Genomic DNA, 101437 nt, shown 5'->3' with positions numbered 1-101437 from the left:
GGCTGTCAGGAGGCTCAGTCATGGCTTATCTGAAGTCATTTCTCTCCAGTGCTTTCATACCAAAGTGACATTGAATTAAAAAGGTGTACGCAGGTTTGTTTTCTGAGCTGTAATGACGAGAGTTCACTTTAATATTAGAAGTGATTTTATTCCAGCTACTCGCTCCCATGTGGGACATGTTTAGTGATTTTGTATTGCATTTGAATGAAGTTTGGACACAGATTAAAACAAATAATGGTCAAAATTGAAGTAGAACAAGCCAAGTATTGATTATGTATTGGTAATGCTTCAAGAATATCTTTATTAGATAATCTCTGCTGGGTAAATAAATCCTTTACACTCCATGTCCCCAGTTTGTTATTTTTTTAAGACTTATTAAAGCTCTTACAGAGTCACTAAAGACATTTTACAACTGGTCACCTTCCATGTTGAACTGCCATGTTTCTACAGCAGCCCAGAAGGGACAAACCAACTGGCTCTAGATAGGAGCGGTCGTGTTTTCCGCGGCCACCGTAGTTTCTCCATCGTGCAATCTGCAATTACACCGTTAGATGCCACTAAATCCAACACACTGGACCTTTAAATTCTACGTAAAGTGTTTTTTAATCAGAAACATGGAAGCGTGTTTGCACAGTACGAGAATAAAAAACAAGAAAAACCTCACAAATTCTCACAAATTTTATTTTGTTTTTACAGTAAAAAAAAAAAAAAAAAAGTCAACAGAAATATTTACAGAAATCAAAAATACTGGGGGAAAAAAGTTGAAATAAAACTATCCAGGTCATGATTTATGATGCTCTTGCTCAGGTACGGTCACATTACATCTCCCATTCACTTCAAGCCTGTATGGTTGATGAACGCAGGCATGTGTTTCCTATTGTGTTGCAATCTCTGGCCGGTCAAGAGTTCAACATCACCTCCTGAGTGTTTTTCATTTAGTCTAATGTGACCGCACCTTTCGTGTGTTAGTTCGGTTTTAAAGGGGCAGGGGGCAGACTCGCCGAGGCCTGCTCCAGGAAGGCCAGCGGTCCAGGAGGAGGAAGGTCCGAGGGTTTGCGGTGCTGAACGCTCACATCCTCCAGAACTTGTTGCCAGTGGTGCAGCTTGGACAAATGTTTCTGAACCAGCAATTCTTTCCTCTGTAGCTCATTACGTAACTCTGACACATCCTGAAGTGAGAAATGAACGTGAGAAGAGAGAAGAAGAGGCACAAACGGAGAGAAATTCAGGTCTAAGAAATAAAAGCAGTGACATGGATAATAGTTCTCAGGGAGGGGTTTGTTTTGTGCTTACACAGATAATAATTTAGGGATAACAAAAGTAGTTTTCAGAAGAAAAATTAAGTGGATTTGAGTTGAACTGACAAGATAAATGAGAATGCAGGTCAATTTACCTCTTTCACCACCTGCTCTGGTTTCTGCACAGATAACTGAAGCCTCTTCTGTAGGAAGAAGCACTCAGTCTGTCGAGCCACATCCAGGAACTTTTGTATGCACTGATCAACACCTGCAACCACATCAAACAGACACAAAGATAGATATTTTTTTACAGTATTACATCAACTAAAACTACCTGAAACAAAAAAAACAAAGAAAATCTTTACTCACCAGTTCGAATCTCCTCCTGGTCAGTCCCATTTACGTAGTCTTGGCTTACCAAGGACGCAAAACATGCCTGAAGAATAAATACAAAGAGAAAAAAACCCATCAGCACATTTTGCTTTTTCTAAATGAGTGGTTTAAAATCCTGCTCCTTTGAGGTTTGAGTAGAGGTGGGTTTAAAGCTCTCTAGTTCCTCACTGGATGCATAAGGATAACAACCAGTAGGTCCCCAAGATATAGGCTGTGTCAAATGTTTAGCCATGAGAATATGTTTCTCCTTTAACGACATATTGAGGACCAGCTTTCTGTTTCATGCTGGTACTGAAATCTGTCTGAAAATCATTTTGGGACAGGAACAAGGGAACCAACTGTTCAACAGGCCTATTGTTTTATTGTGTATTAATATATATATACACAGGGTTTCCACTTTTTTTTATCCAGGGCATTTTTCAGGAGTTTTCTTGGAAATACAGGATAGCACCATAAACTTTACCAGTAGACCTAGTATTAACACATTTTACCAAGTTTTATTCCACATTTTCTAGTGATTTTAAGTGACACAGGTTAACAGTTTTCCTCTACCCCAAATTCAGGTAGGCGATCTGAGTGAGGGGCTTAAATACAATAACAAATTGCCAAGAAAAAACAGATTATTTCCAGGATATTTGGTCATTTTAATTTATTTCCAGGTGTTTTCCATGACTGGAGAACAAGTCTCTTTACCAGTAAGAACCCTGATTATTTTATTAATGTATATGTATAAAAGCTTCCCTGGAAAGCAGTACTGATACTGATTGGATTACCCTGGAATAACAATATTCCCATAAAGTTGGAAGCAAAACAAACCATGGACAACAGGCGCAGGATAAACTTAAACCAGTATAAATAATATGCCAGTAAGTTTAAATGTGACCTTAGTGTGTGGAAAAGTTAAACAATAAGTACAGCTATGTTATTGGGGTGTTAAATAATCGCTATAGGTTGGGTTTTTATTTTTAATTTCTGTTTTAGGGACACAGAGAAGAAGAAAAGGGGGCCGAAGTAGAGCTGCTGCTGTCGGGTTAAAGCTGACAGTAACTGAGCATTAACTCATTTAATCATTAAACTGTTATCTATATATATATATACACTATTCCCAATAAAGAGGTGATATGAACACGGTGAGTTTTCCACAGGTGTGAGGCTGCAGTATCATAGCAACCTCACCTACCTGTACATAAACATCAATAACAACAGTTAGCACACGCAGCTAACGGAAGCTAGCACATTAGCGTCCTACCTCGAAGGAAGCCTCCAGTTCGTCCACCAGGGTGACGTTTCCCGGCGCTCTGGTGGCGGTACCGGGGAACCCCGGTTGACCCGGTCCACCGGGACCCCCGACGGGATGCGCACCGGACGGCTGCTGACCGGAAAACATCCCGCTCATTGACGACGCCATCTTGATCTGAGCGCTCACCGGTCCGCACATGCGCACAGAGCTGATGTTTCTGTGTAGTCTCTCTTGTGGACAACCTTGTTCACATGTTGTCTTTGTTGGTCTGTTTCTTTCAGGGTTTGAGTAGCTGAGCACACCATAATGTTTTAGATTATTATTTCTCAACCTTTTGAAGTAAAAACACTCTTTGGTTTAACTTAATGTTTGTTTTAAGGAGTCACAGGAACAACCTCTTTTAGATAATAGTGTGCTTCCAACAGCCTGACAATGAGGACGTCCAAGATCTGATAGTTATGGTGGCCCTGAGGTGCAAATCACAACGGCAAATCAGAAAACACAACACAAAAAGAGAAAACACGACACAAAAAGAGAAAACACAACAACAAAAAGAGAAAACAAAACAACAAATCAGAAAACAAAACAACAAATCAGAAAACACAACGACAAAAAGAGAAAACACAACGACAAATCAGAAAACACAACGACAAAAAGAGAAAACACAACGACATTAACCAAACCAGAAAAGGTAGGTATCCTCGGGCGACATGAGTCGTCGCTGATTGGACAAAAGAACTGGTCCGTCCTTTGAACCGGAAACACAACACCGCCAGACCTATGCGTTCAAGTTGCCAAATCTGAAAATTCAAACCACTAAATAAGGAAAATATTGTATTAATACGTCCATGTTAATGTGGGATACCTAAGAGAGGTAGAAACAGGGGTTCCAATAGTCCATATCTATGTGTTTTCTGATTTGCTGTTGTGATTTGCACCTCAGGGCCACCATAGATAGTGGATGCTGTTACAGCAGTCAGGGTTTTATAGGTTAACTATTCAACAGATCACATAAGGGTGTAATATTTGGGTGTCCACATATTTTTGGCCAAGTAGTGAACGCCCATGTTGAGGTAAGAAATGAGTCACACATATAATTAAAATCTTAGAGTTTATTTATACATATACTTATAAATTATGTGAACTATGTAGTTACTAGAGAGCTAGAGAGGTGAACCTTTCCTAAACTGTGGCCTGGAAAAAACCTTTCATACAAAATACAGCTATGAATCACCGCCAACATATTCAGAGCTCTTCCATGGAAATGACACTGTTTCAGAATACTGACTTTCTTCCTGTCTGTGTTGTGAGATCACTATCGAATCTTGCCAGAGAAGAAGCTCTCTGTCTCGTGTCCGATCTGATAATGTGTCAAACTCTCAGCCGTTGTGCGCCAGTCCGGCAGCAAACTCCACCAGCGTACGCGTTGGTCTCCCAGACATTCCTTTCCTCAGGTAGGGAACTTCATCTTTGTTACTCATCACACCAGCGATGTCCAGATGGGCCCAATGAGGAGCTGTGACAAACTCTCTCAGGAATGCTGCTGCTGTGCATGCCCCGCCAGAACTAGAGAGAGATCATCCACAGACCAGATTCAGGTTGATAAAGCCATAAATACTAACACTCCTGGGCCCTGTTCTTCAAATGTGACTTAAGTAGTTCAGTCTAACAAACTGTAATCAGGCTACAATAATGCTGTTTATTCTCATCCAGTTAATCTGACTCCTCCTTGTTAACCCTGGATGAAGTTATTTTGAGTAACGCTGTGCTCTTATTTTAAAATATATACGATTAGTGTTGACTATGTGATTATGTGATTATTTGACAGCATGCACTGTGGCAACAAACTGATGGACATAAGTCTCATTTTATGTTTGTTCCTGCATCAGTTTGTTCTACATTGTGCTCCATAAACATTGTCACCACTGTTAAATTAGATTAGATATATAATAACATATAATATAATATTTAATAACATTAATATTTTTCCCCCCCATAAACATATTTAAAAGCCAGAAATAATAATTATCCAATAAATTTAAAATACATTTAAAAAGGCCTAAAAATCTGATTATTGGATTTTAGACTTTTTAAGACGACATGGACACACTGTTAATAATTGAATTAATAATTTCATTGTTCAAGTGATGAATTCCCATTTTAATGTCAAATTAAATTCCATATTCTCAATTTATTATCATATATAAGTATAGGTAAGTTCTCATTATAATGTAATTATAATAACAGATCTCAGTGGTTTTACAATAAACTTCATGTTCTCAACTAAAAACTGAATAATATCAATACATACAGCCATTTATATCTTGTCATGGTCCTGATACAGCTAACTGTCAATAAGCTACCCGTTTGCATGTTTGAACTTCAGGACTTGTTGCTCTGACAACAGTTCCAGATTAATAAACCAGCTCAGGTTTCTGTGCTGCTCTGATGTCTGAAGCTGGAGCTGCAGGCGAGTACAGTGAGATACGTACCGGCTGTACTTGCCGATGTTGTTGAGGTCAGCCAGCTGGCTGTCAGTCACCTGTCTGGTGTAGTGCTGGAACAAAGGCATTCGCCACACTCTGTCACCCGTCACAACACTAGCCTACACACACACACACAAACACAAACACCATTAGTCAACACAGGAGTGGAGGGACTAAGATGTTGAGTGTGTTCGTTGTGCAGACACTCTACCTTGTGCAGCTGCTCATAGAGCCAGTCAGAGTTAGTAAAGACTCCAGTTGCTGCTGAGCCGAGAGCCACATCCATCGCACCTTGGAGACAGAAGAATCCACATTTTTAATATTTAGTCATTATATCTGCGTTTCTTTTACTTAATTACTCAACATTACCAGCCTAAGGTGGGAAAATATAGACAGGGAATATGAGGTTTTACATTCTTCAAAGGTCCCTAGCAAGATTTTAATTGGGAATGTTGCTGGCGTCTTAACCACTAGACCACCTGAACAACTCACCACGCCTATGTTTAAACTCCTTTTTTACTTTCTGATGAATCAGGGGAAATTAAAGCACTTCCAGATGTGTTCATAATTATATATTATCATTTATGTAAATCACTTCTTTGACATTTACTTCCTTGAGATGCAGTTTTTAAAGGTGGTCTCCATCTGATTATTAACAGTCTTCACTCCAGACCAAATAAGCGAATAGACCGGAGTTTGAATCGTACCAAACAAAAGTCAAGTTGAAGTCAAAACCAGCCTCATAACATGACGCAAAGGTGATGTAAACATAAAGTTGTTTTTGGCCTCAAATGTAAATAATCTCACAGAAGAATCCCACCTGTTAGTGTAGCAACATTGACAATGGCTCTGGGGTTGAAGGTGTGCCCATAACACAGTGCGTCAGCGAGAATCAGTCGGCCTTCTGCGTCTGTATTATCAACCTGCGCACAATGACAACAAAAACCTATCGATCTGGACACACACATATATACGTGCACAACTGTTTCACACTCAGGTAACTGTTTGAAACTTTCACATTTCATCACCTACCTGGATTGTTTTTCCATTTTTGGCTGTGACAACATCACCTGGTTTAGTAGCTTTTCCACTGGGCATGTTCTCACACAGGGGAGCCAGACCTGGTTTAACATTAGAAAACAACACAACAATATGTTACAATGACATAATCAAACATAAGTACAGTGTAGCACAGTGATTCAAAGACAGTTTCATATGATAGAAAATGATCTTGGAGGATCCATATTGTCAAAAAGCTCACCAATAATGTTGATGGGCAGTTTCAGAGCTACTGCTGTGACAATAGACGCACACACGGTGGCAGCTCCTCCCATATCAGCTCTCATTGCATCCATGGAAGGAGACGGCTTCAGAGAAATACCACCACTGCCAACAAACAGAAAGCGTGACACAGACCACCTCAATGTGAGCATTGTAACATTTTCTACAAGATGTGATTCAGATATCTTCCTGACTGTGAGCTGGAGTGTGCATTATTATGGTTTAGAGCTGTGTGATATGACAACAGAGAAACAGTCTATTGTTTCATATTATCGTTTATTTTGTTGCGTCACAAATCTTTACGGCACCATTTTTTTATCCTTTAGATGACGTTTTGCGTTCTTCTGCAGGACACAGATGCAGGCAGGAAATTTGCATGAAGGCAACCGAAACAAACATGGTGGAGAGTAAACGTGACAAAGAAAGGAGTAATTCTAAACAGGAGAAAGACTCCGATCAACCAGGACAAAATGAGGAGCTTGTGGCCTAAAATAAGTGCTACATGTGTCCTATGGGTGCGGTTTGGGTATGAAAAGTCTGACATGGTGGTAATTTTATATTCTACTCATTGAATTTGCAGACAATGTGATATATTGTTATCTAGATATAAAATCACTTAGACCAGGACCTGGGATTTTGGTCATATCTCACAGCCCCATTATGGTTTACCTGTCAAAGGTGATGCCCTTGCCCACTAAGAGCAGCGGGGCCTGCGTGCTGTCGGGAGAACCGTTGTAATGTAGCTCCAGGAAGACGGGGGGCTCCTCTGAACCTTTGGACACGCTGAGAAACGCTCCCATCTGTTGCTCCTCTATCCAAGCCTGAGATCTACATAAACACATTAAATATTAGACAAAAACTCTTCTCCTGCATCAAAAAAGGATCAATAATCAGACTACACATTATTTCAAGTGATAGAATATTTAGATTTAGCTGTTAACTATCATCAGATCAGTCATATAATTGTTATATTTGTATTTATCCTCACATCTTTCTGTTGCTGCTTTCATGTGAATGTCATTCAGAAAACATTTTGAGTCATTTTAAAGCTATAAAGTACATAAGAGTAGATTCAGAAGTGCTTCCAGATCGGCTTTATTGATTCTTTCTCTCATTATTATTAATGAATCATTCAGGCTCTATAATGTAAAATGAGTCTTCTACAGCCCACAGTAACAAACTATAAAATCTCTTGTTTTATGCAACCATACATCCACAACCCAAAGACATTCATTGTTCACGTGATATAAAAGAAGCAAATCCTTACAACTGAGAAGCTGGAACTGATGTTTGGTGTTTTAGCTTGAAAAATTACTTAATAGATGAATCTACTAATTGTTTAACCTCTAGATTGACAATTTCCAGCCTGTTAAATTCGTATAAAGTCCATGCTGCTGATGTTTTATGATTAATATTATTAGTATATATTTAGGCCAAATACCAGCTGAATGTTTATCTTCCCTACAAGCAAAATGTTGTATTTCACTTGTCTCTGTTACTTCAACTGACAGATCAACACATAATTATATATAAATAATAAAATAATTAACTGTAAAAGCACACTGCTGTCAGTGATGATGAACGTAGCACAAACCTTTTGTTTATTGTGACTCGTTCAGCGTGCGCCGCTAGTTTCTCTTCGATAGTGTTGGCAAAAGCGGTCGGAGTGATGTGATTGGCTGGAGCCTCCATGAGCAGCCGTGCCAGGTTTTGGCCTTCAGCATACATGAGTCCTTTCTCCCAACCGGCCGAGTCAGCACTGAGAACATATACACACACACACAGACACATTAATACACACACATTATATATCAACTCTATTACTATATGTAAGTTAGTTTACCTTCCATGAAGCTGTGTGGTCACTTTGGTCTTCTTCTTGGATTTGAGTTGGTCGTACTGAAACAAACCCAGAGTGGCGCCTTCTGCTGCCGACTGGGCGTCACCGCAGGCGTCCACCTGCACGTGGTTCACCTCCAGGTCCTGAAGCAACCGGCAGCCAGCTGAACTCACACATACACACAATACATACAGACCGTCAGCACCCATCATTTATTGATAATTTATAACTTAAACTGTACAATACTGTAGTTTACTTTGACATTAACACTGAAATTATACTGTATACTGTAATTCTTGTATTAGTACACCTATTCATAGAGCCAGTTCTCAGCATTATTATTATGTATTTATTTATTACACAGCTTTTACATATTGTAGTATAAAGATTTTTACATGTTTTATCTACTATTTTTCTATATATATTGTAGTATAATGCACCTTTTTGTACATACCTATTATTATTTCCCCTATAATTTCTCTTTGTTTATGAAGTTGAGCAACTGTAACTTAACCCGATTTCCTCCCCAAGGATCAATAAAGTATTTCTGATTCTGATCCTAATACACAAACATCATCACACCAGAAAACCAGCTCCAGTAAATCCTCCATGCAGCCAACACTTAGACGCACACAGAGTCACGTGTCTTACCCGACACCGCCTGTCTGATGCTCTCTTTGCTGACGTCCCAGTTCTCGGTCCCACACACACCTGCACTGCTCTTACCCAGCCCGACTACCGCGACACACGGGAAGTCCTGAAGAAGAAAGCAAGACAGATTTAACTACTCTGATGTTGTGAGGAGCCACGGTTTTCTTTATCCAACGTCACACCTTGTTACCTTGTGAATTCCATAAAATACTCTGCTTTTGCCTTTCTTCAGAGCTGGACCAGAGCTGGAAAAGTACACGACAAAAGCAGATTATTAACCAGCTATGCAAGGAATTACACAGTGTTTACCTAACATCTATTAGGAATGCCCCAGTACTGCATGTTTTTCTGACTATTGTGCAAACACTGGGTGGCGTATGGATGCAGGAAATTATACAGGTGAGCTCAACAGGACAGGTGGATGTTGATTGAGGTGTAGCTATGCACACGCTGGTGTTTTGTTGTAGGAGAATAAACCTTTCTGCAAGCTCAAGTGGTCTGTTTGGAGTACACACGTTCACTTTTACTCCGTCTAACAATCACACTAGTTGGGTTGATTATCAATCGTCACCACACCAACACTAGGTAACACACACATAACAACACAAATACCGACTCACATTTTCAGCAGTTCGGAGAGTTTCCCAGACAGACTCTGGTCAAAACCTGCAGCTGCTTCCGTCAGATGAAGGCTGCCCTCCTCTCCCTCCTTCTCAAACACTCCCAGCACCAGACCCTGCAGACACACACATCAGCACAGCAAGGGTTAACAAGAAATACACCACACACACACACACACACACACACACACACACACACACACACACACACACACACACACACACACAGAGAGAGAGAGAGAGAGAGAGAGAGAGAGAGAGAACTGGATGTACATAATTATTATAATTTCTCTTTATTTATGAACTTGAGCAACCGTGACGTAACCCAATCCCCCCCCCCTCTGAGTGTGTACATGAGTCCTGTGTTAGCCACTGATGTAACTACCTGTCAGCCTACAACGTCACTCACCTTCCTGTGGTTCAGGTGAGTCTGTGACGCAGAGAACGACCTGCTCTGATTGGTCCTCACCGCCGCCTGCGCAGCTCTCCTCAGAAGAAGCATTGTCATCTGTTCTGCATACAGAAAGCTTTAGAAACCAACTATTATCTCACAGCTGTAGAGGTCGCATGCATGTGCGAAAGGGAAGCGGCTCGACCTGACAGCGTCGCGTTTTTCACACGTCACATACAAGCGACAGTGACAACGAAGCCTGGTCGCCACCTGGCGGCAGCAGCGTGCAGCTGCAGGAGTTAACCAGTGGTGGAAAGTATCTGAGTACTTTTACTCAATTACTTTATACTTTAGTACAACGGTGAGCTACTCTGCTTGAGTATTTTAATTTTCGGATTTATTTTAGGAAGAAATATTTTAGTTTTTACTTCACTACATTCATCTAACAACAGATTAATAACAAACTGTGATGTATTATTATAGGTTCATATAATAATTAATTGATCTCATGTGTAAATACACAAGTTACCCAGCAGGATATAAAGTAAAACTTTCTATCATGAGAACTTTTAATACCTAAAAGTAGTATATTATACTGCTAACTAACTTTTATTTCAGTAGCATTTTGAATGCAGAACTTTTACTTGTGTCAGTGTATTTATATGGTATTGCTATTTTTTATAAGTAAAAGATTTGAGTACATCTTAATTAATAATATCAGTGAGTGAACATTCCCAATACAACAATCTAGAAATGATCTACTCTGGAAGAGCACATTTAATTAATGGGTTGTTCTCATAAAACAAATCAGATTGCGTTCTGTCAAATTCAGATTAAAAAAAACACAATAGACTCTCACATAATTTAAATCTAATACTTAGATTTTTTGTTGCTCTGTTGAGAGACAAAATCTTCCGTCTTTTCACTGACATATAAGTAAATCCTCACTGGGTTGAGACCTGTTATTTGCAGGTTTAAGACAGGCCGCTTTCAGGGGATGGAGAAAATAAAAGACACACACACACACACACACACACACACACACACTCAAAGAGGAAACAAGTACTCCAACCAATTGTTTAATCGATGTCTTCTGTAAATATCAATTTAAAAACAATGACAAGAAAAGGGGGGAAAGCTTTCACATTCTTCTGAAGTCATGCAACTGACTCAACACATGTCATAAAAGTATTTTCATTACTTAACATTTTGACGAATAAACGGATAATTATTTAGTCTCTTTCTGTTTATGGAAGCTCTTATAATAAATCATTATTCATGCATTAGTTGCACTCTTTCTATCAGGGAATAATAATAGTATAATTACTGTTAAAAAAAACCTTTAAATTCTTCATGAAGGGACATCACGTATGCTCTTAACCAAAGACAGAAGACTTTACACTACCATAAAGTGATGGTACACATATAATGAAAAAAAACGTATTTACATAATTCAGCTATAAACAGAATATACACAGTGCAGGATGTCCATAGTGCAGAGGTTAAGTTAAGTACCTGGAGCCTGGTAGCAGAGAAAACTGTGAACATTAAGCAGAAAATGAGAAGAACTGTCTTTAAACCACCTTCCAGTCAACACTTGAGTCCTTTAAATAATTATCACAGACAAATAAACATGTATTAACCCTGGAGAATGACGTGTCAAGTGAGGATTTAAACGCTAGTTGTGAGGCTGTAATGATTAAAAATAAAAAATAAAATGTAAAACAATGGGGCTCTGGCACAGTGTTGGTTTCACTCTGCTGTCAGTCATTGTGCTTTGTTTCAGTCAACCATCAGTAATGTAAATGCTACCAAACAGTGCTCCCGGGTTGGTCCTTCAGTAGAGCAGATCCAGAGAAGAAATAGTGGGTTCTTCAGGTTTCTTAATCTCCGGTTTGGGCAGTTTGATCCGGCTCATGGCAACCACTCCACAGACGGCAAAGTGAGTCGCAATGCTGCCAACACCCAGCCAGAAAGACCAGTCCAGGCTGTCATCCAGGACGACAAGCACAAAGAGGTTCTCGCGATAATTGGCCACGCGCTCGGTCAGACCGTGGTGCCTCACGGCTGCCAGGAAGCACAGCATAGCCAGGGCACCGAAAAGAGCTGGAAGCAGAGGGGGAGAAAGGTCAGGAAGCATCAGTGCTGAGGGGTGCAGAACCGCCTGAAATCTGGCATAATAAAAAAACATTAGTTCATAAAAATGTTTAAACTTCTGACTTTCTCCTCTTTTTTTACTAGGATTTACATGTTTACACCGGCATGTAGGGCAGGAAACTGGTTTTGTCTTGTTTTTTATCTGCTAAAAAGTTATAAAATGTGTGTAAAGTGTTCTTAATAACCCTGGTCATTCAAATGAATGCAAATTAGAGAGGTTAAGTAATGCTCAGAAGTACAAGGAAAGGAAGAGGGATGGAACAAAACACTATAGGCATTTAAATTAAAATAAGAAGAATTTGGTAAAGAGACATAAAGGGGAGTTAACTGCACAAATTATACAGTGGACAGAAGCAGAAATGTAAAGAAATGATGGTGGAAGTGTGAAACAAGTAAGAAAAACATTTACATTTTAGGGATATTTGAGAGAAAAGAGTGACGTTGCCTCACACACCAGCAATAAAGTTCCACAGGTAGAGTCCTTTGTGCCCTTTGATGCTCTGGTAGGGAACCTTGCGTGCGTTGTAAATGCAGAAAGACAGGCTGACAAACGCGAAGCCCACGGCCACCAGCAGGAAGAGGATCACCATCATGTGAAGGCCACCATTCAACGTCCGCACAAGCTTCGGGAAAACTGAGCAGTCAGACAGCAACGAAGAAAAAAGATAAAAACACACATTGACGGACTGATGAACGCTAATACTGGCAGCATCCAAACTGTGTTAAACAAGGCTGAGCTGAAGGAGAGTGACCTATACTGTATATGTGTGTATGTGAGCATTCAAGAAGAAGGTTTGAAAAGTGAAGGTTGAGCATGAGCAGGTTGCGAACATCACCTGAATATCACCTGTATTTGAGTGGAACATCATGAAAGCATATACGATAATGTCCTCAGATTCATCCTAGTACAGGATGTTATGTTGCATATTTGCATTAAAATATTGGTGTATTACTATGTTAGTTATTATATTTAGTAACACAATATAGAATAGTGTCAGTAAACTAACTAAATAGCATGTTTGCAGTATGTAGCAGTATCAGTAATGTGTCAGGTTATGTGTATTTTTTATTCTTTTAATATAAAGAAAGAGAGAGCTGGTGGCAATCCTCTTTAGTAGCCTTTTTATTGATTGTTTCGGCAAATAAAAAAAAATATATATAATAATTATCATAAACAGTAAAGAAGTTTCATATTTGTGCTAAAAAAGTGTCTTTGAAGCTGGAAAAATCCTTTATTCCACTGTCTGACAGTATTATATAAGCTATATGTTTACATTAAATTAAATACTTAACAGAAGACTGATTTTATCTTTAACTTTTTTTTAAGAAATTGACATGTTCTAGATGCATTGTGCATAATTTTAAACACATTTCCCCAAATTTCACACTGATATATTTGGCATTTTTGGATAACTTTGTGATCTCCAGGACTTGTATTGCTCTTAAATCTTCTATCTATCTTGATATCGTGAGCTATTCATCAGAGGGTTAACGTTTGCTTTATTGATCACTTCAAGAGGCGATAAAACTGTGTTGATCTATCTGAATGTTATATGTGACATTTTTACTGATTAATACATTCATGTGAACTGCTTATTGATGGAGTTACTGTATTATCTCACAATTTCATGGTTATATAGGCTATTTAATCTATATTTGTTTATATTGCAAGAAATAAATAATGTTTTTAATGTTTTTTAATTTAATATGAAATACTTTGTGTCTCCATATTTAACTTGGGTGCACACACACAACTTACACAGTGTTAAGAAGAATCTATTAATCTATTAATCTTACTGTATATTTTGGAGTGCCTCTTGCCGAGCCCGCACTTCTTGGCCTTTCCTCCCTGGAACAAACCGTAATAAATGTCCCCGATGAACTGGTCCATCTCCGGATGAGACGCGTTCACTATCTCCGCCCCGGTTTTACACAGGATCCGCCCGGCGACCCACCGCTCCGTGGACAGGGCCACTACCAGGAGGACCACAGAGCCGACACAGAGCACCGAGGCCACCGAGAACGTTATCCGTTTCCACAGCGAAGGCATCTTACGAGCCCATCGTGCCCCGAGGAAGGTAACACTACGCCGGGCAGCGACCGCGGAGCGCGCTCGGCAATCACCATGAGTTTAATCTAGAGTTTAAAAAAGGAAAAAAATAATCATAATCGTGAACAAAAAAGAAATAAATAGTTATAACTCTTGGCGAAAAGTTGCATGTGTTGATGTCAAGAGAAGTCACCGCGTTGGAGAAACCGAATCTATGGCGGTCAGAGAGATCTCTTACCGGGAGAAACTCTATCCGGGCCCCCGTGCGCCTGGTTCCCCTCTCTCTCTCTCTCTCTCTCTCTCTCTCTCTCTCTCTCTCTCTCTCTCACACACACACACACACACACACACACACACTGCTCTTTAATTCAGGGGATGAATTAACCTTTGCAACTTGGCCTTTTGAGCTGGAAATGTAATCACGATTGGTGACCTTAGAAGTGGCTGCAGCAATAAAATGATGTAGTTTAATGGTGTCAGAGTGACATATAGGGTCCATTGTAACACAAACCCTAAAGGTCAGGGGAGGACAGCGTGAACCACTGAAGGACCAATGAGTTCAGATGAAGAAGGATTTATAGTCCTAATACATCTTGTTTCTAGCATGCTCCACTTATTTATTAAAGTCCATATTTTGCATATAAGTGGTTTTATTATTGGAATATTATTACTTATATATAGAGGTAGAGCACATTTGAACTACTTTATATGCTGTTGGATAGTTAATTATGGTGTCATATTTAAAAAAAAAAAAAAAAAATCTGTTGAAGTATCCACCTCATCTGTAGTGGACTACAATATTTACCTCTGAAAAAACTAGTGGAGTAGAAGTAGAAATGAGCTAAAATTGAAACCAAGTAAAGTAAAAGGAAGTGTTACTTACTTCACACCACCGACTGCATTTATCAGTTTTGGTGACATGGACCATAAATTACTTCTTGAATTCTTCTGGAAATGAGGGCGGGATTATCTGGCACAAATCTCGAAGCCAGATCATTATAAAACTGAACAAATCACCACATGTGGAGTCCCTCAGGGTTCCATTCTCAGGCCTCTATTATTGAGCCCGTACATGTACTTGTACTTGGTCAAATACTAGGCTACGTGACAACAGTGATGATTATCACAACTATGCAGACGACACCCAGATTTTGAGGATCTCAGATACGTTACTTTTAAGTCTAGATTTAAAAACTCTGTTGTTCTTCTGTGCCTTTGATCAATTAATTGGTTTCTCTGCTGCATTTGTATTTGTGGTATTTTGGGCAACTTGTTACTGCACTGTAACTGTCTTTTTTTTTTTTTACTACTTATTGTTTTATTTTTTTTATGTTAAGCACTTTTAATTGCCTCTGTATTTCAAATGTGCCATATATAAATAAAGTATATTTAATAATGATATAATATATTAACAATGTATATCTCAGTACTTTATATTGTTATTTTTATATCTCTGAATGACCTGATTGGAGATGCAACTGCAACCCTGTTGTTGGAGAGAAAGCTCATAAAGACATCTTAAATTTTGAAGCCATGAACATTTAAGGCTGGATCACTCAAAGCCCCAAATGCCTCCGACTCACAGTGTGACAATGAATAAATTGTCACTTACATGCAGCATTAAAGCGCGATATCCACTCACATTATAAGGGCCGTAAATTGGCTCCTGATCTTGAGACACTGTCTTAAAAAAGCCCTGTTTTAAAATCTAGTTTTAAGGTGATACTGTATGTACATGGTACTAAATTAATCTGTTGTCAATAAAATTAAGTTTTTTTTATTATTCCAGTAAAGGAAAATACATGATGACCATAGTTGAGTGTGACAAAATGGTTAACAGGGGCTCAACTGTGCATTTTTGCCTCAGAGACCCCAAGCAGGTTAATCCAGTCGTGCACTAAGCCCCCTGGGTAAAATGAGCTGTGGGTCATGTTAAAGACCTGTTCTTTCCACCATCTGCACATTACGTACAGTATGTACTGCACCGCGATGCGTACGTGTCATCAAGTTCAGTGTATATTACTGTATTTTGCCTTAAATCCTAAGAGCCTAACAAGTCCTAATGCAGCTGGAACTCCACACCTGTCCATGTCTGTTGTGTGCAGTTAGTTTGTAGTAATTTGATTAAACAAATCTTTACAAAATGCAGGGTTCATGTTAAATCATTGCATTTGTATTGTGCATTTGTGGTGCAATTGACGGTTTATCTGGTTTACCCAGTTGGTAATCCAGCTTGGTCACAGTGGCTAAATCCAACCCAGCTCTCTTTTCATCTCAAATATGCCATTTTTTCTTTTTATTGCATTTATAATAGAAATACTGGAACAGCAGCAGCCATAAAATGTATTTTATGTATTTATTTACATTGTTGCACCTCATTATTTCTCATTCTCTATTGCTCTTATCTTTTGTAATGTTTTCGGTCGAATATTGTATTCCTTTTAAATCTTATTCTAATATGACATCAAAGCTGTGATAGTTAGATCATAGACAGGATGCACCTTGCCAGTTTTTTTGTTTTTGTTTTTGTTTGTGGAGCTAAACCAAAGTCTTAAATTCCAGTGTTGAACCCCAGATGAACACCCAAAGGTAGAAAAGGTACCACACACAGATCTCGAATACACCAATTAATTTTGGCCATGTCATAAAAAAAACCTCAGGAAAATTGGTAGTCTACCAAAAAAAAAAACCAACCAATCAATCAGCCATTAATGATTTAATCAATCAACTAAAACCCAAAGGCGCTCAGCGGACGTTTTGGCGACGCCTGCCGGTGGCTGGATGAAACTACAGTGCGTGATGACGTCAGACCATGTGACGCAGTTGTCAGTCTCCCAGGCAGCAGATGAGACCGTTCGACGAAGATGGCGGACTCGCAGTCGTCAGGTCCCGGAGAGGAGAAAGAGAAGGAGAAGGAGGACAGCGAGAGGGATACAAAGGCGGCCAACACGGAGAAGAACAAGGAGACAGACGGACTCACGGAGACGTTGAGGAGCAACGATAAAAATGGCGGCAGTAAGGGCAAGAAACGCAACCTGTCAGGTGAGAGCTAGCCTCGGTGTTAAACCCCGGGTTTGACAGCGCTAGCTATTAGCAGCTAAAAACTGTCTGTATTTGTGTCTGCTGGCACACAGGTTGCTCAAATAACCGCCTTGCTGCACTGTACGTGTGGCTGTGGGTCATAGTGACAGTCGCTTCAGCACGCAGTTGCAATTTCAGTCAGTCTTGTGCAGCTTTTTGGGGCGCTGCTGCTGAGTTTCTGGTGTCAGGATGTTAACTAGCAGTACAGTGCAGTGCTCAGTTACAGTAAATAAACAATATAACTGGGATTATGAGTCGCGACTGGTGCACAGATGTGATCATGCAGGAGTGTAAATAGGCCAGTTTTGTCTCTCTGTCAAACTAAGACGTGCTGCTTCAATCTTTGCACAGGCGCACTCAGAAAGGCTGCTGCTGCCCTACACGGCCAAAAGTATGTGGACAAACCCATGTACACATAGTTGTGTGTCTGTTTTGTCATGCTTTATTGATTTGGCGTATTGGTTACAGTTACTGGTTACACTTACATAAAGCTGAGAGACTGGCTGAGAGGAGTCTGGTCAGAAATAGGCCATTTCCAGAGCAAATATTTTGACTTGTCATAGTGGGAAAAGCCCAGGTGTTAGCCCTAATAACATTAATGATCTGTTTCAGGTGGAGCAGGCAGTGAGCCGGCATGCACAATACCAAAGCAGCTAACTGGCACCCTGCAGCCATTATTAAATTGAATGTTTACACCTTTTGCTTTTCCTTTCTGTGCCCATGGATGCAACAGGAGCTGGGGTATCCTGCCTTTTGAGTCAAGCTTCATATATATATATTCTCCATATTGCAGCTTAATAGAGAGAGAATCATTAGACCCCTCTTGCTTGCTTAACAACCACATATTTCAAACTTCACCCCCCATTTTATAACGCATGCTTAGCCTAACAAAAAAACATTAGAGGTGTTTTCATAGGCTGAATAATTCTCCCTGGAATAATAAATTGATTTTGATATATAGCATTGGTGCTATGGGGAATCTTATTGCTGCACAGTACTATAATATTCTAGACAATAGTGTGCTTTAAACTTTAAGGAAATTTCTTGCCTTGTTAAACCAAAAAAGTGCATAAAGAAAGTGTTTTCCTTGTTTTATGTGGAAGAACTTAACTGGCCTGTCTGAGCCCTGAACTTAACCTCATTGTTGTTCAGTTAATGATAAGGATGGTTGGTTTAGGCAAAAGGCTGTAAGGTCTGTGTGTGTGTGTGTGTGTGTGTATATGTGTTTAATACCTTGTTCTTTTCTGGCTGTAGACCTGTCTCTGGTCAGATTTATAACGACTGAGCTCACCAGAGGCTACTTCCTGGAACACAATGAGGCCAAATACACAGAGCGCAGAGAGAGGGTCTACACCTGCCTCCGCATCCCCAAGGAGCTCGAGAAGGTAAACACACAAACAACACAAACAGACACTGTGGGAAATGTTTTAAAAGTCCCAGATAAATAAATATTCCCCCTCTTTTATTTTCATTCTCTCTCTTCAGTTGATGACATTCGGCTTCTTCCTCTGTCTGGATGCCTTTCTCTACGTGTTCACCCTGCTGCCCCTCAGGGTGATTCTGGCCCTTTTACGGCTCCTCACGTTGCCTTGCTGTGGCCTCAGGTAAAGTATATGCTGAGGTATTTGGGATGCAAATGTAAATAAATGTTTTGAGTTGATCATTAACCATGTTGACTAACAATATTTGACTAACAAAAGCATTTCCTCAATATAAATTTGAATTACCACCCCTCTGATAAAGTTTTAACAAAAAACAAGGTTTATTATATCTAAAAGGGTATTTTTATTGCAGAGCTGCTGTATTAGATTGCATTGTTGTGTGTTTCAACGATGTTCAGATGTTTCTATTAATACATAACAACTGAAGTTTACTTGTTATTCTGCCTTCTATTTTCTTTGGCCTATTAAAAAAATTACATGTTTCTAGAGCCCTAGGTTAACGTCTTTAAATTGGTTGTTTTGTCTGACCAACAGTACAAAGATATTCAGTTTGTTATACTGTACGACAACAAAAGGTAGCACATAATCATATGAAAAACTGGAACCATCAAATGTTTTTCCATTTTTTCTTTTAAAAAATCACTTAAACAATTAAGAGATTATCAAAAAAGTTGCAGATTAATTTTTTGTTGATCGACTGAATGTTTAAGTTCTAAAAGAAAGTCTGAATGTGTTTGTACATCGTTACAAACTATAGCTAGATCACTTAATCAATCGTTTGTTGGTTAAACAGAAGAATTATCGACAACAATGTTGATAATCGATTGAATCAAGTTGAGTCGAGATCCTTCAGGTCATTTATCGAGCAATAAAGTCAATATTCTCTGAGTTTCACCCTCTCGAATGTGAGGATTTGCTTCTTTTCTGTATTTAGCAAACACCATAAACACACTAAAATATTTGGGTTTTAGATTCCTTGGTTCGATAAAACAAGCAATTTGAAGATGCTCTGGGAAATTATTATTTTATCTTTTTACTGTTCTCTCACATTTCATAGACCAATGATTCATCAGTAAATAAAAAAATTAAGTCATATAAGAAAATAATATTTTTTTTGCAGCGTGGTTACAAACTAAATGATACATACAGATTTGGTAAATATCATCACATGTCAATGTCCACATTTGTAAAGAGAAACAACCAGTGCAACATTGTTTTTAACCTCTAGATGGCAGTAGAGCTCTCTCTGACTTTGTTCAGATTAAACAGATTATAACAACATGTTCTGGTACTCTGTTTTTCTTTGTCCTGTGACGTTCTTCTGTAAAAACATTTCTTCCGTGTGTAATTTGTGTGTTTTAGTGGCTCCCGCCTGCTCCAGCCAGCCCAGGTGTGTGACGTGCTGAAAGGCTTCATTATGGTGCTGTGTTACTCTATGATGAGCTACGTGGATTACGCCATGATGTACCACCTGATCAGGGGACAGTCTGTCATCAAACTATACATCATATACAACATGTTAGAGGTACACTAATAATAATAATAATAATAATAATAATAATAATAATAATAATAATATTTAGAACCCTGATTGTGCTCCCACGTTTAGTCACTAACTCTTTCTCACTCTCGCCCCCCCTCCCGTCCTTCCCCTGTTGTATCAGGTGGCGGACCGCCTGTTCTCATCATTTGGCCAAGACATCCTGGACGCTCTGTACTGGACCGCCACAGAACCAAAGGAGAAGAAGAGAGCACACATAGGCGTGATCCCTCACTTCCTCATGGCTGTGCTCTACGTCTGTATCCTCACTGAGAAGGACCTGTGATTGTTGTTTATCTGTGTGCCTGTGTTTATCTGTGTGCCTGTGTGCCTGAGTTAACAAAAAACAGAGGTCAGAAAATGGTTAAATAAAACACACACCGCTTAGAGCTGAAACAAAACAACACAACAACAACAACAAAAAGTCGATCGACAGGAAATTAATGGACAATAATTTTGATGTTCTATTAATGGTTTATGTAATTTTTCTGGACTTTATTTATAACAGTTTCCATGTTAATTGATTATTTATGGATCCCCATCAAAAGCACATGTATGTATCTAGTCTTCCTTGGGTCCTGAACATCTCAAATACAAATATACAATAAGAAAAGACAAACAACTTAAAATATAGAAGTACTAGGCAAATCTACTAATGAGTTAAGGCAAGAATAGAGTGATAACAGACAACAATGCAATTAACATAAATAGAGGGAGAAAAGAAAAAACTAAAACTAGTAGAATGAAACAAAAAAGGGATTTGGTAAAGTATAAAGGTATAAACAAAGTGACATTGTTATCAAGCAGTTTGTAATTTGAATAATTTTAATTCGTCGACTAAAAATCCAAGAAATGGCATCAGTTTGTCAGTCTCGGATGACATTTTAATTTTTCAGCGCATGTTTTTCAAAAATTGGCAGATACATTTCTTAGTGTGGGTGAAAAGTAGAAAATGTCTCTAATCTAAGAATGATGGGTAGGTGTAAATACCAAAATCTGAATTTTTACTGTGTTTTTCTTGTCTTCTGTGAAAGTAAACTAAACATCTTTTGGTGTTTGGGACTGTTGATTTGAAGATGTCAAATTTTTTAATTGTTATAGGCAATTTTTACTGTTTGTTGACATTTTATAGACATAATGAGTCAATATAATTAATGAAATAATCAGTAGTTGTACGTTTTTACTTCAGACTAGTAGAACATGCCTGTTAGTGGGTGTACAAGAGCATTAACACACAGTAAGGTCTTCATTACTATAATCCTCAGTGTATTTTCCTCAGCAATGTTCGTATCTAGTTCTCCATGCCATCCTCATCATGGTTCAGGCCACCACTCTCAATGTAGCCTTCAACTCCCACAACAAGTCCCTGCTCACCATCATGATGTCAAACAACGTGAGTACAACGCACACAGACACATTTAACTCTATTAACAGTGCATGCAGCATCAGTCCAGCTGTGATATTTTGGTTCTTTTTCTTTTGCAGTTTGTGGAGATCAAAGGAAGCGTGTTCAAGAAGTTTGAAAAGAACAACCTTTTCCAGATGTCAAACAGTGGTAAGTGGTTGATTGATACCCTAAATGATACCCTAAAACAGCCAAACATGAGCCCGAAAATCAGCCTTGCGTGTGGACATTTTGTAACTCGGGCCTTTTGAACTTGGTGATTTAGTAGAAGGTAAATTTATGGAATCGAGCTCAGCCGCAGTGACAAAGTAGGTTAATCCAGGATTGATTTGTTTGTTTCCCACAGACATAAAAGAGAGGTTCACCAACTACATCCTCCTGCTCATCGTCTGTCTGAGAAACATGGAGCAGTTCTCGTGGAACCCTGGTAACTAACACAGTGCTGTACAGATAATGTGACATTACTGGCATTTACACAGCCAGTTTATCTATATGACAGCTAGACGTTACATCACACTGCTTCTCACTCGTACTTCCTTCTTAGTGAGGCTCTACAGTGAACTGTTACTGACTTTTTATAGCTAATTTACTGAAAATAAAGACTGATGGGTTTCATGTGTTTGTTTTTAGACCACTTGTGGGTGCTGTTTCCTGACGTAGTCATGGTGATAGCCTCAGAGGTCGCCGTGGACGTTGTCAAACACGCCTTCATCACCAAATTCAACGACATCAGTGCTGATGTGAGTCCTTCTTTGCATGCAGTACTTTCACGTTTTATCCATTAAGGTTGTGGTGCAGTGGGTGTCCTGGGAAGTGTGACAGCCAAAGGAACACACCACCACAAAGAGCGCATTTCAATTTCACAAACTAATCCAATTCCAGGTCCATTTACTGGCTTTTTTCCAGTGCTTTAAAACCATATCTTACAGTCACAGTGAATGGATGTTTGTTTTTACTCCTTTTTTTAATTTACAGGCTTTTAGCAGGGCCACTATTGGCTAGACATGCCTTGTATAGTTATATAGTAGTTATAGCTGTATAGTGTTTTTCAGAATAAGTTTGGATATTCAGGAATGCAATCAGTCAGTTTGCATGTGAGTTGTTAGTGTACATGTGTTTGTATCTCCAGGAATATAAGAACTATGTTGTTACAGGGCATTGTGAGCCAGTAATACTGTCGATAGTGCAACACAAAAAGTTAATATTAGTGGATTTTGTCACTCCTATTCTTATTCTTTATCTTGCATCTGTTTTGAGGATACTAATAATATAATAATGTGAAGATGCTTATGAAGATGTAAACGGGAAGTACAATGACGCCATGGATGCAATTAGTTATCTGTGGGCTACAACAACTGAAGCCCTCCTTTTTTAAAACCTATATTTGAATTAGCTGTTAGCATTTCCTCTTTGCAGAGTACTCATGGACGTACAGTCAACTATCACTGGGTTACTTTGACAGTGAAGAAAACGTAAAACATGATTCACGTGCATCTCGTGTTCTGGAGCATCTTATTTCCTATTATTTTGTAATCCACTTTGTGAACATTTACTTGCAGTGGACAGAGAGATATTGACTTATTGTAAGTCACACTATATTTAGAAATGTCTGTGTTAAGTTTTGACTGAGTTATGACCCTGTGAATGAGTGCAACTGTGGCAGGGGGTTTAATAGCTAGTAGTGATGACTGATAATGACACTGATCAGTTCTGGACGTGTTTACTTGAAACTGAGAAAACTCCATCTGCTGACAGAGACTGTGAGATGCAGTCGAATGCTCAGGAAAAAACTGATTAGTGGACCTGGTGTTAGGATTATCTTTAAGCTTACTTTTCCTTTTTCTCTATTCTAACCTACTTTACTGATTTACACTACATGTTTCTTGTGTTTTGTGTTCTTTCTCACTGTCTCACTCCAGATACACTGTAGTATCAGAGGGAAACTGTAGTTTTCTCCCGTTTCATCATGACTTTGTTGGCTTCCCACCCGCTTCCCTCTTGTCTTCTTTTTCTCTTTGATTTCCTTCGAGGAGTTGTAACTTTGGTTACGTAACAGAAACTAACTCCACAGGAAGGGATTAACCCCTTTATCTCCAAACTGTCAAACCTAATCACACAGACCTCACTCACACGTAGTTGGCAGTCAAGCACTTGTGTATCCATTAAAGCTGCTGTAGGTAACTTTTATAGAAATAACTCGTCATATTCTGTCACTATATTCCTCACTGTAGTGCATGAGATAGAGATAAGTCAGCTTCCTCTGGCTCCTCCTAGTGCCCCTAATGGCATTTGCGAGAATCCACTATATCTGAAAGAAAACAACCAATCAGAGCCATGAGGAGTCTCCCAACACAGCGTCAATCAATGCTTGTGCACCTGATGTGGAGCTCCCCCCGTTCCTCCACACATACTTTTGCTTCAGGAGGAGCTTTTCAAACACAGAAACAACCACCAGCGATTTAAAAAAAACTACACATCCCTCTTTTGCCAACAACAGCATTAATTGCAAAACATGTGTGTGAACACGTGCTTTCGCTGGCACACAGCATTTCCTTCTCCATGTTATTAAGAGGTCTGTTTGACAGCCCAATGATGCCTCCCTCACAGCGAAAGCAGGTTGTTGCTGAGACAGTAGAAAATAATGCCCACACCATGTGTGCACTTTGCCTTTTTCACTTTTTAAAATTTACACTGGCTTTATCTAGATTCAGAATTATGAGGCTCCAAGAGGCAGCTTTGTTTTTTTGTTTTTTTTAAATAAACAAGTTAACATTTATCATCTATTATCATTATAACACAGATACCTTCTGCTCATTTCTTCTATGTCAGTAACTGTATATATCTTTGGTGTTTAATGTTTATACTCTGGCTGACTAATGTTGTTACTCCGTGTCATTTTCCAGGTATACGGGGAATACAGAGCCAGCCTTGCATTTGACCTTGTCAGTAGTCGACAGAAAAATGTGAGTGAAATAAGTTCAAATATCAGCTGAGTCTCCACCCAACTGTTCGACAAAATCTATTCAAACTTTCTCAAAATCCCATGTGGGGTTGCTTGTTATGCAGGAAAGTGATGTATTCATACTTTAAATAAGTTGTTTCCTCAAAACTTGCAATATTTAGGAAATGTCCTCTAATCTTTCCTTTTTGACTGACTGTTGTTATGTAATGGTTTATGCAGTGGTTGGGGAAGAAAAGAGTATTGTTGGTTGTTGATGAATTATGAGAAAAATGTCTTAAATGTGTCTCCAGGCTTACACAGACTACAGTGACTCAGTATCCAGAAGAATGGGCTTCATCCCTCTGCCTTTAGCTCTGCTGGTCAGTCACGTTTTATAACGATATCCATTGATATTCATTGTGTATGTTCTAATGTTGTATACACTTTACATCTGATGACGTGTTTGTGTTTCTTTCTTCAGTTGATCAGAGTAGTGACCAGCTCAGTGAAGATCCAGGGTTCACTCTCCTTTATGTGTGTGCTGCTGTTTTACCTGGGGTAAATGTCAAGTTTTTGAGCACACATTTACAGTGTTATTACTTCTCTGTTTCTTAATGTTTGTATGTAGTTTGTAATGTTTTGTGTGTGTTTGTGTGTGCAGGATGATCACTCTGAAGGTGCTCAACAGTATCGTTCTGCTGGGGACGTCTTGTGTGTTCGTCAAAGAGGCCAAGATGGAAGAAAAGCTCTTCGACCCTCCACCCTCCGTTGTCTCCAGCCGTGCAAACTCCAGAGCTCACCGCACCAAACTCGTTCATCCTGTACCGCAGCAAGGTAGCAATGAGTTAATCCATCTCTCTATTCCTAAATTGATAAATAGAGCATTCTCCGCCCTACTTAAGCTCGTGGCACGCCGATCAAACATTCTCCAACAACAGGAAATGTTCTTTAAAAATGAGAGTGAAGATGGTATCTAATGTGGAGACACTCTTTATACCATTCTGTGTAAAAGTGGCAAGACGTCTTCAAACATGGAAGAAATATCGGACGAAAATACGGAGCAAGCAGTGTTAGTTACGAAGACAACACAGGGGACAAGCTAAAAGCTGAAGCTAGCTTTTCATCTTTGTTGTTAGCTGGAAAATAAAGACAGATCTGGTTTTGTAATCTTGTCGCAAGATGCACCAGAGCAGTAGCCAACTACAGGCAGTTGGGAAAAGTTTACACCACTTATGAGAAAGGAAAATAAAAACAAATTAGAGGGACTACATCTCTCATTTACCTCTAATGCTGGGAATGCTCAAGCATTGCAAACCAAACTTCATCAAACATGGGTTGAATCTGACCAAACAAACATCTGTGTTTGTTTGTGTTTATTTGAAAAGGTTTGATTGGTGTGCTATGGCCTTTAGTTAGTGTTGCTATGCCTGTAAAACGTTCCTTTTCTAAGTACATATAAAGTTTACAATGATAAAAGCGACAGATTTACCACATAAAATGTTAAGTTTTTTAAAACTTCTCTTTTCTTGCCGACAACAACTGAAACAACAACTGTTACTGGCACATTTTACAGCATCCTGTTGATGATCCATGTAGAAGAAATGTAAATAAAGGCACAGCATTGTTCTTAAAGCATTTTAGTGTAGAGCTAATTAGTCCCAGTATTGGTTATTGGTAAGACATAAAAGAAAAAAATCACATACTTGTTAGTATTTCAAATGTATGTTTTAATTTAAAACAGAAAGGTCTTTGTAAGGAGTGTAAAACTCCCAAAACAAACAGACGGACGGAGCAGCTAAAGTTACACCACTCTGATATAGTAACAACCAGGGGCCAGTTTTCCAACAGAAATACTACACAGTGGATGTAGCTAGTCATGAATGGGGCTTTCTTTAGCCTGTAATCTGTATCCCAACAAACAAACTTTAATTAGTTAATGATGTGCCTCTTGGCCATGGAAGTAATGCTCTGTTACTACCCTCCAGACTTTTTAAAGGCTGAGTATCACTCTTTCTACAGTCAGTCCCATGCACACCGCTTCAGCACACAGAGAAGACATTTCTGCTTTGGTGGAGGCGTTTATTGGACTGTCAGTTGTAGTATGTATGTTCCTCTGCTGCATCAGTAAACTCTACCGCTCTCTCCAACAGAACCCACAGCCGACAAAGGAGGAATACCACTGGCATCAGACAATCCTCCACCTGCCAATATGGCAGAGACCTCTGTCCCCACAATCCCTAAGAGTGACTCGGACACATTCCTGACTACGCCAGACGAGGACGATGACAAAATCATCAACGCTAACACGGGACTGGAAGGGGACGGACTCGAACACAGAACACCCAAGAAAGATTTGCTGGAAATAGACCGCTTCACCATCTGTGGCAACCGAATAGACTGAATGCCATATAAAACCAGTCGGTGTGTCCTGGCAAAACAGCGAGGTTCAGGGATCAGACACGGGTCATGGAGCATGCTCAGACCAGACATATTTTTGTGCACCTGACCCAAGGAGTATTTATTTATTTATTACTGATAAAACCAGCCAAGGCATAAAGCTGTTACTACAAGCATCAGAGGCCGTTTCAGGTGTTTCCATCTGGTCCAGTCGGTGACCCCGCGAAACCAGGTAGACTCTTGGAGGCTGGGTCTTGGTTGTCACGGCAACCTGCAGACATGTTTGCCGATGACCACGATTGGGGAGGGGGGGTGGCGGGGAAAAACTGGCATGCGCAGCTGAAGCGGAGCACGAAGAGAGGAACATATATGCATATGTGAAATTGTAGAACGTGGGTCGCTGTGTGATCATAGGAACATGACAGCTGGACTGTGCGAGTATGTGTTCAAAAGCACAATCACATGTACAGCGCTGAGTTGTTTTTAGTGAGAACAAAACTTGTCAATTTTTGTACATTTTTTTAATTTCAAAAAGCCTGGAAAAAAATTATAATATTTGAAATGAAAGTTTTTATTAGGAATCGCAGATCTTTTTTCTAAAATCGTCCGTAGTCAATAGCCGCACACACACACACACACACACACACACACACACACACACACACACACACACACACACACACACACACACACACAACCCCAACACACATTTAAAAGGTTCCTGTTTAAATTGAGTTTAAGAGGCCAGATATCCATATCCGTTAGACGTGGCAGACACTAAGTGCACAGTCGACACCCTCATTGCTTGGTCACAGCGGTGACTTTTACCTTTTTTCGATGCAGATAAAAGTTTGGAGGTTTTAGTATCGTGCAATTTGTGTTGATATTGTTACTTTGAAGCACTGAGATAAGTCGGTGCCTGTTTGCAAAGGCACAAGTATTTATTTTGAAGTGGGCTCCAGGCCAGACAAGTTTGGAAGATGTTTCATTTTTAGGTGATTTTCTTTCTTTTTTCGTTATGCTTCATGCGTACCGTCATCATTCAAAGCATGTTAGCGTACAGATAATCACGTAATCTGTTCCAGGTCTCATTTAAAATTCAACCTAACGTGTTTTTCAAAATCTTCTTTGACAGCGATAAATAACCAAGATTTACATGTACAATGTTAAAGGATACCTGAAGGCTGAGGCACAGCTGTAAGGGTGAATCACCTCTAAATAATAGTAGTAGAAGGGGACTAGAAGGTGTGTATCGTGTTGTTGTATGTTCAGTTCATTCACTTTACGACGGGTTCACGCATGCGCTACGAATTCAGTTAATTTTGCCATAGATACCGGTGTTACAGTTGATCTCGGATCTGCTCCAAAATATAATGGGTTTCCTTTATTGACCAATGCTACACCCTTCCACCAAGTCTTACGAATGTCGGGCCAGTCGGTTTTTTTTTACCCACAATCCTGCTGACAGACAAACAGACGGCACAGAAAACAATGAGGATTGTGTCAGCACTGTGATCACATGAAAAGCAGGTGAACCCCAGAAATGTTTCATTAGCCAGAGAGCAGTGAACCAGGTTTGATCCCTAAAGGTTTCCTGGCATAGTTTGGTGTGTTTGGCTGCTGGCTTTGATTGTTGCAAGAAGCTCTTTCCAAATGCTTGTGTGTCTTTTCGATGCTGTGCAGTTTCGACAAACTTAAGTGGATCGTATAACTACGGTCTGAAGTGCCAGGAGTCGTATGTCCTGGGCAAAAGCTGGGTCCAACCTAGCCCCAAAGTTTTGCCTCTCATGCCAATATTTCATTACATTCAAGCCAGAGTGCTAGACATTCATATTTTTAACAGAGAAAATACCTGGTGATCTTTGAAAAACCCGGAAGGTCTTTTGACAATTTGCCGCTCTAAAGATGTTTCCAGACTCATCAGAGCCTCTTCTAACAATCTGAGTGACATATATTCAGTTTACTGCGCAATAATAAAGATTTTTATTAGTTTCAAAAGCTGCAACTCTTATTTTCTTAATCCGAACAAAGTTGCTAGCCATAAAATGACAAACATCCTTAATTAATTTGTATTTCATTAAACAAAAATCAGGTTTTATTAATAGATATACAACATTTGTCCTGCTGTTTATTACAAGTTTTTATATACAAGTTTTTATATTTTTCTTATGTCATACAAACCAAGGAGATAATGAATTTCCTGCTACCCAGAAAGGATTAGTTGCATCTTGGAAAGTAGCTCAAATAGTCTTAGTGGCTTCGGATCAAAAACACTTCCCGCGCACACACAGTCCGTCAGACTCTTACTTTTTATTAACAACATTTCGATCCTCACATTTCAGTTAACAGACCTTCTGGGTAAATCAAATATCACCAGGTGTGTGTGTGTGTGTGTGTGTGTGTGTGTGTGTGTGTGTGTGTGTGTGTGTGTGTGTGTGTGTGTGTGTGTGTGTGTGTGTGTGTGTGTGTGTGTGTGTGTGTGTGTGTGTGTGTGTGTGTGTGTGTGTGTGTGTGTGTGTGTGTGTGTGTGTGTGTGTGTGTGTGTGTGTTTAGAGCTCAGCCGTAATGCTAATAATACATGAGAGGCACAAACATGCTAAGTCCAAGTTAACCAGAGGAGGACGGTCGGTACAGTAAAATAAATACCTGCAGTCTTTTAAAGGAAGGATTAAGAGTGTGGATGCATCTTGTGTGTGTGTGTGTGTGAGAGAGAGAGAGAGTGAAAGAGAGAGCGAGAGAGATAATTTGCAGTGCATGAATGGATTTCACTACCAAAAGACATACTATATGTATGAATTGGATATTTCGTTGTTTTTATTTCTCATGTACAAACCATCTATGTAATACAACTCCTACATGGTAGAAGGAGAATAAAACAAGATTTTTGTTTTTTAAACCCTTTTGTGGTTGTGATGTGACTGTATAAATACTGTTTATATATGTGTGTGTGTGTGTGTGTGTGTGTGTGTGTGTGTGTGTGTGTGTGTGTGTGTGTGTGTGTGTGTGTGTGTGTGAGAGAGCGCGCAGGAGAACAGTGGCGGGTGTTGGACTGAAAGGAGTCACTGCAGGGCTCTGTTCACAGGGCAAACACTGCAGACCACTGTTCCCCTTCAATGGGCATTTTGAGTCTGTCATCACACATTCACACACCGGGGGGGACTGTTTTTTGTTAGATAAATTATCTGCTCCTGGATACATGACTTGTATTTTTCCCCTAATGACACCAACATACTTTTACATTTACAGATAACCAGCGTAGTGTATCATTGGGAGTGACTTCAAAGCTATTTACCCCCCAAGACTTGCACAACTTCGACTGTAACTGAACTTTGGGTTTTCCCTTTTTTTTTTAAATCTCAAACTTTTTCTGTTTGCCAAAATTCCCCTTGTATCCACTTATCTGATCAACCTCGGAGCTAAAGGTCACACGGTATAGAGTCAATGAACCTGTCTCGCTTTCATGCAGAGACTCACCGAGGTTGTGTGCTTCGGTTCTCTCGTAATCGGACACCGTTACACCGTCTGACCTCTGCTGCTCAGGTGAGTGAGCAGTAAAAAGTAAAGTGAGGTTGACTGTTTACAACCTTTAGTTACGTACAGTAACACTGCGTTACAGGAGGAGGATCCTTCAGAGGTAGAAGTACTGATACCACACTGATAATAATACCTTACAAGTATTAAAAGTTAAATTCAGAAATGATGTTCCCTGTTACTTTTATACTATTAATACACTATTAGATTATTAATATTAATATAAAAACAGGATTTTACTGTTATTGTTGCTTGAGGTGGAGCAAATTTTTAACTTTATAGGCTGCAACTAATGATTATTTTCTTTATGGATGAGTCTTATTAGATTCTCGATTGGTTGATTGATCGATTGGTTTGTAGAAATTCTAATATGAGTGAAAACTGATGTTAAAATTACCCGGAGCCCAAAGATGCATCTTCACAATCCTCTTTTTGTTCAAACAATCGACCCAAATGTTTTGATTTTTTTTAAAAGGAAAAGGCGCAAATCATCACGTTTGACGAGCTGGAACCATAAAATACATTAAACGTAGTAACTAAAGCTGTCCAATAATTGGGATGGAGTAAAAAAGTAGAACAAAAAGTGCACATAAAATATGTAATGAAGCTTTTAGTATCAGTTTTTATTTACACAGCAGAGGACAGTTTTTTGTCTTATAGAATAAACTTCCATCAATACTTCTTATTTATTTTCTTTTGGGTTGTTTTGTGATTATCAGGTCATCTAAAAGTAACTGAGTAATCAAATTACATTACTTTAATGTGATATTTGTGATAGATTTTTTAAAACAGATAACTAGTACTTGTATCAGATTAGATTTTTAAAGTAACCCTCCCGACCCTGTTTATAACCTTTACTTACTTTCAATAATATAAAACTGAGGTTAAACCAACAATATTTTTGTTCATGCCAATAAAGCTCTTTGAATTGAAACATTGAGAGAGACAGAGAGGGAGACAGACAGACAGAGAGAGAGACAGGCAGAGAGAGAGAAAGACAGAATGTCAGAGAAACAGAGAGGGAGACAGACAGACAGACAGTCAGAGAAAGAGAGAGAGAGACAGACAGACAGACAGACAGAGAAAGAGAGAGAGAGAGGGAGACAGGCAGAGAGGGAGAAAGACAGACAGTCAGAGAAAGAGAGAGACAGACACAGAGAGAAAGACAGACAGTCAGAGAAAGAGAGACAGAGAGAGAGAGAGACAAGCAGAGGGAGACCGAGAGAGAGACAGACAGACCGAGAGAGAGACAGAGAGGGAGACAGGCAGAGAGAGAGAGACAGAGAGGGAGACAGGCAGAGAGAGAGAAAGGCAGACAGACAGAGAGAGAGAGACAGGCAGAGGGAGACCGAGAGAGAGAGAGAGAGAGAGACAGACAGATAGAGAGAGAGAGAGAGACAGACAGATAGAGAGAGAGAGAGAGACAGATAGAGAGAGAGACCTGCACAGGTGATTGGACCTCGCGGTGTCGCGCGCCACAGACGCTCCCGGTGAGGTTTCAACGGTCACGCGCGTTCTTCTTGGGTTTTTTTTTAACGTGCACGCGAGATTAGGCGGCCGGCCGGTGAGAGCGAGGACACACCGAGATAACAACCACATCCTCGGATGATCAGACCTCAGAGCCGTCGTCCATAAAGAGAGACCTCCGGGGGAAGATGTCCGTGATGAGTCCGCGTGGAGAGTCCAGACGAAGAGCCAACGGCTGTTAGAACCTCGACCGTTGGATGTTAAATTCAAAAGTTTCCCTTCGGACGGTTGTTTGTGCGCTGCGGGGATTAAACCACCGAGAGAGGGACAGGTGTCCGCTCCCCCTCTACATCCCCCGGTAGACTGTAAGGGCGACCGGGGCTGGGAGTTTTTAAAGTTATTTTTCAGGTTTTGTACAAAGCTGGACTTTTCTGAGCCATGTTGTGGACAAGGTGGCTCGTCCTGCTGCTCTGCTGGGGGGCCACAAGCGGCGAGCAGCAGGCGGATGAGAGGGACCGAGCTCCGGCTGAGGTCCGGGCGGACTCCCGCAGGCAGCGGTCTCCTCCGCCGGTGGAGCCGCTGGATTTTGGGTTCGTGCCGGCGGCGGTTTATGATACCCACGCTTACTACGAGCCAGGGGCCGTGGGGATCCTCTTCCACATGGTCCATGCTTTTCTCTACGCTGTTCAACCGAACTCCTTTCCCAAAGGTAGGATTATGATTATGGTCACCCACCTTCCCCTCCCCATCTTTGTCCTTCTTATTCCTCTCACATAGGACACAGGACAATGTCAGGAATGTCTTTATTTGTCCCTAAGTTATTCTGGATCAGCTTTAATTCCTATTAAATATCCATTAAATAACCATTATAAGCTTATGTAAGTGGCCATAACAGGTGTTACATTAAAATCTGTGACCCATCAGATTCAGGGCCCTAATTATGGATTTTATCTTTATTGTCAGTGCAGATGTTTTCTAATGGTCACATACTGTTTGTTGCATGTTAAACAAGTTAGATATGATAAATGATTACAATTAAGATAATGTTATAAAATGAGATTAAGATAAGAACGTTTTTGTGTCACAGGTGCTCATATAATACACAATATACAGTATTTATACATAGTTAAAATATACTGTATCCTTACATGGTAGAATAAAATAAAAATAGATAAAATAATAGACTATACATGTGGAAAAAGTGAAAAAAACATATAAATGATGGTGTAAAGCATGAATGAATGTTATAAATCACACCTGTATCTATGTTACATGTAAAAGCTGCACAGAAACAGCATCAGTGCCATTGTTTTATTAATCAAGCATTTACATATAAAGTATGAATGGACAAAACAACAATGACGTGTGTTAAGGGGTCCATTAAACTAAAGGTAGGACATAATAACAATGGATTAATTTGTGGTACATGATAATAGTCCACAAATTAATTGTTTTTACCTAAAGTTATAGCTAATTGGTTCCTAATTGGTGGGTTGAGACCCACCCAGGAGGTCCTAAGATAAAACTAATGGAGTAAAAAGATTATTTAAGTGATAAAAACAGGCTATACCCTGTGTGGAGAGGAATCACAAGTACACTCTGCTTCGTTTTGCGGGGTCACAAATCATAAAGCCTTGAAAACCACCAGCCTGGCTGGCTGTCTCACAAACTCTGACTGACCTGTTTTACGTCATAAACTAAGCAACAAAGTCCAAAAAAACACTGAAACCCTCAAAGCGAGCCGCTGTGTGTAGTTATTTGCACCCTGCTGCTGTATCCGTATTCTCTTCCTCAGTGTAAATCTGTATCATAACATGGCTGACTTGTACGCATGACTTCCAAAAGTGGCTGATTAAAAAGCTGCGGGGGTCAAAAGAGCACATATGCACACATGCATTTATGGTGTTCACTTGTTGAGCCCATAAACCAACGATATGAGCAGATTAATGGGATAAATAGCTGTCATAACTCATAAGTGATCCTCTCTGGGCCCATGCGTTTATATTACCGAGATGATTAAAAGGTGATCGGGTTTGTTATGTGATCAATACATAGCATAGTAACTGTTGCTCTCTTGCCCCCCCCCCTCCCCCCCCACCACCCAGGTGTAGTACAGGAACCTACTGGTCTATATAGAGCTACAAACCCACTTTAAAATGGTTTGTTTGTTGCTGTATGCACAACTATGAGTGGTCACGTTGGAGGATGACACAGTACAATAGGATTGAAGGGTTTTAAGTTGCTGCCATTTTGGTGTCCAGGGTTAGAGCCGCTGGCTAGGTAATCAATTAGCAGATCAGCGATTAGAGAAGGCTTTCTCAGTCACCTGCATCACTGCATAATACCTTAATCCCCTGCACCATATGCTGCTACTGCCAGGAACTGGCCAGTATGATTCACTGTCACACACGCACAGGTAGAGACCACCTGGACATCACGCCACACACCCTCACAACACATAACATCACACACACACACATCAAACACACACACACACACATCAAACACACCTCGACGTTAGTTATTACACTCTTTATAACTGCATTATTTAAGAGGATGAGGTAATAATGTTACCTTAACTGCCCCGTTCTCTGAGCCATGAACAGGTTAATAATGTTATGTACACATTAGACAGCAAGAGTTTGACAACTTAAATTATGTCGGAAAACAACATTCTGTACGAAACTTTAGAAATACGTCTGTGAATATGTCAGTAAGTACAGTATTTGGCACAAATAAGGGACTAAATTAAAGTATTTGTCTCAGTTCTACTAGTTTATTTTAGCATTTATCAAAAAATACTTTTACTCTCTTTCAGCTTCATGAGATAATTTGGTAATTGGTACAAATGTAGCCTTCAGCTATCAGTTTAATAGTTTTATTAGGATCTGTTCATCCTCATAACCAGCAGCATTTTAACTGTTTTTTACAGATTAAAATGTTGTTTCACATTTTAGGTGTCTATATGTGAGTTATGGACAATAGTAGTTTGCGTCTTGTGAAGGTTAGGTTATAAAAATACAGCTATAAAATTAAGCAAAGTCCTTTAAAAAGAGAAGATAAAACCAGTACACAGGTGGGTTTGTTAACAGAGGTGAACCTCGCACACATATCGAAGTACAGGAAAGGAGAAAGTGGACTGAGCTCAACTGTTATTAAAGAAAGGAAGGGTCAATCAGTGCTCACTTATGATGTTTGACATGCAACACAGTTTTGTAAATTTAAATATATATAAATTAGTAATGAATTGATTATTCATGATTCTTTTAAAGTGTTGCAAACTGAGAGACATCCAACGACAGCAGAAGTTTTTTTTTTACCTGAGATCTTACTAAATTATCCTAGTTAACCAATGTGTATATCTTATTAGTTTACCACATTTAACTGCACAGAAAGGTTACAAAAGGACTGCTGAGCAACCGTGAACATTTCAGTATAACACAAATTGCTGATCAAAGAAATATCACTTTTTTACTAACAAGTTTCTCTGCAGATGTTGTTAGAATTTGGAGAGTATTTGTTGGTATTTTTTACCAAATTAAGGCTTATTTGTAAAACAAGCTCTTCTAATATAAGTATACTTCCTAGAAAATGTGGACTTTTGGTACAGTATGTCATGTTGATAATAGTCTGTTGCCCCATTAAATAGTGTTTCCTGTGTGCTCCTACTGCTTGAGTTAGGTTATAAGAGGTGACTGCCCTGGTAGCTCACCTGGTAGCTCACCTGGTAGCTCACCTGGTAGCTCACCTGGTAGCTCACCTGGTAGCTCACCTGGTAGCTCCATGTATCAGGGCTGAGTCCTTGCTGCAGTGACCATGGGTTCAACTCTGACCTGTCACTCTCCAGCTGTCACTATCAAATAAAGGCAATAAATACAAATATTATACCAGAAACTCAAATGTTATGATGTTAGGGAGACTGTAGATTGGTTCTTGACTTGGCTTTTCCTTCTCCTGACTTCCTCACCCCTCCTTTACAGATCTGTGTGAGGGTTGCTTACTAACCTTAACTCTTGTGCACTCTTTCACTGTGTGCGGAGGCAGTGTCTGTCTTATCCCTCTGATACACACAGGGTAGATTAGAGGATTAGCATCCACAGGGCTAATGCTAACACTGCGCAGCCACCACTGCTACAGATGGCATTGTCGCACACATACGCACAAATGTGCAAGCACATACGGGCGTGCACACATACACACACACACATACTGAAAGTGGGTCATAGTCCTCGTATTTGTCTGTTTGCCTTAATTACTGTGATTGGTAGTAGGTTGTTTATCAGGAAGCAAATGTCTTAATTCAGATGACACTCAGGAGAAACTCAGAGTTGTTGGCTGATAAGGATGTTTAAGACAAGCATGGGTGAGACAAGGGAGGAATTACTCCCTTCAAAATGACTAGTTTATCATGTATTGATGCTTTAAATCTGCCCAGACAAACAGATGGATGGATGGATGGATGGATAGATGGATAGATAGATAGATAGATGGATGGATGGATAGATAGATAGATAGATAGATAGATAGATAGATAGATAGATAGATAGATAGATAGATAGATAGATACTTTATTTATCCCGAGGGAAACCCGATGGAAGAACAGTTTCTGTGTAACACTTTCCACAACTGCAGCTTACATTGCAGCTGCCTTTCATGTTTCATGGCCTTTTGTTTATAAAAGAAAAACTCTTTATAAGCTATTTTATGTAGACTGGACAGCATGTACTTTGTTGTAGAGGTTAAACAAGAGACAGAACAATGAATTGATAAGTCAATTGACAGAAAATTGATGGGAAACATTTTGAAGATGAGTTAATTGTATTTTTTTAAGCAGAAATGACAAAAATCACTGCTTCCTGCAACTGGAATAGTGATGATGCTCTTGGTCTTTTGTTAATATACAAAATATCTTTGAGTTTTTTTACTATATTATAATATTTTATAGACAAAACAGTCACTCAGTTTAATCAAGGAAATGATAGGCAGGTTAATTGATTGTCTCTTGTCCCTCTTTATCTTATCTTGTGGGTATTACTTAATGAGTAAATGTCTAATGCAAATGGATAAAAAAAGACATTCGAAATAATCCTCTTACTTGTTTTGCTCCAGCTGTACTGAGAGCAACAGTAGTATTTAAAGTAACATACCATATACATAACTGTGCTTTGGCAAACCTGACATGACGTAACACTAACACCTTGTTAACTGCAGCCTACAACTTCCTGTTAACAATTTATAAAGACAATATCTGTCCATATGCTGTTTCATGGTAATGTTAAAGCAGCACAGTAAAGAAAATAAAACATGTTTGTGGAATAAATATTAATAGTTTGAGGATTTTCTTTAATGTTTGCTCCTTTCTTGTGACAACATGGATAATTTCCTCGCTCCAGGTTTCATGTTTAAAACACTCCTCTCGTTCTAGAAACAATCTCAGATGTGAAAATCACTCTGTTTAAACTTACAACAACTCATAAACATCTTATGAGGAGTTGCAAGTACTTCATTTTAAGCTGTGATGAGCCAAAGAGCGCCACTGAGAACCGCTGCTTGAACCACTGTAGTTTGCGAGCATCATAGCGAAATTATGTAGTTTTCCTTTTCTGCCTTTAAATCATTGAATGTAATCTGAAACTTACATTTCTCCTGTAGGGAAACTTTAACTTGTTTCCTCCTCAGGTTCAAAGTGTCACAGGGAGTTAGAGAGACTCCTTACATTGGCAGCGACTGACCATTGTGGTGTGTGAACCCTTGTTGTCATCCCTACTAAACACTAAATATCTCTTTTGTATACAAAATATACAAAATTATTCAAGCTTTTATATATTTTTTTAACATATTGTGGCTAAAAGCATTTAGACATTTAAATTCAAGCTATATCCGTGTTTTAGGCTTTTCTGTAGTTGCATGGAGGCAAATAAGTTGTCTAATCCACGATTAACCATGTCAGGGGTTGCAGTTACACAAAAGTTTGTTCCTGCCTTTAGTGTTTTTATGTATGTTTGGGCTGAGAGTGCTTTACATTAAATGAGGAGTACAATGTGGAAAGTAGAGATGGTTGTTAGCTTGCATAACGCTTTGTCCACACCTTCCGGTAATCTCTCAGAGCAGGTCAGCGTAGAGGATTGTGCTAGCCTATATTTACACATTACAATAAGCAATAAGAGGGTTGTAGGTTCTGACTTATCTATCACAACAGCTAACCAGCAGCAGTGTTTGATGGTTTGCTGTTGACATTTTCTAGTCTTACAGTGGCTTGTATGAACCTGTGTGTGTGTGTGTGTGTGTGTGTGTGTGTGTGTGTGTGTGTGTGTGTGTGTGTGTGTGTGTGTGTGTGTGTGTGTGTGTCTGTGTGTGTGTGTGTGTGTGTGTGTCTGTGTGTGTGTGTTATTTCTGATGTGATTCACCTTGTTTAACTGAAGTAAAACACTAACAGTCCCAAACTGGGGTTTCTTTAAAAGCCTTGGATTATGAAAGAGTCAAGAGACACACAGATAAAATGTTCAATTACTACAATGATATTGAATAAGTTGGTTTATTAAAAGTTGCTCTTCACAATAAACACTAAAAACCTAAACACATTTTCTGACTATTTAGCGGACACGTTGGTTCAAGTTGGACGGTGGTCTCCTCATTCTTTCAAGTCTAATTCTGATGGTTGTTTATCCCCCCCTCTTCCTTTCGTTTGCAGTAGCTACCTCTTATACTGGGTCACTGAACTAAGCTGTCTAAGCTTAACTACCCTCGGTGGCTAATGCTAACTAAGTAGCTGAGCAGCAGCAGGTGGCATCGACCCGACTCAGATGTGCTCATATGCTGCATCTGCAGAGTTAACAGAAATAGATGTGTTCACCCTACATGACAGTCTGAGGTCTTCCCCGCAGGTGAACCAGTTTTATAAACAGTTGGCAAAGATCTGAGAAAGTACGGCAGCTAACTTCCAGCAGGAGAGGAAGATGGTGCTGCGAGGATTATCCATATGGTCACAAAAGATCTTTAAGCCACCAGAAAGGCTTCTTCAGACGTTTTTACTTTCACAAATTACCAAAAAGTGCAAACTGAAAACAATCATTCAACAAAAGAAATTTAAATACCAGTTTAAACAGAGTCCCCATGGAGAATGGAATATTTACTGACACATAGATTCATAGAAAATAACTGGCAGATTAATCTATAATGAAAATAATTGTTAGTTGTATCCCTATGTGAGCCCAATGTGGGGAGAGAGAGGATGACAGTAACAGTACTTTACACAAACAAGTCTAGTCTTAGTACATTGCAGTTGCATGTGTTTTCTCACCTCACCTGAGGGTCAGCAGGTGTTTAAACAGAAGGCAGAACCAGAGCCGGTCAGCCCTGTACGCACACTTACGCATGCTGTGTAGGGCCCCCGCAAGGGCCCCACCTCCCCCTCGTGTCAAACAAGGTGTCAGTGTTTACAACTTTAATGGGAGAGAACACAAGTTTACCTGATTCCTGTTCCCACATTTCATTCTCATGGTGTTTCTTTGCTCTTTTTCTGACCGATAAAGACCCTTCATCCTAAATTTGACGTAAAGTTCTGTGCTCAGCTGACAGTGCAGCTCTCTGTCTTCCAGGGCTTTTTTATGACTTTGTTCCTGACCAAACTGAGAGAGAAATACAACTATTTATTACACTTGATAAACACTAACAGGCAGCGCCTTCCAACAGCGGTCAGGTCTCTGGGCACCGGTCCAGACAATATATGGGCGTGATCCTCACAGACGCACATCATTTTTAAACAAGATAATAATTATCTCGTCTCTCAGCCGAGGTTTAGTTACAACTCTGTAATGGGAGATGTAAACAAATAGACTCACATTTAAATGTTATTGTTATTATATTAGCTGAGCATGCAGGCTATATACATCTCCCAGTAAATAATAGCCATCGTATAAATAGTACTTGAATGGACCTAATGCAGCTATTTTGAGACTTAAAGCTCCCGGCAGAGCCTATAAACTTAAGTTCACGTTGTATAGAGAAAGCTAATTATATAACATTGTGAGGTATATTTTCTACAATAATAATGTTAATATTCAATTATCTTAAGATTCTATAGAAAATATTCTACTGAATAAATATTATTTGTAAAATTCTGTATAGATCTACTAATTCTTAGACCGACAGACGGTCTTAAACTGTTTTAAAGGAGGAAGAATTGTAGTGGGGGCACTGGGCTGTCAGGTGTGACTCTGTGGCAGATAGGTTACATGGTTTGAGGGTCAGGTAAGAGGGCCCTCTCCCTGGGCCTCAGGGAGGTCAGGACAGGCTCTGGGCCTCAGACATAGAGCAGTTCAGTGTGTGTGTGTGTGTGTGTGTGTGTGTGTGTGTGTGTGTGTGTCAGCTGTGTCAGCATCTACATGCTAAACTGGCCTCCACCTGCTTGTCGTGTGCAGTGGTATCTACTGACCTAATCTGAATAGGCCTGCTATATGACAATAGTACATTTTTAAAAGAGAAAAGAAGTGCAGACATTACTTTTTTTATTACATGTTCCAATATCAGCACCTTAATGTTCATTATATTTTGGTTCAATGTGAGCCATCTGACAAACCAACACTCAAAATATTACCTTTACTTTGTATGTCTCTTCAAGCAAGTAGTGCTCAGTGTTCACGTACTGTGTATTTCTATATAACCTCGTGAATATATATGTGTCAATGGTGGAAGAAGTATTCAGATAAAGTAAAAGTACCAATACTGCAGCGTAGAAATACTCTATTACAAGTAAAATTAGAATTAGGATCAAAATATTAAATTCCTCTAATGCAGAATGGCCCATTTTAGAATAATTAATATTATATTGCCAGATTATAATTATTTACCTATTAATATGTAAGCATCGCTAATGTTGTAGTACCTTAATCTATAATAATACATCATAGATTATTGGTTTATTGTTGTTGAATGTTGTATTTTATATAGTGTGGGGTGTAGATGTATAAAGTGGAAATGGAAATACTCAAGCAAAGTACTTCTAAATTGTACAGCACTTAGTTACATTGGACCACTAGTTTGTGTACACACGACATTTTTCTGTTTTTTAACGTACATGTTGTCATACAAATTGCTGCATGTATGACTTTGTGTTAATGCAAGTGTTCATGTTAGTGTGTTAGTGTGTGTGTGTGTGTGTGTGTGTGTGTGTGTGTGTGTGTGTGTGTGTGTGTGTGTGTGTGTGTGAAGGAATCAGTGTTTACCTGCTGAGTAACAGCATGGGTGAGTCACCATCCAGGTAGGCTTAGTGTTGGCTGACCTATATAAACACACAGACAGCTGGACTGGGCTGAAGGCCTCATTGGCCGTTTGACCAGCTTCCGCAAAAAACCCCACACAGCTGTTAGATATGTGAGGAAATACATTTGCAATACTGTCCTCGGAAATTAAAAAATGAATCCGCGTAATCTGTGTTGTCTGCTCATGACAGATAAATGGATTTTTCGCTCCAGCATAGTATACTTCCTGTAAAACACCATTGTACAAGTGATTATAATTCTACTGGACGGATTGAGAGACTTGTGTACTTAACTGCTTTCCTATCTGTTCTATTTTTATTTATTTTCTTTCCAGATCTGATTGTTAAAGTTATTCAGCAAAACATGGGGGGAATCAAAATAGAAGAATGGAGAAAGGTACGTTTGATTTAAGTAATAATTGAGATGAACTTGATCTTGATATTGCCATGTTATAGATAACCCAATACTGACAAATGTATCTGTTGATTTATTTAAACCTGTTTTATAGTATGTTATTGCAAATTCTAAAATATGAATCTTGTACGTGACATTTTATGTGAAATTGTTTCCGATACCAGTATCAGAAATTCCTCAGATAATGCGATATTATTAGTACACGAGTCCATGCACCTACCCGATACTGTGTGACTTATTAGCTCCGAAACAGGACCCTGCTACTTCCAAGCAGTGTCCCGTTCACCATTTCTTTCTCAGGATAGGGAAGTCATAACCCACCCTACTCTGACCCCGACAAAGGGTTTAACCAGGGCCAGGCCATAGGACAATGGTAGCAATAATACTTCATAATATACGATATATATATCTATTTTCGAATGCACATGTATCGGACCGGTATACGATATCAGCCGATACACAAAGTTCAGGTGTCTGCATCAGTGTCGGAAAGGGAAAAAGGGAATCAGATTTTATGTGTTTCATTTGAAAGAAAATGTATAAAGGATCATTATTTTACAATATTAAGTCTCTCGAATACTTTGGACACATTAACAGTATCCGATTACATCGTGTCCTACTTAGTTACTGTGATGTTAACAAGACGTTTGATATTTCCCTGGTTTGAATTGTTAGTACTAATTTTATCTTTTCTCTCTTCCTCGACTTTTGATGTTGCCTTCACATCCCTCTTTAGAAACTGTAATTCAGCTGCTTCCTAATCTCCTGGCTGTCACACTGACCTTTTCTTCTTTCTCTTTGTTTTCGTCTCATTACGGCTTTGTGTGTTTGTGCTTGTTGTCGGTGTGCACGTGCTATGGGATCACAGCCAGAAAACGTGGTCCTGTTACTAAAGGTAAACTCCTGTCTGCCAAATTTCTCCCATAATACAGACTACAATGTCTTAAACGTGACAGTATGATGACTGTTTGAATCCTGTCCTCCTGCAGTGGATCCACTACGAGGCCGGGTTCCTCATATGCGCGACCATCGGTATCTTGATCGTGGTCCTCACCCCCATCATAGGCATGTGTTTCTGCGTGTGCCGATGCTGTGAGAACTGCGGAGGGGAGATGCACCAGAGACAGAGAAAGAACGCCGACTGTCAGAGAGGTTTCTACACTGCCTCGCTCGTCGCCACCTCCATCTTCATTGTGTGAGTCATTATCTTTTCAGTCTGTATCATCTTGTTAATCACCATCACTATGAGGATTGTTTTTTGTTCTTTTCATGAGAGGAATTAAGGTTATTAGTATTAGAGGGATTCTGATGAATTGTTGGAAAGTTAGGGGCTGTAGTGGTCTTATACTGCTGCAAAGGTTTTGGATATACTGTGCTAGATACTGGAAAAACTATTGAGATGTGTACCTTGACATGAATATATTTTCAGACATACAACAGAAAGGGAATCCCAAAGCAACCAGTACTGAAGTGTTTTCTGAATATCAGTCCACCCTAACATGCTACAATTGACTAGTATGGGGCGTTCTTGAGGTTTACAAGTTAATATATATCGAACCATGAATAACAACCCTGTTTCTTGTCTGGCCAGACACCCGTGGAGCATCTCTTTCCCTCATTTCCTTCTATCTCTGTATTATCTATATTAAAACGGAATAAAAAGTCACAAAAACATGAAATAACAAGCATTATAAAAATTAACCTAAATTTCCTCACCATAATTTCATTGTAAAGTTATTTTGTAGTGCAACAAATTACTCATAAAGTATTTTCAGACTCAAGATGGACAGTTTAAAAAATATATTATATATAATAATAAAAATATTAGAATAATATTGTATTTTTTTCTTCTTTCTTGTCAAAGCAGTCATTACTCACAATGCTACTCAGCCACTGAATGTTTAGTAGGAGATTAGGGTGTGTTATGCTAGTAGCAACAGGTTTGGTCACATCCCCAAACTTTTTGTTTTATTTATTTATTTTTGTCATTTTCAATTGACGCTGCGTGTGACATATCACATATTAGATTTCCTTCTGGGGCCACAAAAGGCTTAGTTAAACTCTTTTTCACATAGGCAGTAGTCCTGTTGAAGCCCTGTGTAAAATCTGTGGCGTTCCCCTTTAACAACATCTACTTACACACGGACTGGAGCGTGCACGCAGTTTACCTGCTGTGGAGGAGACAGGTGCTTGGTCAGAGAAATACGATCCAAACTGTTCAGGACAGTTAGGTGTTACTGATATCACTTGGCTGACTGTGAGAGGCCTCGCTGTCTGAATGAGTGCTTTCACATCACAAGCATGCATGCTCACATACACACAAACACACACATGTGTATGTAAAGCACTTTGTGGCCATTTGGAGATGCACAGATGTGATCAGGGTTTTGTTATTTATATCATGGTCATCTCTCACTCAGAAGATTTTTTCTTTTTCTCCTTCTATTGACAGATCTTTGAAAGAGATCAGTTATTAAATACATTATGATTCTCACCATTCAGTTCAGGGATAACAGTCAGATTGTCACAGCAATAATTAACAAGAACACAGCTGAAAGTTTGTATGTCATCAGCGTGCAGTGTGCAGGATTCATCAAACCTGTGAGCTGTTTATTATAAACCTTTTACCTGATTGTTTACACTTCATTCAGTCGATCAACAGTCAGTTCTAATAGGACAACCATAGAGACAGACAGGCAGAAAAAAACTGTGTCACATTTTAAGACTTAGAAATACACGTTTTAAGAGATAAACAGACTGCCCATGCAGCAGAAATACATTTTATTGTACCTGTGCTGCCATCTGCTGGCAAATACCGGTTACTGTATTTATTTACTTTACTGATCCTGTATGTGTGTGTGTGTTTCAGTGTGGGAGTACTTATCGCCTATGCTGCAAACCATAATGTCAGCATCCAAATTAAGAGCACACGGCGGCTCATCAACACCAATATGAGAGACATGAAGACATTTGCCAACAACACACCTGCGGTATGCACACACACACATTCTCATGTATATATACACACCAAAATTCATATTTGAATTTTTTTTTTTTTTTTTGTTGCACTGCTCTAAACTGTAATGTTTGATTTCTGTTGCAGCAAATTGAATACCTGACAGCCCAGTACACCACAGCAAAGAACAAAGTCCTGTCAGAACTGGACAGTAAGTTAAACTCAGACTGTTTACATACTGTACAGTATTTGTCTAATGTCTCTCATTGTGTTTGCGTGTGACTCTGTTTACCTATAAAATGTATAACTGCAGTGTTGTCATTGAACTGGACTCTGATCCTTCCTGACAGACATTGGACCTTTGCTTGGTGGAAGGATCCACAGTCAGCTGGAGAAAGAAGTGGTTCCCTCACTGGACACTGCACTGCGTATGGCAGGAGGTAACACATATTATCGTGTATTAGCTTATAGTACAACCTGCTGTTCAGTTCAAACAGCTGAGACATAAGCTACAGTACGTTCACGGCACTGCAATTCTCATTTATTGCTCAGATCTGAATTTTTTTTGTGTGTTTTTGTATGGCTGTTCACATTATTTGTTAAATGTGGCCCATATCACATACCTGTATTTGAATTTGACCCCATATGAAAGTGACCCAATCAGAACAGATCACATTATATATAATTTGTGGTCACATATAAGCAAAAAAAAATCTACTTTGAATCACTTGTGCCTGCAGTGTGATGACAATGTATCACAATGAAGTGCTGCTGTTACCACATCCGATTGGGGGTATTTATTTTCTTCAGCCATGAGCCATTTCTGTTACAATGTAAAATGTTGTTCATGTTTTGTGTGTTAAAACCTTAAAAACAGGTCAAACAAAACCCCATTGTTTCATATCAAATACAAAATAATATACTTTTATCATGATGAATGTTACAATAAACTGAATTTGTAAAGTGCTCTGAAAGTCAAATTGCAAAATACATCTTAATTGTTCTCTTTGTAAAATGTTTCTACCCTTATTGGGTGATGCTACGTGATTTATTTTTTCATGCAGTTTCTCCTCTTGTGGTTTTATTTCATCAGAATTTTATTTGTCTTTTTTTACGGACATATCCTCACCATTTTTTAACTTTCCCTTTTTCCTCTCTAATCCCCTCACATTTCCTTTTATCTAAAGCAAAAGTTGAGAATGCCATCAAAGGTAATTACAGCTGATCTGGATTCAGTGTTTCAGTGCTCGTGACTTGGTGTCAGTGGATCCTGGGTGTTAACAGTGGCTAGTTCTGTGGTGGTTACGTGAATTGTGGATTTATATTAGTATAAATCCTATGAAGGTCACCAGTTTGACAACACAAAACGACACACAAATGTAGATTATTTTAATAAAAGAAGAATTCATTCATTTCCATCCATCGTGTTTTCTGCTGTAGCCATGAGGGAGACCAAAGAGGCCCTAGAGAACGTCAGCTCCTCCTTGGAGGTTTTACAGGAGGGGACAGGGCAACTTCAGGCCAGACTGACGGGGGAACGTGCCTCTTTGTCGAACACCCTGTCAGACCCCGCCTGCACTAATGGAGCCGTGTCTCCCACCTGTAACACCATCCGCTCCACGCTGTCCCAGCTGGGAATCAGCGCTGACTACTCCAAGGTACCAAGAAACTAAAAAGATTGTCTGACTTGTGAAAATGACTGAAAACATTTGAATATGACTGTATTTACTCATCTTCCCTCATTTCTCTCTGTCTGTCAGCTCCGAGATGTCAGTCATGCCTTGGACAATATTGATACAGTACTGAAAACAGACCTGACCAACATTGTACAAAAGGTTAGTCTCTGTCTCCAGCTCCTTATCATCCTCCTGCTCATCTTGTCACTTTCTTTTTCACCCCATGTTATTCTTACAAAACACACCCTGGTTTAAAAAACTAAATGATATCTTAATCATCTTTTCTCTCTTACTGTCCACCTCCAGGGTTACTCATCCTTTAATGACACACCAAGACTGGTTAAAGAACAAACTAAAAACATTGTCTCAGGTACACAAATTTGTGTGTATACTGTATGTTTATGTATTTAGTTTGGCTAACAAATTATGCTGTGTGCTTCCTCTCCTCTTTACAAAGTCTTTCACGTTCACATTTTTTTCTCTCTTACCTTCACCTGCATACTGGTGAAACTACAGCTCTACCTCGTAAGTCTTGCTTTGTCCTTTTTCACTTCCTGATAGAAGCCCCCAACCCCCTCAGGCCTTCTGTTTGAAATAGAAAAAAAATGCACTAATTCTTGTTGCTTTTCTGATTTTTTTGTTCCTGTATTTGTTTGTAGGAGTAAAAGGCACGCTGGATAAGATTGGCGCAGAGATCAACGGCTTCTCCAAGATGTTCCCAGTGGAAGCTTCTCTGGCCAATTTCACCATTTTCCTCAACCAAGGACTGAAAAACATTGAGTCCTATTACCCACAGATTGACCAGATGGATTTCTACAGGTTTGTGCATGTTGTCTGTCTATGTTTGTTAATCAGGTTGTGGGGCAAAAGTCTGGCCACCACAAACTACAATCACCATGACTCCTAATGTTCCTCTGTAACTGCTGGATGTTTAAATAAGTAACCATTTGCTTACAATTTGGACATATCTTATTTCTCCTTCCCCCAAGTTCATGTTTAGGGTAAGCCTCCAGTAAATAACACTGTTTGTGTGTGTGTGTGTGTGTGTGTGTGTGTGTGTGTGTGTGTGTGTGTGTGTGTGTGTGTGTGTGTGTGTGTCTGTGTCTGTGTCTGTGTCTGTGTCTGTGTGTGTGTCTGTGTCTGTGTCTGTGTCTGTGTCTGTGTCTGTGCTGCAGATGGATCGGCTGTGTGGCAGTGCTCTGCTTGGTCGTCCTGGTCCTGGCCTTCAACATCCTCGGACTGCTGTGTGGCTCCTGTGGCTACGACAAGCAGGCTACACCAACAACCCGAGGTTGCCTGTCAAACACCGGCGGCAACCTGCTAATGGCGTATGTTACCAAGACAACCTTCCCCGCACTATATAGTAAATAGGAAGTGATTTTGGACATAGCTTAGACCTCCCTCATAGCAGACATTTTGACTTGTAACACAGGTGTACCTACAATGTTGGCTGCAATCCATTTTAGTGTGCTGGTTCCAGGGCCCTGTTCTTGTGCCACTTTTACTTCTTCTCTGCTACACCTGAGTGGAATAAAGCCATTATCAGTGCTGTTAGATACACCTGGGTTTCCCCTGCTCTGATAAGTTCAAATGTCTTATATTATTGTAGAATACAACATACAAACTGTCAATGAAGGACATGAAAGACAGACATTAAGTGGGAGTTTATCAAACTTGGTGAAACTTTATGAACTGTCATACTATGAGTGTCATACTAAATATTTGTTTCATCTCTCTACAGACAAGTAATATCTATAGATTTTATTTCTTACATTAATGAATATCTCCTGAGATGCAGTAGAGACAGGTTACTGACATTATAGTCTGTTTATAGAAAGGTCTGAGTGTGGCCAAAGTTCAGTTTTATACACACTTACTTCCCACAGTTTATATTACTTTGATGATGCATTTTGCCAGTGAAAAATTAGGTACTTTTTTAGTTTACCAGTTACTGAAAAGTAAGCCAGCAGCTAAAGTTTGGAACCTGAATGTTGGTTGATTAGACCAAAGGAAAAACTTTAAACAAAGGGAAGAAATGAAGCAAACATGAAAGCAGGAAACAGAGACTATAAGATAGCTGACTGACACACTCTGTCTCTTGCTCTCTCAGTGGGGTTGGCTTCTCTTTTATCTTTGTCTGGGTGCTGATGGCCATGGTGACCACCTTTTTCATTGTCGGTGGCAATGTGGAGAAGCTGGTGTGTGAGCCGCTGGCTAACCGGCAGCTGTTCAAGGTACTGAATACAAACTCTCTTCCTTCCTGAATCGTCTTATTTTCATTCCCCTCTCTGCCTGTTTAACTTGGAGAGAGTTTTATCTAAGAAGGATTGTGTTACATAACGGACAACACTGTCGCTCTGTGCTGATGAATATGCATGTGTGTGTGCAGATCATAGACACACCATTCCTCGTTCATCCCGCCAAGAAGAACTTCCTTCCTGGGATGCTGTTTCAGAATCCAAACATTGACTTGACTTTGGGAAGCATGTATAGGTAATATACCAACAGCTGATACTGTACATATTGTGCATAAAGCTGTTTTTACGCATCCAAAAGATGTTTGTTTTCAGCTCCAAAAAGACATTGTTTGCTGCAAGGTACAGAATGTGTGTCTAGTAATAGAAAGCAAAGCAAAAAATGCAGCAAATTACCTGATTTTTAATTAACTTAAAGATGAACACCAATGGAATAGCATACTTTCAAAAAATAAAAGTGAGCTGTATAAATATACATTTACACTTCAGCAGTTTCGGTATGTGACTATACTGTATGTGTGTTGCAGGGACTGCTTTGAGAACAACGGTCTGTACCATGCTCTGCAGCTGGAGACCATGTTCAACATCAACTCCTTCCTCAACAGGACCGTGGTAAGTGTCAGTTTCCTGTGTAGGAATTGCTGATAAAAATCAGTGTCAGTGATGCTTTGGTTGAGCAACATGAAGGACAACCTTGTGAGTTTTTAATGTTTGTTTCACAACAGTACAACAACGATCTGGCCAAAGTTTTTGAGAGCGTGCAGGTCGACCTGCAGCACATCACGCTGCTGGAGCAGGCCGGCAGAGACAACCTTATCAACTTCGCCAACTCTGGAATCGGACAGATCGACTATGAAGCCTACTTGGCTGAGGTGATCTGTGTGTGTCTGTGTGTGTACAGTACGTGTATTGTGTCAAACGGTGGAGATAGTCCTCCAGTATGGGGACAAAAAGCAGGTCCCCATAAGGTAAATATATGGGTTGAGACCTGTTTTTATTTAAGGTTAGGCTAAGCCTCCAAGAACTAATCTAAATTAATATGCACAAAAAGTCTTAATGTTGTTAAGGTTATTATAATAATGTAAATAAGTAAAACTGTTATTATATGGAATTAAATTAAATTAAATTAGTTATAATTTTAAAGAAAAAGGGACAGTACAAGTACAAACATAAAATATTCTTAATATGCAAAGAGGATTACTTTTTTGGCTAATTCTAATTCAGATTATTCATTGAAACACTTGAAAGTACACCAAATCCAGACTGAAACCTAATTAACATAACTACTAATTGTGCAAACCGAGGGAACCTGAAACTATATTATCTGTGTTTTATTGTTTTAGGTAAATAAGGGAGTCACTCTCGTGGATCTCCTGTCCTTCTCCACCGACCTGGAGGCTCAGGCTGACCAACTGGTGAGTCTCATCATTATCGTACCAACAAATTACAGCAACAGCACAAAAGCTTTTATCATTCAAATGCCAGAATCGTAAAGAAACATGCTCACATGTTTCACACATCGCTTTGAATTACTGTAATTAAGGAAAAAACTTTTATGTTTGTCAGCTACAGGGATCTGTCACATAGCTTCCATTCACGTTCAACTTATTCTGCTAAAGTATTGCTTAATGTTAAGTGACACAGACCTAAACATCCTAATGTCCCTTTAGATTGTTCATGTGACTGGAAATATGGACGCAAGCAGTCATGTTTCTACTCTGACAGCATGTTTCTCTACCTTTTTTCCAATTCACTGACTGAAAAGGATTTCTTTGACAATTTGTATTACAAGTCTAATTAGTTTGTTTTGTTCATTTTAATTAATATCTATTCACATGCTGTAGACTGTAGGAATGAAAATTATTAAGTCCAAGTATACAGTCAATATACAGTCGGACAGCCTCTCTGGAAAATTATTTTGCTTTAAGCTCAGAGATCTGGCTTGTTGGTCTGAACAAGCTGCCTATTCACTCTGAACACACACACACACACACACACACACTTATAGCACATGTATAGCACATAGTACAGGAACTGTGCCATTTAAAGGCACTTGGGACAGGCCACAGAAGGATTAGTGTGTGTGTGTATTTGTGTGTGTGTTTCTAAGGAAGGAAAGAATAATAAATCACCGAGTTAATATTCATTACCTGCTGTGTGTGTGTGTGTGTGTGTGTGTGTGTGTGTGTGTGTGTGTGTGTGTGTGTGTGTGTGTGTGTGTGTGTGTGTGTGTGATTACAGCCACGCGGTGCTCTGGAGAACGCACTGAAAGGACATGCCAGCAGTATCAGACAGATTCACAGAGAACAGGTGGTTCCCATGGAGCAAGCAATGGTAATCACCTTCCGCCACAACACTAACACCACACACATATTAAACTCTTACAATCTACCGTAAAACTTCTAACAATAGCCCAGGTGTTTATTTGCTTAAATCACTGAACTCCGCCTGCATTTATTGGGGACAGGCCTCTATTTGGGACAGGCCTTTAATTCCTTTAGCACAAAACTAAACTAAACTCTAACTGCTGCTTCTCTTGAGATTTGTTCAGCAAATTTGACAACTAACATGATGATTATGATCGCTTGTTTACCAGGTTACCGGTAAGTCAGAATGAATTAACGTTATACTTTGGTGTTGATAGTTTTCGTAAAATGTAGTGAAAGATTGAAATGTGGAGAATCTAATTGATCTGCACGATGTGCATTATGTACATACTGACAGAAGTTTAAACATTTATATTTGTGTAGGAGATCAAAACGACTTAAAACTTGCTCAAGCAGGCGACCTGAAAGGTTTTATACATCAAGATAATTTCTATAAAATCCAGACCAGGCCTCTATTTGAGACCTGTGTTTATTTGTCAAAATGAGTAGCTACACCAGGCTTTTAAAAGAGACCTGCGTCTATTAGGGACCCTGCTTTTATTGGAAGTTTCACGGTATATATGTGCACAAGCTAATAAACAAAAATCATCTCCTAAGTAAACAAATACACAGTATATTTACTTTAAGAGAGTCAACTGAATAATAGAAAGAGCAATTTTATGCAGCATCTTTGAGCAAACACTCATTTTAAGAGTTATTGTAACAGCTGATGTAGATAATTGCAGATAATATGCAAAAACAATAAGGTACATTATTTCCTGCAAACTGCACAAAATATCCACAAATACATATAATAAAAATCACATTCAAAGCTACAACACATTCAGTACTCAGATCACAAGCTTAAGAACAAACATTGAATATTTCAGGCACTATAATATTAGTAAACATGTTCTATTAGCTGCTTAACTTTCTTCCTTTCTCTTTTTCTATCGTTAAATGGTGACAGAAATATGTCAGAGCGCGGGTAAGCCGCTGTTGATTCACAGCAACGTGACAGTGTTGTTTATGTGTGTGTTTTTCATAGCGGTGTTTGTTGATGTTGTGACAGCGTTGATGTGATGGTTTAGTTGTTATTTAGACCTGCAGTTAGGTTTTGTTTGGTAACAGTTTGTCTTTTCACACAGAGTACCCTGAGCCAGAGCATCAAGCAACTGCAGAGGATGTCCAGCGACCTGCCGGTGAGGAAACAAACAGAAACACCAGTACTCATATACTGTTATAGTATAGTGTTTTATCAGTGGACAACCACAGTTATTTTACTTTCATATTGACTTCTGTGATCTAATAAAGCCTTCTTATGTGTCCAAGTCAAGACAGGAAATGTCTTGTTACATGTTTCACAGTCAAAAGCTTTGTTATGTTAAATAACAGCGTGACTTCAACATGAGCATGAATAACTCGATGAAACCATCACATGTTGTAAATAACAATAATAATACACTATAACACTGTTGTGTATAACCAAGTCTACTAATCATAGTGTGCATAAAACGTCTTATCAACAATCTGAATACTGAAAGGATTTATTAAACATAATTACTTTCTCGTTTATCTGATACAAGTACAAATTAATCTCTCTCTCTTTCTCTCTCTCCCCTCTCTCTCTCTCTCTCTCTCTCTCTCTTTCTCTCTCTCTCTGTCTCTGTCTCGTTTTAGGTCAAGGTCACAAATATCCTGAGTGCCATTGATGCAGCAGAGTATCTCATCACTAATAACGCCTCCCATGTGGTGAAACAGGTAAAGAAAATGACAACAAACAGTATCAGTGATACGTAACTGGGCACACGTGGATGCATTTCTTGCCACATTAGTTGCTTCAGACTAGTAAATTATATGATATTAGGTGATACTATTTATTATATGATATATAGTTCAGTCCAGGCTTTTTACTTCCAGTTCAAGCCTGGTTAACCTGAGCAGAAACAGCACTACTCATTTAAGATATTCTCGCTGGACTATATGAAATTACTGATAAATTATTAATTATTTTGTCTTATCTTAGGGATTCAAACTTTCACTCAGTCACTAGTTTGCTAATATGTATTCTTCTCTGTAGGAAACAAAAGGCTACGTACAGAGCTTGGTTGGATACTTCAGACAGTACACAGAATGGGTTAAAAACTCGGTGAGTATGAAACAGATTTCTATGATGTATTGTACTGATGTCTCCTTTTAAAGATTATGGGTTAATAATTGACCGTACAGAGACATTGTCCGCAGAAGGGAAGAGTGTTATTGTAAGGTGCAAAGCTGAAGCATCCCTCTTGTGTCAGATTTATAGTCAAGACCACTTTTGTGGAAAAGAAAACTTTATTTCCAAATGCAATATATTATTATATATTAGAGTATGGCATCAATGACAACAGAAATTGCATTGATTAAATCAGATACAGTATAAAGGAAGATCTGGGGTGGGTACGAGTTGGCTTGCAGAGGAAGCAGCAATGGGTAGACAGGCTGAAGCAGCTTAAATAAGGCGCCATGTATGATATTTGCCAGTTGGATGCCTGCAGGGAATCAGCTAAGCTATGAGCTGATGTGAGTTGTTTACGATCAGCTGCCTGCCTGAACTATACTAGTTGTATGTCTAACTGAACTAGCTATGCTCAATTCGATTATAGTGAATGAACAATACTCTCAGTAATCGAGCTGCACTCTTTAGAGTCAACATGATGTTCAGGTTTCAGTCAATGTACAGAAGCTTTAGTTTAGTTCTCTCACGTAACACGATTATTTTAACAGTCCAAGAAGCCACTTTAAATTTATATTTGAAGTCTGTAATAAGAAGGTTGAGGAGAGATCAGTCAGCAGGAACTGAAATGTCCTTTATGTGACGAATCTTTCCACTACTACATACATACTTAAGTTCTGGAAGTCATCCATACATACACTGTAATCTATACTTACTTACTGAGTGTGTGTATTTTTCCCTACAGTTGACTGCAGAGGTGGCCCAGTGTAAACCCATCAGTAACATTGTGGACAGCATGGAGATAGTAGCATGCAGCTTTATAGTCGACTCAGTGGTAAGGCACCAGAACACTGTGCCTGTGTGTGTGTGTGTGTGTGTGTGTGTGTGTGTGTGTGTGTGTGTGTGTGTGTGTGTGTGTGTGTGTGTGTGTGTGTGTGTGTGTGTGTGTGTGTGTGTGTGTGTGTGTGTGTGTGTGTGTGTGTGTGTGTGTGTGTAAGGCTGCTGAGGTGGACTGATTCATTTCACAGCTGTATGTACAGTATGTAAAGTACATTTTCCCCACATGTATTTGGATTTCAACTCGAAATATAAACGGCTCTTTGATGGTTTGAGGGAGCTCTGGGTTTCTGGGAGCAGTGAAGACTGTGGAGTCATTCGGCCCACATGTATGAGAACAGTATGTTCTCGAGACTCTGAGACACAAACACACACACACACACACACACACACACACTGAGATGAGATAGAGTCTGTTTTGAGGCAGGGCGGGGAGTTACACACACATAGATTCCTCACTGTTTTCACTCCGGCCCAGAGGAGTTTTAAAGTTTCATATTTACATGTTGGCTATATATCGTGCAGTTTGCAGTTATCGTTAGTTTGTGAGTGTTTAATGAGAACTCAAAGAAGCCACAGACTGCGGTAGATATAAACACAGATTTTATATGTGAGTGCTCCAGCAGTGCCACTGTACATGTGTGTGCGTGTGTGTATGTGCTCACGTGTTTGTGTTTATATGTTCTGTCCTATTTGTGCCTGGTAACGTGCGCGTTTCTTGTGCTTCCATGTGAATGAAATGTAGCAGGAACAATGTGTAAGACTGCAACTAAACAGTGTTTTTTATTATCAGAGTTAATCTGACCAGTCTTTATTTAGTCTTGTAAGTTGTCACAATTTCCCAGAGTCCATTGAGACAACTTCATATTGCTTCATTTGTTGTGGCCGACAGTCCAATACTGTAAATGTGTTTATATATACAAGCTACCCACCTTTAAGTTTACACCTGGAGTTTACAGTCTATATTTCATTTTATTTTTCTTAGTTTTATATTTACACTTATATTGTTTACCTTGTGTGTTATGTGCAATTACTACTGTTTTACTGTTGTATTTTTTTTTTACTACTGGCTGCAGGTACAAAGAATACATTTCACTGTGCATTGTACTATGTATAACTGTGCATGTGACAAATAATAATCTTATCTTATCTTATCCAAAACCAAAAGAGCAGTGCTGGAAAAAAATTACAGTTACTCAAGTATTGTACAATTACCATTTTATACTACTTTATACATTTCTAAAGCAAATATTTTACCTTCTTACTGCACAACTGTTGTTGCTTTACTGATTTTGCATACAAAACACATGATTGTTTCATAAATTATAATAATAAACACACTTAAATTATAAAGTTGTCAAAATTAGGTTTAAATCCTCCAGCTGTGCATTAATCCTAATAACCCATTAATACAATATGTAATGATATATTATTCTGGAAGGGGACATTCTGCTGCAAAATTACTTTTACTATTAATACTTCAAGTACTTTACACTGTGTTCTTGCTACTTTTTTTTACTACTTTAAAAGATCTGAATACTTCTACCTCTTCATTTGAGCAAATTAATTACTTAAACTTACACATTTTTGACTAATAGATGTATTATTTTAGCACTAAAAATCTATTTTAGAGAGATTACTGTTTATTGAGTTTGACAGAAATGTTAAAACTGACCTTTAAACATGTTTTTCAGAACACATTCTGGTTTGGTCTCGGAGGCTGCTGTATACTTCTGATCCCCAGCATCATCTTCTCCGTCAAACTGGCCAAGTATTATAGGAGGATGGACACAGAGGACGTCTTTGAAGAGTGAGTCCAAACCCTTTTGTACATACTGTATAGCCACAGACATAAATTAGATTTGCTTGCTATTTTTTTCTGAATCTTTTCTGCCAAAAGGAAATTAATTAATCATCTTCTTTCCTTCTCTCTGCTATTATTCCTCTTCATGGTCCTTGATTCTCCTCATATCTTCTCCTCGTGTTATTTCCACGCTCTCTCTCCAGCTCCTCTTACCCGTGGCTCGTTGCACTTTGATGTATGTCTGCTGTTAACGCGTCCTTTCGTCCTCTTCCACGTGCCCACTCCCTGTTTGGTACGGGACACTCAAAGCATTTTTGATCTCTTTCGCATCTTTTCATCAGAAATCACAAGCACGGTCTTTTCTTTCTTTGCACGGATCTTCATTTCATCATCTTCTCCCCCTCCTCTGTCTCGACTTTATTTCTCAGAGGATCACTCCATCCTTTTTTGCTTTCGGTGGAGTCTTCCCCATTTCTCTTTCTCACCTGTCCGCCCCTCGCTCTTGTGTTGCAGTATGGGTAATACAGGTAATCATGGTGAACAGGTGTGCGATACCCACGGAGACCTCGCTGTGGTCAGGTACGAGCAGCGTCTCCGCTTGCTTGCATGCCGCGGTCTTAATTGGTGGAGGGAGGATTATTTTGTGTGTATGATTGATTGTCTGCAGACAGTGAGACATTTACTGCATTTCTCCACACATGTTAAGTTTATAAAGAGTTTTCCTGTATGTATGTACGTGTTTGTGTGTGTGTGTGTGTGTGTGTGTGTGTGTGTGTGTGTGTGTGTGTGTGTGTGTGTGTGTGTGTGTGTGTGTGTGTGTGTGTGTGTGTGTGTGTGTGTGTGTGTGTGTGTGTGTGTGTACATGTAGCTCTCCCTATTATGACACTCTGACCCGGTTCCCTCGGGCCTCTGCTCCCCCGAGCTACTGTGACTGATGACCTGAAGGAGCTCGTGGATGAGGTACTGATTGTCACTTATAACTTCTCACTAACCCTCATGACAACGTTAAGAAACTAAAACCATCTGAGAACCTCCAGACATTTAATCATCATCATCAGTCTGACTTCACCCAGGAGATTTTTTTTACTTGTCAGTGTTTCTTCCATTTTTTTTCTTCTTCATTCATCACCGTTCTTATCTTTTAACCCGCCAATGTCCGTTCAAACACCGGGACTCAACAAGGAAAAGTTATCCATGACGGAAGATACTTTTATACACCTGCATCCAAATTGTGTGTAACTATGTCTTGGTGTTTGTCCGTGGGTTCGTCCGGTGTGTAGGAGACATCCTGTAGGGAGAACAAGCAACAAAAACTTAAAGTGATATATCAGATTTTTTTAAAGTAGAGGTTGTATGAAGTACTTATCCATACTTGACATGCTGTTGTGTGTGTACAAATAAAGATAAAACATGCACACAAAGATATCACAAATACAGTTTACAGACTTTTATTTTGAGTTGAGTATTTAAGTGTAATCTTGTATCGATTGTACCATCTTTAGCCTGTGATGTAGAAAATTGTGGCTCTGAAATAAATATCATTTATAGTCAGTTTCTGCTATTTTAACACTATGGGAACTTAACATTTGAATGTTATGATACAGTGTGGTTTGTAGGGCTATGACATGATACGATATCGTCTGCTGACCTACCGTATATAAGTTTACATCCAATTTATGTTTGTTTGCTCTATCCCTCTCCAGTCCTATCGTAGTAAAGATGGTGACAGTGCTTAAGTCACCCTAAAAAAGGATCTCCTACTACAGTGTACTTCTGTAGGTCTCGAGCATGCACAGAAGTACAGCAGCTGATAAACCCAGAGTTGATTTCATTTTCTCTTTTTTCCCACAGCGGACAAGAGAACTGGAATTAATATTTCCCTTCGTGGTAAGTGCTCATCTCTTCTCTTCATCCAACAAAAACACACTGTGTGACGACGGCAGGTTATTTCTCACATGGTCTTATTGTTTTTTAGGATCTCTGGACTTTGAAGCTTTCCTATTCAGATCTTGTAACACTTCCAAGAACCAAAGGGAAGAACAACAACAACAATCAGGAACTGTGTGGTGAGGGCGTCCCAACCCCCCCCCCAAGTACCCCTTCAGGCCATTTGACAGGGACCTCTGATGCCAGCCAACTGTACTTTATCAAATATTATCTCAATGCACACCAGCATCCAGTCACAGCAGTACCACAGCAGTCCTTCTAGTGCGTCATGCTGTACATTACCGACTATCAGAGCAACGTTCCTGCATAGCTAGTTTTACCTGTAGATTACATTTGTTTGTACTTACATCATCAGTTTTAACACGGTGACACACAAGTGTACATTTTTTACGCTTTCAAAACTTTTGAAAGTTTTATATATTTTTATTAATGTTTGTTTTATAACATGTAAGTAGTCTTTTTTTTTTTTGTAGTAGCAGTAGCTCTTTTCTGTCCTTTTCTTTTCTTTTCTTTGTTAATATTTGTAATATAGGTCGCATCAGTTTGGCTCCACACGTTGCATGAACCAGGAAAAACGCTCATTGGCTTTCTTTGCAGAGAGTTAGAAAAGGTACGACGGGTTCGCAGTGATGCTTTGAGCTAAATGCTGACGTCAGCATGTTAACAATCTCACAATGATAATGTATCAGCACTTAAGAGAGTATTATGGTCATAAAACAAAGTATTTCAATCAGGAGAGACGGATATATTTAGTTGACATCTGCACAATAAAGATGAGAAATGTGAAAAGTTTTTGTCGATCAGACCCCATCATGACGTTATCGTATCTGAATCACCAAAGTCACTCAGATTTATCCTCTGAGGTCCATAAATGTCTGTACAAAGTTTCATACCAATCAACATTACCATCTTTAGAGACTTGCCACGGTTTTCCTGTTTCCAGTCTTTGTGCTAAGCTAAGCTAACCATCGCTCGGCTGTAGCTTCATGGTTAGAAAGAGAGCGAAAAGAGCCAGTTTTTCTGAAATTTTGAACTTTAAACACTGAAGGAGGAAAGTTTTCTAAATTATTAAAATCTTTGACACATGAAGAGATCAGCCCAGAGTTTGTCCTGGTCCATTGCTAAACACACACACACACACACACACACACACACACACACACACACACACACACACACACACACACACGAGCCAGATACACATACCCTAACAAGGTTTTCAGACAGCTAACAAACAAAATATTGTGTCTTAGGCATTTCTCGCCAGACCATTAGTGAGGGCTTAGTTGCTTGTGTTGTCAGAGGTTTTTTTTTTTCTTCGACATCCTGTGGTTTGAGAAATAAAAACTCAGAGGTTGAGGACTGAGCCTCCACAATACAGCTGGAGTTGTGATGAGGGCGCAAATCTGTGAATAAAAACTTCAGTCCAATAAGTGTCTGCTTTTGTTTTTCCTCCATTAACACATGAAACATGAACTGGATGGATACAACCACTGTTCTCTGACTCACACACTGACGTATACACTTCAGCAAGAATACAAAACCCACTGAGGAAACTCAGATAGCAATTCTTTTGTGCTTTTAAAGGTCATAAAATCTACTCAAATGGTCTTTTAAGTGTGCTTTTTTTATGCTCTTTACATAACCTCTGAGCCCCAGGAATGAAAAGAGAACACATTTGATGATATAAGGGAAGCAAATGTTCAGACATCCAACCCCCCCCCACCCCACCCCCGAAGCAACTTAGCCTCAATCTTGCCAAAACACACAGGAACGTAGAGAACATTCATGTAACATATGCAGAGCTGAATATATGCACACACACACACACACACACACACAGCAGCTTAAAAGGTTCAGGTCTGTTTTTAGGGGGGGGACTTGGCGGTGGTTGAGGTGGCGTGATACTGTTGCATCCTATCAGAAGACTACTACACTAACTTAATTTAGGAAAACATCTGTTCCAGACAACATACTGTACACACACACACCTCGCATGTTTACTCCGGTGTCTCTTACCGGGGGATTTTGTCTCTTCCCCAACCACCAGATGTACTGAGGGCACGCGTGCATTTGTACACACGTGACTTTGTACTCATCATCAGACTCTACATACACTCTCTTCTTCTGCTCAGCGTCCATCCCAGCTGGGAATATGAAATACTTTGTCTCTCTGCAGGCAGCGTCTGTTTTTCTGCAGCTTTCATCAGGTAAAACTGGCTGTCGAGTTCAGTCAGGCCTGGTTGTGAACTCAAACCCTGCACATCAAATTGAATTATACTGGGTAGTCCCACGTACAGTATATGTATTTAGAGTTAAACTATGGGACTTTGTTTAGGTCAGTCTCTATTCTGAGATTTCAGTGTGTTATTTTTGGCTTTTCACTGTACTTTGTTTCTTAACCATCAACATAAACGTCTTTATTTCACTTTAGTTTGTGATTTTTGTGACTTAACTGCTGCACAACACAATGTCCCACAAGAATAATAGTTTTTTACTTTTTGTACAGGCATTTACAACTATAAGAAACAATATTATCAATAATTTTCATAGGGATAGAAATGAGCTCATTCTTTAATTCCAGCACATTTACATCGATGGGTAAACTAGAATGTGGATTAATGTGCATAATTGTCCCTGGTAAAGAAAGAAAGAAAGAAAGAAAGAAAGAAAGAAAGAAAGAAAGAAAGAAAGAAAGAAAGAAAGAAAATAACCAGAGATTTACAAAAATTACTGCCATGCGAACGTTTTTTCTTGCACCAAATGCGTACCTGCAATGCATTGTGGGTGATATACACCTCTTGAGTGACCATCCGTGGGTCGATCTCAACAAGTTCACTTCAGTTTTTCGAACAAATTAAATGACACGATAGGGCTTCCCCCCGAGGGCACGTTGAATGAACAAAGGTTGTTATTTATATTTCATCATCATCAGCCTGCTCCAACTCTTCATCGAAGATAGAAACATTCTCATTTTCTTTACTTCAGAATCTCTACTTTCAGATACTATAAAAAAGAGAGATTCAACTTCTTTACTCAAGTAAAAATGAAATGTATAAAAAGAAGAAAGTACTCTCTCGGTTTCTCTGAAGGAAATTTCAGAGGCTGTTGCTAAATTAACTGAAACAACAGGTCTGTCGTGTGATTGTGCAGCCGTCTTGATGTTGGGAAGATATGCAATGATGCAAAAATAATAATAATAATAATCAATAATTCTCCTCAGATGCATTAAAACTAAACTAATGAGTCTGTTTTTAAAACGTGAGGAGTAGAAAGTACAAATATTTGTGTAAAAAGGTAAAAGTATTTGTTCCTTCTCGTCTCTTTCAGTTTATATAATTCCCTATAAACATTCAGCCGGACAAAACTTGGCACCTCTGGAAGCTTTGTGATCTCCACCAGAAATTTGCATCTGAACAAAGTTTGTAAAGTTTGTAAAGACAATAAAACAAACAAACAAATCTCTGTGTGTGTATCTCTGTTGATCTTTAGATCAACATGATGAGGTTTTTTTATTTTTACTATCACAGATCAACTTTAAATCCTCAGCAAATAACTTCAGGCTGCACTTTAGTTCTGGACCCTCAGTCCTCTCCTCCTCCTCCTCCTCCTCCTCCTCCTCCTCCTCCTCCTACTCCTACTCCTCTCCCCCCTCATCAATAGTCAAAGAACCACCTTATGTGGGATTATATAATGTCTTGCAACTCTTTTTTTAAACAATATTTAGCTTTGTGTGTCCTTCACCCCTCTTACACTCCCTTCCCCCCTCAGCTCCCACAGACCCATTGACCTCTTCCCCTCTCCCACCTCCCTCAGTTTATGTTCTCCCCCCTCCTTCCGTTCATCTCACCCATCACTTTTTTATTTTTTTAACATACCACACACACTCATGTGGTCGCTGTGTGTGTGTGTGTGTGTGTGTGTGTGTGTGTGTGTGTGTGTGTGTGTGTGTGTTGTGGGGGGTTGTTGGTGCTGGAGGAGGAGTTCAGCTCACCTGAATAATACCTTCTTTGTGAGCCTCGGCCTTATAAAGCCACACTCAGATGCTTTCCACCCTTGCACACCTTAACCCTCTGTGTGGACACATCATCCCATACCCTCCATCCATACATCACCAACACACCCAACAACCGCCATGAGATCCAGGATGAGAATGTTGCTGTTGTTCCTGGCAGCGTCTGTTTGTGTGTCAAACGCTCAGACCAACAACAGCAGCAACGACAACAAGCAGCAGCAGCAGCAGCAGCAGCGCAGCATCTGGGATGAGCCCGTCAAATTCAGTACCAAGACCAAAGACTCCTGTTCCATGGTGGTGTCTGGAGCTGGGGACTATACCCGCCTGCGTGTCTCCTGCAAAGGTCCAAGTCAGGGCCAGACCCCAGGACGCTCCTACTACTGCGACTTCCAGGGCAAACCCAACCTGTGCCGCGCCTACAACCTCAACCCTCGCCACTTCTTCACCCAGATGATGTGGGACATGAGGAAGCTGAGCCACGCCTGCCAGGGACCCAAAGTCTACCGCCCACAGATGTGTAAGAAATACCCCGACGAGGCCCAGATGACCTTCCTGGCCTCCTGGCCCAAGACCACCACCCCTAAGCCCTCCAAGCCCGTCCAGGAGCCACGTAAACCGGTGGTGCCCGCCCCGGCAAAGCCCGTCACTACTCCTAAACCTGTCAAGCCCCAGCCACAGCCCGTCAAACCCCAGCCAGGCAAGGGCCCCCAGACCAAGAAGACTACTCCCAAGCCTGGGAAGACCACTACTCGTCCCACAGAGCAGACTGATTCCAAAGCATCCCGCCTCGCCTCCGAGTACTGCTGGAAGAGTTTCCACGGCGTCTGCTCCTACTTCATCAGCTGGTTCCAAAACTGAGATGATACTGCTGACAAAGGTGAGGGATGGAAAAATGTAGAAGAAGGAAAGAGAGAGAAAGTTGGTAGCAAGAGTTTGGGTGGAGAAGCTAGAATTAAAAGTGAGAGTAGGACAAATATTTGAGGTTGTTTTGGTGTTGATGGATTAAACTGAAAACAACTGAGAAGCCAGAAATCATCAGTAATGGAAGAAGTGATAAAAAGACATAAATATAAACACTGTCAATAAATTCAACTCCAAATCAAACTGTTTCCCTTTGCAAGAGAAACCAACTTTTATCTTGAATTAACCACAAAATCTCACATTTTTCTTTCAGGTTGGAAACACCAGCGATGGACCCAGTCAGAACTCTTCTCGTCCATCTTTGACCTCTCTGCGTGGGAGCCACTGAAGTTCACCTTGTGAGGTCCGACTCCCCCACGCTGCAGCATCTTACGTACTGAGCCAAAAACACTCGACCTGCACCTATGTACGGTTAGCGGATGACTGCATGTGCTGTCGTGTAGTTTTTTTTAAATCTGTAAAACACAGCAAGGCAAAGGGAAAAAAAATGGCAGGCATGTGATTCTGTTTGTATATGATGTAAACTTCCCTCCTCGTGTCACATAAATGTTTCAGCAACATTTAAGAAAATGTGAAGAGAATAAAGTCAGAGTGGTGACATCTTCTTCTGCTTCTTCTGTGTCGCTCTGTTTCTTCTGCTGAGCTGAAACAAGCAGCAAAGTTTTTCACACTCATTCATTCAAAAAGGGGGTTCCTTGTGTGTTTTTCATCGCCGGCTGTAACAACAATGTCTGCTGCCTGGCTGAGGAAGTTGTTAACGGACAGACACAGTCAGAGTGAACCCAGACCGCAGTAAAGATAATACAGCTCAGTCACAGAAGGCGTCTGAGCAGAACTCAACACTTCTTTGTACGAGCCGATGAATTGAGTCTTAAGAGCTACCTTGTGCGGGAACAGAAGGGGGTCTGTGTGGGTGGAAACCAATGGCAGCAGCACCGGTGTTGTTTCCCTACCCTACATACAAACACACACACACACACACACACACACACACGGTGGAGTAAGATGCTGTAAATCTCATCTTAAACACACAATTCTTGTAGTTCTTCTAGTGTAGCTGCAAAAAACATGTCAGGGATGAAAAAATAAAACATGCAGTCTTGGTTTAAAAAGATTTCACTCATTTGAATACCTTCAGTAAAGAGCTGCAACAAGCTGATACACAATAAACAGTATGTGATACTGGAAGGGTTTTTACCTTAAAGGACCAGTGTGTAGGATTTAGTAACATCTAGCGGTGAAGCTGCAGATTGCAAACATTTGAATGCAGCTCAGTCTTCCAAGAGTGTGGGAGAAACTACGGTGGCTGCGAAACTCACACCCACACTTATCTAGAGCCAGTGTTTGTGCGACCAGCTGCTTCTGTAGATGAAAATGTCTCATACTAAGGTAACAAAAACACAATGATTCTCATTTTCAGCTGATTATACACTAATGAAAACATACCTATGAATATTATATTCTATTTCTGCCAGTAGATCCTCCTAAATGTTTCACACTGGACCTTTAAAGCTTCTTATGTGGAAGCAAAAGGAGAAAACTGGATGTTTAAGTGGAAGAGTTGATAATTTCCTCATTTTATTACCTCGTGGAGCTGAGATACAAACTCATAATAAATTATATATATGTTTTAAAATGTATGTTCGTCTCAATATAGCTATATTTAAACACATTAATCCAACTCAGTAGCTTTTAATAAGCAGTCATACATTTCTGTGGCAGCTAAACAAAGTCATACACACATCTCAAACATTGTAAGCTCAATAAAATTTCTGAAAACAAATATGTCTTTATTCAACAGAAGAGATGATAAAATTAGCAAAATACATCAATGAAGTAATTTAGCAATAAAACAAAACAAAGGAGCAACATTTGTGTGTGTCCTTTATATCAGCAGTTCCCAACCTGAAGGGAAACCTTTTCTATCTGTAGGTAAACTGACTAAGGAGACATATTTTATAGATATTTCATATTATATTCAATCAATAACAATAACAGAACAGAACAGCCGATGAACTGCCCAAATAATTTAACACAATAACTGCAGGAAGTTTGTGTAAAATTAGTGATTTGGATGAATTTTGAGCAGATTATTTGCTGTGAATATTGATCAGAGATGAGTTTTCTTGATATTTTCAGGGAACCTATTAAACAATTCTCTGTCTGTATAATACTTGTAATACTATTTCTAACAATCATACAAACTTAATTGGCTTTTTTTTTTTTTTAACAAATTCAGAACATAGTGAACATAGGTTGTGTTCATTTCTACGAAGTTTTAATCTAAAATGATAATTTAAACATTTTTAAAAAACAATTTAATTTAGTCTCCTTCACAGAAATAAATGAAAGGTTGAGATATAAGCCTTTTGTGTATATTAAAAGTTTTCTTAAACCCCTTAAAATGGTGTATTAAAACCCCCAGGTTAGGAACCACTACTTTATATCACATATGCAATATATACAGGCCTGTGTAGACATATAACGTCTCCTGTGGCCATTAACATGCTGCTTCACGTCTGTATTATTCAGTCAAACTCTGGCAACCACAAGATGGTGCTGTGCTGAGCAGAGAGGAAAAAAGCACACACACACACACACACACACACACAGCCTCCCTACTATTTACTTACAGTAAATCCTCTACTACTGTTTCCGTCAATGACTAAGAGATAAACTACTATAACTTGTGAGATTATTGGACGTGTGCCCAGATGAGCCTTATATGGTTCCTTTCTTGCTACCATGATGTCTTTGTTCCTACCTGCAGGAGTGAAACGTGATGACAGGATGGGGTGGATTTAATAACTTAGTCTAAAGTAGAATCAGTGGTGTGCTGTAAGTGATATGTAGGTCAACTTCATGTCAAGTTATGAATGTATAATTTAGTAATGTTCTTTCTATTCAGCGTTCAGAACGAATTAAAGACTTTAATCTATATATTGGCTTGTGTTGTGGCTTTGTGGTTGCCTACAGCCTCTTTTTAATGCTGTGATTTACACATTTAAACACTTTTTGCATCAATTTAAAGTAATTTTCTGTCCTTAAATCCAACAAGTATACGTTTATTTATTTTTAAGTTGTGTTTTTCTGTTATTCTGTCAGCACAAATCCTTAGTTTTGCTCATAATATGAACAAACAGTCCATGATTTCTGCTAGAGAAGTGGTTCTCAAACTGTGTACGTAAACTCTCTCTAGAGTTAAATGAAGGAATCTCTGAAATATATTTTTTAAATGAAAAACATATAATAATAACAAATAAACAAACTATAATTTAAGAGAAGTTTATCCTTTCCTGTAGTATTTTCTTCCAACATCAACCTGCTACGTACTCACGTTAATGCAAGTAGTGCACGCATTCATCCATGATTAGTTACGAGCTAAAATGTGATGACAAGATAATAAATGGAAGTTAAATTAACGGTTCAAAAACACTGAAATCGTGGCTCGAAACAGGAACTACTGGGAAGAGAAGTGTGAATCAGGAGGGCCCCTTTTCCACCAAACTAGCTCTGGTCCTTAATCAAGAACCAAGAATAAATAATCTTTTATTCATAATAAACCTGTAGTTGAATAGGGTCGACCTACGCTGCTGTATTTTAACGTCGGTCATTAAGTTTGGTACTTGGAGAGCCGGATATTTTCTGAGTTGGTGTGAAAAGATTGAAGAAACATTGTACTAGAGGTAGAATCCATTCAGCTTGGGACAAACTCCCTGTAGACTTTTCAAAAAGAGTGGTTAAAGAAACACTATGAGGAAATATATTGATTAAATTGAAGCTGGTAGACCTTTAACACAGCAGACATTTTGACTTGTCATTGCAACAAAAGCACTGTGTTTAACTAATAACATCAGTAGGATGTTTGAACTGGAACACCTGAATGGACTGGATATTAGTTACACCTGCGTTTGACAAGTGAGAGAAATCCACCAGTAAGAGAGGTCATGAGTCTCTGTGGAGTAACTGAGCATGTTTTATTTATCGTTACATAACTTTATTTATACATCATGTTGAGAAAAGCTGACAAAACCATTTGAAGGTGCCTTTTACGTATCTCATTAATGCCTGTAAACATATCTTTTTAAAACTTTTATCCATTAACATTTTCAGTGATTTACAATCACACTGACTTTCAGTGTAAACCAGTTGGGACAAAAATCACTTTACATGTAAATAAACTGTATTATAGTTTTATTTCTTACAGTTTTCTGTCTTATTTGTGTGTTTAAAAAGTGAAACAATAGTTTTTAAAGCTTCAACAGTTCTTTAGTGATATATTGAGTCTTTATCAGCAGGTTTTGGACATTTTTATATCGTCATTTTTCTCGTACATTGAGTTCCTGCCCACTTTATACTACAAAATGATGAGTCAGACTTTTAACTGAGTTTGTACTGAGAATACAGATCCCATGCATGTGCAGTTTAAGATATTTAAAAAGCTACAGAGCAGCAAAATGAAATCATAGAAAGTCTGCAAAAAAACTACCAAAATGAACCTCCAGAGATTTATCAAAGGTTAGGGTCTATTAGAGGAACTGACAGTGGTTGTTATAATAAACAGACTGTATGAAACTGAGGCTGCCAACTACGATGATGGCTTTCGTTCTGAGTTGAGTACATAAAGACACTCACTGCGTCAATGTCAGGATATCAAAGGAGGAAGAAGCACCGACTGACTGAGAGTTTATGGAGAAAGGGAGCTGACATCTGGTAAATGTTTTACTGTTGGATAGATAACAGTGTGAGACAGAACAAAGGCAGTCAGGATGTGTTCAACGTCAGCGCCGACAACAAATGACACAGCCACTGTAGTCCCATCAGAGAACAGACGTTTAATAACTCAACAGACCTTTATAGACTATGTACGTATGTAATTGAATAGTTTCTGTTACTTTAAGGATTTTCCAGGATATAGATCCTTCCAGTGTTTGTGTCTCTCAAGTTATAACAACCCTAAATTAGCTGACCAAACCCTAAGAACCATTGAAAAGATTTAATTATAATTTGTTTACAGAAGAATATATGTGAACACTTTCCTATAGAGCAGTCTTAATGAATAGAAATGGACTCTCTCTGTGTGTGTTGCTATTACAATTGTGTCCACTACTTCCAGGCAAGACATCAACTGTAATAGCTGACAAAATAATGTCACCACAAGGTGCATTTAGTGTCTCTTCTGGAGCTTTTCATTGAACCTCATGATCTTCCCCAGAAGATAAGTTGCAATGAATTTATAGATCTTCAAAACCGACATTTTTCTCGTTTACGTTTGATTGAAAGTTGAGACTGAAAGTTAATTCAAACTGGATCTGCTGAGGAAGATCTTACGATACGTACGATTTAAAAGCTCTAGAGACAGATACTGAATGGAGCTTGTGGTGACATTGTTTTGTTTCCGAGGTCAAGAAGGTAGATCATGAAAGTGTAAAGTATAAAATGAACAATCAGATTTTATGGAAGTTTTAAACCGCCTAAATAAAAACAAATAAAACCAGTTTGAGTGTCTTGAGTACTCAACAGGATCACTGAGGGCTGCTTGTTGTAGGTGCAGTGATGCCACAATCTTAAAGCTGTTTGGGAACCTTCAGGAGAGGATTATCATCATCATCATCATCATATGAATGTTTTACATCAATCTGATGCTGAAATTACAGCTGAGAGCAACGAGCTGATTGGCTCACATCATCGTCATGGCGAAATCTGATTGGTGAGTGGACAACCTCAGTCAGCTAAGTTTGAAATGGAGACACATCATTCATGCTATAATAAAAGATGATCAACTATCCAATCAGAGCATGGCGGTAGGATCATGGGCAGAGGGTTAGTGCTTCATGGTGGAAGAGACTTTATTGTTGACTTACACTTATCTTTGTTTTCTTTGGTCTGCTTTGATTTTATTGTGTAAAAAATTTGTGTAACAATAAAAAACTATAGAAAATCTCCCAACTTGAAAACAATAAGAACTCCCATCTGCTTAATGCTGAAAAGCTTCTTTTTTAAATTATTTTTACCATTTCAGGTACCTAATGAAGAAACTGAAACATCATAAATAATAAAATATTAAGTGAGTTTATGTGTGTGAGTTAACAGTTATAGTTATAAAACACAAAAAGGTTTCAGTTTAATAAATAAATACATATAACAATGTGTCATTTCTCTTTCTTTATTTGGTTTTGTTTTCGGCATTTTAAATCTTCCATAAATAAATTATATGTTGAAGAATGCAGACGTGATTAATGATCACTGTTCACACTTTACATCAGCAGACTGTATTGTTATAATCTTTTATCCGCTCTGGCAACACAAGTCAAACCACATGCCCCGGAAAAGAGCTGAAAAGAGAGGATCTCCTCATGGTTGGATGAAGCAGCGGATTGGTGGAAAGTCGGAGTCGAGCCTCCAAGACTATGTGTGTGTGCGTATACGCGCGTAAGGTGCGGTTACAGTGTGGTTATCAGGGCTCGTTTAACCTCCTTAGATTGAACGCGCTCTGTGCGGACACGTAGATCCATCATCCGCGTTGCTTTACAGTGTGTTTGATCTTCCCGTGGAAGGGCGGGAGTTCAGTTTTGGGCACGTCGGATCACGCCAGAACAAAACACATTCCCTTCCTCCCAAAAGAAACTACTGCCAAGATTTCTTCTCAATGGATTTGCTTTGAGGTGCGTGCGTGAGTGTTGTTGGGCGGGAGTGGTGGGCGTGCCGCAGCATCTGTGTATGAAAGCCATGTGCGCGACCACAGAGAGGCACAAGGCTGCAGCTTTACGCACGGCGACACTTGTCATTTTTGGTAAGCTGGACTCGGTATATGTGACTTTCTTGTATGTGCAGTATAATGTGTGGCCTCGTTACCTTTCACAGCAGACTTTAAAATATAATTTTTCATGCGTAATAGTAAATATTTGTATTTTAAACACTGTTTTGCGCCCTATGACCTGATTATCTCCGGCACTGAGACTCTGAACCTTGTCTTTTTTTAACCATCGTCTGTCCTTGCAGATAATATTCATCTTCTGCTATAAGAAGATATGTTGCTGCTGAGGACTTTCGCTCCCTGGCTGCTGTTGGCCTTCCTCGGGCAGCAGGTCTCTCCGTCCTCCGGTGCGCGCAATAAGAACCGAGGAGCGGACAAGACCGTGACCCCGGCCCCCGACAGAGCGCAGAGGAGCGGGGACAAGTCTGCAGCGACCGGCCGGGGAAAGTTCTCATCCAAGGATAAGATGCAGTGCACGTGGGTGGCCAAAGACGTCGCGGACACGGTCAGGCTGTCGGTCAAATGCGAGAACCGGGAGGCGCGCGTCAAAGGCGGAGTCACCGATCTGGAGTGTCGATACAACGCCAAACCTCAGCGCTGCCCGGGCTACCAGTCCGACCCCAAGGGCTTCTGGAAACAGGTGGCCCGCGCGCTCAAAAGGCTGCAGGGCAAAGTGTGCAGGGATGAGCGCGCGCTGGTGAGGGCTGGCATGTGTAAGCGCGCGCCCCGGGATGCGCACTTCAAGCTGGACATGAGCAGCTCCGTTTCCGCAGCGCAGTCCGGTGACACTCCGCCGCTACCTCTCTCCAACTCCACCTCCACCTCCACCTCCTCTCCCGCAGCTCCCGCCGGTACGACCGCCTGCACGCGCGCGGACCACCGGAGAAAGGCCGAAGAGCACTGCAGCAGCTCGTGGGCCAGCCTGTGCTCTTTCTTTTTCTCCATGCTGCAAAGTGACGACTGTTAGTTTCAGAGGAGCGGACGTGGACATGATCAGACTTTAATTTAGGACTCAACAAATGTAATGATCCTTAATCAATAATGATAATAATCCGATATTCTCTCCACAGTGTGCATTTTACAGATTGTACACATAAACACACACACACACACACACACACACACACACACACACACACACACACACACACACACACACACACACACACACACGACATGTGTACTCGTGCTGGATATTATCAGGTGTTTTGAATGTGACAATCTGAACTGAAGATGTTTTAAATGTAGTAATTTATCACCAGTTTACTGTCTTCGGTACAGTTTTGAGGCACTTGTGCTTCAGATTGATGCTACTTTATACTTCACTACATTTATCGGGCAGTTGTTATTGTTTAAATGTCCATCCAGATTATAAAATATGATTTATTGTTACAGATTATCTCCACAATGAACTGCTGCTCACACATCAATGAGTTACTAATTGTCCAATAGGTACAATTGTTTCGAAAAATCTATTTTCCTTTCCTTCTGTTTGACTTTTAAACCTTTTAATGAACAAACATTAACAAGTGAAGCACAATACATGATACTATTATAGTTCACTACAGCACAGATATAAACATGGAAACCAAAAAAAAATTATATTACACTTTCAATCTTGAATCTTGAGAAAAAATGTCTAATTTAAAGACAGTAAACTGAAAATTTGACTGTTTTTTATTTGTAATAGAGTATTTTTTTCAGTGTGGTACTGTTTTATTCAAGAAAGCATCCTGAACACTGTTTATCACAAAGAACTGAAGATTGATTATTATAGTAGAGTGGTACTTTCTTCTACCTCTGGTCAGCTTTGTCAGTCAACCATGTACACTCCACTGTACTGTATTTATGCACCACAAATAAATATTTTCTATTTATATAATGTGTCCTGTTGCCTTGAAGAATATGAAACATGTGACTTTTAATAGCGAGAAGGACGTATGTATTTTATCTCTGTGTTCATAAACCACAAACAATATAATTTTTTCTCATATTGAGTCTTAAAAAACGACCTGTTTGCAACCAACATAAATCAACTTGTTTTAAAGATCTTATGAGAATTAAGTTACTTTTCTTCATTTAAGGTGAGAGACAGTCTGAACAACACAAATCACATATAATCTGATCTTTTGATTCTTTCTAATGTGGTCTGCTGTGAGCTCAGTGTGAACGCTCATATCAGACTTTTATCACAAATGGTCACAAATGAACAAAAATAAATCAGATCTGAGCATTAAGTTTTGCAGTGTGAACGTAGCATTAGTCAGGTACAGTCTGTCCTTTTTATACTGTAATAAAATAGAAGTTTTAAGAGTTGCGTTCAAAAGTGTTGCCAAGAGGAAGTCCACTGACACTTATATTTGCAAAGCATGATGGTGATACAGTTTTTTTGAGACTTTTATGGGTTGCTAATACAGCAAATTCACTTGATACGTCGATCAGCTTACAGTATTCAGAGGGAAAAATCCCCAAACTGTGTGTGAATCACACTACTTACTCTTCCCATCCACCGCTGACATGCCCTCAGGTTAAAGTACCACACACTCATGATGAAAGACTCTTTCTTTTTCATACACACAAGTGGAGTGATTGTACATTGCGATCCAAATATAAGGCTTGTTCCTCCAGCTTCCTGCAGCAGTCTCTAATTACTTTCTCAGTGACAACAACCAGCTGCCATTTATATACATATATATATATATATAGATGTGTGTGTGTGTGTGTGTGTGTGTGTGTGTGTGTGTGTGTGTGTGTGTGTGTGTAGGAAGATTGCTGCTATGATCCAGCTGCGTGTGCACGTGAGTGTATGTTTAATGTGTTATCCATAAACAAGTGCAACCCCAGATGTGGATTTTTATGCTTTCCTGTCTGCTCTTGACCCTCCTCACCTCTGACCTGCAGCTCTTTGTCCCAACTGTCACAGCCAACCGGAGAGTGATTTCCACCTTTTAACTGACTCTTTGATGGCACTAAAGGGGATTTTTTGCAGACATATTGTTTTACTGACTCCTCCTCCAGAGCTCAAACACACATTCCAGGAAAGGAGGAAGTAGTTAGAGGTTAGAGGTCAAGGGTGAAGAAGGAAATGAGGATACCATCCAAAAAAAAAGTCTGTGCTTCAAGAATCAGCTGCTTCCCCTCCACCTCTAATAGTCATCATGTGGGTTTATTTCTTTTACCTTCTGGCTCCTCTAGATTTTGATGAAAAGGAGATCCACCGGTGTGATAATGTACTCCGGGATCAGTTAAAACAGAGAGCGGAAGAACTGCAGCGCTATAATTTAGATTCAGGGTGGGCTTTTAAACCTGTTTTAAGTGAGTGTAGTCTGAGATACGTATATAAGTAATTATAAGTTATTTATCAGGTGCAAGTGCAATTTTAATGAAGTACTTTAGTGCTGCAGAGACTTACAAATCCTGTTCTACAGATATAAGAAAACATGTTTGGTTTTTAGACCCCAACAAATTAAAATAGTGACGCAAAAATGATCTTTCCCAAAAATCGTGAATCACTTCTCAAGAAAATATCTGTAAAAAATAATCCACATTCCTCCGTTTTATATCATCGTGTACTGATTATTATTGTGTTTGGACTGTTGGTCGGACAAAACAACCAATTTGAAAGTGAAGATACTGAAGTAGAAGTGCTTCTGGGTCTTAATGGTGATCACATACTGGTGCTCTGATACTTTAGATACATTGTGCTTATTCCCTCTTGGGAAGGGCTCATTGCACGAGTAAAATATGGTCTCAGTAATCACTGTAGAGTTTGTGCAGAATTAAAATGCCTTTATTTAACATTTATTCTTTTAAAGACTCAAATTAAAAACATTAAAATTATTTCCTGGGTTTATACGTGTACATATTTGTTATTCTACTATACATTTAATTATCTTTTTCCTTGTGTGTCGCATGAAGGGACAGCTTAAGTTTAATTTTGTTGTATAACCTTGTTTAGTATGATGATAAATACATTTTCTTGATCCTTGTTTGCAAACAGTTGCTTATTTATACATCCATCAGATTTGGAGCAACGCTATCTTTTATTTGGAGTCGTGTTTTTTTTAGCCACTCTGATGAATCTAAGTCCAATATTCACTCTCTTTTAGTTCTGTTTTTGGTCTCCACCGACATCCTGAGAGAAATATCTGCTCTTTAGCTGCTAAATGCTCCACGATGTTCACCAGCTACTCGCTAACGCTGGTGCTGAGCAGGTAGCGGACAGTGAGTTTTTAAAGCTTTTTCACTGGAAACACTTGTTTGCCAAAACCAGAGTCACCAGGAGAGCGGTGAGAGTGAACCAAAACAGTGAAAGTGGCGGTCAGACAGCTAAGAAAAAGCTCACTATAAAGCTCCATAAAGTCGAGAGAGCTGCGTATTCAGGTGGTAATAATTCTCTGTAGGTTCATTACAATGAGAGACCCACTTCACATTGTCACTTGAGTCATTGTTATTGTATAAAATATCGATTATAGCCACTTTAAAGTGCTCAGAACAAATTAGAATTTTAACGTATCCATGACAAACTCCTACTACTAAATGGAGATTTTGGTGAGACTTTTTTCACAAAAGCAATTTGAAGAAGTCACTCTGGGCACTGAACTGTTGATTGATTAATTAAAAACATGAGTGAATCCACTAAAACTCTCCAACAATCCCAAATTGTATCTGAACTGTTATTTATAAAGACACAAAGACTCTGTTGAGAGTCCGGCTGTGTTAGTGAACGCCTGCACACCAATAACTTTAAATGTGTGCTTTAAATGGTTTAGTGGCTGTTTTGTGTGTGTGTACATAATTAAAGTACTGTAATACTGTGGGATTGAAAAAGGAGAGTGAGTATAAATTATGTAGAATTGATATAAAAACATCATTTTCTATCTACAAACTCAAACATGCCACCCAGTGATCATTAATGAGCTGTTGAATTGAGGGTGGGCACCGTTGAGGAGTGGCTTCCTGTCCGTAATACTGACTGTTTCACACACCCAGTGGTCAACATGCCTGTAGGCTAGTTTTTAAAAACCTGAACAGATACTGGATTGTAGCATTAGTAACATGTTTGCTCTTGATAATAGGGTGTGTGTGTGTGTGTGTGTGTGTGTGTGTGTGTGTGTGTGTGTGTGTGTGTGTGTGTGTGTGTGTGTGTGTGTGTGTGTGTGTGTGTGTTTCCTGTCTCTATCATTAGTAGGTGTCTTCAGTGGAATTTGCTTGTAGGCCGTGCCAGCTTTGTACAGTATGTATCAAGATCATCAAACACATTCAAGCTCACAGTGAAACACAAACACACGCATTAAATGTCAAAACCGCAGCGTCACTGTAGATAAAGATCAGAAAGGGAAGGTAAGGCAAGTAAAAAGGTCTTTATCATTACTGTAAGTGAGGGTTTGGGAGTGTTTTGCTGGTGTTACAGGCTCCGTGTTGTGATTTATTACTCATTATTCACCAGTCTTTTAAAAAATAATCTTTACTACCTGCCAATAGTAATTAGTTACATTATTAGTTATATTACTTTTCTTCTACTTCCCACAAAATTGCTAATTGTGCTCCTTCTCCCTAAAGTTCAGACTTAAGACAATTGAAATCCACTTCAGTCAGACAACTCACATTTAAAATGTTTATTACAGCAGTATAACATATTTAGATTTTGGCATCTTGGCTCCCACCTCATCACTCCCCGCAGATATGTTTACAAAGAGATATTGGGGAGTGATGAGCAAATGACTTAAACCCCTAGCCGGAGCCTACAGGTAGATGCTTACAGTGCAGCAGGCAGCAATACGGATGCAGGGCAACATTGACAGAGCAGAGGGAGAGCTGGGAAATTGTGCAGTTTAAATAGACCGCCAGATTGAAAGGGTGCGCTTGGTTAGTGATCATGGAATAAGGCATGTTATGTGTGTATATCAGCGCAGCTCGAGTTGACTGCCTGAACTAGCTCGCAGGCTTCGCTCCATTTTTGTTAAAATCATATTTCTAGTTGTTGTATGTAAGCGTCTCCATCATCCTCAAGTTAGTTTCTCAAGGATGAGATTCAGTGAATCAGTAGGGGGGTGACAACAAAAGAATATTTTAACCAAGTATTTTTGGTTGGTAACTGTAATCAAGACTGTATCTGCTCTGTAGGGTTAGATATTCAAAAGTGATAATAAAGTGTTCATTATTTGTCACTTAACACAGATGGACAATGATGTTCTTACATATTTTCATAATTAACAAAAAAAAAGCAAACAAACGTTTCTCTACATTTTATATAATCTCTGTTGTTCTCAACCAAACAACAAATAGGAGGAGGCAGCTTTCAACTTTGCCATTATTTTGCGTCAAACAAAATGCATTTTATTTACAGTTTAAATTCATAGGAAGCAACTAGAAAAACTAATTTAAAAGATAATAATCTAGTTTCTAATGTGTAGACGCAAGTGGCAATGTACTCTGCCTATGATCATAACATTCATTTTGGTGTACTATATATATATTATATTCATTTTGGAGGCACTGATAATACAAAATACTCAATATACATACAAAATAAGTGAATAATAATTGAGTGGGGAACAAGGAATCACACTGAGCACACAGTCAGTCGGTTTTAGAGAGATTCAGAGACATTGGGAAGGTGTCGAGGGGAGTGAGGGGGGTTTCCAATGGAGCATCCTTCCTCTCATCTCTCTAGTGTCTAATTTCAAATAAACAAACAAAAAAAGGAGCCAAAACTGATTAATTAATTAATTTTAGTCATTTTCAGGTAATTTTTGGCCCCTTCACAGCCACAAAAAAACATTATACAGCAGTTCCCACGTGTCGAACAGCACTCCCCATGAGTAATTGACTCTGACATGTGAAGCTGGTGCCCCTTTAATGTCACAATGTACAGTTCAGCCACTGATTACTAAAGACTCAGAGGTGAGGAAACCCCTGAAGGAAAACACATTAATGTCAATAATCATCAGCTCATCTGAGTCACATTTAGGTATGTGTGTCCTTTTCCTTCTCGTATCAGGTGTAACAGGTGCATGCATGTCTCGTCTTGTTTCTCCTTTGTCGATGCTTTACAAACTAAACAAAGACCTGTGAAAGCACCAGCCGTTGGCTCCCAGACTCAAAGTATTCAAACAACTTCTTTAGACCTTCAACTTTTCGAGAATAAGCCTGGTCTTACAAACACCAGATCCAGGTCTTTTCCCCCGATGAATGAACAGGTGAAAACACGTTTATGTGGGCTTTAAGACTCATGGTTGGTTTAGTCTTTTAATGTTGACATTCCTCTATTACGCATGTAAAGTTTAAGCCTTTGATGTCAAAGCAGCTCCTCTTTGATAGATACGGGAAATTATGATGGGAAAAAATAGATGAATAAATCCGACAGACAATATTAGATATTGGGGCTTTATTGGATTTACAAAGTTTAAAAAGTGAGAAAATTACAAGGTACAGTCCAATATTTGGACATCATGGATCTGGTCTCTGTAAAACAGTGGTTCCCATCAAAGAAGTGGAGTTTTATGATTTTTCATTCCGTCTTTCTCAAGACTAGTCGATTAATTCACAAGAAAAAAGTATTAGCAAAAAATCTGAAAAATAAACACAACTTATTATTTTATCACTAATTATTATTCTTGTAGCAGATCTTGCATTTTATTGCATATATTGTGTGACCATGTGTCAAATAAAATGAATTTTGTGCCTCAGAAATTTGTTGTTTCTCCTTTACTATCATTCAGATTCATCTTGTGTCCTGACCCCCTTGTTGAGAATCACAGCCCTAAAAGGTCTCCTGTGATGCTTATCTTCAGTCCTTCACGCTGGCTTCACATCAGATTTAAAGTCCAATTAAAGGTTCTTGTGACGACTCCGGAGGAGGAGGACCCTGGGAACATAGTGCCCTTTAAACATTAGAGGTCTACAGCCCTGATAGAAATTACTAATAGATTTCTGATGTCTTCTGATTACAGCGTCAGTGGAATAAGTTTTCATCCATCTGTATCATAAATCTTCTAGCCAATCTTCTCTCTGATGGTCTTGTTTGTTTATCTATCTATCTATCTATCTATCTATCTATCTATCTATCTATCTATCTATCTATCTATCTATCTATCTATCTATCTATCTATCTATCTATCTATCTATTACTCAAGTAAAATACTTCTACTTACTTGAGTAAATGTTTCTTTTCCACCACTAACAAGAAAATCCTCACTCTCAATTTTGGCTTTTTTGCTTGAAAAATGAATTAAATTATCAGTCGACAGTTAAAATAGTTGTTGATTACGTATCTGCTGAGTTAATGGACTAATTATTTGAGCTATCCATTAATATAAATACACCAATAAGCCGAGATGAGTTAATTTATTCAAACAATCACAGACAAACTTTTACAGGATGAAGAATTTAAACCATTTGTCCTCTTTCTGTACATTTTAACCCATGTGTTATATGTGTTATATACTTTATGTGTTATGTTAGTTGCTCTCAGCTTTACTGGAAAACACAATTCCCAACTTGAACTTGAACTTTAGTTCACAGAGCCTCAACTAGTGTGATGAAGGAAGGGAGGGGCTGGATGTCAGGAGGGATAGAAAAAAAAACATCAAAACACAACTCCACGCTCCACTAAGTACTTCAGATCTGACCTACAAAGCTGACCGGACACATGCCCACACACAGACACCCAAAAACACGCAAGGCAGCGAGGTGGGAGGAGTCAAAGGTATTGTTCTTCCTGTGGCTCGAGGTGGCCTGACCCCACACCCTGCTGTTCGGACCTTGTTATTGGCTGCCTGTTTCTGTGGCAACAATCAAGGGCAACCGCTTCCATGAAAAAGAATAACAGAAAGTAGTGAAACAAGACCTGGGATGACCCCTCCTTCAACCCAGCACACACACACACACACACACACACACACACACACACACACACACACACACACACACACACACACACACACACACACACGCACACTGAAAGACATTTTTCATTCAGCAGATATTCATTTTGTTAAAGTGAGTGAAGGTCAACACAAGAAGTTACTCTAAAGTCCAAAAGAGGTACAATGAATGCAAGAATGAGGCCTCACAACCACCAACAGAAGATAATCTGCAGAACAACATGTAGCAGCTTCATACGGGAAGGAATGTCGTTGAATATCTAAAGGATCAGCTCACTCAAATATAGTATTTTAGGGTTTTTAACACCACAAATAAAATCCTGTTATTAGACTGGAGGCAGAAATAAAACTGAGCAAATGTGTTTTATTGTAATTTTGGACCTTTAAGTACAGTACAGTAAACACTGGCTCTAAATGGGGCTGCAACTGCACCACTAATATGTCACTAAATCCTACAAACTGGACCTTTAAGTACAGTTTTGTATTTTACACGAGTATTTCCATTTTCTGCTACTTTATAGTTTGCTCCACTGTATTTCAGAGGTAAATATTTTACTTTTTATTCCACTGCATTTATTTTATAACTTTAGTTTGATGAATAAATAAATTATGATGTATCATTATAGGATACCAAGATAAAACTTAGTAGTAACTTAAGTAATTAAAATAAGAACCACATTTACCAACTATAACATTAGTTAGTGACGTACACGTTAATGCATCAATACATTTATAATACTAATACTTTATTTTATTATTTTAAAGTACTTGAATGCAGGACTTTTACTTGTAACAGTGATCACATGTGATATAAGTAAAAGTTATGAGAACTTCCACCACTGCTGGGACATAAAACATCATAAAGCATCGATGTTGTTCTCTGAGTCTTAATCAAAGTATTAGATAAGATCTGTTATAAAGTAATTAGCAGTGGTCAGATCCTCTTTTTGAGAACACCTAGCCACAATGTAAAAATACTCCATTACAAGTTAAAGTATTATCAGTAAAATATATTGAAGAAAAGCTGATTTATTATAGAGAATACTGAATAGTTTTATGCATTATTGAATCATTAAACTAAAAATGTATGTAAGCTGCTGGAGCTCACTTTATACTTTTGATGTAATTAGTAGGTTTAATCTAGAAAGTTTCACATTTTATAAACTGATCTGTTTGTATGTGAAGTCTTAATTTGCTAAGTAAGCAGCTAATGTTGATGTCAAATAAATAAAGTGTTTATATATTAAAAAGGTGTAGGAGTAGAATGAATCTGCACAAGTACAATTTACTTATAGTACTGAATAAATGTACTTTTACTCTCTTCTACTAGCAATGACACAATGTTGAGGTGCTTTAATTTATCTCTATGAAAGCTGCTCTGCCTCCCTCTAGTGGCTACATGAGGCCAGTACATGATCAACAGATATTACAGGGTACTTTAACATGTGTACCACAGGACGGGATTGTTACCGACACATAGATAGAGACACCAGAGACAACACAGATGTAATCATCGTACTTCATCAGCTTAAATGTTTATTATTGCATATATTGTTTCTGCCATACAACATGCAAACAAAAACAACTGGGTGTGATACTTTAGCATTACAAATGAATGATATTCATATTAAAAATCATATTGAAAATGTTAGCCGACCAAAAGCTGCATTAATGTGGACAATGACAAAGTGTTAGCTACCTTTCAAAGACACTATTTGGAATTGTAGTTTAAAAAGACCTGATGGGCCGTCGCTCACAGACAAAAAAGTTTTTGATGTGATACAAATTCTGGTTTCAGTGACCCGATGGGCCGACTTAGCGAGAAGAGGCACCTCAGGTGCGGTTTATGTTGTGTTGCTGTGGTTACGCATCATCTCCACCACAGAGCAACAGTAAGGCCTTTCGGAAGTCGCCGCCAGTATCTCCCTGTAACACAAAAACAGAGAGCTTTATAGGTGTAGGACAGTGGACAGCAACCAGTTTTTTGCCAAAGCCAGGGGGAACCACTGTGGGGGGGCTAAAGGGCCACAGGTTGCCTACCCCTGGTGTAGGGCAACTTATATAAGTGAGTGTGTGTGTGTAGTGTTGTGTATTTGTTTATTTATGTCTGTCTTGTCTCTGTGTGTGTGTGTGTGTGTACCTTGATCATGGAAAACAGAGAGCAGGCAAACATCCTCCTGAAGTCAGCTCTGATGTCCAACATGTCGATCTCGCTGCGACTCACCATCACTCTGATCAGGGTGTTATCATCAGTTCCTGCACCCTGAAACAAACACACAAACATTAGATGACTGTATGATCTATAAATGTCTGAACAAGTATCTGAGAGCACGAGGTAACGCCCCACAGATCTGTTAATATTTAAAAAAAAAAAAACGTAGTTAATGTGCATCTGGATCCAGATTGGCAGGAAAATACACAGTGGACATCAATCATGAAACACTATAAACTGATTTTTAGGTAGTGGAAACACAACACAACACTGACATATCATTATATTGATATAGCATTCAGCAAACAGTTATTTTACACATCCATCGATATTTACTCATCCAGCAGTTACAGAGCAATATTATCATTCATTTGTAGTTCTGGCCACTTGTAAGTCCAATATTCATTCACTTTAACTGTTTCTAACTCCTGAGGGAAATATCTGTCTCTAACTGTGTCTGTCCTAACTTAAATAAAGATACCAGTGTGTGGGAGTTCTCTCTTCTTCCATATGGATTTTTTTTGTGAGGTAAAACTGCTCTTTAATTAGGATCTCTAATTATTTTTTCATAATCTGAGCATGGCGGGCAGAGTGACACTGCGCAGGAAGTCAGTCAATTAAGGGCTCTTTGGGATCCTAGTACCATTTTCAACTTATAATAGAAAACAATTTGCCATTTGGCCTCTAGCAAACCATTAGGTTTCAGTTTTTATAGTATATACACACACAATAAAATGCCCCAATTTCTGCACCTGAATCCAGTTCCACTTTCATTGAAATCTGTTTTACTGGTAACTAACACAAAGAAACATTAATTATTTTTAAAGTGCTTTCACATAGCCAATATCACAAATGCTTCAAATTTGAGGAAAAACAACAATACTGACTACACTAACTTTGGGCTACAAGCAGTTTTTCTTGATAAAATATATCAAGATTTTTTACGTTTCCAAACAACTAACTGACTTTATTCATTTAAACTCAAAGCAGAAACAACTGAACATGTGGATTAACAACAGAGAACTTTAAATGTACTTTTAAGGAACTTTTTTGCTGGCATTATAATGTGTTATTTTAACTGATTTGAAAGTAGATAACATTGATTATACTTATTGGACATTTTATTTCGCAGTCTTACCTTCATTGCATAGTACAGAGTCTCAGCAAAATAGGCTGGAACGCTCCTGGCACACTTCACTTTAAAAGAAAACAAGACAGACAGCGATTTGTCATTTAAAGTCACCACCACTCGAGCAGATGACAACAGAAACTGTCTGCAGGATTTGAGTTTTGTTTCGTACCCACGGCGAGAAGCAAATCTTCAAGACTTCCAGATGTTTCCCTCTTAATACTCTCCTCCATCTCGTATCCAGACAGCTTCATGTAAGCGTCAAATACTGAAACACACAGGTTCATAATGAGTGCGGCTGTTACATGACACTGCAGAAAAATTAGACTCTCTCTCTCTCTCTCTCTCTCTCTCTCTCTCTCTCTCTCTCTCCGAGACAAACCTTTCTTAAGATGTTCGGCGCTGCGGTTTCCCAGGATGGTGACAAATGTTTGTTCATCAGTGCCAAACTTCTGCTCTCCTGCCTTGAAGAGGACCTACGACAGAAACGAATGGTACACGTCACACATTGTCCTTCAAAATCAGAGACAAGCTAGACTCTTGAGCCCTGTTTGCATGGGACTAATATTACCAGGGGACCCCATGTGATGTAGAAATGACCCCGCACATCTGTTTTATGTGCCAAATTTCGACAGGATAAGGAAAGTCTGTATTTTACTCTAATTTACCGACATAATCCCTCAGTTGGCGCGTTTACGACCACTGTCAACTTATAGTTTCTGCTGCTGTGTGATATTGCAGGTATTTAATAAAGTCAAAGGAAGGAATATGACACACCAGATGTGGACAGCAGGCACGAAAGTTGGTTTGTGATGTGGCGTTTGTGCTCACTGCAGTTTTCTATATGGACCAAACTTTGAGCTTGACAGATGGAGAAAAGCCTGAAACATTGGAAGTAGCTGCAGAAACTTCACTTCAAAAATAACTTTACTAATCTTATAATAGATCAATCTGTAGGTGTTGCACCATATATTCAAATTCCACTCATTAAAGCCCAGGTTTGATACTTTGCAAACATCACAGGACCTCTGTGTTTGGTGAAATATGGTACGTAACTTGTGGTGGAATATTTATTATTACTAATATGATTAAGATCACAGACGACGTACCTTACTACTCAGTGGTGAAAGTTACTGAGTACATTTACTCAAGTACTGTATGCAAGTAGGCCCACAGTTTTGAGGGGAATAGTGTACTTTTTACTTTATTTAACTCACAACTACAGTTACTTTGAGATTGAAACATGATCATTTTATAAAAATATATCGTAATAGTAGTACCCAACCGTATATAAATAATAAAACTAGCTTCGCCACAACCATTATGAGCTAATGAATCAGTAATAATGTGTCAATAATACTGTATAATACAGTGTATTGCCTCCTGTCACCCATCCTTACTTTGGATTGTGTCCTCGTGCTAAACTCACAGTAACGTGCTAAAGAGGAATGACCTGAACATTACTCGGCTACTACTGACTGACAGCAAAGTCTCCTCAGTAATGGAGATGGATCATGATCAGAAAGAACTAGAGGAAAATAGCTGACTCATACTGAATCCCTTCGCAGTATGTTTCTACCTTTTTAATTTCAGCCATTGAATGTTAAGGGGAATTGTACCCATCTCCCTCCACTAGAGGGAGTCATAACAGCATTACAAACACATACAGAAAGAGGCTTCAGAGGCCAGTATTTAGATCCTATCCACAAACACATGTGACAGTCACACCCTCAATCTACAAGACAAAGATCCCATTGATGTAAAAAGAGCAGAAATATTTACTGAGCAGCAATAAACAGATGACTCACCTGAGCATCGGTCTCAATAGTTTCCTGCTGGATCCCCTGCTGCCTGTTCGCCTGAGGAGAGACCAAACATTTCTGTTAGAGAGGAGAGGAGAGGAGAGGAGAGGGGATGGAGAGGAGAGGAGAAAGAGAGGAGAGGAGAGGAGAGGAGAGGAAAGGAGAGGAGAGGAAGGATATTTACCTGCAGGAGAATAACCAGAAGCCTCTTGAAGTGACCTGAAGTGTCACCAGATATATCCTCCTCCAGGTCGTCGTCATACTCTGAGGAAACACACATTCATGTTTTCTTTTGTTTCACTATTATAAAACACACAAATACATCAGAGAGATGTTAAAAAATTAAAACTAATACAGTCTGTTTACACGTAAAAATGATTTACATGTAAACAAGGAAACAAGTTGTTGACATATCCTCATATTGATGCAGCGTTTATGTTGGCAAACAGTTGCTTATTTACACATCCAGCAGTTACGGAGCAATATTATCATTCATTTGTGTTTCTCGCCACCTTTAAGTCCAATGTTCACTCTCCTTTAGCTCTGTTGTTGGGCTCTACTAGCTCCTGAGGGGAAATATCTGTGTCTGTGTGCCATTTGGTGCCGACGTTTGAATCCAGCTGGGGATCTTTGTTGCATCTCTCTCCCTCGTTTCTTGTCATTTCCAACTATCTCTATCCAATAAATACACAATATGACAATAAAATGCCTCAAAAATACAGTACTACAGCATTCCCCCCAGCAATACAGAACATAATCGGTGATGGAGTTTGGCAATATCGCTGTTCATTTACTGGTGCAAGACAAATATCTACTAAAGATACTTAATAGCAGCCAGCAAGAAAGCTGTAACACGAAAATGGTTACAGACCTCCAACAAAAACAGACTGGATAGAAATTGTGACTACTGTTCAAAGTACGGAGAGAATAACTAATAAATGTACGGGCGGATAAATTCCTGCAATACTGGATAAAAATGTATAGTTTTTACGACCTCATAAGAAGATTACTGAGACATTACTGTATTTTCATCAATATAACGTCTGTATGACTACATAAGTGACTAACAGCTCATTAAACTATGTATGTGTGTATGTATTATTGTATCTTTATGTTCCTTAAAATGAATATTATACAACAGTATATTAAAAAAAGAGAACATTTCTGAATCATCACCCCACAAAAGGAATACTCTAAATGAACGTCTAACTTTTGCAGAATATAAACATGGTCTCAGTCTCAGGTGAGTTTATCATGAAGTGTGCATTGTGCATGTGTGTATTACCCTTTCTATAAGCAGCGACGATCTCCTTCACCTGCTGAGGTGTTCTGGAGGCCAGGATCTCCACCAGCACCTTCTCATCTGTTCCTGCCCCCTACAGGTCAGAGGAGGAAATGTCTGATGAAATAACATTTCAAGTTCCCAGCTTACATTTCTAAACTCTACGTCTTCAGCACGTAGGAGTCTCTATCCGCCTCCTACCTGGCAAACACTTACCTTGATGGCGTTGCGGAGGGAAGTCACATCATAAGCGATGGGTGGAGTCATGAGAGCCACGATCAGGGTCTCAAATTTACCTCCCAGCTCTCCCTTCAGGTTATCTACCAGATCCTGTCACGGAGATACATTATTTAGTTCCGGTGCAGCATAAATAAAGAAAGGATTTTATGGTTGTCATGTGCTGCAAGCTAATCCTGTTTGTATTTGTATGCATTCGTACTGTACTGACTGTAATGGTTTGACAGTGTTAAGTTGTAGCTTTGATGTGTGTTCGGCTAGAGTCTCCTGTTGAGCTCACATTACTAAATAATAATCATGCTGGGAGGTAATTATTGTCTGTGCTGTGGCAGCACAAACTTTTCTGCTCAGCTTGTGTTGAAGGAATTGTTCGACCTTTTGGGAAATTTGGGCTTATTTGCTTTCCTGCTGTGCAATAGATGAGAAGATTGACCCACATGTCTGTACTAAATATAAATATATATGACGTTTAAGATAGCAGCCACTTAGCTTAGCATAAAGAATGGAAACAGGGGGGAAGCAGCTGGCGTTGCTCTATCTATCAGCACCTTTAAAGTTCACTGTACGTTTGGACAGATCCAGACTACCCGTTTCCCCCTTTTTCCAGTTTTTATGCTAAGCTAAGGTAAACAACTGCTGGCTGTAGCTTTATATTTACCATTCAAACAATCTTCTCAACTAACTCTTGGCAACAAGTTCTTCGAAGTGCATCTCCCAAAATGTCCGTCTTTAAGTGTTCATGCAGTTCTGTGTAGATCTGTCATGGTATCAGATTTATTTATTATTTTATTATTTTTTGCTAACTATATTTTATACAAATTTTAAATCTTTTTTAAATGCAGCTTTAACTGAAATCAATCTTTAACTTCTAATGTGTTTTGCCTCTTTTTCGGCAAATAAATTACACTCAAAATATGAGCGTAGGAAGGTGGAGAGTGAGTCTGTAACCATAACTGTTCAATCAGGACGAGGCTATATGGGCCAGGTATAAACATCACTGCTTTAAATGAGGTCATGTGTTTGGTCATGTGGTTTGTTAAGGAAGTCCTACCTTTCCAAACAGAGTTTTGTAGGCAATCTTGATATCCTGCCTCTGGGCGTTGCTGCGGGCCGTCAACAGCTCCAAGATGGCATCCTCATTGGTCCCTACGGCAACAAGCAGCCAAGTGTTTATTTGTAACTATTCTACACAAGGCACACGTATGGCACACATATTCCATAACAACGAGCACGCTCTGTCTACGTAGACAGTTGATTATTTCTCCCACATGATTACAGGCTTCAGTCGAGGTCAGCTGATGTGTTTGCCCACAGTGACTCAAGCTTCATCTGTTTATGACTCACTGGTGTCTGGGTGGAGCTCCCCACAGACAGCAGGGATTACTACAGTATACGGAGGGAAGAATTCCCCCCAAAAAACTCTCTCATTGGTCTGTGAGAGTTGTACTACTGACTGACACACCTTCAACATATCAGATGACACCGTGCTGAAGCAAGCAAGCAGATAAGCAAGCATCTTACCCAGCCCTTTCATGGCCTTGTACAGGACCTCAGCATCTGTAGTGGCATTGAAGTTTAAACTGGGTTTTACAGTTCCTCTGCTGGCCTGCAACATGGAAAAAATAAGACAGAAGATGATTATTCCAGTGTAGATTCTCCCAAATTATATGTCTTATTTTATCCAAAAGATATATTTTATCCCCATAAACACTTTTCTTCCTGGATTCTGGACCTCTATAATGCATGTTTACGTTTACATACATTCAAATGTTCTTCCAACTGCAATATACAGATGATACAGTACAAAATAGTGTGTTGTGTATTTAGTAATTAAAAAGTTAATAAGTGTTCAACTTTAATCACTATTTGTGGTCTGAGTGTTTCCTTTGACTCTTGAGCGAGCTTAAAATCCTCCAAACAAACCAGAAAACGCATTTTAAAATTTGGCTGAAAGCAAGAAAAATAAGTAAGGAAGAAAGGAAATACAAGGACACAGCAGGTTTTCTGGACACTTGGGGACAAATCTTTGCATATTTAATAACTTGACTGTCTTCTGCTGGTTGTTGTTTGATTCATAAAAGCAAATAAATAACTTTTTTTATGCTTCTGAGCTGTAATATGTTACCATAACTACAGCAACATTATTTATGCACACTGTCTATGGCTTCTTATCAGATATAAAGTAAATGCTATAACATTGCAGATCATACGTCACTAATTTCATGCTTCTGTTAAGTTTATCAAAGTCTTGCCTCTGCATAAGTTAAAATACTCACACTTATAAAATACCAGATCTCAGATTTGTGACATGGATAACTTTCCGCCTTCTTGCAGAACACATTATCAATCTCTACATTCACGCTTCGATATAAAAACACATATTTCAGATTCCTCATGTTCATTTATGCACTTCTTCCTCTTAATTTAATTAAATAATATACTTTCTGAATCTCTGCATTCATCCTTACATATTAAACCTCGTATCTCAGATTTGTTTTGTGCATACACTCATCAAATCCCCCCCTCCCATTTTAAATGCACTTAAGGGCTTACAGACTTTCAGCTCCGTGAACTACACAAGATCTCCCATCAAACCCCCTCCAGTTTCATAACCAGCATGTTCCCACATCCTCAGATGTGCTCAGCAGTTTCAATATGCTGAATTAAGTGAAACGAAACAGCAATCCAGTCTGATTATCAGGCTAATAATTTCTCTGAATGTGGAAAGAGTATTTCAGAACAGCAGACTGGTCCAAACTGAAGACAGCAAGAATGTGATTAAGTGGTTAATATTTACTTTAAGAATGATTTTTAGTTTTTAAAAAAAGCTTCTTTCTGTAACAATGCTAAACAGACAAGCCCCAAAACTGTGACACATTAACAATAAACAGGCAGCCGGTTGCTTCAGGGGGAGAGATGTTTAAAGAGGAAAACCACGAGAATGTCTCTGGAATTCTGACCTTGAAAATCTGGTTTTGGAAAAGTGGGCTGTACAAATAACAAGTTGCCATTAACAACCAGGATTCTGTCTTCTTGTGCAGGAATAGACGTCAAAATGTCCACGAGCTCTCTCCCCGTTCGTATAAACACACTCAAGCACCACAAGCTAAACAAAATCTAATTAGAGTGCAGACAGCTGCTCGGACAAACGGGATATTTAGAACAACAACAATAACAACAACAACAACAACAACAACAACACAATGTAGCTCGCTTCCACTGGAATGTTTGACACAGGTTGAGCTCCGGTGGCGAGGAAGATGTTGTGTGTCCTGCGGAGCGAGTTCAGACAGGACCTGGAACTTAAGGGGCTTCTGATGGAGGTATGCTGACCCCGCCATATGTTAACACTGGCTGTCACAGATGGCATCTGTTACCTTTAAAGCGCAGATTACGGGCACAGGGTCTTATTAGTCCTCTCCGTCATTTAGAGACTGTGGTTGCCATGGAGACAGTACACAACCAATGCAGTTATGTTTGTATGAAGGGAAGTCCCCCTGTCATATTGTCCGATTGTGGATTTTACTGCTAACTGTGTTAATACTGTTTATATTGGATTTCAATGTTCTGTTTACATAGTGAACTTTTAGAGTCAGTGCCACGTATTTTTGACAGTTTTCAGGAAGTAGACATTTTTACAGTGAAATATGAGACTTCAGAATTTAAAGAATTTCGTGAACATTGATATATTTAGAATTTTTACAACGAGGGACACAAATTATTATTAAAAAAAAAAAAAAAAGAGTATGTTTATGGCTTAAAACATCTTTAAATACTAAGACTGAACCCTTTACTCCATCATGAGATGAAACGCTTATAAAAACGGCTAAAACTCTCGATAAAATCGGCTTTTAGATTGTCATGTAGAGAACCTCTGGTACATATAACTGTTGTTATATCAGGAAAAACATCCAAATTACTACAACATTTTACAGATTTTCTCTCCACAATGACTTTGTGGGTGGGGACGCTGCTTGGACTTATGACCTCAGTGTTTCCTACTGAAGACTTAAATCCATAAACACGTGTCACGAATATATAATGGTGCTTTATAAAAGGCTTAATAATTCCCTAAAAGAGCTGGGCACCGTAGAAAATGTTACTGAAACCAATACAATGTGGAAGTGAGTATTTACGGCTGAAGGACTGAGTACAGTTTGTAGGATTGACTCAAAATAAACTACAGTGCACGTGAACAAGTAATCCAGAGCAAAGGTGGATGTGTTTTTCATATTTTTATGGACAATAATAAATAATAAAGGTCTACAGCACTGAAGAATAACATATATCAGGTTTTGACCTCACAGACACAAACTGACTTCTGTGAGCGGTTCATAGCAGGAGAAGTTCAGTTTATTGCCCCAGATTAAACTGTTTGCAGACTGCAGCGGCGTCACAATTGATTATCATGAATATTATCACTTTGTTTTTATTGTTTTATGGGAACGAAAGTTCACCCTCAAAAAGGGAAATGTAACTGATTCTCCTTTAAGAGAGGGGAGGGCGGCTTGAAACTCTGGGCTGGATGTGGAAATCAGTGTATTAAACACAGAAAGAAGTGGAGAGACGGAGAGACCCACCCGACTGGAAAAGAGCCCACATGAGTCATAAACTAAACTTCTCAACTTCCCCAAATGAAAACTCTCTTCACAGCCCCCAAAAAGTACTAAAACACACACACACGCACACACGCTTGATAAACTGGAAAGTTTAATTAGTGAAAGTGTCAATATGACAACTTTTTTTATGTTAAAACACACAAGTTACTCTTTCTGTATATGTTTGTTGAGCTCGTACTTTATCTTAAACACCCACATCCTCTACATTCACAGGCTTTTATGTTTAATGTCAACCTGAAAAAGTTATAGTTAAAGTGAATAAATATTCTCCTGCCTACATTCAGATCTGATCTTAGCATTATATAAGGGAAAAGAAAGTGGGCGTTGTCTTGGAGTTCAGAGGGTATAAACTATTGTGAGTCACACATTTGCATAAATAACGGTTTTTATAAAGCCTATATGAACAATTATTATTATTTAATATAAAACTTGCCGTGTTTTCTTTTTTTAGATTGAGGGCTGAGAAATCTGTGAAATGAAAATGACTCACCATTTTGACAGTGATGGAGGGTTTTTTTTTCAGCGGTAGGAAGAAAGTCTGTTGGAAAAAGAGAGAAAAACTTTATTTAACAACTTAACCTGACGAATACTGAACTCCAGATGTTTTAAACTACAAACATCTGCAAGTTAACTTGATCTTTCTCATGTTTATCCGGTGCCTTCCTTTAACTCCCCTGCAGTCTTGCTTAGTCTTCCTACGAACATGCACCTCTCCTTTGTCCCCAGATGAGACAAAGGAGAGGTGCCTGTCCCCCGGCTCACATGGCCGACGCTGATGAACGTGTATCCGGGCAGTAACGCGTTACAGTGTCCCGGTGAGCGGAGGAACTTACCGCAGGAGTTGCAGCTGTCGGATGAAGCTCGGTGAGCAGCGACTCGGCCGGCAGAGAGAGAAGAGAGGAAGAGAAGAAGGACAACACGTCAGACACCCACTCAGAAATACTCTCCGTTTGTGCGCGTGAGTGTGCGCGTGCGCGTGGGTGGGCCACACCCCGGTGCGCACGGGCTCTGGCACAGCCCCTTTTCCTGAAGCACTCTGGGAAATGTTGTTTCAGGTGTCCTGAAGCTGCTTTTTTTTTTTTTTAACCCAATGACTTTTACATGAATGTCACCTGATAAGGATCCTTATAGGATAAAGTTTAGCAACTTCAGCCTTGAGCCGTTTTAATTCTGAGGTATGTTTCCACGTTTACACCAAATGTCATTATAATACAGCCTATAATGAATAGTTTTTCTTTTTATTAGATTTTTCTTGAACATGAGCATTTGTTAAATAATGTATTTGTCAACATTGTTGAGAGGTGCACATTAAAATCTTTTTAATTTTTGTTGTAAAGACTTCATTATATTGAAGATTTTCAAATATCAGTTATTGTTATTATTTAAGTGCATCTTCTCTTTGATTAAAGACATAGATTTTTATTTATTTATTTATTTATTTGCTACTTTGGGACAGTGGTACGAGCTGAAATCACCATCTAATATTATGTTAAGACAAACATGTTTGCTAACAGTTGCCTATTTACACAAGCAGTTGCCTTATTTTACTGCTGACCTGACAAATATTAAGTCCAGTGTTTTGTTTGTTTTGGTCTACAAAACATCCTGAGGGATAGTTTTCGCTCTTAAGCTGCTGAACGCTACACTATGTCCACCAGCTATAGCTGATCATTTGGTCTGCCTGTTGTTTGGTGCTGCACAGGAAGCATAAAGCGTGTTTATCAGAACTTTTTACCTGCTGCTGCTGGACCACAGCTGATGAGAGCAGAAAGCTTTTATTAATGATTAAAGGGCCATAAAACAAAAACAATCAGCTGAAAGACGCTAAAACACTCCATTGAACAAATGGACCTGCAAAGTTGAGCGATCAACTTTCGTCACTGAGACTGAGCCCTTTCACATTACACGTTGTCATTCGATCTATTATTAATACTAAAATATTGATTAGCAGCTTTAAGGTCACTTCAGAGCACCGAGTTAATGATGAGCCAAGAGATAACAGAAAGGTCTGTTTACACTGCGCTCACACCTACAAGTTAAAGACAATATACAAATATCATACTCTACATGTCCAGCTACTCCTTTTTCTATCTCTTAGTGAAAAGAAGTTATACAGCTACACGTGGAACGGATTGTATTAAGAGTTTAATAAATCATTCATGTAGCCTATACACTGAAAGGAAAATGGATTCGTTGCTTAGTCATGTTTTAGATTTGGCTGTAACATTTGTTAAGACCAAAGAATAATCACAGTTACTGGACACCAAACAGGATATTTTGAGACATCCAAAGTTTAGTATCAGGAAGATTATATGTATATATATATAAAACACTGGTTTATTGTGCGTGACTAAAGGCCAACAGTGTCTTAAGACATCTGAAGGTTGAACTGAACTTCATCTAAAATAATAACGTAACAAAAGTTCAAAATAATGGTTACCAATAATGTATAGCGATAATAATACCTTGTAATTTATATACTCAGAAAACAGAAGCTGACCATATAATCAGACCAGAACTGGACATCAGGTGGAGACTGATTTACCACAGGGGTAAAATGAACTGAATGAAGAACCTTATCTCAGAAATGTATTGATTTGATTAGTATTGTTTCTACTATGAATGCTATCCATTCTGTCGCCTTTGGCATGTGTGGAATTTTCATGCCATGCTAATAACTCACCAAGTAAACTGAACTGAGAGCTACAGATCAATTCTAACAAAGACTTTACACAGACAGAGAGAAAGAGAGATAAGGAGAGAGAGAGGGAGAGAGAGAGAGAGAATGTGGGTTATACTGTTAAACACACATATGAGTGTATTCTGATGAAAGAAGCTCACAAAGCGGACCTTTTAAATGAAGATGGATGTTCTTTTATTGTGAAAGAGCAATAAACAAAAACATTTTGAATGTGGACGTTGACTTTTCCTCGGAAAACAATAAGAAATCTTGGTACACTTTTTTAAAAACATTGATTTATTCAAGTGACTTTCCCTCTCCCGTCTCAGTGACAGTAATGCTAGGCTGCTGGTCCAGGGATCAAACTGGTAACTCTCCAGTTACAGCCCCGGTTATCTGACCTTTAGGCCACCATTGCCCCTCATTATGAGCCTTTTTTCTTCCTCCAGAGCTATCAACTGCATCTCATGGCCTTCAAATAATATGTGAGGACAACTGAGCCATCGCCATGACAACTGTGCAGACTCCATCTGGTGGTGAAGATTGAGCCATTTTCAGACATTTACATGGTAGTTGTGGTGAAAACTGTATTCTGGTTTAGATCATAATACAGACCAGATATAAACTTATTTGTTATCGTTCACAGAAGTGTAATATATTTCAAATGTTATGGTACAACACAGATTCAGAGTCCACAAGACACAAACATTCACAGGCATCCACAAGGAGGATGCAGAGGTTGCAGTTGTAGGTCACATCACTGTCTGTATCGGTAGCATTGTGATTGTTGAAGTAATAACCAGAGAAACAGAGCTAACAGCGTGCTGAGTGAGACGAAGAGACAAACGTAGACCACCGTGCTCCATTCCCAACCTGCTGGTAAAGGAGGAACACCATTCACCTCCCCAAATTGTGCCAGGATAGGCATGGCGGCGAGCACAGGAAAAAGGAGTCAAAAGTCGAAGTTACATTCCTCTAGTTCCTAAATATTTAGGACAGGATACAGTGAAATCCAGTGAAGGGAAATTGGTTCTGTTGTCCAGACGTGAATGTTTGTTTTTTTCTTATCTTGTGAGGACCACAATCATCACACTGTCAAACAGATTTAAGAGCAAAGATCTTGATCGTAGTAGTGGGTCTATGGTGATTTGGTCTCCAGGATGCAGCTGAATATCCAATGAGCTGATGAGCATCCCAAGTCACCAGTGTCCTCTGTTCTCCGACATCCACAGTCCTCTCTTGTCTTCTTCTGGATTTTCTACAAACCACTGCCTCAATATTGTTTGTCCCCTTTTTAAACCACCCACAAATACTACTAATATTTAAATACCCAGACAAACAGATGGACATGTAGACACATATATCAACAGCTACCTATATAACTCTGACCTATGAACCCATCAACCCACAGGCAATCTCCCTCTCTCGCACACACGCGCGCACACACACACACACTGACCTCACCCTGCAGGTATGTATAATCGATAGCTTTTGTGATCGTCTGTCTTCACTTCTGATTAAAACATATTTCCAAAGTCCACCCTGCAGGAGTAATTATCATGCAGGTTGTAGCTACAGTGAAACACTAACACTGCGCTTTATTCATTCTCTGCCATTTTCTTCAGGGATACATGATCAAAGTAACGTCCTCCTGCTTGTGTATTTGGAAAGATCTTGGAGTTATGGTCTCAAAGGTTTCATCTGTTTTTTTAAACAGTAATTTAAAATGTCATACACATAATTGATAGTAAAAAAACTCAAAAGATTCTTGTGGAGATGCTCCTCTCTCTCAGGGAATGCATGCGATGAGTGCTCGGTGTAAGAAAACAAAGAATAACATATATATTATATATGTGTGTTAACCTGTATGTTAACCTATACAATTTATTCATTTAAGTCATAACTGCTCACATTACAGTCATACTAGTGAAGTTGCAGATGGGTTACATTCACTGGTGTAGTGCAGAGTATACAGAGGTGGGTCAGCATTGGGTGTACCGAGCTCTAAATCCCTTTGAAACCCGTCATTCAGTAGGAGTGAATTTATTTCCTTGGATGGCAAATGCATGAGCTATCCAGTGGATGGAGTAAACTATAAGAAATACATCACTCAAAATGTAACAATATGTAGTTATGTCTGTTATGTTACTGCCTGAAGTCAAGCTGCACAAGTTCAGAGATGATATGCAAATAGTGCTGGCACATTTTTATTAAATATTTAGTCTAACATCACAGTTTAAAACACAGGGCGTTTATCCTTTGCTGGATGGGTCGCTATAAAAAACATTTGGGGCCATAAATTAAGTATAAATTGAGTATACCCACCTCTCCAGGAACCACTACAACACTGGTGACAGTGCTACCAGAAGGAAGTAAGAGTAGTGAGTCACATATCCGCAACCTAATATAAAAAAAGGACACTTTATTTACACACTCTTACTCTCACTGTCACAGACATGTATCAGCGTGAACATTCAGGTGTTACGCAGATACGTGCTTACATGAAGAAACACGTGCACAAAAACTGGGAAAACAGGAAACGTTAAAGCAATATCCCTCTGGAAGAAACCAGCAAGAGTACTACCTAACTGTAACTGAGGGAATAGTCACTCAAAGTCATGCACATTTGCACATAATGCACTTGGGCCTCCCCTCAGACAATGCTTTGCACCCCCTTTAGTTTACTTGCTTTATTTTGCTCAATTATCGGATGCCTATGGGATCATGATCATGTTATTTGATCACTCACAATTTCGCCAAGATAGTCTGATATTGCTGACTGACATATCTTCAGACTACACCAATTGCATAAGAAAGATATGTATTAATCTATTAGTTTCTGACTCTGGGTAACTGGGAAAAACATCAACAAATACCCCAAACTACTGTATCAGTGATTTGGTCTCTTTAACCAAATCACACACATTTAGGCTATTCCATTTCCTTTAACTAATGTCATATTTTTTCACTTCCATTCACTGAGCCTCCCCTGAAACTGTTTGGAGCACACCTGAGGAGGCCTATCTCCCACTTTGGAGACCTCTGCTCTTTACTGGTACAATAGCGCCCCCCTGGACTATAGTCAGCTTTGTCAACTGCAGTCTGTTGCACCTCAGTTCCAGTAAACCATCATGTGCTGCCTTATTCTTGTACTTGTACTTTACATCCTATACACCACAGATCTGGATGGGCGACTGCAACACTGGTAAAAGCTGAAATCTTAATCTACAAGGATGTAACACATAGCTTTAAAGATAGTTGGCATCATCGGGATTGTTGCAGAGTTGAACTGAATAGTAATTTCCTCTTTGATTATTGAACTTATAATTGTTTTATGGTAAAAGCCAAAGATTCTAGGACATTTCTGCACATAAATGCTATCATTATACATAGGCCTAACACACTAAGTCCAGATGCATTTCACAGAATATACCTGTTTGTCCTCCATGTTGGAAGTGCAGGAGCCTTATATCACAACATACATTATTTTCTGTATATTGGATGTTATAGAAGACATAGACATCAATACCCTGTGTTACCAATGTATTTTTATATCACACTCACAGGTGCATGCAGCCACATTGGGCTAATGAACTGCAGAAAAAAAAAATCACAGTAGAGTTTCCATTTATTGTTATAAAGACAGAATATATATATATATAGAATAAACAGACCTTTAGGCCAGAATTCAAGAGAAATAGGTCTCATTATTGGTCTAACTGACAAATACATTGCAGTTAGCAATAAAATATTATAAGAAAATACTTGTTAAGAGACCATTGTTGATAGGGAATTATTACTACGTCACACTTCTCTTTCTGGAAAGAACGCGATTTGACCCGAGTCATCTCACATTCAGCGGTGTGATTTAACTTTTATTGTATCTGAAAAAGATGATAGATCTCTTTCTATGGTGTCACTGCTGAATCGAAACGTGCAGCAAGTTAAATCTGGCGTCTAAATCATTGTGATATTTCTCGGGAGGCCGGTTAAACATGTACACCCCGGGTCATTTGATCTGAGCCCACCCCCCCTGTCTGCCGGTAAGTGGTATGACCGGCAGCATAAATAGCGGGTACGCTCCTCCGGTACCTCCAACTGACAGCGGCAGGAACCGTCAGACCACGGAGACACAAGCTAACGTTAAACCTGCGGAGTCACACCAAAACCTCGCCAAAATGGAGTGGACCCCGATGGAGATCAACCCCGAGGTGGGTGGTGGGTGGGGGGGGGATAACTGTCTTCTTAACTTTACTGAACTAACGCCGAACAAAAACCGGGCAACAAACTCACCTGTCGTCTCTGTTTATGTCGTTTCAGATGCTGAACATGGTGAGTTAGCAAACATTAGACGGTGAGCAATGGCGACATATTGATTCGCTGTTTGCTTCAACTGTCAGGTAAGTTTTTTTTTTACACTCAGCTAACGTTAGCTAGGTAGGAGAGCGGTTGCTGAGGCGACCGTTAAAACCGCCACCAGGCCGACCAAATACGGCTCCAGCGTTTTATCTTACAGTGGCATTTTAAGGTAATAAAGTACCTGGAAATATCAAAAGGAGCTGCGACAACAAGCAGGAGAATCGTTTATCTGCTCAGCATCCTCCCCAGCGCTGTCCCCAGTGTCTGGGCTTAAGGGTGTGGTCAGACTGGACCAACACAACGCAGCATCTTTGAACACCACCAGTGGGGGTCATTTCTACATGTCGCCCCATGAAACCCTCTAATGTCCCCATTTTAATTCATCGTGTTTTTGTTATATATCTTCCTGGTTGTGTGTTTCCAGCTGATGAAATCGCTTGGCGTGGGTGAAAGCTGGCGCTTTGTTGATGTGGTGGGGCTGGAGGATGAGCAGCTCGCCGCCGTCCCGAAACCATGCTGTGCCTTGATGCTGCTCTTCCCACTGACACAACAGGTAATAATAATGGTGGTGGTGGTGGTGGAGAGACTACTTCCTGGATGGGAAGGCCGAGGGTGGGGTGATACAGGCTGTCTGGGGTGGGGTGAGACTGAGGTGCAGGGAGGGCACGGATGCAGAGGAAGAAAGAGCTGTAGTCTTATGTGATGGGTTGAATATGGTGAGAGCGGGGTGGTAAGGAGGAGATGAAATAGCAGAGGCTTTTTTTAAAAAATGATCCTGTTAAGCTTAGACATTAAACTACAGACTGGTATCATTCTCAGATAAGGTTTTCTTGTATTGTGACCCTGGGAGCCAGACCACATCCCCATGGCCAACAGCCAAAATACACTAGGCCTGCCTGCAACTTATAATTGAGTTGTCCGTTTTTTTTTTTTTTTTAATAAATCAAATTATCAAATGCCCGTCACAGTTTCCTAGAAACCTCAGGAAGAGCAACAGAAGAGGTATCCGTCTCCCAGGACAGACAGACAAGCAATAGAGTGTGTGTGTGTGTGTGTGTGTGTGTGTGTGTGTGTGTGGATTTAAAGAAAATCACAATATATACAGTTTTTTTTTTTTTTTTTTTTTTTTTTTTTTTGGCATAAATGCATATTTTAAAACTTAAGTAAATGGTGTGGATCCAGGAAGACGTTGAGCAGCTTCAGGTGTCACCAGATAGGTAGAACCTGAGCGACTGACCTCTCAAACAAAGAGACCTGGAAGGAGGACAGACCACACACGTCTGATGACTGATGTTTCCAATAGTGACATTAATCCATGTGCACATTTCAAGTGGCACATTTGGCTGCGCTGTTCTCATGAGCAGATAACCATGACCATGATCTCTGTCTGTGTCTCTGTCTGTGTGTCAGCACGAGTCTTTCAGACAGCAGCAGGCAGACAAGGTTGCAGGAGACTCTGAGGTTTATTTCCTGAAGCAGACGGCAAGCAATTCCTGTGGCACCATCGCCCTGCTGCATTCTGTGGCCAACAACAAAAGCAAGCCGACATTTGGTGAGTCCAGATCAGATACGCACTGGTTCCAGTACAGTCAGTACAAAACAATACATACTGAATTCTGTTGGTCAGTCTCAATGAGTCAGCAGTAAAAACACAAAAGGGTTAGTTTTCCAGTTTATTTCTTAAAAAAGTGATTGTTGAATTCAGTGCATTTTACAAATGGATGGCTTTGTCATTATTGATCATTTGTGGTCCTTTTTTAATGTGAATGAATAGCACATTTTATTTCTTTTAACTTGATGCTGCTTTTGGTCGTTTCAGCTAGTGGCTCTGTCCTGAAGAAGTTTCTTGATGACACTGCAAACATGTCTGCTGATGAACGTGCCAAACATCTGGAGAAGAACCAGGTAAGATAAACATTCACACTGTTGAAGCTTTTGGATGTTTTTTTTTCTGTAAACTGAATTTCAAAGAATGGAGATTAAGCTGTTACATTAATTGGGAGGTTTAAGTATCTTTTATGTTGTCTGAGGGTTTATTGCTGATACGTTAATGATCAGAGACAGTTAATGAGACATCTTTCATAATTCTTTTCTTTCCTTTTGTTTGTGTATATGGTTACTGTCTTATATTATAATAATGAATAACTCATACTTCAGATTCAATGACTAATACAAGAAATACTGTGCATTTAAAAAAACTGATAACCTAAGGCTTGTCATTTCTAGAATATCTGTTAGTATTGCGTAATGTATTTTTTTTTTTACCCACTTGAGGGCGCCAGACACTGCTAAATATTTGTCCATTGATGCTTTAAAAAATGTCTGTAACGTTATTACAGAATGTACTTTTAACAATGTGTAACTCAGTCTTTTAAACATTAAGCCTGTGCTTTTTCCTCTAAGTTACACTTCTGATTAGTTTGTATTTTGTAGAACGATCTGTTTCAGTTTCAGTATTAAACTGACATGTTCTGCCTTTGTCTTCTCCAGGCAATCCGTGATGCTCACAATGATGTTGCATCGCAGGGCCAGTGTAGGGTAAGATGCTTAACCGCAATATCAACAACTAATTGTTAACATCTTTTACCCCTTTCATGAGCATAAGACGCACGTTTACTCAATATGTGTTCAACCTGCTTAGAGCTCATTAATGAGTCAGCCTCGTTCCTGTTGAGGAGACTCAAGTCTGCAGTTTATCTTCATACGTTTAACTGATAAACCTGAGAATTAAATTTAATTATATTGAATAATTACTGGATAAAAGTTCATGTTTTACTTTCACCTCTCCGTCCATATCCACGTTCCTTCTCTCTCATGATAACCGGGGGATCAGTTAAATGATGTTTAAACATCTGTCATTGAAATAAAACCCTGTCTGTCTGAAAGAAGTGTGTACTTTAACTCTTAATATTAATTCCTAGTATCTCCACTTTCACAGCCAGAAGCTGACAAGGTCAACTTCCACTTTATTGCCTTTGTCAATGTAAACGGACAACTGTATGAATTTGGTAAGCACGTCACCTCATTATGCAGATTCCTGTATGTGTTTTCATGTTGTGGATTTCTAACTATCTGATTTGTTTTAAAGATGGGAGAATGAATGGACCAGTGAAGCATGGACCTACCAAAGATGGGTCCTTCATAACGGTAAGTAGAATTATGGTAAATTCTTCAACATTTTGTGTAATTTCTGGATATGTTGAAATATAATTGCGAGCCAACTTCCTTTATGCACATGTCTGTGATGAGTCATGGTATTAAACTGGAATTAGGGAGTGGCCGTTTCTGCCGAGTGTCTTGATTCAATCAATAAACCCTTGCTAATGCACTCTCAGACATCCAATAGTGTTCATAAAACCAAGGGGACTGTAAAGAAGACTAGTAAACTTTGAAATATGGATAAATGAGAATTTAATATATCAACGTCTACAAAAATCTTAATGTGAGGATAGTTTGAATTTAAGCAGTGTTTGCTGCCAGTTATGTTTCAGTGGAACTACCACTCCTCAAACCAAGTAAGTTAGGTCTGTTTATTGAATATCAGATAAATAACATAAATAAAGCTGTTTAGGAAAAGCATCATAAATATGACTGATACAACAAGAAAAAGTGCCTTTAGTCCCAAAGTCATTGATTCTCTTGTCTAGAGCATTTTAGATTGTCGCGTCAAACTACCACAAGAGGGCTCTACGTGCATTACTGATAAAATGGCAACTCTACATCTTGTGGTGATTCATTCGATCTCATTTAAAGGAACAAGAACTACTTAAATCCTCAGGTTAAAGTAGAGATACCGACGTAGATTAATACTGCAGATGAAGACCTGCATTCACATTTCTACTTCAGTGGGCAATAATAGGACATATATCACATAATCAGTTATTCATTATTTTGCCTAAAACTAAATGCCAATATCTCAGTTAAATTAAATGATGCTAATTTGTAAACATTTTTATATGATCACTGAATGTGTGTGTGTGTGTGTGTGTGTGTGTGTGTGATGTAGTAGTAAATTTAAACTATCTGGAACAACCTTAACCACATTTCATGACTTTAAGCCTCATATTATATTATTATTTTAGTGATATTCCCCGGTCCTACTCAAAGTATAAAAATAGGAGCAGTAATATTGTATTTAAATGTAAAAAAACAAAACTGAAATCATGTCTTTTGTCTTGAGAAGTGCAGTATTTCTAGTTTATGTACAATGGAGCAAAAATAATGACTGAAACTTGAGTAAAACTACATTAACATTTTACCGAAGAGTAAACACCTGCTTTTCTCTCTTTTTTTTTTTTCTTTTTGTCCACCCACCCAGGACGCAGCCAAAGTGTGCCGTGGATTCATGGAAAGAGAGCAAGGCGAGGTCCGTTTCTCTTCCGTGGCTCTTTGTCACAGTTAGATATTCGATAGGACAACACCACCAAATTGTAAACCAAAATGTCCTGAAGTGTTCACATGGCAAACACAATCAGCAGCCCCCCCCCTCCCACACTCCATTACGACCTGTGGACAACACATACATCTGCAGACACTATGCACTATGAAGCACATCTTGTTTCCACACGTTGTACTTTCATCTCATGAACAAAGCTTTCTTTAGCACATGTACACACAAACACACCATCCAAACATGTTTCTGCTCAAAATAACTG

The 101437-nt window shown here is 39.2% G+C and overlaps 9 protein-coding genes across 17 annotated transcripts in view; 5 read left to right on the top strand and 4 right to left on the bottom strand.

The window, feature by feature from the left end:
- Positions 1-663: 663 nt before the first annotated feature.
- med28 (mediator complex subunit 28) lies at positions 664-3084 on the bottom strand. Its single transcript, XM_051385209.1, has 4 exons — positions 2881-3084; positions 1608-1674; positions 1394-1506; positions 664-1169 (listed from the first exon to the last, which is right to left on the bottom strand). Exons 1-4 carry the CDS (start codon positions 3067-3069, stop codon positions 966-968), a joined length of 573 nt encoding a protein of 190 aa, XP_051241169.1. The 5' UTR covers positions 3070-3084; the 3' UTR covers positions 664-965.
- An 884-nt stretch (positions 3085-3968) lies between these two features.
- lap3 (leucine aminopeptidase 3) lies at positions 3969-10368 on the bottom strand. The gene is made up of 13 exons (XM_051385208.1): positions 10159-10368; positions 9750-9865; positions 9320-9374; positions 9130-9235; positions 8482-8641; positions 8233-8397; positions 7308-7466; positions 6619-6743; positions 6390-6478; positions 6178-6280; positions 5569-5648; positions 5364-5476; positions 3969-4437 (listed from the first exon to the last, which is right to left on the bottom strand). Exons 1-13 carry the CDS (start codon positions 10255-10257, stop codon positions 4251-4253), a joined length of 1557 nt encoding a protein of 518 aa, XP_051241168.1. The 5' UTR covers positions 10258-10368; the 3' UTR covers positions 3969-4250.
- Positions 10369-11206: 838 nt separating this feature from the next.
- clrn2 (clarin 2) lies at positions 11207-14624 on the bottom strand. Of its 2 annotated transcripts, none has more exons than XM_051385661.1 (4): positions 14586-14624; positions 14095-14433; positions 12752-12931; positions 11207-12246 (listed from the first exon to the last, which is right to left on the bottom strand). In XM_051385661.1, the coding sequence occupies exons 2-4, from the start codon at positions 14345-14347 to the stop codon at positions 11978-11980; spliced, it is 702 nt and encodes a 233-aa protein (XP_051241621.1). In that variant the 5' UTR covers positions 14348-14433; positions 14586-14624; the 3' UTR covers positions 11207-11977. The 2 variants fall into 2 exon arrangements, with proteins under 2 accessions (XP_051241621.1, XP_051241622.1); XM_051385662.1 differs by lacking the exon at positions 14586-14624 and adding an exon at positions 14541-14569.
- A 2546-nt stretch (positions 14625-17170) lies between these two features.
- Positions 17171-30049, top strand: tapt1b (transmembrane anterior posterior transformation 1b). The gene is made up of 14 exons (XM_051384442.1): positions 17171-17389; positions 18683-18813; positions 18914-19032; positions 20233-20395; positions 20535-20670; positions 21706-21803; positions 21896-21965; positions 22162-22242; positions 22446-22555; positions 24719-24778; positions 25068-25136; positions 25238-25314; positions 25418-25590; positions 26907-30049. The coding sequence occupies exons 1-14, from the start codon at positions 17212-17214 to the stop codon at positions 27155-27157; spliced, it is 1716 nt and encodes a 571-aa protein (XP_051240402.1). The 5' UTR covers positions 17171-17211; the 3' UTR covers positions 27158-30049.
- A 2066-nt stretch (positions 30050-32115) lies between these two features.
- On the top strand, positions 32116-59314 carry prom1b (prominin 1 b). Of its 7 annotated transcripts, XR_007881562.1 has the most exons (28): positions 32119-32860; positions 41746-41807; positions 42694-42720; positions 42815-43020; positions 44695-44815; positions 44929-44992; positions 45132-45221; positions 45969-45992; positions 46222-46439; positions 46542-46616; positions 46764-46827; positions 47117-47276; positions 47633-47785; positions 48568-48691; positions 48847-48950; positions 49240-49324; positions 49438-49584; positions 50056-50127; positions 50954-51046; positions 52049-52066; positions 52227-52280; positions 52759-52839; positions 53159-53227; positions 54039-54128; positions 55825-55940; positions 56803-56894; positions 57786-57821; positions 57910-59314. XR_007881562.1 is itself a non-coding variant. In XM_051384440.1 (27 exons), exons 1-26 carry the CDS (start codon positions 32590-32592, stop codon positions 57805-57807), a joined length of 2610 nt encoding a protein of 869 aa, XP_051240400.1. In that variant the 5' UTR covers positions 32117-32589; the 3' UTR covers positions 57808-57821; positions 57910-59314. The 7 variants fall into 7 exon arrangements, 3 of the variants coding, with proteins under 3 accessions (XP_051240399.1, XP_051240400.1, XP_051240401.1); XM_051384440.1 differs by lacking the exon at positions 56803-56894 and having other exon boundaries at positions 32117-32860; XR_007881564.1 differs by lacking the exon at positions 45969-45992 and having other exon boundaries at positions 32121-32860.
- A 2613-nt stretch (positions 59315-61927) lies between these two features.
- fgfbp2b (fibroblast growth factor binding protein 2b) lies at positions 61928-63422 on the top strand. The gene is made up of 2 exons (XM_051385705.1): positions 61928-62773; positions 63071-63422. Exon 1 carries the CDS (start codon positions 62017-62019, stop codon positions 62752-62754), a length of 738 nt encoding a protein of 245 aa, XP_051241665.1. The 5' UTR covers positions 61928-62016; the 3' UTR covers positions 62755-62773; positions 63071-63422.
- Positions 63423-69518: 6096 nt separating this feature from the next.
- LOC127355102 (fibroblast growth factor-binding protein 1-like) lies at positions 69519-71456 on the top strand. The gene is made up of 2 exons (XM_051385592.1): positions 69519-69610; positions 69820-71456. The coding sequence occupies exon 2, from the start codon at positions 69849-69851 to the stop codon at positions 70539-70541; it is 693 nt and encodes a 230-aa protein (XP_051241552.1). The 5' UTR covers positions 69519-69610; positions 69820-69848; the 3' UTR covers positions 70542-71456.
- Positions 71457-79969: 8513 nt separating this feature from the next.
- On the bottom strand, positions 79970-90750 carry anxa5b (annexin A5b). Of its 2 annotated transcripts, XM_051385036.1 has the most exons (13): positions 90577-90750; positions 90234-90281; positions 86646-86730; positions 86176-86270; positions 85104-85217; positions 84891-84981; positions 83790-83869; positions 83612-83662; positions 82186-82279; positions 81976-82071; positions 81813-81871; positions 80603-80725; positions 79970-80388 (listed from the first exon to the last, which is right to left on the bottom strand). In XM_051385036.1, exons 2-13 carry the CDS (start codon positions 90234-90236, stop codon positions 80326-80328), a joined length of 954 nt encoding a protein of 317 aa, XP_051240996.1. In that variant the 5' UTR covers positions 90237-90281; positions 90577-90750; the 3' UTR covers positions 79970-80325. The 2 variants fall into 2 exon arrangements, with proteins under 2 accessions (XP_051240996.1, XP_051240995.1); XM_051385035.1 differs by lacking the exons at positions 90234-90281; positions 90577-90750 and having other exon boundaries at positions 86646-86739.
- Positions 90751-96505: 5755 nt separating this feature from the next.
- uchl1 (ubiquitin carboxyl-terminal esterase L1 (ubiquitin thiolesterase)) overlaps positions 96506-101437 on the top strand; it is a 5717-nt gene continuing 785 nt past the window's right edge. Inside the window, exons 1-9 of the mRNA XM_051385210.1 lie at positions 96506-96634; positions 96744-96755; positions 97207-97335; positions 98193-98334; positions 98602-98687; positions 99273-99320; positions 99721-99790; positions 99871-99929; positions 101101-101437. The exon at positions 101101-101437 is cut by the window's right edge and continues 785 nt beyond it. Of these exons, the coding sequence (XP_051241170.1) occupies positions 96602-96634; positions 96744-96755; positions 97207-97335; positions 98193-98334; positions 98602-98687; positions 99273-99320; positions 99721-99790; positions 99871-99929; positions 101101-101184 (663 nt within the window). The 5' untranslated portion in view covers positions 96506-96601 and the 3' untranslated portion in view covers positions 101185-101437. The remainder of the gene's footprint in view (positions 96635-96743; positions 96756-97206; positions 97336-98192; positions 98335-98601; positions 98688-99272; positions 99321-99720; positions 99791-99870; positions 99930-101100) is intronic.

The sequence above is a fragment of the Dicentrarchus labrax genome, unplaced genomic scaffold (genome assembly GCF_905237075.1).
Source record: "Dicentrarchus labrax unplaced genomic scaffold, dlabrax2021, whole genome shotgun sequence".
Classification (NCBI taxonomy): Eukaryota; Metazoa; Chordata; class Actinopteri; family Moronidae; genus Dicentrarchus; species Dicentrarchus labrax.
This window is presented reverse-complemented; position numbering and strand designations above follow the sequence as displayed.

Excerpts from the sequence above, each read along its gene's own strand:
- tapt1b (XM_051384442.1), top strand. The coding sequence starts at position 17,212 with ATGGCGGACTCGCAGTCGTCAGGTCCCGGAGAGGAGAAAGAGAAGGAG. Across the intron at positions 22,243-22,445 it reads GCAGTTCTCGTGGAACCCTG|ACCACTTGTGGGTGCTGTTT; the intron begins GTAACTAACACA and ends GTTTGTTTTTAG. Across the intron at positions 25,137-25,237 it reads CTCTGCCTTTAGCTCTGCTG|TTGATCAGAGTAGTGACCAG; the intron begins GTCAGTCACGTT and ends TTCTTTCTTCAG.
- anxa5b (XM_051385035.1), bottom strand. The coding sequence starts at position 86,739 with ATGTTGCAGGCCAGCAGAGGAACTGTAAAACCCAGTTTAAACTTCAAT. Across the intron at positions 86,271-86,645 it reads CAAGGCCATGAAAGGGCTGG|GGACCAATGAGGATGCCATC; the intron begins GTAAGATGCTTG and ends TTGTTGCCGTAG. Across the intron at positions 82,280-83,611 it reads CTATTGAGACCGATGCTCAG|GTCCTCTTCAAGGCAGGAGA; the intron begins GTGAGTCATCTG and ends TTTCTGTCGTAG.
- prom1b (XM_051384439.1), top strand. The coding sequence starts at position 32,590 with ATGTTGTGGACAAGGTGGCTCGTCCTGCTGCTCTGCTGGGGGGCCACA. Across the intron at positions 45,222-45,968 it reads TGCACTGCGTATGGCAGGAG|CAAAAGTTGAGAATGCCATC; the intron begins GTAACACATATT and ends TTTTATCTAAAG. Across the intron at positions 46,828-47,116 it reads AACTAAAAACATTGTCTCAG|GAGTAAAAGGCACGCTGGAT; the intron begins GTACACAAATTT and ends ATTTGTTTGTAG.
- med28 (XM_051385209.1), bottom strand. The coding sequence starts at position 3,069 with ATGTGCGGACCGGTGAGCGCTCAGATCAAGATGGCGTCGTCAATGAGC. Across the intron at positions 1,675-2,880 it reads AACTGGAGGCTTCCTTCGAG|GCATGTTTTGCGTCCTTGGT; the intron begins GTAGGACGCTAA and ends TTTATTCTTCAG. Across the intron at positions 1,507-1,607 it reads CCAGGAGGAGATTCGAACTG|GTGTTGATCAGTGCATACAA; the intron begins GTGAGTAAAGAT and ends ATGTGGTTGCAG.
- clrn2 (XM_051385661.1), bottom strand. The coding sequence starts at position 14,347 with ATGCCTTCGCTGTGGAAACGGATAACGTTCTCGGTGGCCTCGGTGCTC. Across the intron at positions 12,932-14,094 it reads GAGGCACTCCAAAATATACA|TTTTCCCGAAGCTTGTGCGG; the intron begins GTAAGATTAATA and ends CTGACTGCTCAG. Across the intron at positions 12,247-12,751 it reads CCTGTGGAACTTTATTGCTG|CTCTTTTCGGTGCCCTGGCT; the intron begins GTGTGTGAGGCA and ends CTCTGCTTCCAG.
- lap3 (XM_051385208.1), bottom strand. The coding sequence starts at position 10,257 with ATGACAATGCTTCTTCTGAGGAGAGCTGCGCAGGCGGCGGTGAGGACC. Across the intron at positions 9,236-9,319 it reads TATTTTATGGAATTCACAAG|GACTTCCCGTGTGTCGCGGT; the intron begins GTAACAAGGTGT and ends TTTCTTCTTCAG. Across the intron at positions 8,398-8,481 it reads ACCACACAGCTTCATGGAAG|TGCTGACTCGGCCGGTTGGG; the intron begins GTAAACTAACTT and ends ATATGTTCTCAG.
- fgfbp2b (XM_051385705.1), top strand. The coding sequence starts at position 62,017 with ATGAGATCCAGGATGAGAATGTTGCTGTTGTTCCTGGCAGCGTCTGTT.
- LOC127355102 (XM_051385592.1), top strand. The coding sequence starts at position 69,849 with ATGTTGCTGCTGAGGACTTTCGCTCCCTGGCTGCTGTTGGCCTTCCTC.